Below are 144,179 nucleotides of genomic sequence, written 5' to 3' on the forward strand. Positions count from 1 at the left end.
TGTTGTGTGATTATTTTTTCCTCAAGATTCTTCTCTAACAAACAGGTTTTCACATGGATCTTTCTCTTCAGCTCTAAAATGTGTTAATGATGACACTCTAAGAGACAGTGGCAAAGACAGTGATAGGAAGTCTAGAAACTGAAGCCTAGACTTCCAGGGCTGGTGGATTTGAAATAACAACACAAAATCAAAATGTCTGCTCAAAACTGAACTGGCTCTCCCTTTGAACAAATTACAGAATTTAAGACAAATGGTGTTTTACCATACACTGCCTTTGTTTTAAAACAAAACAAACAGCTTTATAGTAAATAACCAGCATTTCAGCGGCACTAATAGTCCTGCTCACTGGAGTACCTCCCCTTGATGTTTCTGATTGCACCCATTTCAAACCCAAATTAAATGCTAATTTGGCTTCCATCCAGCAGGGTAAACACTTATGCAGTTATTTCCAATCTTGATTCTGATATTCCAACTCTAAAAAGAAATTCTCCCAATTGCTTTGTTTCATCCAAGAAGAGAAACTAACTTTGAATCATTTTTATGTCTTCTTTAGCTATGGACAGAACACCACTGACCCAGGGAGAAGAATCCTGGACAGGAAGTGAGGACACCCAAATACTCATTCAATTCTGCTTATTAGCATAAATTTGGAGCTGGAAGGGACCTCAACAGTTGATCAATTAACAAGTATTTATTAAGAAGCTTTTATGTTTCAGGCACTGTGCTGGGTACTGGGGGACATACAAAACCAAAAATAGAACAGTCCTTCCCCTCAAGATACTTCATTTTAGTAAGGAGATGAAACATGTTCATTTACACACATACCACTTTCCACCCTCCAGGTCACTGAATCTGACAGGTTAGGTTCCCAGAGAGAACAATACAGTAATTCTATTCAGGATCCTAGGGGTAACTGAGGAATTATGACTTCTAGTGTTATTACTCACATGTCCACATCTGATATTGATCAATACTGATCAACCAGATGACAACAATTAGTTTTTTACAAAGCAATAATTACTGGAAAAATATAATAATGACTGAAGTTATAAAAAAAATTCTATTTACTAGGGGCATAGTCTTTTCCTTCCACTTCTCATTCCATATGCATATAAGTCCCTGGGGAGAGTGATTTCCAATTTGAAGTAAAAAGGTAGCCAGAGAAGTCTTTTCTCCCAACCACAGAGTCTCTGCCAAGTTTGCTTCTGAACATGTCAGAGATGTCATCTGGGATGATTGCAAAGGACAATGTTACAGCTAATGAGTTGGTCAGTTCACTGCTGGTCTGGGTCAAAGTCTTTTGTTTGCTTCCCTGGCTTTTCATGGGACTTAGCTACCACTGCTATTGGCTCTGACTGTTGATGGGACTTAGTTTCACTGGGAACCTGTGTACTCCCATCATCTCAAGACACAAGTTCACCTAAGATCAAGAAAGGATAAGCACCAAAGAAATAGAGATTCCAAGCATTCATTGACACTTAGTGGCTAGGTGAGAGATAAGGTAATTGCTGCCCTTCTCCTATCTGGCAGCTCACAGCTCTATATTGCAGTCATTCAACATTCATGCTGTTGGAGTTAACAGGATAAAAATATGTTTAAAACTTTGAGATCCAGATTCTCTCTCTTCCTCCCTTCCCAAACTCCATCACTGAGAAGACACATGTGAAATCATGCAAAACATTTCCATAAAAGTCACATTGTAAAAGAAAATATAGACACCTTCCCCCAAAAATTCCTCAAGAAAAATATTTTAAAATATTTTTAAAATTTTTAAAAATAAACTTCAATCTGTATTCAGACACAATCAGTTCTTTCTCTGGGTATGGATAGCATTTTTTATCATAAGTCCTTCAGAGCTCTTTGGGGTCACTATATTGCTGAGGATAGCCAAATTATTCACAGTTGATCATCTTACAATATTACTGTTACTTTGTACACAGTACATTTCACTTTGCATGAGCTCATGGAAGTCTTCCAGGTTTTTCTGAGAGCATTCTGCTCCTCATTTTCCATAGCACAATAGTATTATATCATAATCATATACCACAGTTTGTTCAGCCATCGCCCAGTTAATGGGCATCCGCTCAATTTCCAATTCTTTGCCCTAAGAAAAGAGTTGCCATAAATATTTTTGTTTCATTCCTTTTAAAGATAGGCATTTTAAATCAATCTACAATCATGAGATTTCAGAAAGAAATCATTGGAGTTATGGGGGAAAATAATGTTCAGATTTTTTTTAGTCTAGAATACAACAGATGAGTGCTAGATTTGGAGACACTAACCCTATGGAAATTCTGACAAATCACTAAACTTTTCTGGGCATCGATTTTCTCATCTAAAAAAATGAGAGGGTTAGACTAGATGACCTCTAAAGTTTCTCCCAGCTTCAAATCTATAATTCTTTTAAATTTAATGGGTCTCAAACCAAATTAATCATCTTGCCTTTTAAAATTGCCTCTCTTCAAACTTCACTATTTTTGTTAATGACAGTCTTAACTGTCACCCAGGCTTGCAAGTTTTTAGGTGTATTTGATTCTTCCCTATTCTCCTTCTCCTCCACTATGTAATTACTTACTAAGTCCTATCAATTCTACTTCCATAATCACTTTTGATTCCATCTACTTCTCTCAGTTCATATTGTTACTTCCTCCTGTCCCCCTCCCCTCAACACCTTGTTCTGGTTCTCATCATCTCAGTCCTGGACTGCTGAGATGGCGGGAGATCATACTGATACAGCTTTCAGATCCACACAACCCCTTTCCTCACAATAATCTTGTTTAGTGGGTAGTGTACACATTATTATACTCACTTTATAAATGAGGAAACTAACGGTCATAAAATTGAAATGATTTGCTAAGGTCCCACCACTAGTAAATGACAGAATCAGGACTCAAACCTTATTCCTGTTATTCCAAATCCAGTGACCTTTCCATTATAATATACTACCTCTCACAACCTAACTGCTCTCCCCACTTCTAGTTTCTCTTTTTTGCCAACCATCCTTTCCACAGCTGTCAAAATAATTTTCCTAATACACAAATCTGACTGCCACTCCTTTGCTCCAAACTTTCCAATGCATTTCTATTGCTTCTAGGATAAAAGACAAATTCCTTAGTCTGGCATAGAGGTCATGTTATGACATAGATTGGTTTTAGAATTAAGATGTGGGTTCAAGACCTGCCTCTGACATGCTGACTGTTATCCTAGCAAGTCATTTTACTTCTCAGTGCTCTAGAGTGAATCTGAGAATATTCATTGCAAAAAAGAAGCTAACCTGACTTAGTGGAGTTTTATCACCTCTTACTGATGAAATTAGAGGTCCTATTCCTATGCTATAATCTAGTTCCAACCAACCCTTTAAGCCTTATTTCTCATTACTCCCTCTCAAATCCTTTACACTGAGGCCATTTTTACTACTAACTCTCCCTGGTCTTCTGTGCGTTCACATAGACAATGTCCAGAACTTCTTTCCTCAAAATCATCCTTTAAAATCTTTGCCTTTCTTCAATGCCCAACTATGTTTCCATCTTCTCCATGAAACCTTCCTTTGACCTTCTAAGGGAAAGTTTTGCTTGCTTAGATTTTCTTTGGATCTCTATTATGTTTTATCTTACATAATATTTATTTGTGCACTTCTCATCTCCTCCCCCTCATTCAGTCGTGAATTTAGTTATAACAGAAACTAGGTCATTTTCATTTTTGTAAACCCTAATGTCTAGCACATTTTGAGGGGGGAAACTACACCTGTGATTTCATTAGTATAGGGAACTCCCAGAAGCTACTGGGAGTAGCTTCTAATGAAGCTCTACTAATGAAGACTGAAACCTACTCTGCAAATTACAACATTAGAAAGTTGTACGGGGGTATTGAAAGGTTAGTGACTTGCTGGAGGCACACAGAAAGTATGTGTCCTAAGTGAAAGTTGAACCCAGGTTTATCTATTGCAATCCATGATTGTTGGAATCTTTACAAAGTGTTAAGCCATTGGAGTTGATCTGATCTTAGAAGAAGATATTTTGGGCCAGAACTTGAAACAAAGTACTAAGTGGAACTGATTGAACAATGCTTGTGTTCACACCTTTAGAGAGCTCATAAGTATCTAAGTACTCAATGGAGTTCACAGTTTGGGAGATTCAGGGTCTAGAAAGAGATATCTGAATTCACATTCTCCTGCTAAATTCATACTGGGTATTTATTAAGTTTTTGATTAATTGAACGAAAAGTTTAGATGGAGCTCTGGATTCTAGTTTAACTTTATCACTTACTTGTGTGATGTAAGGCAAGGCTCAACTTCCTTAATCTTTAATCTCTTATTTTGAAAAATAAGTAGTATGGACCATTGAGGTCCCTTCATCTTCTCATATTATGTGATCTTAATAAGGATTTTTTGAAAGCGGAGAGAAATAAATATTAACTTAATCCACTCCTGCTCAACTATAAATCACTAATACTAATATGATCAAGGCTACTTAACCTCTCTCTTAGGTAGGCTAAGCTTTAAAAGAATTGATGATGTCACCCAAAACACAAAGTAGGGATGAAAATACAAATAACTTAGCAACTAGATATATTGAAGACAGTATTTCACCTAATCACTACCTAGAAAGGATAAACCTATGAAGTAAGTCTACCTTTAAAATATTGAGTTTAGCAACCCAATTTCTCAAAGAAGATGCTTCTGAGCATTTAATCAAGGTTCCATATTCTTTTTATTTTGGAGGATATCTTTTGATTTTCTCAAGCAATTATGACTTCCAAAGACTTACGTAAAATACATGTTGACAATAAAAGTAAGTCATCCAGGGGGATGGGAGTGAGATCAGAGAAGGAAAGGACAAGCTGGTAGCTACTTATATGTCTTAGATATAGTCCAAGTAAAGCTTCAAGATCAATTTGATCGTGATTGGCCCAATAGGGACCAATTAAACATTCTCACAAAGTTTCTCTCAGTATTCTGTATTTCCCTTAATTTTATTCTATTTCTAGTCATGTTCCCAAAGGCTATGATAAATAATTCTTCTTTTTTAAAAAATATTTGCACCTTTTAAGGAAGCAAGAGAACCAAAGAGCTGAGAAAATGAGATGCGTAGGTAATATGAGCTGTGTGCTTTCACTGTTTTGCAAAAGAAGGGAGGGAAGCAAAAAGGGGAAGAAAGGCTTAGTGTTAAATCCTGGAGCTTAAAATGAAAATGTAAATAGGAAATGCTCAGTGACCTTTTCCCAGGAGACTTAAATGAACTAATGTTAATGTCATGGTACATTGGTCAAACTGTTTTACTCAGTTCATTCATCTTATATCAAGATATTGTTTTTGTATATAACTATTAGGGGGTTGAACTACATAACCTCTAAGGTCTCATTCATCACTAACATTCTATTAATCTATTATGAAATTGGACATATCTCCTTAGCATCTTCCTTAAAAATGTCTTTATCCATCAAAGATTTTTTAAAAATTTTTTCTTATTAATCTGTCTCTTTCACTATCTCCTATCCCTTGAGTAAATTATTTTTTTAAATAAAGAACCTGCCAAATGAAGGCCTCACTGCATAACTGCATAGTCCTGCAAAACAAATTCTCATCATGTCATCATATCTAAAAATGTCTCTTTCTGTACTTTAAGTTCAACATTTCTTTATCTGGTCATTTTTTTGAACTTGTAAGAATCAGAGTTCTAAAGTCTTACAAATTGTTTTTCTCTATGTTGTTATTATTGTATACATTGCTCTAATTTCACTCTATTTAGAGGAAACTTTGTAATATCACAATTTGTAATATCATAAATTGAAAAGGCTTTCAACTATAATGAAAGTTCTGACTGCTGACCTACAATGGTATATTCTCATATATCAATGAAATCACACAGCTGGACAAAAAAGAAAGAAAAAAGTTTTGGATATAGAAGATGAAAGAAAGGAAAGAATGGAAGAGGCTTTCTGTGGTCCTTGTTCAGAGAGAGAGAGAGAGACAGATAGACAAATAGACAGACAGACACAGAGACAGAGAGAGACAGACAGAGAGGGAGAGAGGGAGGGAAGGAGGAAATAAAGGAGACAGGGAAGGAGAGAGAGAGAGAGAGAGAGAAAGAGAGAGAGAGAGAGAGAGAGAGAGAGAGAGAGAGAGAGAGAGAGAGTGAGAGAGAGAGAAAGAGAGAGACAGGGACAGGGAGAAGGAGTTTAATGTTTAATATTGGCTTAAAAATAGTTAACATAATACTTCAAAATTTCATCTAGGATTTTCAAAAGAACCATGGCAGCTTTGGAATCTTTCTGTTCCTTTATCTTGCATAATCAACCAATCCACCAATCAAAAGACATTTGGTAAGAACTTATTAAATACCATGAACTGTGATAAGCACTGGGGACACAAAGAAAAGCAAAAATGGTCCCTGACTTCAATAAATTTACATTTATGCAAGAGAAACAACATAAACAGATATTGGCACATACAGGAAAAGTAGAAAAAATAGAAGGAGTCTTATATGGTGAGGGACTAAGGAAAGAAGACTGAGACAAGTGTCGTATAAGGGAGGGCACCCAAGATGAGTCTCAAAAAGAGCCAGTTGTCTAAAATTTGATATTAGGAGAAGAATATTGCAATCATAGGGTACCATCAATGCAATTTTTATACTTATGAACAAAAGTGAACATAACATACCTTTTGGTCAATTCTGTGATAAAAGATTTGATTTGCTGTTGAAAATCATCAGCCAGAGGTGAAGATGTGGGGGGGAGCGGGGGGAGGGCGGGGGGAGGGAACAAGGTCTTGTCTGTAGGTATAGAACTAACATATAAACTCACATTTTTTTATGATTCTTAAATCAGTTTTACTGTATTTTTAAAAATCTGTTATACTATGCTCAAAGGGTTATCAAAATATGCATATCCTTTGATCCAGCAGTGTTTCTACTGGGCTTATATTCCAAAGAGATTGCAAAAGAAGGGAAAGGGACCCACATGTGCAAAAATGTTTGTGGCAGCCCTGTTTGTAATGGCGAGAAACTGGAAACTGAGTGGATGCCCATCAACTGGAGAATGGCTGAATAAATTGTGGTATATGAATGTTATGGAATATTATTTTTCTGTAATTTTAGATGGTTTTAGAGAGGTCTGGAGAGACTTATATGAACTGATGCTGAGTGAAGTGAGCAGAAACAGGAGATCATTGTATATAGTAACAAGAAGATTATATGATGGTCAATTTTGAAGGACGTAGCTCTCTTCAACAATGCGATGATTCAAACCAAATCCAATTGTTCAGTGATGAAGAGAGCCATCTACACCCAGAGAGAGGACTGTGGGAACTGAATGTGGACCACAACAGCACTGTCACTCTTTCTGCTATTGTTTGCTTACATTTTATTTTTTTCTTTTTTGATCTGATTTTTCTTGTGCAGCAAGATAACTGTATAAATATGTATGCATATATTCAGTTTAATATGTTTTTACCATTTTTAATATATAATTGGATTACTTGCCATCAAAGGGAGGGAGTTGGGGGAAGGAAGTGAAAACTGGAGCACAAGGTTTTGCAAGGGTTAATGTTGAAAAATTATCCATGCATATGTTTTGAAAATAAAAAGCTTTAATTAAAAAAAAAAAACTGTTATAAGGGATGGCTCTCTAGAATGGGGAGGGGAAACAAGGAGAAATCTAGGTGATAGGAAGTATGAAATTAATAATAATCTTTTTTTTAATCATCTTCAAAAGTCTGCCTGTTCTCACATTTTCATCAAAGAAGTTTTTTATATCAATTTAGGCCCTCCTCATACAAATTCTAGAAATAATTAGGGCACACAAGTCAGTAGAAGTTGATCATAGTCTTTTGGGAGTTGATAACAGCATTTCATGACTTTTTTTTCCCCACCATTTGCTATCTTCTACTGTTTTTTCATATCTTAAAAAATAATCCTTAAATACTTTTAAAATTATGTCATCTCCAAAATAGATTTTTTTTCCTGTTTCTGCCTTTCTTCCAATTTCAATTTACCAAATCCATTTACTCATATAGTACTCGTTGAGTTCTAAGATATTTAGTCCAAATGTAATGGTTTCACTGTTATTAATGATGAGAGTAGATCACTATGGAAATTCTCATAGATGTGATTCATTTTGATTTATCTGATATTCTTCCAATTAAATCTATAAATGCTCTTGGAATAATTTAGCTTAGTAAGATCTCACACTGAGCTCTCTGAAGGCTATCTTTCCCCCCATACTATTTTTCCTTGTTTTGATAGCTGCTACTCAGAACATTTCTCTATTCTCTTTGTTATGATGTTGTTCTGACTGCATCAAGTTGCAGAATATTCTATAGACTTTCAATGAAATCCATGGCCATTTGAAAGAATCTAACAAGCCACATAGTAAAAAATAAAAAATTTAAAATTTAAATGGAAGAAAACTATTTCCCAGTTGGAAGGGCAATCCATTATGTAACTCACTTGACACATATTTTAGATAGGCACTCCATAAGTTTATGGAATCTGAATTGAATAGGAAAAGGGGGGCTGGATTGAACTTGGAAAATTAAGTTCTTTGAATCTCAAGCTGTTTCCTGACAACATCAAACTTTTAAGGATAATGCCTAAGTGTGAAGGGGCAGGTCAGTTCTCTGGAAGCCTCCACATCTGTGAATCATAACAACCCTGAAGGAATTGCAAATCAGCCTTTACTGACATAGATGTTGCTTGTGGATTGGGAATGAAATAAATTGGAGGTAGAGGGAAGAGGAGAGAGTTCAGAGAATGCAACTGCTTCTCAGTCTCTTGTATCATTATCATCCTCTCACATGAAGGGATTCATTCTGCTGGTCTGAGTTGGATCCCCAGCAGCCACTGGCAGGTGGCTCCCATAACATCCAACAGCCCTTAGCAGGTGGCTCCTGTAACATCAAACCACCTTTCTAATACCAATATTCTAGTGATGTTAAATCAAAAATCACAAGTGACTCAAAGGGCAATGGAGATATGCATGATGGGTGAGCATAACTAAGTTAAAAGTATATTATCAATGAAGAGAGGGGATTTAATAAAGTTGGAAAAGAAGGTGGACTAGTTACGTACTGAGAATGAGAGATATATAGCCAAAGTGCTAAGTTGGTATCTACAAGATGTTAAAAAACTTAAAAGACCGCCTTTAGCCTCCTGAGGAACTTTGATGGAAAATTTGTAGGAAGATCAGGACAAAGAAAACATAACATGAAAATGTATGAGTGGGTTACATTTGACACTAGTGGAATAAGATCAAAGTAATTTCTATCAGAGATTCTCTCATATAAACTAAGATAGTTTTTTTCTCCCCTAAAAAGAAGGGAAGCTCTCTGAGACTTGATCAATCCAGAGGACAAGTTAATGATGTAATTTACCAGTCATTTGAGGAATAAAAAGGTCTGCCCACGAGAAGTCAGTGCTAGACTTGTCAGATATCCTATGATACCCTTTTGACCAGTTGTGTTTCCATATGGAGACAGGGGAGTTACATCTATCTGAACCAGCACTGTATTCGAGATGAAAATACTTTCCATTGTTTGACTAAGGAAATGTCCTTTAGATAAATGTTAGATGGTCTATTTCTTACTTGGTTCCAAACCCAGACATGCATCCCTGCCATCAAGGAGCTTATAATCTAATAGGGGAGAAAACATGCAAACAAATATATATATAAAGCCAGCTACATATGAAATAAATAGGAAATAAATTTATTATAAGAGGAATCCAGTCACATGGGCTAGGCAAATTTTTCCCTAAAAGATAGGGAAGTTGTCTGAGATTTGATTAGTCTAAGAACTCAAGCCATTGATGTGGCTTTTGGTTATCTGGCATATAAAAAGGCCAACCCACAAGGAATTAGTACCATTTAGATTTGATAGATGTCTTATAAGTCAAGACAGTCTTTTGACCAAATACTTCTGAATTAAGCTCAGGAGAGATGCATCTACCTGAACTACTTGCATATTCTTTCCATGTTTCAGCTAAGTAAACTTCCTTTCATTGTTTAGACTGTATCTAATTTCATTCCAATTCTGAACCTGAACCACCTAAAAGGCCTGAATTAGACTTGACCCACAAAAGAGGTAACCAAATTAATGAGATTACTAATCCATGGGAACATTGAGCACTTAGGAGAACAATTGAGCATTCAGGTCATTTTTTGAATCTTATGTGTGAATATCATTCAATTTGCATCCTCCATCATCCTAACTTAAGAATCTCCAGATAGATACTACTGTTTAAACAGAGATAAGTTTTTAGAAACTTTTCATTCTCCCCATCAAAATTTCTGAACTGCTTCAGGTAGTCATCTAATTTCAACAAACAGCTTATTAAGTTCCTACTGTGAACAAGGTCCCGGGGGAGATACAAAAATGAAAAACAATTTAGTTTAAAGAAGGGTGGGGATCATATGCTTCAAACATGAATACAAGTTTTTAATTGGCTCCTACTTTCTAAAATTTGAAATATTTTTATATGCATTTTTAATTTAAAAAAAAATCTTGAGATGTTTTCAAATATGCTTGCATAATTCCAGTAAATTTGGGATGGAAAATTCCAATCACCTCCAAAGAGATAGAACTATGGAGAATGAATGTGGATGGAAATGGAGTATGATCACTTTTTTTTTCCTCATGGTTTTTTTTTTTTTTTTCATTTTGGTTTGATTTTTCATGCACAACATGACAAATATGGAAATATATTTAAAAGGATTACACATATTTAATATGTATCAGATTGCTTGCTGTTTTGGGAAGGAGGGAGGTAGGGGAAGAAAGGAGAAAAATTTGGAACATAAGAGTTTTATAAAGATGAATGTTAGGGGCAGCTAGCTGGTGCTGTGGATAGAGCACCAGCCCTGAAGTCAGGAGGACCCTAGTTCAAATATGGCCTCAGACACTTAACATTCCTAGCTATGTGACCTTGGGCAAGTCACTTAACCCCAATTGCCTCAGCAAAAAAAAAAAAGTTAAAAACTATCTTTATATGTATTAGAAAAAATAAAATACTATAGAAGGAAAAAAATAAATTGATATTTCTAAAGCACAAAAAAATATGCTTGCATATAGAAATTGGAAAACTGAGGAAACCCTCATCTGAATTTGTCATACATTGGGTACAGGCCCTGTATTATTTAATTCTGATCAAATGACTCCTTAATTTATCAAACTGAGTTGCTTGGACAATCCACTGTGTCTCATTGGTACTTCCAGTAACATTTAAAAATAACTTAACAAAAAGCAATAACTTGCTGCAAATCAGTGAAAGATATGGAAAGATATTGGATCAGCTAAATAGTAATCTGTATTACTGGAGGGTGAAGGAAGGAAGAAGGGAGGCTTATTTAATTAAGAAGATTACTGGTTTCCTTGTTTTGATTGCAGGTATCATAACCCCTATCCCTAGAGGGCAGACAGAAAAATCAATCTTTTTCCAAGAAAAACAGAATTACTTTAAAGCTGCTTTTCAATTTTATCTAGATACTCCTCTGACCAATGAAAATCATTTTGTCAGGTCTCTGCCTCACATAGATAACCCAAACACCTGCTTTCAAATTCTTATAATCAGTGAAATTATGTAACCGACTAACCAGTTCAGTTCTGATAGAAAAAGTTCCCTCTCGCTTATCCTCTGGACCCTAGATTTATACTGTGTGGTTTTCTCAGTATTTCACTTATCTCATCATTCCATCACCTCAATTTCTCATCTTCCCATTAAGTAAGCACTTTTCCTGCCTGTGATAATTTTCCTTTAATCTAATTGGGAAATGTAAACATAAAAAGCCAACACTATCAAATCTTAGATGGGTTTACATTTTAAACTATCTACGCCTCTCATTTTAGCACATTTATAACTGGGAAAAAATGCTAAACTGGTATGGTAAATGTAATTTATGTAATGTGAGGAGGGTGTTGAAGTGAGTAGACAGACGTGGAGTAAGGATTGGTTCAAATCTTGTCTTTGACTCTTAGTTATATCGTGAGCCATAGTCATACTGTTCATGAGTACACAAGGAAGGATTTAAATTTGTTCTTCTAGACTCCCATCAGAATCCAGTCTTCTAACCACCTAGTCTCCTAAGTAAGTCTCTTGTACACACTAAAATTATTGTAGAATAGTTAGCTTTTTTTCCTACTCCACCAATCTAATTCATCTTAATAAGTCTTTGCTGAGCTCTTGGGGACCTAACACTTTAATAAGCTGAAAACTGCACAAAGATTTTTGGGATACACTGTATAGATGCCAGATCCTTCTTCTCACACACTTTTCATAAAGAATTGAATTATATACCAGTGAAATCATAAAAAATAATAATAATAATACAAAGAACTATGCAAAGTATTAAAATGTGACAAAGTCATTATCTTTAAGTTTAAAAAAATGGTAAGAAAAAGCAAATATTCATGTAAACAGAATAAGTTTAAAAGTCTACATAGATGGCAGGACTTAAAATGGAATTTGAAGTCTATATAGGATTTGAATAGAAAAAAAAGAGTATTCTAGAAATTATAAGGTGAAGTAATAAAAATGATATTTTAGGAAGATATATAGTAGTAGAGTGAATGTAATACAAGAAGAATTGATTATTGTGTATCTGATTTATATTTTAATATATTTAACATCTACTGGTCATCCTGCGGTAAAGTTACCCATACATATAACGTGTAAATAAGACTATTAAAATAATAATAATAAAAAAAAGAATTGAATCACATTAAGTTTTGATATATGCTATAAAAAAAGCACACACACAAAATAAGGCAGTTGCAGGTCAATGCAACAGGTATTCCTTGGAGATGCAAAGACATTAGTTGGTAATAGTAAGTTTTATAATATGCTCAAATTCAACAAAAAAAAACACTTCCTGGGATATCTGGTCATCATGTATTGCAATGCTAATAAGCAGTTGCAAAACAGCCCCCATGAAATTAACTACAGCTTATATATTGCAAAAGGTAAAATAGTTTTAAAATTCTAAAGAATTTGGTAAGAGTTTCCAAATATATATATGGAAAAATTTGGTACAAGTATTTCTAGAATATAAAAATAACTGACTCAAATTTATAAGAATACAAACCATTCTCCAATTGATAAATGGTCAAAGGATATGAAGACAATTTTCAGATGAGTAAATTAAAACCATTACTTGTAATATTAAAAAAATGTTCTAAATTATTATTGATCAGAGAAATGCAAATTAAAACAACTCTTGAGGTACCCTTACACACCTCAGATTGGAAGCCAGGAAAAGATGACAAATGTTGGAGGGGATGTAGGAAAACTGGAACACTAATACATCATTGGTGGAGTTGTGAACTTATCCAATCATTCTGGAGAGCAATTTGCAACTATATCCAAAGGGCTATCAAAATACCCTTTGATCCAGCAGTGTCTCTACTAGGTCTGTATCCCAAAGAGATCATAAAAAAGAGAAAAGGACCCACATGTGCAAAAATGTTTGTAGCAGCTATATTTGTAGCAGCAAGAAACTGGAAACTGAGTGGATGCTGATCATTTGGGGAATGGCTAAATGTTATAGTATATGAATGTAATGGAATATTATTGTTCTGTAAGAAATGAGAACCAGGCTGACTTCAGAAAAGTCTGGAAAGACTGACATGAACTGATGCTGAGTGAAATGAGTAGAATTAAGAAAATACTGTACACAGCAACAAGATTATATGATGATCAGTTTTGATGAACATGGCTCTTTTCAACAATGAAGTGATTCAGGCCAATTCCAATAGACATGATAGAGAGAGCCATCTGCATCCAGAAGGAGGTCAACAGAGACTGAATATGGATCATAGGGATGGTATCTTCACCTGTATTGTTGGTGTTTTGTTTGCTTTTTGTTTTCTTTCTCATTTTTCCCCTCTTTCATCTGATTTTTCTTGTCCTGCATGATAATTGTGGGAATATATATATAGATGAACTGCATATGTTCAACATATATTGGATTACTTGCTGTCTAGGGGAGGGGATGGGGGGAAAAGGAAATAGGCAGAATTTGGAACACAAGGTTTTTCAAAGGTGAATGCTGAAAATTATCTTTGCATGTATTTTGAAAATAAAAAGCTATTATTTTAAATGAAAGGAAAAGAAATAAAAATGAGTGGCCAAGATGTGTTGATGACACAGAAGCCTTACACATTTCCATGTTAAAACACTTTTGAGAAAAGAGTTGCTAGACATGGCAAATACTAAATACCAAGTAACAACATTAAGAACAAAAAAAGTTATATTTCAAGAGGCAGAAAAAGATATGCAATTGATGTCTTCCCTGAATCAGCTTATTTGTATAGTCAGGCCACAAGGCGTTTGAGAGCCAAGAATTAGTAAAAAACCAGGGACAAAAAAAAAAAAAAAAAAAGCCAAGAATTAATTAAAAAAAAAAAAAAAACAGCGACAGGAAAAATTATACAATGGAAACAATATAAGCAAAAATCACAATTATTAAAAGAACAACAGAAATGCCATCAAATTGGTACTAATATTATTTAGAAGCTTAACTGATATAAATTAATTATCAGTATATGAAAACCAGAGGAAGTTAGAAAGTGCATTATCCAATATTTGACTTACTTGCCAAAAAAGATGGCTGACACAGGGGAGCAGACATTAACTTTCTGTAAAATCATAATGATGAATATGATCATCTCACTAAGCAATCAACAAATGGCAAAAGTCTTAGTTTAAACAAAGCTTTCAAAATTATCCCATGTGTATTTAAGGAGAAAGATGGGAAGAAGACTATATACATTACAAAAAATGGAAAAAAAAATTACAAAAATCATAACTCTTTTCTCCATTAAGAATGGAACCATCACACTTAACATCATGGTCCTTGTGAATGTGCCTACACAGGAGGTAGAAATAAAGCTGAAGGGAACAAAAATAGAAAAAGCAGCCAGACTGGACAAAGTCTATATAGGGAAGATCTATGCTGAAGATGACATAATTACAAAAATGTGGAAATCAATACACCAAGTATCTGAGGCAAGCAAAGATACAAAAAATGGGAGGAGGAAGGAGAGGAATCTCAAACTTCATCAATTAAAAAAAAAAAAAAAAAAAAAAAAGACCAAGAGATAAATAAATAGCTACTCACCTATATGACTACTTTCTCAACTTTACAAAATCATAAGTTTCTATATGTAAATTATGAGCATCCTTGATAATGGTATTAATAGGGTTGATAATGGTATTAATAGGGAACAAGAAAGCTTTTGCAGGAAATATTGCACAGTGCATGGCACCGTCTTTATAATTTCGTCACTAACTAAACAATGTAAAACAATATAAAATTTCATTTCACTTACTGTTTTTTTGATGCAACAAAATTTGAAAAAGGCAACTGATTCAGGAGAATAAAACATTTTCTCAGAGATTTTTTTTAATAAGGTATCTCCCAATCATATATCAAAACCATTCAAAATTCCTTGGAATATGTAATAGAAATAATCCTGTTTAATGAGCCTCTGTTAGTTAAACATTACATAAGGAATGAAACAAGAAAATGTATGCTTGCCATATGTATGTGCTGTTGTGATGGAGGGTCCAGTAGACACTCCAGATCAAAGAGGAATTCTTCTTTGGATATTGAGGTGTTTCAATTACTCCTTTTTCTTCCCCATTTTAACATCTACTTAGTGTTTTTCATCATCTAGTTTTAATGTTTTTTGTTTCTGCCTTAGATTACTAATGAGTTGCCCTTTGTGAGATGTAATAAGTCAAACAAGGCTGCAAAATATTTTTTAATAGATCCTTGGATCCTAATATTTGGAACAGTAAAAAAAAAAAAAAAAAAAAGAAACAACAAACCAATTATTTACACAGAAAGTGTAGCAATAACATGAATTCAGCATTAAGTCAGTCTTCTCAAAGTAGGAGAGACAAACATGAAAGCAGAAAAGTAACACCATCTTTAGACAGAAATGAATAGTGTTCCTTTCAAATATAGATACTAGGTTTACTGGTCAGTCTCTGTTGTAGGTCTCTTCTGCCAAAAGGGAAGGAACCTCTCCTGAAACAGGCCTGGAATCTGTCTTTATGCTCTCTGCCATTATCGGGGTAGCCTCTGCTGTGGTGGGAGTGGCCTCTGCTGTGGTGGGAGTGGTCTCTGATGTAGTGGGAGTGGCCTCTGCTGGGGTGGGAGCGGCCTCTACTGGGGTGGGAGTGGCCTCTGCTGGGGTGGGAGTGGCCTCTGCTGGTAGATGAGTAGGTTCTACTTCAGTTTCCATTTCTGTTTCCTGATTTTGAACTGCATCACTTTCTTCTACCATAGCTGGTGGAGGTAACAAAGCCTGATGGGAAAGAAAATATTTCAGCATGGCTACAATATTAAAAAAAAAAATTCATTGTTACACACTTTAGTCTCTACTGTCACCTTTTCTTCTATGATTACAAATACTGTTTATTCCCTCTTCTGGGACCAAATCCCCAGGCTTCTTTGATTACAAACAACTGAACCACAGGATATTAGATTTAGAGCTAGAGAGTCCTTAAAAGTAACCTAATCTAACTCTCTCATTTTACAGATGAGTGTAGTGACTGAGGCTTAGAGAGGGGAAGTGATTTGTCACAGGATAGTAAAAAGCAGAATCAAAATTCAAAGTATGGACTTCCAACTCCAATTTCTTTCTACTTTATGTGTTACCCACAAACAAGAGTATGTGAAGATAATACTAACTCTTCACAAAGGAAACATCTGCCAAAGCCCAGCATGTAACAATCATTTTATTCTCATTAATATTTGTGAATTTAAGTGATAAAGGAACTAGCATTAATTATACAGAAAACACTGGACCAAAAAAGTAAGGACACAGAAGTTTGAGTCCCAGCTCTGACACTTAGCTACTCGGCCACAAGCAAGGCACTTCACCACTTCAGTTTCTTCGTCTGTAAGACAGGATGACTACCTGACCTCAGAAGTGAGGAAAGCATTTTATAAAGCCACAATGATCAACCTCAGAAGGTGGGAAAAGGAAAAAGGGTAATAGAAATAACAGCAGCTTTTTCACATTGAAATTATACAAATGCTGTCACTTCTAACCAATCCATTTCCTCATAGAAGTGCTAACACATTTGTTCGAACCAAATCCTATCATCATTATCATTTTACAATAAGCGTTTGTCACCTGGTAGTACAAGGACCTCTAAGGAGTTCCCAAAGTTGGGAAAAATCTTAGAACTTTATTTTACAAACAACTCATTGGAATTTGGCATTTTCTTAAAGGGTTCATCATATTGTCAAAGGAGTCCATGACACAGAAAAAATGGAGAACTCCTGATTTACATTCACTGAAATGGTCATTTCTGTGCTTCTCAACAGAATTTGGCTATGTGGATAGGTGCAGCAGGAATATGCACTTAAAACACATTTTCATTTAAATAGTGACTATAGAGGCATGGGATACCCTAAGAGGGAGCACTAGATAGTAACAACTATGTGATAATAAAAGACTGGATACTATGAATTCATACATATTAAGTTAAAAACATAATAACAATTATATATGTGTATATGTGTATATATACACACACACAATCACACATATATATTAAATCAAGTATAGAACTTGATTTAGAGAAAATCAATTAAGTATTATTCCTAATTAATCTTTATAATTATAATAACTTCTTTTTTATTATCAAAACTGAAGTATAGAAAAATGAGCTGAGTCACTGATGGCACAGAATGGCAACAACGTATTTAAAAACGTATTCTTACCAAGGCGACTAGGATCTGCTTTTTAATTCTCATCCTCAAATATTCCAAAAGGCATGAAATTTCCATTAAAAAACTTTCTAAGGGGCAACTAGGTGGCGCAGTTGATAGAGCATCAATCCTGAAGGCAGGAGGACCTGAGTTCAAATCTGATTTCAGACACTTAAACTTCCTAATTGTGTGACCCTAGACAAGTCACTTAACCCCAATTGCCTCGGGGGGGGGGGGGGGGGGGGGGGGGGGGGGGAATTTCTAACATTCTCTGGCAAGTATTCATTATTTTAGATCTGTTCTCTATAGCACCATTTGCTTTCTAGGAAAATCTATTTCTTAAAAATTTTTAAGAAATAATTCTTAAGATTATCTTGACAGAGTGCAAAGTTGAGTCTATTTAGTCAAAACGCATGATATCTACTTTTAAAAAAACTTGACCTAGTCTTCATGCATGCAATGATAATAATTTTATCTTGCTTTTTGAAAACATACCATATGCCTAATTTACAAAGGCTTTTATTTATTTTTTTTTTTTTGAGGGGAGAAGGAAGGAATGTAGGGGGGGGAGGGGGTAGAATAGGGGGAGAGAAGAATAGACAGTTTAGGCTTAGAAAAGTACATTGGAAAGAATACTCATTGGCTCTGGAATCAAGAGTTCCAATCTCAGATCTGCCACTTCCTGTGTAATCTTAAAGTTACTCAATCTTCCTGGGTCGATTTCCTCCCTTGTAAAATAAGAAAGTTGTACTAAATAGTCTCTGGAGGGTTCTTTCAGCCCTTGAAACTATCTATATTACTTGTGTAGGGAGCTTTGAGAAGACACTTCCTCTACCTATGCAGATCATCAACAGAGTTATCTGTAGACTTCAAGAACTGCCTTGGGCACTGAGAGGTTACACAGACAGTATACATGTAAGGCAGTTTGATTTGAACCAAGTCTTTCTGACACGGGGACCAGTTCTTTATAAACATATCATACACTGTCTCCAGGGTTGTGCATGGAATCTGATAGGTGTTTTACAAATTATGCAAATCCTCCTTGGCCCTAAGGCCTGCTCTCCATTCATTATGGCTTGTCCACGGAGTAGAGATATAACAGTAATACTTTAAAAAACCCTTTGATCTCAAATAGTGAATTCAGAAGGTTCTCAAAGTAGGCACTAAGTATTATCAGGTATTCTTTATAAGAATATATTCTTTTAAAGATTATAAAGTACTCTTTCTTTTAGTCACTTGGAGGTATCTATTATTGTAAATCTATTATAAAGAAATCTGTAATCTATTTCTTGGTAGGGAACACTAAATGAATAGACAATCAAAACTCTACAGAATTAAAAAGCAATACTAGCCTGTGTGAATTTAGTTCTTTCTCTGAAAGGATCAAGCCCCCTATAGACTAAAGAAATTTATTCTGTATTTCACAAGACCCTTTTCTAAAGAAAAGCAGGTTCAGTTACCTCACCTGATTATATTGATGTGTACTCTGGATCATAAGCATGTACATGTTATATACAAAGTTTGCCATCTGGGGCATATTTTTTATTATCTGAACAGGGTGAGATGGCTGCTCTCCATTCTGGAAAGGGAAGAAAAAGTGAGTTTAATTAACAGTCAGCAGTAAAATGAACAAAATAATGCCCCTTATCCACTATATAGCATTAGCTTTCAAAGATGATAAGGAAAAAAGGTGAAAGGAATGAATATAGAGTATCAATATTTTAAATTAGAAATTCAAAGAAAACTGCTCATTGGCTTTTCACATCCATGGATCATTATGAATCAATTTATTTTGTTTCCTCCATAAAACAAAAATCACCATGAGTTTAAAATGGGTATTATGACATAATCACTTGTTCAAACAAGACTATTCCAAATGAAATTGGACAAAAGGGAAAAAAAGAAATAAAAAAGGAAGAAAAAAATTCATAAAGACTCTTTCTAAACTAGCAGAGTCAAACTAAAATAGAAATAAGGGTCACTAATCCACAAAGGTCACACTACCAGCTTAGTTTTAAAATGTAACATTATGTTTTATTGTTTTTTAAATTTATTCTGTTAACTATTTCCCAAATACATTTTAATCTGGTTCAGGCCTTTACTTGATTATTGTGTAGTCCATGACACCTCTGACCCAAATCATACTAAGACAAAATTCTTATATACTGTCCACTTTTCTATAAAGATTCACTAATAAGATCTAATCAACTCCGTCATTTTAAAACGATGATAATAAAGATGTCCTCCCATGTACTGTATAGAGAAAAACATAGAGGTAAAATCAATTCAGGGAAAGAAAACACATCATTTTATAAAACTAACTCTAGTATTGTGGCATAATTAGCATTTTGAGCTTTAGGAAGCTCTGGATTGAATATATGACACACACACACACACACACACACACACCTCCCCCTGAGATCCTTCCTAGTTTTAATTGTATGGGCTTATATGTACTATCAGATATTGAGGGAAAACAAATGCTATGAATATAACAAAAAACAACTTATAAATAATTCAGAGCATGTCAAAGTGAGAGTATTTATCAAATTCAATGACATTTCTTAGAACTGCCAGAGGTATATGGTTATTCAGTATATTAGCAGGCATTCTTTTGATTGAAGATCATTTTCTGCTCTGGGCACAATATCTCATATGCAAAGAGCAGGCAAGTTATTTACTAGGTGCTCTGCTTCAGGCAGACTTCAAAACAGGCAATTAAAAAACAAAAAGATCATACCAATAAAATTACAAAAATATAATTCAAACTGGAGAAACAAATGAATTATATTATTTGTTCATCTTTTCCCTCTCATGCAACTCTATTTAGAAACAATATCTTTTTGCATATGCTCAATCCCCATCAGGAATATTCTCCAATAATTTATGTCCTGTCTCAAAAATTACTTCTTTCTAGGAAGTCTTCCTTTATTTATTCATTTGTTATATTCTCATCACTCCTACCTTCTTCTCTACATTTACACACTATACACCTCTATCTATATAGCATTCAAGTCTTAAAATGCTACTTGTTGTCTAAGAGTAAATATCTGCCAACTTCATAAGAAGTTGAGCTTTTCTGGAATGAGGGGTGACCTGTGTTTCTTTAATATCATACCAAAGCAGTGTTCTCCTCATAGATAAAGTTCATAAGAGAAAAAGTGAAAAAGAAAATTCTATGTAAGTCCCTTAGAATATTTAATAACCTAAAGTCAGTAACAAAATAATCCATATACCTTTCTGTTGGTAGGGAAATGCTCTGTGGGAATTATTTGTAAATGAAGTGGGCGGGCTGTGAGCTGGTTAAAAGCTGGAGTTAGTTCGAAGCAGTTCTGGAAGAGGGACACTCTTGCAAAGATATAAAGCCCAAGTCTGGCTCTCGACATGGCCACCACTAAACGACGAACATCCCTTTGGAAAACAGAGGAAAAAGAATAAATACATTTCAATTTCATTGCTACATTCTTGCAGGTGGCTTTTTAATGTTTCATCTACAGTCTTTCTCATCAGCATGGCAAAATCTGTCACTGAACTTTGAGTGAAGAATATTTTTATAAAACCATGAACTAAGCAAGTGACAATAGTATTTTGCTACTGAGTTTTATCTACAGGGAATAAATCAGGATGCTTAATCAGAGAAATAAATCATTACACTGACATAAAAGTCAAAGCAACTAGACTGTACCATAGTAAAACCATACAATTTAGTTTGCAATGACCCATCTGCATGGTCCCCATGAGTGATTCAAACATGCTGCCAATTTACAATGGTCAGCTCAAAGGTCTGGCCATGCTGTGACCCATCTGTGTGTAGACACAGCCTAGCTCTTGTTTCCTTAATAACCAGTGATGATGACATTTCAAATTCTAAACATAGATTTTGCAAGGTCTATGAATTATCTACAATTTATAAAATGAAAAAACTCAGTCCAAATAAACTCATCTACTGTATTACAACACATCATAGTTCATATTTATTCCCTATTACAAAATCATTTGTTTTGAATGGAAAAGACCATTTTGTTCTCAATGACAAAGAAAAAATCAGTGGGTTCCCATTTTCAAATGGTGAATTGAAAATGAGAGATAATTACAATTGTGCTTTTAGGATTATTAAAGTATTTAGTCAAAGTCCAATTTTCCACTGTTTATCTATGACTACTTATAGTTTTGAGTATCCTGCAAAGGTGAGCATTTTAAAGAACTTGTCTGATACATTAAATTCTGTAGTCTAAAATTACTGTAACAAGGGAAACAGTATAAGTTGCTTAAAAGTTCATATTACATGCTGTATGTTAGTCTCTGTTTGTTGGCCTATGTCAGAAAAGGGTATGAAAAAATGTCTCCAATCATCACCCACATATTTAGAAGCATCTGGCCACATACTCAACTGAACAAAAAACAAGAAAATCCTATCTTAGCTTATATTCTGGGATTGACATAAAACACTTATGTAATTAAGACATTGTTTAAATCTGGAAGAAAAGAGGGAGAAATAGAATTTCCAACAACTTATGACTAGCCAGGAACGACACTTCATTATTTTTCACTTTTTCTACCTCTAAGTACCTTTATATAAGTAAGAGAAGCTCTGGTTAAGCAATGATATTTAAAAATCATTAACAACTCTACTCATGTATTTACTTTAAAGGACACAATTTTGGAATGGGGAATCCAAGCCAATACACAATTAGGCCTGCATTAAATGTAGCTACATGTTGTGGACATAAATCAAAAATACTGTTTAAAGATCAAGATCATCTAAAATATATGGAACTACCTAATACTATTCTACAGCCAGAAAAGTGGCCACTATTAACTGCTTTCCTAGTCTTCAAACAAATCATTAAAGTGATTTTGGCTCTAAAGGAGAGGCAAGCAATAAACCACCACTCTGGTATAATTCCAATACGTGAGTCATCACAAAAAAGTCTCACTACTTTACTCTGGGCCAACTACTTCTATTTAAAGCTTTTTAGTCCCTCCAAATGAATTTATGGACCTGAACAATGGATGTTGGGAAAGCAGCCAGAATTCCCTGTTTCTCTGGCTTACAAAGAGCATCCCATCCAATTTTTGTACAAGAAAATAGTACAGGATAGGATGCCATCCCTTTTACCATGTGTACCCTAGGATGAAGAAGATAGTTTTATGGTGAGGGTCAAAGAATGGGGTGAACAGGAGACAGGTCTCCTCATTTTATTTTTTTAAATTTTACAGCAATTACAAAAAAGTATTTTTCTTCCTTATATATCAAAATCAAAACCTCAGACATCTATTCGATTATTTGGCTCACTGATAGAATTATTAAATTTGGTAAAAATTAATTTCTTCCTAGTGACTATCTAATTGTTTTTTCTTTAACTTTCCTTTTCAGCTTCTAAACTGAAAAGAATTTACTTAAAGTTCATGGTATTTGATGACCAATCTAGCAGTGACAACTAGATAAATTAAATCATGAATTGCAGTTTAACACATTTTTTCATTATATACTAATAGCAAAAAAGGGGAAAAAAAAAAAAGCTAGCCATTCAAAATTATATTTCAGCAGATTCTTTGATTCATCATCCATTACTTATGATTATGATGCATGGTATATTGATATCTAATTTAAGAAAAAAACTGACATTACATTTTTTTAAAAGCCTTTATAGCAGTCATGTCCCAATTAAGACCTTTCCTGAGAAAGTAAGATGTAAAAAGAAAGACAAGATGTAAAAGATAGGGCAATTGGAAGTTAGGGGAAAGCCCTAATAAGGATTAATCGATACAGAGGAAGCAATGTTTATTCTATTAAGAACATTACAGAACTTAGCAAAGAAAAATAAAGATAAGTCTATTCAGATCTCAGTCAACAAGCTCCTCTTATTTTTGAAGCCAGAAATATCCACATGCATGTGTGCATGCGTGTGTGCACGTACACACACACACACACACACACACACACAGTACAAAAGGCTGCCTGATATATTCCCATGAAAAATAAAAGCAGGAACAACCTGTGTTTAAAAATAGCAAGGACTTGAAGCAATTTCTTGAAACAGCATTTTTAGTTACCCTTACATAAAACGTTATCAGACTAATGGGACCTGATTACTAGGATAAACCCCCAAAAGATCTTGACTACAGTGATAACTCTAAGAGAGCCTGGTTTTATTTTTAAGTATGGACATTTATTACCCATAAGACAAAATAATAAAAAGAATTCTTATAGCTTTACTCCTAAGTCATATGAGATGGAGGTTTACATAAAACCAAACTGCTGCCTCATAATAAGAAGATGCTATTCCCATAAATCTCTAACACATAAATACATCACAATAAATGACAAAAATAGATTATAGTTTGTTTTGACAATTCTTAATCCTAGGAAGGCAAATGGCTCCTTTATCCTTTAACACTGAAGCTGAAATATTCTGGGGAAAAAGTCAGGAACCAAGGCCAACCACAGCTCACACACATAATTTAAAAACTTACATATCATAAACACATTATTTTTTTAAATCACTCAACTCCTTTAATTCTAGAACTATTACCAAACTTTCCAATGATTTGAAATGGATATTTTAAGGATATTCTGATGTAATTCTTTATATATTTATTTTAAATGATGCATCATTAAGTACCAAGAGGTGTGCAGGTACAAATCAATAGTCATATAAGGAATCTTAATGCATTTCAATATCTAAGACTAAAACATATCATCACATTTAAATGAACAATTTTAACACCATTTTTATCTTTTAATATATAACAACTAAATTATCCAACTAGAAAAGTTTTTTAAAAGGTCATCAATGCAGTAGAAATATATACTCAATGACTTATTAGATTATTTTGTTACATACCTCAAGTGGCCCACTGCTCTGGTTCGTACTAGAGAAAGAAGTATATAATCATTTTGTTGACCTTGAAATCTGTCAACTGTTGTCACCTAGAAATGGGAAAGCAACACATATTTTTCAAAACCATATTGGAAATAACAAATTTCTTCAGATTATTAGCAAATAAGATCAATAAAAACATCCTGGGATAGGCAGAATCAATGAAGCTAAGGAACACTGCGATATGAAGAATGACACATTGCTTAAAGAAAGCCCTGGTCCTTATTCTATTGCTTTCTGAGGGTTCACCTGGTATCTTTGATTCTAATGGAATACATTGATATTTTGCTTGCTGAACCCCACGGAAAACTGACAAAACAGTTTATTGCATCAGTGCTAAACAATAACATTCCATATATGCAGCATTATAAATATTTCACTTCAACAATAAAACAAACTAAAAGTCTTGCTCACTGATTTTCCATTAATGTCCAAGTCAAATCCAGACAGCTAATCCTAATCTAAATGTTTCTTTTTAATACAGAATCTCTACTACTTCTCTTATTTCCCTAAATGCTCAAAACTAATACTCTTTTTAATATTTCCTTTAAAATTTTAAAAAATTCTTTAAAATTTCCCTCAATTGTATTCATGCCCACATTTGTTCAGGGCCTGGAACCTATTTATCAATCTTTAAACCAATTAGCTTTGCTTTCTTTAAAAAGTAAGGGATCAGTCTTCTTGAAAGGCAAATCATTTTTAACTAAGATATGTAACTAAGAAGCAGTGTTACAAACTCTAAGTCCTTGTCCATTTTTTAAATAAGAGAATTTAGCCTGTTTATGCCTTGAAGACACCAAAATGAGCATACCAGCCAAACTATTCAATATAAGCATAATACTAAACTATCATTATTACACTAAAATTTCACCAAATTGAGCATAATACTATCTTTATTACACTAAAATTTCTGAGTGACCCAAACTCTTAGAATTTGTAGTTTTCTTCTATAATTACATTAGAAGAATTAATGTACAGATGTAGAAGATTTTACCAAACTAATTCTTTGAATTATATTTTAACATGTCATGTCATATTGAGTAATAGAAAGCCAGAAATCAACTCATATGCTGATTGTTGTTGTTGTTGTTTGTTCTTCATTCTTGAAAAGGACCATGATAGCAGGGAGGTTGTGCCATGACATGAAAGTAAATTGGATTTAAGTGAGGAAGGGCTGTGTAAGGTCACCTGCCTCACTTTCCCCTCCAGAGCCATCTGGGGTCAGTGGCAAAATATAAATCATGACAACAGGAGATGAACCTGGTGAAATGGGAAACCCTGAAGGTCTTTTTAAGCTAATGCCTTCAACAGGTCTTAGTTTGACTGAGGCTGCTCCAATTCAGTAATTTAAGGCTAGGTAGCAAGCGAGGCAGGTAATTTCCTCTTTTACTTAGGTCCAAAAAAAAAAAATCTAAATAAATAAATGAATGAATGAATGTTAGGAGGGAAAGATCCTCTGGGTTTCTGGCCAAAGTAGAAATGATTGTTCTTTATATTCAATCTGAATCAATTAGGACCTGAATGACTAAATGGGGTTAATGACTAAATGGGGTTTTGCCTAAGATTTACTGGTGGCCAATTAGAATCAGATTGGCTTTAGTTTAAGGCCTGGTCCTTAAGAAAGAAACTGTTGCTACTGATTTATGATGGGACAGTGATTTTCTTTTCTATAAAAAAGAATAAAACTTTCCTTCTAAGGATATCATATACATAAATTAATAATAACTACAACTGGTTTTGAAAATGTAAACAGCTGGAAGCAGAGCCAAGATAGTGAATAATGCCTCAAAACAAATTCTAAAGTGGCAGAAGCCCCAAAAGGACAGGGTGAAGCAATTTTAAACTCAAAGCAACTTAGAAAGTAAGCAATAAAGATATGCTGCACCAAAGTGAAAATGCACTACAGTGCAGTCAGTGCATGTTAAGCCCTACTAAACCAACTGTAGGTCTTGGGAGTGACTGAATCAGTGGTAGCAGTGGCAGTTTCTGAATCTCTCAGCTCACAGAGGGAAAAGGAGTAAGACAATTGGTCAGGAGATCATAGGGATCACCAGGCGCAGGACTCTGTCATATTGCTCACACTTAGCTCTGGGTCACAGTCCCAGGTAAAGCACTAACACACTAGAGTTTGTGGCCACTAGGATCCTGGTCATAGCTCCAAAATGGAAGAGTCTTGTGTTCATTCACAGATTAAACACAGGCCAGAAAAATAGTAAACATTCCCTGGAATGTTTACCTGGAACATACCTGGAAAAACTGAAAACTTACAAGTCCCTAGAATTATCTCTCTCAACAGCTGCACAAAATCCTTGAAGTTTGGGACAGTGCTCCCTCTACTCTGAAAGCAGAGACCCACTTTATGCTAAAGTTAAAAGTCAAAAAATTGCCTGGAAAACAACCAAAGAACAGAAAAAGACCCTGATTGTAGAAAATTACTAGGATGACAGGGAAAATTAAAACACAAACTCAGAAGAAAACAAAGTCAAAACTGCTGCATCCAAACCTTCAAGGAAAAATATGAATTGGTTCAAAAAGGATTTTTAAAAATCAAGTAATTAGAGGTGAAGGAAAAATTGGGAAGAAAGAGTTAACAACAGTTTGGCTAAAAAAAAGAACAAAAAAAAAAAAAATACTAAAGAATATAACACCTTAAAAAATAGAATAGGCCAAATGGTAAAAGAGGCACAAAAATCCAATGGAAAAGAATGGCTTGAAAAGCAAAATTGGCCAGATAGGAAAAGGAAAACAAATATTCACTGAAGAGAACTTCTTAAAAAGAATAGTAACCAATTGGGGGGGAAAAAAAGCAGCAAAAAAAAATTCACTGAAGAAAACAGAATTGGGCAAATGAAAACTATTGACTTTGAAATATCAAGGAAAAAAAAATCAAAAAATGAAAAATACAAGAAACTGTGAAATACCTCATTGGAAAAACAACTAATCTGAAAAAATAGTTCCAGGAGAAACAATTTGATTACCCAAAAAGTCAAGATCAAAAAAAAGAGCCTAGACATCACCTTCAGGAAAATATGGAAAGACTTATATGAACTGATACAAAGTAATATGAACAGAACAAGGAGAACACTGTAGCTAGTAACAGCGATACTGTATAATGATCAACTGTGAATGACTTGATTCTTAGCAATATATTGATCCAAGGGCTTAAGATGAAAAAAATTAAAAAGAGAAAGAATTAATGGAATCTGAATGCAGATCAAAGCACACTTTTCCTTTATATCTTTTTGTTTTTTTATGGTCTGTATTTTCTGACATAACTTGACTGACAGAAATGTTTCACATGATTTAACACATATAACTTACATCAAATTGCTTGACTTCTCAATGGGGAGAAAGGAGGGATAGGAAAGGCAGAAATGGAGAGAATGTGGAACTCAGAAATTTTAAAATAGGAATGATTAAAAATTGTTTTGCCTATAATTAGAGCAAACAAAGCATTATTTTCTTTTTAAAAATTTAAACCACATAATCTCTTTGTTAAATGCAATCCTTAAATCCTCATTATGTCAGATTAATTCTTCAATCGCATTGTATTTGTATTTTTGGTTTACTTTTTTTAATTCAACCTACACATCATTTATCTAGAAGTCTTGGATCACCATAATTATCTAGTGCCAGCTCATCTCATCCCATAAGATGTAAAATAAATAAAATAGTTCAAAGGTAACCAAATACCTAAATAGAAAATCAGTCTTACTCTTAGAAATCAAAAACACTTGCCCCAAAAGTACACAATTTGTTAATTTTCCTGCAAAACTGATGAGTACATAGATTTGGTTCATCACCAGTTACAAAACATAAGAAATGGGTATTTCTGACATCCTCCCAAATAAATCTTCAATCTTGTAATGTATAACAGAAGACTGTGAAACCATTATCAATTGTCCCTGAATAAGGGGTAAAAATTTGGGAAGAAAGAAGTGTTCACAAATAAGTAATATGTATAAATCATTTTTAGTTACTAAGAGGTCAAAGGAAAGAAAAAGAATGCAAAGGAAAAAACTGGTACAACATGAATTCATCCTTAGTTAAGTAACAATTCTAAACATTTCTTCCATCTATTTCATATATATGCTAATTTCCTCATTTAGAGTTCTTATTTTCTTATTGGAAAATTACCTTATTTGGCCTTCCAATCAACGGGTTGCTCCCACAACGCTGATTAATTATATCCCGAATGAGATGCTTCTGTCCATTATATGTTGTAAGAATACTAATCTTATCTGCAGGGTAACCAAGTAGACACATATACATAAAAAGTGCCACTACATACTCTGCCTCCCCAAGATTCTGTAAAATAAACAAACCGAGTCACAAATTAATTTCTTTATTATTTTTAAACTTTTTGGAAGAACAGGCTAATAATTATATATAGCATGCTTACTAGATCTTAGGAAATTAGAATGAATCAACTGGCCAGTGAAGCCTTCTGTGAAACTGAGGAATAACCTTACTCAACTTTGAATTTGAAGGAAACTCTGACATCACTTGGCCTACTTTTCAATGACAAAATGACAAAGAATTGAGGCCTAAAGGTATTATATGATATGCCCAAATTCATACAAAAAAGTAAGGAACTGAGCTAGCATTCAAATTTTAGTCCCCTAACACCAAATCTAGCACTTAATACAATATTTTGTATTCTCAGAAATTATTTAGTCCAAAACATCAATAGTCAGAAATGCCTATCACAGCATCCCTCGCAAATGGTTGATTCAGTCTCTGCTTGAAGAACCTCCAACAAGAAGGCAGGTTGAATGGATAAATGAATAGCATGTAATATGTATTTATTACGTGCAACGTACTGTGTTAAATGTTGAGGATACAAATAATGGTTCTACTTTTAGACAGCTCAGATTGGTAAGAAGCTTTTCCATATTTCACATCAAATTCTGTCCCTCTGCATTTTCTCTTTTCTCCTCCCCTATTCCTATCCCAACTACTTTTACAGCTGAATCTTTAGGAAAGGAAGCTGAAAAAAGGCCAATTACTTTTCTTATCACAGATCTTTGGATAGTCAGAACCTATTATAACTTATACAAATATTTTCTTCTATAGGATAAGTATGTTCAGCTCCTTCAATGTTACCTTATATAATCTAGCCTAACCCCTGCTAAATTAAAACATATGGCCATTAGGGTGTATTAAAGTAAGCCAAAGTATATTACCAACAATGATCTGCAAGCAACAAATAACATAAAGGATATCAAGGTCATTTTTGCCCAGAAAAGGTGGGCCAGTCACATAGCTGAAGGGATGAGAGAGGGACAGCACAGGTACTAAATACTATCATCCATAATATATTAAAAGACTCAGCATATAGAGTGTGATTTTTATAATTCAAGAGTACTCACATCATCATGATCATAAATTCATCAAACTTTAATACTGTTTTTTGCACATGGTAGTCACTTAAATAATATTTCCTGAATGTATAGCACTTTGCATTTTCAAAAGGGTTTGTATGGATAATATGAGAATAAAGATATAATAACTTTCTAATGGTCCTAGTAACATGCTAATTAACAGAGAGGCCAATACTATAACTGTAGGTATGGTAAAGTATTTTTATCTAACGTTGTGAAGATAGGAAATCCCAGTGTAAGATTTAGATGTATATAGATTTGGTGATAAAATTTATTTTTTTCAAGGGAAAATTATATGGGCCTTTTCATATTTCTTTTTCCCCCCTTTTCTTAAAAAAATTTTTTTTTGCTTTTAAGTTATTTACTCTTGATTAACACGGTGAAATATTAGCCAGCTGCTTAAAAAGGTTTGCTTATCCCTAGATATATCATCGGCCAGTGGCTAGTTAGAAATTCTGGCCAAAAGTTTGGTTGGAAAAAGACTACAATCGAAAGCTAACACACTGGGGGCTCCGAATTAACAATTTACAATCATCCAATACAATACAGATTAAACATAAAGCTCGATGAAAAAAAGGAAAATAAATAAGGAAATTAGTATATGTGAAAACATAAAAATAATAAGTCATGAATAAAAATAAGCTGGATGTGGCATCATAGAGATAAGAAAGAAAAATGATAGAAACTGCAGAAAAAAATTCTCTGGTCTTAATTCTTGAAGAATTACTATATTTCTCTGCAATAATTTCCTATAACCTTACAATGTTGACAAGAAAAGCACATGCAAACTCATATGTGTGTGCGCACACACACATGGATTAGATATCCCCTGTGTAAATCTTTTTTTTCAAATCTCCAAAACATTGCTAAACATTAAAGCTTGAAAAAAAAATTTACGGTTCTCCAAATGGAAAAAGAATAAGCTGGGAATTGACATGGAAAATAATTAGAGTATTAAAAACCTGTTTGTATTTAAAACCTGTTTGTAAGACTTTCACATTTTGAAACAAAAGACAAAATGGAAACTCAAAAAGAGCCATATCTTTATTTTTTTCTTAAAGGACACATGTTCTAACTCAATATTTACATAGAAAACTCGACTATGAAGCAAAGATTTTTGAAAAAGCAAACATCTGAGGTATATGTGAATGCATCTGTGTATTTGTATTGAATATATCTGAATGAATGCTCCAAGGTAGCCACCTTAAGATAAGTGTGTACTTGTTCTAGCATTGTAGCTACTGTTAACCAACATTTCCAGAAGTCCTCTTCTGCAGCTGTCTTCAAAGTCTATAATACTTTTAAATAGCTTAGCAAATCTAGCTCATGGGTAAAATTTCAATTTCTGAGGACTAATCTAATTTTTTAGAATCAGCCCAAAGTCACTTGAATCAAGTCTGATGAATCAGGGATGTGATCAAGCTGGTCTAATATTGCGATGTAGCTGTCAAATAATGAGAAAATTTTTTCTCTCATGGGTCATAAACTGGTCCTAAAGACAATTCCCAAAGTATTTACATAATTATAGCATATTCAACAACTTACATAGTATCCAGAGGAGGCAACTCTGAAGAACAGTACTCATTTGGATGTGTGAATTCTGGTATATTTGCTTTTAAAAGATATTACTTAATATTTATAGTGGTCTTTTTTTTTTTTTTTTTTTTTTTTAGGATCTTAAAATACAAATTAAATTATCTACATTATTCTATGAGTCAAACAACTAAAATAAAATGAGATAGCCTATTCACGAGCTTTGGATTTACACAAACATACGTGTGTGTGTATGTAAATTCAGTATAATGATGCAGAAAGGAATTCTCAAACTATAGTGTTTTCCCCTTATACTTTACTACTATCATCTTTCTGTTACAATATATATGTGAAAAAATAGAAATAGAGAAAGAAAATAACCAAAGTTTATATTGTACTTTAAAGCTTACAAAAGGTTTTATAGATATACATACATTCACTCATTCAACAAACCTACAAAATAAGTACTTCAGTGAATATTATCCCCATTTTATGGATGATTAAACAGCCTTAAAGAACTTAAGTGACTTGCCCATTGTCTATAGCTAGTACTTGCCATTGGTGGGAATTGAAGTGATACTTTCTTACTCCAAGTCTACAACTCTAAGACACTATATCATATTACACTCCACCTTCTCTTCTCTTTTTGCACACATATACTAATCGAATGTGTACCATACTTTTTTGTATGTCTTATACATATATATCTTAAAATACATACATACAGGCATATGTATAATTATAATATACTAGAATTATTGTATACACATGTACATACACATACATACATACATACACACACACTCAAGAATCATTTTAGTAATTTTAGAATCATCTAATTCTGGTCTCCACTATCTTAGATACTGATCAAGTTTAGTAAGCAAGAACTACAAGTATGATTTCAGAAACAAAATCATCTCTCTTACCTGGTAAAAGTAAGGATTAGGTTCAGACTCGCCTACTCCATGGAAATCTTCCACATTAATGAGCTGGAAGTCATAGAGAAGTCCAGCATTTGCTGTTCTGAACTCTGGCATGAGCTGTACATGAGGCAAGTTTCCCAGATTCTTGTAACGCCAGTTGTACAGATTGCACAAGCTTTGCAAAAAAATTAAAAGTTAAAAGTTAAAAAAAATCCCCACAAAACAAATTTAAAAATATCCCCATAAAACAAAAGATTAATGATTTAAATTCCTTTCAGATCTACCTTAGAGAAATTTTTCAAAGACTATATTGTTTTTTGACATTCATCTTGCCCATTTTGCCGTTATTCATCCTAAGAATAATTCTTTCTTTCCTAGTGCACTGGTTGTCTCCTTCAACTAAGGGCACAGTCAGCTCCATGAAATTACAGTGGCCACAGCATCGCTATGTTCAATAAATTACCAGCAGAAAAATATTAACATGTCACCTTCTGGGAAAGTATCCAGTAGGCTTTCCTCCATTGGGGTAGGACTGTCTTTGTTTCCTGGTAAATGCAAATTGCCATATGCTAAACATCAAACAGCCCATGTACCATACACAGAAGGCAAGTCATACTTGTTTGCTAACCTTTGCATTAAATCCTAATATGAATTTATTATTGTCACCATCATGCAACACTTATTAGTGGATAAGTTTTGGGGGGTATTTCTCATTTAATTTTAAAAGAAATTAGCAAACTATTCAATTAAAACAAGTGAAAAATGCAAAGTCTCCATTATGCTATCTAAAAAAGTTTGTTTCACCTGAGTAAATTGTTTGCTACATAGCATTTAAGAAGTGCTCAAGAAATGAATTAAAACATTATTAAAAGGTCTAGATGAGTAAAGCATGAACTTAAAATAATATTCCATTTTTAAAAGGTCAGGATTTGAGAAAATAATCCTGAAATAAGACTTAGCACTGTTACAAAATAGAAAATTAATGTTAGAGAAAAGAAAGAGATAACAGGCTCTAACTTACTCAAAGAAGTGTTAGCAGGTAAGGACACAGAAACCATTTTTGTTAAAACATAGATGATGATTCAAGATGATTTTCCCAATAGTCAACTTTGTCCAAAAAAAAAGAAAAAACCAAAAAACCAAAACACTTAAAGCTAAAAATAAGGAAAATGAACAGGAATTTGGCCAAGGCTATCATGCAGTAAACCTCCTAATCTGTGCTAATATTAGAACCTTATGAGGGAAGATTAGAAGCATCTGAGCCTGACTCCAGTGTGTCTTCCAGTATTTGCTACTGACTCTAAGCCAATCAATTCCTTAGTTTAAAATGCTTCTCTTTTCAGTTAAAACAAAAAAGCAAACTCAGAATGCAGCATGTAGTAAACAGATAAACTATTTTTCCTTCCTCTTTTTCATTTACCTCGCTCGGGCTCGTCCTTGGGCATCAAGGTCCACAGTGGGAACTCCCACTCTAACAAAACGAGTAAAGAGTGATTGTTCCATGTTAGAATACTTTTGAAAGGCCATATTCTTAATGACTGGAGGCAACTGATGGTGATCACCAATCATAATCCATCGTTTAAGTCTGCTGAAACCGTCTTGTGGGTTCTAGAAATGTGAAACAGAAATGATAATGGCATCACGGAAATGAAAAGAGATTTTATTTACAAATGCCTAAGGCAATCTTATCATAAACCTGCAACTTGTAACTCCATTTTCTTTTGCCTTTAAATAAGTACAAATTCCAATGATATATCAATAAAGTAACCTTTAACATATCCATCTAGCCCGCCCATTACTTTTGAGGTCCCCTAGCAAAGAGTGATCCAATTAATAAAAATTATATTTTCTAATGATGAATAGAGATTTTGAAAAAAAAAAAAAAAAGAATCAAGTCATCAATACTAAAATTTTTACAAGGGTAATTTTAAAATATCACAATGACATCAAGATACATGGTATGTAAATAATTTGGGAATTTAAAGTTTACACAGTCTAGCTTCAAACTTTCCAGACTGATTTATATGATTATCTACTCTAGCCTAATTGGTTTATTTACTGTTCTCAATACATGACATTCCATCCATCTCCTATTTCTCTGCCTTTCAGTTTAGTTGTTTGTGTCTTGGACCACAGACAGCTTTATAGTATAACCTTGGATGAACTTTATACCTGAAATTTTTCACTTTCCTGTTATGCTAGTTGAAATTCCACTAATGCATTTAAGTAGGTTAGTGCACACCCTATTGTTACATCTAAAATTGTAAAAGTTAAGTGAATTAGCTGAAACCGGACTGATATTCCTTCTAATATTAAGGATAATTAAGCAATATTAAGGAGAATTAAGCAATTAAGTACACAGAATGTAACTGTGATACTTGCAATATACTTCAAGGACACTTCTGACTAGGGAGCACAAAAAGGAAGAACAAGGATAAATGTCAAAGGGAAATTTTGCCTATTTCTACATTTTATACATAATTAATTCCGTGTTCAGGGAAACAGCATAGACCTTGTATGCCTAAGCTTGATACTATAATTATGAGCTGTGGGTTTTTCAATCCATATAGTTCTAGATGGAAGGACAATGTGACATAGTAGATAGAGAGCAGATCCTGGAAAAAAGACAGACCTAAGTTTAAAATCTGCCCCTGAAAGATACTAGGCTTCAAATCATTTAGTCTTGGAGAACCTCAATCAATTCAATAACATGAGTAGTTTCCTACACTACTGAAAACATAGGTCTATATCAAAAGAATTCTTAGTTATGAGTTTTTGGTTTTTTGGGTAATCTGGGGCCTAACCAACATGAATATCAGGAAAAAATCTATCCTAGGTTTCAAATAACTGATTAAAAGTTAACTACTGAAACAGAATGGGGTCTCGCAAAATGCTTGTATTAATAGAATTGGAATTCCAAATTTTCTTTTCAAAACTCCAATTCTAAAGGGCTGTTAAAAATTAATGCACAGCAGGAAACACTTGTATCTCAGAATTTGGCTTAGGACTCTTAAAAAAAAAAAAAAGGCAACTTGAAAAACAATTCTAGAAATAACTTTGATGAAAGGAAGAAATTAAAAATAGCTTGTATACTCTCCAAAGCACATAACAATGTAATTTTCTTTATTACAGTTACCATGTCTTTTTTCAAAATACTTTGCACAGATAAAATATGAATTTTTAAGTGAAACTAAATACCCCCTAAGCAGCAGAACTACAGAGTAATCAGTGGATACATAAAAGGAAGTTTACAAACTTATTACAGAATATTGGAAAGGATGAACAAAACTGAGAATATATAATTGTGGCAATCAGCACCATCAACTACTGCGCAGTTGCTTTTTTACTGATAACTCCCCCACCAAAACCTCAAAGTATTACGTTACTTATTTCACAGTTGAATTATTACCTGTAAAAGAAGGGGTATAAAGGTTTCTATCTCCAGAATCTGAGCAGACTCTTCCATCAAGATGTTATCATACTGAGAGGTTAAAAAAATAAAAATAAAAAGCTTATCAATAAGAAAGTCATTAAAAAAATGAGAAGAGCAATCATTTTAGAAAAACAGAACATTCAAACAGCAAATATGATTCTTGCTTGGCAATGTTCCTTTTCAATGTTTTGATTTTGGAAAATATTAAAGTATCTCTCAGGGATTCAACTCTGAGATTTCATATATCCTTACTAAATATACAACCACTAATGTCCCTACAGTCAGCTCTTAAAAACCATCAAAAATCAATTTATAACTACATATGCATCTTTTATGGATAGTTCCTCCGGGTACAAGGAATAAGATGAAAAGATAACCATTTACTTCTTTATTCATGTTAATGTCTAAATAGTCTTTTAAGCAAACGTAAGAGGATCCCAAACTTCAGTATTACGATCTCATGAAACTTGAACGACCAATAAATCTATCTATTACTTGTCAGGAACATTAGTAGGACCTGAGGATTCAAAGACAAGAGTAAAAAGTAGAATCTAGCTCAGTTATGTGTTTTAACGGCATTTGAAGACCCATTTCTGAGATTCTAATGTCATTTACTAATTGGAAAAAGTTCATTCCTTTTTTTCAGGCTAACCCCATTGACCATTAAAACTTTGGTACCACATGCTTTAAGGCTTGTTAGTCACTAACTAAATCAACTAGGTCAACTAAAAATAATCACTTAATCAATATTTAATCTTTTGATCTCCAATTAGGTTATAAAGTTTATTGATACTGGTGGTGTAGGGTTCATAATATATTGACTTTGTTTAGTGTGGTGGTAAGTGGCTTAAAAGTGGAGGAATTACTTCTTGATAAAAAAAAGTCTTTAATAAAATTCATCTGTCATAAGTGGATGAGCCAAAATATATTTAAGAATTCTGTTCCTCATGCATAAGTGCTTAAATTCAAAGTGGAAATATGAAAGACGAAAATTTGCAAATTGCTCCAAGAATATCTAAAAGATTTCGAAAATCTTTAGTTCCAAGAAAACTCTTTAGTTCTTCCAGCTAAATGTTTCATGCTGCTGAGGTTAAGAAACTCTTACTTTCTCTATTTATTTAAGAGACACTGAATGGAGATTAAATGGAGTTAAAGTCTTCAAAATCTTAAGAACAACTGTGCATATTAGTAATACTGCCATCTCTGGCAACAAAGTAAATCAGGTTGTGGCCAAGAATACCCCAAAAAATAAAAAAAACCTAAAACACATCAATAATATTGATCCTTTCAGGTACATCTCCAATACAGAGGGACTAATTATCAGGATGAGAATATGGTAATTACCTTTCTGGCTATGGCAGCTCACTATCTACTAAGTTATAGAGGAAATGCAATTTTCATTGGTGGAGAAAGTACCCACATGAAAGAAATGACAAATATTTAAGTACTTTTACCAAGATTAACAAGCTCATCCTATGTTGCACTCAATTTACTTTAGTTTTCCAAACTAACAGGTATAGAATCTTTCCTCTGAGATGACAATAATTATGATTCAATCTTGAATTTATCTTCCATAGAGTTCAAATCATTTTAAAGTTAACTCCATTAACTACCAACTGCTTTGCAGAAAAATGGCAAACATTAATTATAAAGCAATACAGATGGAGACTTGGTTCAAACACAAAAGTTATGAGAGTTGCACAAAAATATGAAATAAACAATAGGGTTTCAAATAGTCCCCAAATTTCAACTTCCACTAAATCATTAGAATAGGGGCTACAGATAAGTCGTTCATAAACTTATAGACTAACTGGCCTCTAAAATCTTATGCCTTTAACAGATGATTAAGAAACTGTAATTTGTCACTTAAGATATATGATTGCAGGAATTTTCCACTTCATAATGAATAGTTATTGAATAAATAGTAGTCATATTCCAACGTTCTTTCCATAGCTTTTACTTCTGTCATGGAAGTTTTCAACAATCATCTGATTAAAACCATGTCACAGGAAATGCATCAATACAAGTGCTGAAATTTATCAAATGGCTTACTTTTGAACAATGTCAAATATAAAAACTGCAAAGTTTTCTAGTTTTTTTTTTTTGGGGGGGGGCTTGTATCTGAATTTTCTTGGCTATATCAATATGACAATTGATTAACCTAAAAATGTAAATTACCTGGCCTAAAAATTTTTTAATTTTAATTAATTAATAGATAGGTTTGCATTAACTGTCACTATTTGAACTGGCTATTAACAAAATAAATTTAAAATTGTGTTGAGTTTAATTTTGTAAGAGATTTTTTGACAGAGAAAGGGATCTCTAGAGGTGATTTGAACCAGAGAAACCAATCAGAAGCAGGAATTTACTCTAACCAGAGCAAAGAACTACAAGAGATGTTTCCAGAGACCCAGAGAACTATATGAAATGAGGCCTCCATGAAAAATTTTCTTTTTTTTTACTATTTACTTTTCCCCTATACGCCTTTATCTATAAGGTTTCCCAACCAAAGAGAACTTTTGTCCATTTTCATTTTGTCAACGAGCTGATCAATCTCTTTCTTTTTTTCCCCTCATATTGTTTCCTATCATAAGCTCTATGGTTAAAAACCGTTCATGAAGTGATTCTTTATATATCAGTCAGAGATTCAATAAGGAGACTGCATCTCTCAATAAAATCAAATGAGAGAATGAAAGAAATGATAATTTTTCTCTTATGTTGATAACCAATTAATGAATTTCCACTAAGATTTCCCCTCCCTCCCTCTATTTCCTCATTCAAAAATCAACATTGGTAGGCTATTCAGACAGCCTCTGAAGTGCATGACTGATAGCGACATGAAAAAATGCAAGAAACACACTGGGAAAACAGATCTGATCAAAAGATAAAGAAATTCTAGTCTAGGAGTGAATTCTGGTCCATTGTGTTTTAGTCAAACAGATCTGAGTGGAAGTGGATTCCCCTTTATGTCTAGGCTGCCCTACGCTAGTATAGTTCAGGAAAAGATAAATGTTTCTTTGTCTAAGATTGAGTATTCACAGTCATATCCCCCAGATCCTCATTAGAATAAGCCCACTTCTCATCATAATATTCATTCTCTCATTACTTATTAACCAGTTGGAACTGATTTCCACCCTTAGGAATACCCACTCTTCTAAGGACATGTAAGTGTTGGCTAGGTTCCATGAGGGATCTTTGGTTTAGGAAAGATGGTCAATGACCATCCTTTTATTAATCACTAGCTAGTCATAATTAATAAAAGTCTAATTACCCAAAAACTATGTCTCCAGAACTTTTTATATGTCTTAATTTGACATTTCTTGATGATTATTATGGATAACTAGATTTTTATAGACCAAATTAAGTGTTCACGAATTATACAATCTTAACATTTAGAAAATACCTTCAAAGGGATCAATGACAAAAAGTTCTAAATATGAACTGCAACAAGAAATTAGAAAATTAGGTTCCCAAAATATGAGACAATCATCATCATTATCATCATCACCCCCCCCAAAAAAAAAAGTTAGAACAAAAATGAAAATTGAAAAAGTTAATTCCTAGAAAACATTTTTTATCCAAACTGAGTTACTACCTTGAAACCCAATTCCACTAAGTCATGTCGTTTCAAAGCAGCATGAGTACAAGTCATGGCTATGATTTTGGCCTCCTTCACCAAAAGGTATTTAGATCTGTCTAGTCCACTGCGAAGTAGTTCAAATGCTCTGAATTCCTATAAAAGAAAAGGGTCTTTGAGAAAAACAAGCACAACACTTCAACATTATGTTTTCTCTATGTACTAATCAACAATTGAGAAAGATTTAAAAATAATATTCAACCTCATGATGCCATCCACCAGGAAATCATGACCACTGAATCGTAGCCTACATATTATCAGCATTAGGCACTGAACAATTCCCATTGCAATATGGAATTGGATTTTTAAGCTTCAGGATTCACTAAGTTTTTTTATGTAGGAACACTTTATGAGAAAGGCCAAATACAAAATAAAAGAGGGGAAAAGGTTGTCAAGAATAGATTCCGCTCTGAAAAACTCAAATGCAAACTCAATAAAGCATATATCAATCAATTTTCTTATTTCCTTTCTTAATAAATTTTGCCCTAAAAATACCTGTATATTCCCAACCATTTCAACCATAGGTAGCAATCCAGTCTTCCAATTTTTGGCACTTTAAAAACTATTTCATAGTAAACAACAAAAAAATTTTTCAAAAAAAGCTAGTGAACTTGGGAAGCCTCACCTCAAGTTGAGTAAAGATTTTCTTAATATGTCTGAAACACCCTTCAGCAATTTCCATATCTTCTTCATAGGATTTGCTTTTGAAAATGGGCCGAGGAGCATTTGCAAAATATTTGTGAAAAGGGAAGAAGCTGGAGATTTCTGTAACATCAGGCATCTTATTACTTTTGCTTTTTACTTTACTAATATATTCTTCCCATCGAGACATTACCTGTAAAAAACAAAGTTTATATCAATCAACCAAATAGGATATTATTATGCATTTTCAAAAATAATTATAAAATTATGAAAAAAGAAGAGGCAAAGCAAACTGGAGGTCAACCAAGTAAGAGGGGGAGGAGTCTGTAGTAGGATTCCAATGATCACAAAAGTCTGCAAAGGCCTAGAACAATTCTACCTTTTAAAGTACTTAGCCATAAAATAAAAGTCGAAAATAAAATAGAGCTTTTTTGCTTTCCTCTTGTCTTTAAGATTATCTCTCTGGTGTGGTTCCTCATCCTACTCTGGTCATTTAAATAGTGGTCTTATTCTTTCTCAATGCCGTTCCATCCCAATGGCTTCAATAATACACGATAATGTGTATATAACTACCAAATTTGTAGTTATTATCAACTACTCTTAGAGCTCCAGTCCTGCATTACTAATTGCCTGCTAGATTTATCTGAAAGTCCTCCTGGCCCTTCAAATTCATCATCTTCTATGACTCCATAAAACTTTCCCAGAAACCTTACTCTAATTTTTATAAATGGCACCCATTTTATCATCCACTTAACTAAGCTTTTAAATGAGGAGTCATTCTTGACTCTTTTTTCTTCTTTACTTCACAATCTAAATCAGTGCCAATTTCTGTTTCTATCTATACATTATATCTTAGAGTTAGTCCCTTTTCTTCATTCACACTGCAACCACCATAGTTTAAATTCTTTTATCATCTAGATTCCTAATCTTCCTACTATATCACTATGATCAATTCACTTTCAGCAGTTCCCCACAACTAACAAAATAAATGATTGATTTGCTGCTCATTCTAGCATTCAAAGAAATATACAACCTAATTCCAAATTTACATCTTTTATTTTATACTACACTTCCCTCCATATATTCTAAGATTCTACCCAAATTGGCTCCTAACCATTCCAAATTTCTCTTACCCTTTCTCATTTTTTTTTGAACCCTCGAATAGACTCTTTTTTCTATTTCTAATGCTAGGTTTAGGGTTTCTATCACCTTTCCAGGCAAATCTATTGCTGTCATCACAAGTTTTTCCGATTCTCTCAGATGCAAATGATCTCTCTCCCTCCTCAGACTTTTCACACCACTCTTCCTGGATCTCTCTTTCATGCTAACTGCACATTCCTTTGCAGCACAGTAATTTGTGTATTTGTCCTATTCTCAATTGCACTTAACACAGTATTATCCACATGAAGGCTATAATGAATGTTTAACTAATAACCTATTTGAGTTAAAAAAAAATAACAAATAAAATTGTACTAAATTCTTTATTGTTTCTACTACAAATCGTTGGGTTTGGGTCTAACTATCTATAGTATTTCTAATTGTTTTAGTAACTAGAAAATGGTCTGAATTCATGTAAGGCATTTTACTTTTATTAAGATTAACCCCCACCAATCCAACCAAAAAGGAAACTTCATCTCTACAATGAGGATATATATTCTTATGATTCTTTTAACATTTAGCCCCACTGTGTAGTCTGTTTTAAGCAACACTATATTTTCAACCATTTAAAGAAATAATTGGTTTCTCTTCATTAGTTGTTTAACAAACATTGAAATAGTTAGTTACTGTCCTAAACATTGCCATCAATAGCATGAACAAAAAAATTACTGATATTTTCAGAGCTTAAAAGAATATTCAGATTGGAAACTATGCCAAAGTCACGAAAAAAGGGGAAAAAAACCTAGGGCACTGGCCTTTCAATAGATGACTCATTTGGCAAAGAGAATTAAAAATAATAACCCAAGCATTTAGCAGTCATAATTATATCTTTGGTTGTAGTTTGTATTCTCAGTTACCAAATAGAAATGCTTTCAGAGTAAACAAAGTGGTTTATCTAAATCTATATACCATAGGGTAAGAGGTGAAAAATTGGAAAAAGAGGTTTGGCAATTATTAATGCTGTAAAGTTACCCATGCATATAACCTGTAAATAAAAGGCTATTAAATAAAAATTTTAAAAAAATAAATAAATAAATAAATCTATGCCATATACATTCAAGTACAGTAATAAATATGTCTAAAACCCTTTTTCTTGAGGGAAGTAGGAAAGTAAGGGAGTAGAGTGGATAGAGAATGAGGCCTAAAGTCAGAAAGACCTGTATTCAAATCCAGCCTCAGAGACCTACTAGCCACATAAACTCTGGCAAATCACAACCCCTATAAATCTCAGTTTCCCAACTGTAAAATGGCAAACACAGATTTGTTGGGAGAACAAAATGAGTCTATATTTGTAAAACACTTAGAACACTGCCTGCATATTACTATGCATTGTATAAATAAGTCCTTAATCTCTTACTTGGTATAAGAAGAAGTGGCCTGCTGTTTCACAAGTGTAAGAGACATCCCCTGGAACTCCCAAACTCTCCTGCAATCTTCCAACTTCCCGCAAAAGTTCTAACCTTCGAGTCAGAACATAATTCACTCTTCCATACCTGGAAAATGCAATTAAGGTAAATTGCAAAATTGCATAACGAAGAAAGTTTCCTGGAAACTACTAGGAAAAAAATTCAAAAGTATCATGATACAATTAGAAAACACAAGAACTGTTAAAACAAACAATAAGAAGAATAAACTTTAACAATACTACTGATTGTGGATTTCTTTTCCACTAGCTTATCTTAACAGTAAACTGCTGCTAAAAACAAAAATTATTACAAAACCTTTATACTAGATTTTAAAAGAAAGTTAAGTCATTATGACAAAGGAATGAGTAAAACTGTATTCATATAAATTAATATTTGTATTTACTTGGCTAAGATTAAGAGTCTGTAAATAACAAAAAATTCCATTAAATTTGTTGATGTTAAAAATAGTTCTTTTATTATTTAAATACTATTAGGTATGATGTCAATTTATTGTTTTAACATAATATTATTTTTATTCATGTATTCCCTTTCTCTCACTAATTCAGTTATAAAATAATGAAAATTCAGATTTCAAAGATTAGCAGTAGGAATTGGGAATGTGTAAATTCCAGTGACTACCTACATAATTTCTTTCTTTTCCCCAATTCAAGAGGAAAAATAACTGCTAAGGAGAAATTATGTGTTTCAAAAAGCATAATTACCTAAGCAGATTATGAATACAGATAATTATCTTTGTAACATACAAGGTATATTAATATTTCACTTATTTCTGTGTACAAAATCTTCCACAACAGAATTTGGAGAAAAGAGGCAAGGAAGTTATTTATTTCATAATATCTTTTCAGAAATTGGTAACATTTCCAAAGTGCTTTATGATATTTCAGGAGAAGAAAAGTATAATATATTGCAGAATATTACAGAATGTTAATACAAAACAAAATATTACTAGAAAAACTAGATTATTTTCAGTATAATTCCTCATAAAGAGTAGGAAGTTATTTAGTCCTTTCAAATGGGATTAACATTTATTTTCTATGTAAGAGTATCCTCCTAATGAATTAAATGTGTTAAATATCAAAGCACTTAATCAAATTCATTTTTTAGAAACTCAAACGTAAGATCATTTGAAAACATTTTATTTCTATTTCTATCAAAATATTCTTTTTTAACTATTCATCCTAATGTAACATTATAATTACAGTATTAGACATTTAAATAGCAACTTTATGTTCACTTGACTGTTATTAAGTTTTGGAGAAATACCCATTCTGGAAAATTAGATTTATTATAAGTAAACAAAGATGGAAAGAAGTCATACAGCACCACTGCTGAGCCAAAATTACAATTCAAGTTCTAAATTCCTTAGTCTCTAGCTTTAGCCAAAATCCCCTTCAATGTTGACAAGGAACCACAGAGTCCTATAATCCATAAACTCAAAAAAATGCCATATTATACTTCAATATTCCTATAGTTTTGTGACCAATGTGGTCAAAGGCCAGTTAAAATATTTGAAAGTCAGAGGCAGCCTAGATGGCGCAGTGAATAGAGAGCACCAACCATAAAGTCAAGAGACCTGAGTTCAAATGTGGCCTTAAATATTTAATACTTCCTAGCTGTGTGACTCTGGGCAAGTCACTTAACCCCAATTACCTCAGCAAAAAAAACAAAAAGTAATATACTAATATGTTATATATTAAGTACATAGAGTTGTTGGGTAATTGTCTGAAATAATGTTCTGGAAATGTTTAAATAGAATTTTAAAATCATGCCCTAAAGCAAAAGGAATTCATCTCAAAAACTTAGTCAATTTGCAAATATTAAATATAAGTTATTATGACATGAATAATCAGAAGAAATTTAAAACTACAAAACTGGCATGATTTTTAATCTTCATTCTGCATTTTATTTTAAAAGTCAACTTTTTAGCAAAACATTCAAAACTATATCTAGAATATATAAAAGAATTAAGTATTTGGATGAAACAAATGAACAAGAAATTATAGAGTTTTAGAGTTAAGAAAATTTAAATGACCAAAGAAAATTTAAAAACGATCAGAAAATAAGTGACACCTTGGAACATTCAGACAATGAACCAAACACCACATGCCAATTCTTCCAGTAACTGAACATGTTTAAAGAAACAATGACAGATGGCATCTTGCCCAGATGAACAAAGGAGAATCAGAATAAAAAGAGCTCCTAGCTCCCAGTCAATGTGTTCCCCCAGTGCATTTTGCTAAAATGCTTTCACAAAAAGTCAATTAATTCCTCTTTTCTCCTGGAGTTTCTTTAATAAAGAACAAAAGATAAAATAAAATACTCGTGCTAGCATCTCTACTGTAAAAAGTCAATCCTTAACTCATTTACTTACCTGCTGAAATCTTTTTCTGTTTCCAGTTCTTCCTCTCCATGACCAAGACGAAGAAGGTGGCGCTCATCAATGTCTAAAGCCATGATTTTCTCAAACAACTGGTTCAGGGCCTAAAGATCAAGAGAGACAGACAATTCTTTCAGAAATATTATTAATTTGTAGTTCATCAGACTAGAAAAGAATAAAAATACTATTTGGGAAGAAATCAAAACTACAGTGAATAGTAATATAATTCTTAAGTTAGTTACATCATTTAAACCAAATAGAATAAATTCCACTTCTTTACTCACCTAGCCATTAAATTCTATATCTCTAATAAATAAATGGGGAGAAAAAAGCAAGCATCACTTGGTATAAATTTCTGAAAAAATGAACATGTTGAATTCTGTTTTGTTCAATTAGCATTTCTATAAGCTGCAGAGGGCAGGCAGGTAAAATATTCAGTAAACTTTAAGGAGCTAGAAAGAAGCCAACTTTTATTATTATAATACTGCTATCCACGAACTATGTGACATTATTTAAAAGCTACTACTTTCTTCAACTGATTTATACAAAAAAAAAAAAAAATTCCAACAAATTCACACTGACCAGTGGACACCCCCTTCTCTCACCCAAAAGTACAAACAACAGAAAATATTCCTTTTAGGCTGCTTTGCAGAAAGGAGTTTGTCTTAATTGTAAGCATATTTTCCAAAACATTAACTGATATACTTTTCATGTTTTCTATCTTCATTACCAGTTCAAATACAATGCAAAAATAATGAAAACAATCACTGTTTCATTGGGATTTAGATTTCTATACAAAGTTGATAAAATTAACAACTTTAAATTTCTCCTTCTAAATAAAGAATGGCACCAAAGTCTGCCTACTCTTCCAAACCCACTTCGAAGCTTTAGCTTTGGTATGAAAGAAGAGGAATGGCAACAATCCAAATATTTAATACTTGTTACATTTAATCTCTCCTAACATGTTTTTCTTAGGACTGAAATTTATTCACGTCTTTGTAGATTTCTTTTCACCTCCTTAGCATTAAGCTATTTGACACTAACTGGTCTTCTTGACGTCAATGTGACTTAAAAAAAAAAAATCTTTCCATGTAGTATACAAGGTAAGAAAATATAGAGGTAGACAAAAAGGATTCAAATTCCAAGTTCTAGTGCATCTACAGTCATGATGCAAGTCACTGAACTTCTCTGAAACTCAGTTCAAAATAAATTTATATTACACTATTCCATATATTACTCTAAATGATGATTAGATATGTTACATGCAATTCCCTTTGTAACTGTAAAAGACAAACATACCAGATAAATTTATGACAGTAACAATAACAAATTCAACCATTTCAAGAATTTAGGAAAGAAACATGATCTGGCTAGTATAATGGCAGCGGTACAAAAAAATAGTAAATGGAGTTATCTTTCTAAACCCCACAGGATGATTTACCTGATTTGAATGAGTAACAATTAGAGTCCTCTGTTCTGGGAAGTTGTGGTACAGATTAGATATGATCTGGACAGCAACATCAGTTTTACCTGTACCAGGTGGTCCCACAACCTACAAGATAAAATAAGTATGCAAATCAAATTCATAAGTGATTATAACATTAAAATATTGCCAAAGAATAAACTATCAAGATAAAAAAAGGCTCAAGGTAAAACTAAGATATTAATCTCCTATTTCCTAGATATTCCTGAATAGTTGGGCAAAAGATAATATTCCATCAGTCAAAGTTTAATTATACAGATAGGCTCAGATAATTCTAAATTGTAAGGATGTCATAAAGAAGCATTACTCAAATAGTAGAATACTTTTTTAAAATTGGGCTTGGTAAAAAATAAATGTAAACATTTACATATGTCTACACACACACACACACAAAGTATATATTTGGTGTTGAAAAGTAATTGATAAAAAGATCATGAAAAACAGTGACAAGCCTCTCACCTCCCCCCCAAAAAAGAATCAAAACTTCATAATTAGAATCATGTTCTAAGTAAAAGCTTTTTAAGATCAAACAAGGTGAAATATAAGTAGGTACTGTGTGAATAGTTATATGGAAATATACAGATGGCAATGTATCATACTACTTTTATTATAAAGTTCTTATTGATTCATCAAATTTAACATGCTGACCATAAATCCTATATGAATAAAACAAAAAAGCTATCATACCTAGATGGCTTTTTCAGTGCTGATTACATATTATAAAACTGATAATTTTCCAGCCATTTCTGCAGTTGACAAGTAAGAAATACTGGTCTGAAAGGAGGCTCCTCTCCAAAGGGGTTGCACCAACACTATAATTATTACAGATCTGGCAGTTCAATTCAATAGATTTATCCCCCAAAAGACCTAAATAACTAACTATAAGTAATATCTATATTCGTTATTTTCTAACTGCAATAAAAATTAGCTTATATGTTAAAATTATGCTCACTGTCTCTAGTGTAATTTTTGCATAATTTAATTTATCTATTAATCAGTGTTTTTTGAAATAATAGTTTTATTAAGCTTACAGACTGCTAAGTTTTGCCCTGTATTTATTTCTTCATTTTTCTAGCACACATTGTCATAATGTATATCTAATTGCTTCTATTAAGTCCTTTTTGGGTATTTCATTGTGGTACAGAAGTGATTTTGGTTCTCAGATACTTTGCCAGTATACTGCAAACTCTGGAGGTGAAGAGGCTTTGAGCACAAGGCACAGTGATGGCATGTATGCTTTCTGAGGAACAGTCAGCCCAAATCTATTTGCTAAGTTATAGAGAAGCAGGAATGGGTAGGAGGGAATGTGTGATATCTATAGGAATGGAATATATATTCATACTGATTATATACAGATTCGTGAAATGCTGAAATAAATAATTGCCCTAACATAATCCCTTTCTTTTATCTCCAAAATTATAGAGAACAATGACAAAGTATCATAATAGTGAAGGTGCAGAAAAACACCATTATAGTGTTTGTTGTTTTTAAAAAGGATCGACAAAACATTATCACTATTTTTAACCTTCAAGCACAATAGAATCAAACTTCTCCAGAAGATATTATACCATTGGTCTGTCATTCAAGGGCCTATACAATTAGATTCTAACCTACTTTCCTAACTTTTTTTCATAATACCTGCTATTATGAGCTCTACAATCCAGGCAAATTTAATTCCTTCTTTCCTGCTCTTACCAAGCCTTCATGTAAGCCAACACTCATACCTGGAATAGATGTACCTTTCCACCATGATCCCATCTGTTGAACGCACTCTCCTTCCTTTATATTTAAAGGCCAACCTAACTTACTTAGTGAAATTTTCACTAACCTTCTCTCTCTCTAGTTTAGCTTTAAAAAAAAAAAAAAAAAAAAGGTTCTTTACCCTTTTTCATCTACCTTACATCACTTAATTTGCAATCATCATATGCTACATATATCCTCATCAGCTGGGGTTAGGATCACATCTTTTCTCCAAAGTGAGAAATTATGATACAGAAGACTGAGGCTCAAAACCTGGTCCTGATACTTACTATCTTAGACAAATCATTCAACCTCTCTAGGCCTAAATTTCAACCTATATGATCTGAAAATTCCTTTCCATCTCTCAGTTATACTCTTAAAAATGACTTATCTCTCAGAGCAGAGACTGTCTGTCTTTATGTTTGTGCATTAAAGAGTATAGAGAAGTTCTATGGTCTTATCAATGAAAGTACTCTGTCCAGCAGTGTACAAATAGAGCCCTTCTACACTTTTCATACTGAGAGACTCTTGGTTAAATCTTTCAATAGATTCTCCAATGGGAGGTAAGTGATGTCAGCCCAATGGATTAGGGGCTTTACTCTAAATTTCTTAACATGGAATGAATGCCAATGATACACATTTCTTAGCAATCAACAAACATTTATTAAGCAGCTAATATGATCCAGAAACTAAAGATCATGAAAGAAAGAGGAGCTAATACACATAGAAGTTTACATTAAAAAAGAAAACAACACGCATATTTATACAATATACATACACATATGTCTTACCTTTGGAGGAGAAAGACAGTCCCAAATGGGGGAGTTGAAAGCAAAAAAAGCTTTTTCTAAAAGATTGTTCTTGAACCAAGTGCTGAAGGAAACTAGAGATTCCAAAAGCAATTATGTAATAAGATGGAAGCATAGGATGCCATCAGATAAAGGCCAGAGGAGTTTACTTTAAGATTCTATGGCTAACAAAGAGGGTTTAAAGGATGACACGATCAGACCTGCACTTTAGGAAAAATCACTTTGGCATATGTGTGAAGGACAGGTGGCTGTGAGGAACAAATTAGGTTATTAGTTCAGACAAGAGATAATGAAGGCTTAAGTAATAGCTATATGAGTAGGGAAAAGTAGATGAATACATGCAACATAAATGTAAAAATAAACAGATTTAGCAACTGACTGATTATGGGGAGAGTCAGACTAAGATGTCAAAAATGATGACATGTTGTAAACCTGAGTAACTAGAAGGATGGGAGTAGTCTTGACAAAAGTAGGGAAAGTAAGAAGAAAATGGGTTTGTGAGGAATGAAAATAAATTCTGTTAAAAAATACTAGTTTGAATACTAATTTGTGTGCATACCCTTTGATCCAGCAGTGTTACTACTGGGCTTATATCCCAAAGAGATTTTAAAGAAGGGAAAGGGACCTGTGTGTGCAAGAATGTTTGTGGCAGCCCTCTTTGTAATGGCCAGAAACTGGAAACTGAGTGGATGCCCATCAGTTAGAGAATGGCTGAATAAATTGTGGTATATGAATGTTATGGAATATTATTGTTCTGTAAGAAATGACCAGCAGGATGATTTCAGAAAGGCCTGGAGTGACTTACATAAACTGATACTTAGTGAAATGAGCAAGACCAGGAGATCATTATATACTTCAACAACAATACTATATGATGATCAATTCTGATGGACGTGGCCCTATTCAACAATGAGATGAACCAAATCAGTTCCAATAGAGCAGTAATGAATTGAACCAGCTACACCCAGCAAAAGAACTCTGGGACATGACTATGAACCACTACATAGAATTCCCAATCCCTCTATTTTTGTCCACCTGCATTTTTGATTTCCTTCACAGGCTAATTGTACACTATTTCAAAGTCCAATTCTTTTTGTACAGCAAAATAACCATCTAGACATGTATACATATATTGTATTTAATTTATACTTTAACATATTTAACATGTATTGGTCAACCTGGGTCAACCTGCCATCTAAGGGAAGGGGTGGGGAGAAGGAGGGGAAAAGTTGGAACAAAAGATTTTGCGACTGTCAATGCTGAAAAATTACTCATACATATATCTTGTAAATAAAAAGCTAGAATAAAAAAAAAGAAAAAAAATACTAGTTTGACATACAGTTTAAAATGCTAATAGGTAACTAGTTAAACAGAAGTGGAGTTTGAGAAGACTCAGGCAATGATTTGCAAAGAAATGATAATTAAACTCATGGTAGCTGACAAGGTCTTCAAATAAGTTTAGAGAGAAAAGAGGGCCTTAGGAGAGAATCTTAGGGAATACCCACATTTAGGGAATGTATCATGGAAGATAATCCAACAAAGATGATGAGTAGAAGGAATGTAGGAATGTAGGAAGAGAAATGAGAGAATAGGAAACATGAAAACCCAGAGAGGAGAGAATAAATGGACAAGAGGATAGCAAACATGCCAAAAGCTATAAAAAGGTCAAGCATGATGAAATTATTCTTCACACTTCATATATAATCAGATTTTTTTAGGCATACATCTTTTTGGTGGTAGTTTTTATGCCCCTATTTCCTGCATTGTTTTTGGTTGCCAACATATTGCACCTAATTCATGGGAATGACCACCTCCAAGTTAAATTTTTCAGGAATTGTTGTCATATTCCATGACTCATAGACATTCAGCATCATTTGAAGAACACTGGTGAGAAAGTGAACCTCATTTCAGGGAGAAGGATCATTATAAGCATTGCTCAACTTCCCAAAAGCAAGTTAGTCTATTATTTTTCTCCTATCCAATGCTGAGCCAAATTCATTGTCCACCTGACCTAAGGGATCAGTTTTATGAACTGCAGAATATTCTCCATGTACTTGATTTCTCCTATTGGTTTGGCTGAAGACTTTCTGAGCAATTAAAAATCTCATTTTGCTCAGCAAAATAGTGTCTGTAAACTAGAGCTTCTTGGGGATCTTACCATTTATAGAGAATTCTTTCATTTGAACTTTGGGGCAGACATCCTTCAAGTATATGGAAAACACTTTTGGTAAACATATACCTTTATATTTCAAGCACTACTTGATAGATAGTAATAATCAAAAAGTATGTACAATAAAGAGTCCCAAGCAATCTTGCATGATTCAACATACACATTGGAAGAATGCTTTTAGAGGAACATTTTGGTCCATCAAATCAATTAGGGATTTTTTAGTTTGTTGAGGTTTTTTTTTTTTTTGGGGGGGGGCACTCATCAAATAATAAATACAGCAAAATTTTGTATTATCAATGTTTAGTCAGTTATGCAATTACAATGTTGTAGTCTGCTATGATACACCGCTTTTGAAAGCCTTTCTGTTCCCTTTCATATTTTCATTTACTGTCCTTAATTTTTACAGATCCAGAAATAAAAGGAATCTCAGAAAGCCTTTTAATAGTCTTCTCATTTTACCTTTTAATAGCCTTCTTATTTCATGGATGAGAAAACAGAGGTGGAGAGAGATTAATTGACTTGTCTGAGTCTAAAAAGTCAATATGTGGTAGAGGCATAATTTAAATGATGGTCTCAGTTCTAAATCAGTGCTTTTCATGGCATAGCATTGCCTTCTCATTAAAAACAAAAAACAAAAACAAACGCTTTATTTAGATGAGATGATGATGTGATGGGTCTCCTCACCACTGGTGCTTGCTGAATGTGTGGTGGTGAAGTAATCATAGGCAAAGACTGGAGGGCTAAGGGAGAGAGGTCAGAGTCACTTGGCTGAAGGACATGGAGGAGAGAGACTTCAGGCTCCAGACTCCAGAGTCCAGAATTGATCTTTAGCAAGCCTCATGGCAGGTTGCCTGCCTCCTTCACTTCTCCTCCAAAAGACCAAGGGACTTTGATCCTGATTCTGACTGATCCTGAGGCCCTCCAAAGAGCTAGTTCGGACATCATAGCTGCTAGACTTTATTCATGAAAAAGTTATAATGGCACAGAAATCTTGATAGATATTCATTGTGTTTTCCTTCTGTCTCATCCTTAAATGCTTACAAGATGATGTGGCTAGAGAGGATTTCTTGTTCCTGAAAATTTGGTTTCTATCATTTTTTCTGTTTTATCATAATCTTTTATCATCTTGCTTCCAAACCAATCAATATAAACCAGTGTTTCTAAACTTGGCTGACAACTTTACACCTAGAAAGGAGATTAAGTAAACTAGTTAAGGCAGTCTTTAGGATCTTTTGTTCTCCTTGTGGCAACTGAATTAGATTGATTAAACTGGCTTAGGAAGTATGTCTTTATGTGTGCAATTATCTGTATCTCATTTTTTTGAAAACAACAGTTAAGTGTGAAATATCTTAAATGAATGCTATATTTCCATCTCTTTTTTATTTCTTCTAGTTTGGTATTGATTTTGTTCCTTGCTTTAACAAAATGTGAGCCGATTCAAAAATGTCTCCTATGTTCAACTCAAAGAGCATTTATTAAGCACTTACTATGGGTAGAGCACTGTGTTAAACAAAGAGCTAAAGTTTTATGGGGAGGTGGAGGAGGAAGAAAGGAAGAATATGCAAAGTAATTAAGAAGAGTGGGAAGAACACAAAATGGGAAGGATCAGAGCCTCATGTAGAAGTGCCATGAATCGCTCAGTTCCTGTTGTTTAGTACTCAGTCTAGTATCTGCTACATTCATGGATAAATAGTTATAAAAGTTTTCATATACTTTACAAGGTATGATAAAAAAATAGCTGTCACTTTTACCTATAACTCCAAGGATAATCTTATGCTATCATTTCATTTAGCTGTCATTTCTCTTTTGAACTGAGGTTTCATTTGTAACAAAAATATCTTCAGAGTAGTATATACCCTAGGTCACTGGACATAGATGACACATTTTGACTGACAGTTAATATCACTTATAGACAATCTAGAAGCTGTGATTCTCAGCATCCTCTTCTCTATTTCCCATTATTTATCACTTCAGAAACAGAGAGACCATATCAACAACAACAACAACAAAAAAAAAAAACCCTGAAAACAAATTGAATATTCACCAATTGGAAAATCACTCAACAAAAAAAGGCATTTAAACACAACAGAATGCTATGGTATCATATAAAGAATTCTGGGAAACAGACTTGTATCATCCACTACAGATGGAAGAAATCACAACCAGGAAAACAACATACATAATGGCTATTAATGTAAAAAAAAAAAAACTCTTAAAATATGAATACAGATTAAAGCCAATAACATATCATGGTCCAAGAAAAAGATTTGAAGAAATTCATCTTCCTGCCTCTTATAGTGAGGAGGGTAGAGGTGGGGGGGAGAGGAGGAGGAATGGGGCTAGATGTATAGAATGCTGTCAGGAAAATTTGAACAGTTAGGTGGATTTATTTAAATACTTTCTTTGTTATAAAGAAGAGTTGTCCACAGGAAAATCAAGGGTGATTATCTGAAAGCAATTCAATAATTCAATATAATAACAAGCATCAATAAGTTTTAAGTGAGAGTCACATAGTATTGATGTTCAGTCTTTGTTTTCATAAGTGGTTACAGAAAAAAATATGAGTCAACAAATCATTTGCCTACCAGCGATGAACCTAAGAAAATAGTGAGAATTTTTTTTAAATGCCAGAGCTTACACAATCAGCAGGTATTTTGAGAACCCAGGGTCACCTCCACAGTGATCAGGAATTTGAATGGGACTTTATGAAAAGTAATATACATGACTGATACTCAAAAAATATTTTTTAAAACTGAATTTTCCATCTGGAAATAAGTAGCTAAGAACACCAGAAAGGTCTACTAAATGTACAGGATGCTATAATTTCTTTAAGTACTCACTATAAATTAATGCGGTATCTAACAAAAGAATGGATCAAGAGTAAAAAGATTGGGATCTGAATCTAAACTCTACTTCTTGATAGCAGTATGGTCACTTACATTGCACTTGTCACTTAGCTCCTTTGAGCCTCAGTTCTCTAAGTTTTAAAAGGAAAAAAGTAAGCTAGATTAACCCTTCTAGCCCTAAATCCCATGATCCTATTCTTGATCAGGATAAGAGCTGAATATTCTTCAAACACAATGAAATGCTACTTCTTTTTTCTACTAACAAAGAAATGGATACTCATCAACTGGATAATGGATAAGCATACAGTGATACAAAAACAAAAAGAACAGTTGAACTGTAAGAAATAGGCTCAGTGGATAGAGCACTGGGCCTGGCATTGGGAAGACCTGAGTTCAAATCCAGCCTCAAGTACACAAGTTGTGTGACCCTGGACAATTCACTTAACCTGTTTGACTTAGCCCAATGGAGAAGGAAATGGCAAATCATTTCATATATTTGCCAAGAAAGCCCCATGGCCAGTATGGTCCACAGGGTTAAAAAGAGTCAAATACAATTGAACAACAATAAAACTTAAATGAACTGAAGCATAGTGAAATATGCAAAACCAATAAAATATATACAATGAAAACTAAAATGGAAAAGCAAAAAAGAAACTGAAACTGAATGTTATATAATTAGAATGACCAAGGTATGGGGCAGTCTATTAACTGTTGGATATGACTGTGATGTTGATTACTTTTATTTTAACTACCTTTTCATCCCTTTTATAATTCTTCGTTTAAGGGCTGGCTTATTGGGGAAACACAAGAACAAAATACCATGAAATTAATTTGACATAAAAAAATTCCTAATTTTAATGGAATACTTACTTTCTTGGTCAATATAAGAAAATTGTTTTACAGTAACTCTCTTACCATAGTCAATCCAGGCTGCATTCCAGCACGTATGGCCTCTATTTGAGTAGGTGTAAACTGAATAGTGTTGCTGTAAACAAAATAGTAAATTAAAATTGGTAGAAAATATGGATAAATGACTTCATAGGACAAAGGCAGATGAAACAAAATAATATATGCAAAGAACTTAACGAATGTAAGCTATACTAATTATTACAATGAAAATTTGAACCAAAAAGGAAAGGATTGTCTTCCTTAATTGTTTCAAAAATCAGGGCAGCTAGGTGATACAGTGGATAGAGCACCAGCCCTGAAATAAGGATGACCTGAGTTTAAATCTGGTCTCAGATACTTAGTATTTCTTGACTGTGTGACACTGGGCAAGTCACTTAACTCCAATTGCCTGAATGATACCACGACCCACCCTAAAAGTCAAGAGGAACTGAATACATTTTTAAGGAACGATCACCAAAACCATTATATTAACTTGGAAAATTCTTGGGGGAGATTTAAGAATAAATCTCCTCCAGTACTGATTATGGTATATTTGGCAGAGCACTGAGTCCCTCTAATGTTACCAACAGCAGGAAGGGACTGAGTTCCAGCTCCTAATCAAGGAATAATGCATGACCCAAATTAGGTTAACTAAGTACTGCACAAAAAACAGTTCTAGATTATCACTAATAGCATACAAGCATGGATAGTTTTGCTGTCTATATGATATGAGAATACATCAGACTAGGCAAAATGTCTGTGTTCACAGGATCGTTGATTTAAAGTTGAAAAGAACCTTTAAAGATTGTTATTTTATATGAGGAAACTCTTGCACTAAGATTTTAACTTATCTGTCCGAGGTCACAAAGGACCTCATACTGGGGCAGGATTTGAATTCAACTTTTCTAATTTCAAATAAACCATTTTTTTTTTTGCACCATGTTGCCTCTAAGACTAAAACAAACAAACCCTGATCCTAACTATAGAATGCCAAAAAATTCTAAAGTATTCTTCTGGATCTCCCATTTTAATAGGGGTCAAGAATGCCAGATATCTTAATATTAATATAAATCAAGTTTTTACTAGGGCATTCCAGAAGAGTGTTTTAACCTAAAAAATTTAAAATGTGGCTAATCTATTGATTATTACTAGTTATTACTATTATTACTATTAAATTATTACTAGTAAGTATAATGATCACCCAATTGCTAAGCATTAAAGTTAAGGTGACTTGTACTCAATCCAGCGTATACTGGACATATGTATACTAATACGTTTATGTGTATGTGTATTACATGTGCATCACAAAGATGCATTTGCATAAAGAGACATTACCGTTTAGGTTTATTATAAGGATAAGGACCTCTATTAGGAATAACATGAGGCTCAACAATTAAAGTTTCAGCTTCTTCAGTGTCTTCATCTTCTCCATCTGCTTCTTTCCGTTTCTTCCCTTTTCCATTTCTTACTGGGAAAGTTATCCTATAACACACAAAATTTAATTATTTCTATGTTTTCTATCCTATCAATGCCATTCTATCCTAGCTGAATGCTATAAGCCCTAATTTCCAAAGGATAAAGTGGCATTCATCCATGGCTTTGAGCTATCTTACCTACAGCATTGGTTCTACTTTTAACAATAAACATCTTTCCAAAACTCAAGGCAAAGGAAGACAAGGAGCCAATCTCAAACAAATGGGAACTTTCTTTTTCAACCACTCCCCTTGAGTTTGAGACTTGCCAACTTTTTAAACCAACAAATTTGCTTAATGGGATCAAGAGAATTAGAATCAAAATGTGCCTTAGAGTTCATTTGGTTTGACCCTCTTTTTGTTGATAATAATACTGAAGTCCAAAGGGGTTAAATAATTGACCCAAGATGACACAAGTAAAAAAACATAATCAGGATGTGACATTCTTTCTACATAACTATAGAAAGAATAAGATACAACAGACAAATATTAGAGATATTTGATATTAAGATATTGATATGAGATATTAAATGAATAAGAGAAAAATCTCAAGTAAGTTGGGTGAATTTTCTGTAGACAATTTATGGAAAAACTAAAATTAACAAAAAATAAAAGGAGAGATGTGGCCATGGTCTTCATCAGAAGGAAATATTCATATTGATACAAGTCAAAGATCCTTCTAAGATCACTATAAAATGTACTTATTGAATATTAAATCATATTGTAAAGTATTTTATAACTTATGAAAGAAAAAGATTAAAAAGGGCAGAATTTCCTTTTTAAAAAAAATCTCAAAATCATTTGCTTATTTTGGGGAAAAGTTAATTAAATGGTTTAGAAGTCATTTTTATTGCATATATAAATTACCTTACTGAAATAATACTTGGAATGCATTTGAGTAAAAGGCTATTAACACAGTAGCACTCAAGCAACAAATAGTGGCAGAGAGTAAGGTACTATATTCAATAACTTTTCTTGTAATTTTCAAGTTACCCTTGCACTGCAGTAAGATTATCCATGTAATAGACTAACTAAACAAATTTATAACTATTTATAACTATACTCAACATATGGCAAAGAAAAACATTACTCAAATAAAATTCTACCACAATACCCAAATTTTACATTAGCCAATAATTTCAACCTCCTTCCTCAAGCTGATTACAGAATGACAAGAAACTGATTTTTAAAATTCAGTGTATAGGTCTTTGACCTTACCTGAAAGGGGGTACCTGTAGGGCTGGGTTATCCACTGTCACTTTGACATTATAACCAGGAAAACTGGCTTTTAAGTGATCAATGGAAAGAAAAGTGTCATTGAAATCAAGACAGGAAATCTGATTAGGCATTTTCGAGTAATGGGCACTACTTGGGTCTCCATATCCTAGGATGATGTCATGTAGCCAGTCAGGTACCACACAATCCGTATTCATCAGATTCCGAATGGTCTCTAATACAGCCTGTCAGTAACAAAACAAAATAATTGTGTTAACGTGACATCTCAAACATCTGAGCTTCACTGGCATGTAGAACTGGCTCTCCAAACTAATCCAGCATTCCAGAGTATTTCAGGGCAAGAAGTTATTTTCTGCTGACAGGTGCTTGGCTGGACTGAACCAGCAGCTATATTTTCTACTGATACTAAAGACTAAGTTAAATAAAAGATCAAACTTAACTAGAACAGTTTATCCATTAAGAGGTCATTTAGATATAATGACACAAATAAGTTTAGCACTTGGTTCCTAATGGAAAAGAGAGTAATCCCAGGGTCTGCATAGCAACAAGTAAACATTATAGAAAGAGTTTATAAAGAAAAATGCTTCTACTTTGGAACTTTTAAAAGTTTAATCTCCCACCTTAAGGAAAAAAAAATTATAAAAATAACCAGAATTTCAGGGAAATATCATATAATTGCCAACAGAAAGAAGTGAAATTATAGTTAATGGAAATTCACAAAGAGATAAAAGTAATTAGCAATTGCTAATAACTAATCTCTTTGAAAATGATCAAGAGGACCTACAGAATCTAAAACCACATTTATGCTATGATACTATAAAATGGAAAAAAAATATTCAAAACAACAATGTTTTCCCTTCTTTCAAAAGTTGTCAGCTTAAAATACTCTTGAATTCAGAACCAGGATACACAATGTAATTTTTGTTCTAAATTTTGACTGAATTTCTTCTACTATCAAATAAGATTCATTAATCATTCCAAATAAAATGTTGCTTTCATCATGCCAACCAAAGTCCACTATGATTTTACAATGAAAGGAACTTGAAATAAAATGATATAAATAATAAGAAAGATTAAATTAGCCAACTGGAATCTATTAGTATACTAACAATGATGGATCTAACTTGCTAAGGTATTGAATTGTCAATAGAACCAGGAGTTGAAATTCTAATAAGAAACCACAGGGATGGAAAGTAAAACTCCCAATAGCACATAAAGCTTCTCTAGAAAAGAACAGAGCTTCTGTTATCAAGTTTATTTTAACTAGTCATGGGCATTCCCAGTAAGAAAGACAACATGATTGGACATGTCTGTCATAAATACATGTTTAAGACAGCCAATAACCCTACCACCTTTCAATGATTGCAATGTCAGCATTCTCCAATTCATCCTACGATTTCAAGTAAATAAAATTACACCCCTTCCTTAGAAAAAGTCTACTTTACAAAAATTAGACTCCAATGAAGTAAACTGCCTATGCAAGAAGAACAATAATTTTCTTTTCTGAAAATTCATCCTCCCTTTCCAAGGGAAGATATTATTTTTCTCTAAATTTTATTTCAATAAGCATGTTCAAATTTGACTTTATATTTAATAATCACTATTCTTTGAAAAGCTAAACGAATCATTTTGTATATTTCCAGCATCCCTATTAAAAATAGGGGGCTGGTAGGTGGATCAACAGATTTAGCAGATTTTTTAAAAACTAAGTCTTTTCATTCTTACTATACAAGCTATTCATTCACTAGAACACAACCATATGATTTCTGATCAAAATGTGTATGTACTTTTGGATGTTTCAACAATAGCAGTTATAGGTTGCTTAGTGAGCCATGATTCTATGAAGACTTTGATTCATTGTTCTCACTGCCCTTTCTTCTCTACTCCAATCTCCTGCACAGATCAAGATCTGTCTTTCCCTCTACCAATAATACCAGATGAAGACTAGAAAGCAATTTAAGGATTATGAAATTGTAGGAAAGAATGTTAAAAGAACAGACAATACTTGAAGAGGAGAGTTTGACTTAAAAAATTTTCTAAGAATTAACCAACTCAAACTGAAATGGGTTGCTTTGAAAGTTGTCTCTGAGATCTCTTCTTCATATTCTGTAACCAATTTGACTTTGTGCAAGCATTGAATGTCTGAGCATGGAAATGGAGGTAGATTGAATAAGTTATGTCTAAGATCTCTTATCTGACTTGAATAATAGTCAAGCCTATGGTTATGGCATTAGTTCCAATAAGAGAACAAATGTCTATTAGGTCAAAAATTATAGAGATAATATTTTGGAGATAGAAAAAAAAAAGATGATATCAATATGTAGGGTTAAAGAGTAAATACTAAATCAAATACTTAAATTCTTTTAATAAAATGTATCATAGAGATTACAGTGACCTACAACTATATCAGGAAAATATTGCCTAATAGAAAGGACTCTTCTACCATAATGCTAAATACCAAATGAGTAAATGATTCTGAAAAAGGAAAAAGCTATACTTTTAGTAGGCTGTCTTCACTTTTTGAGTACAACTAAATAGTTAATATTTGAAGGTCATCAAACCCACTCATGGGAGTCTTCAAAGGACAAAGATTTTTATTTGGATTTCTCCATTTTAAATTATACACTAAGCTTTTAAATAATAGTCTATATTAAGTGAACAAGTTTCTTTCACCAAATGTTTTCACCTGTCAAAAAGCTCTATGACATCTCTTACAATTCACTTCATATCGAACAGACAATTCTCAGATGAAGAAATTGAAACTATTTCTAGTCATATGAAAAGATGCTCCAAGTCATTATTAATCAGAGAAATGCAAATTAAGACAACTCTAAGATACCACTACATACCTGTCAGATTGGCTAAGATGACAGGAAAAAATAATGATGATTGTTGGAGGGGATGCGGGAAAACTGGGACATTGATGCATTGTTGGTGGAGTTGTGAACGAATCCAACCATTTTGGAGAGTAGTTTGGAACTATGCTCAAAAAGTTATCAAACTGTGCATACCCTTTGATCCAGCAGTGTTACTACTGGGATTATATCCCAAAGAGATTATAAAGAAGGGAAAGGGACCTGTATGTGCACGAATGTTTGTGGCAGCCCTTTTTGTAGTGGCTAAAAAATGGAAACTGAATGGATGTCCATCAGTTGGAGAATGGTTGAATAAATTGTGGTATATGAAAATTATGGAATATTACTGTTCTGTAAGAAATGACCAACAGGATAATTTCAGAAAGGTCTGGAGAGACTTACATGAACTGATGCTGAGTGAAATGAGCAGGACCAGGAGATCATTATATACTTCAACAACAATACTATATGATGACCAGTTCTGATGGATCAGGCCATCCTCAGCAACGAGATCAACCAAATCATTTCTAATGGAGCAGTAATGAACTGAACTAGCTATGCCCAGAAAAGAACTCTGGGAGATGACCTAAAAACCATTACATTGAATTCCCAATCCCTATATTTATGCACACATGCATTTTGATTTCCTTCACAAGCTAATTGTACAACATTTCAGAGTCTGATTCTTTTTCTACAGCAAAATAACGTTTTGGTCAGGTATACTTATTGTGTATCTAATTTATATTTTAATATATTTAACATCTACTGGTCATCCTGCCATCTAGGGGGGGTAAGAGGTAAAAAATTGGAACAAGAGGTTTGGCAATTGTTAATGCTGTAAAGTTACCCATGTATATATCCTGTAAATAAAAGGCTATTAAATAAAAAAACAAACAAACAAACAAAAAAAAAAAAACAATTCACTTCATATCATATAAGTAAAATTTGTTTCCCAGGTTAAATGCTAGAGTCCCTAGTTAATTTATCATGTTGCATACCTTAAAGTTGTTTTCTTTTGGTTTTCTTCTCATGATGATATTAAAAGTTTCATACACATCTTCCCCTCCATTTTGGATAGTATTGGTCATATCCTGCTGATACTGGTTTGGATCAAGAAATACTCTATAAGTTCTTGAATCTCCTCTTAGTCTAGGTTTGGGTTCAGGTCCTACACACATTGAGAAATAAAGAAAATTAAACAAGATATGTTTAAAAGGATACTAAAAAAAAAAAAAAAAACAGTACACATTTTGTTCAGGAATGTGATGACAACTGTGACTTTCCACCCATCCTTCGTCCTAAATGTAATTCATCAAAAGTCTTATCTTATCCTTCAAAGTTCAACCCAAATCCACCTTTTTCATGAAGTCTCTCCTAGATCATACATGGTATTTGTCTCCTCTGAACTCACACAGCATTTACCATAAGTACTAATAATAGGATACCATGTATCAGATATTTTTGCATATGAAGTATCTTTCCCAACAAGACTATAAGATTCTGAAGGACCAGGGATAGATCCTATACCTGTTATTATTTTCTAATGAACTTAACACTATGTTATATATAATAGTTTCCTAAATATTTGCTAAACCAATAGATTTTGGAGTTTAGCACAGTTTTTCCCACTCATTAAATATCCCACTCTGGATATTAATTACATACCTCATTAAAACACATCCATAGGCAAATCTTATAGGCATGAAACGAAATTCTAAATACACTGAAACTTAGCGAGCTATTAAAAGGTTAATAGTCACAAATATAATTTCTATCAACTTGTCTTCCTCCCTTCCTTAATTTCCCAATTCTTCTACTCTCTTAATTTTAGAAATTCTAATTCTATATTACTGTTCTGCAAGAAATGACCAACAGGATGATTTCAGAAAGGCCTGGAGAGACTTACACGAACTGATGCTAAGTGAAATGAGCAGGACCAGGAGATCATTATATACTCCAACAACAATACTATATGATGACCAGTTCTGATGGACCAGGCCATCCTCAGCAATGAGATCAACCAAATCATTTCCAATGGAACAGTAATGAACTGAACCAGCTATGCCCAGAAAAAGAACTCTGGGAGATGACTAAAAATCATTACATTGAATTCCCAATCCCTATATTTATGCACACATGCATTTTTGATTTCCTTCACAAGCTAATTGTACAATATTTCAGAGTCTGATTCTTTTTGTACAGCAAAATAACGTTTTGGTCATGTATACTTATTGTATTTATTGTATTGTATTTATATTTTATATTTTATATTTATATTTATATAATATATATATTATATAATATATATATATATAAATATATATATAATATATAAATTATATTTATAATTTATATTTTAATGTATTTAACATCTACTGGTCATCCTGTCATCTGGGGGAGGGGGTGGGAGGGTAAGAGGTAAAAAATTGGAACAAGAGGTTTGGCAATTGTTAATGCTGTAAAGTTACCCATGCATATATCCTGTAAATAAAAGGCTATTAAAAATAAATAAATAAATAAATAAATAATTTTTGAAAATTAAAAAAAAAAAGAAATTCTATTTCTAGCCACAAATTCAATTCCCATTTCCTTCTATGGTGGAGAACAACACTATCCCCGAGTTCTTAGCAGCCTACAACAAAGAACCATAATTGGGAGGAAAAAGTATAATCAAAGCAGAATTCTCTTTATTAATTTTTATAGCATTAAATGCCATTGTATATAAAATATGATAACTAACATATGTCATATCATTATCTATGTAACATAAATATAAAATGTTGGTCACTATAGCTTAGAACCAGCATGGTATGATGAAAAGAGGGAAGTCAATGGAGTCAGGAAGCCTGAATTTAGTTTCTAATATGTTACCATATGGACAAGACACTCAGTTTCTTCTCCAAAATTCCCTTCATTGATGAAACCATAAGTCCCAACAAAATGATAAAGACTGACATTTTTACAGCAAAACATTTTATATATGTAGATAGATAGATAGATAATATTCAACAACACAAAAGGTTAAATATAGCCAGTTCTAGCTTATGAAAGTGAACCATTCTGCAAATCAGGGCTCCACATGCTCCCCTAGCCAGAGCTCAGTGCTTCCTCCACTCCTATGTAGCCCGAGCAGCTTCAGTACCTGGAGCAATTACCCCAAGCAGGGTTGCACCAGCACTTCCCACCTCCACCTACCAGAACCTGGAGTCAGACTACAAATAAGCATAGGATTCTGCCACTGCAGGGAGATGAATTTGCCATAATGAATTTAGATAAATTTACATAAAGAAAGAACTGTCTATTCTGTAAGTATTATTATCCCCATTTTACAGATGAAGAAACTGGGGCTGAGAGGTTAACTGACCTGCCCACAACTAACAAGTATTTTAGATGCAATAAGGTCTTTCAAGCTTCATTTATTATACATTGTTATCTGAATTGTAGTGGTAAAGGCAAAGTCTCATTGCTTGCTATAATAGTTCAAAGGAGGCCAAGATTTCATGGTCAAATTCATGGTCCTGTGACAGGAATTCTGATTGTGAAAGGTGTCTAGAGAGTCTACAAGTTCTCTTGAAATCAATTATAAAGTAATAGGAAGCTCATACTATAGTCTAAAACTGTGATGCTCAACTCAAATAGAAATGAATACCTTATTGATTTAAAATCACATATACTACCTATTCTATTATGTATCTGAATGTGTATGTGCACGCACTCATTTTTTTTCTTTTTAATATTTTGTTAAATATTTCCAATTACATTTTTAATCTGGTTCAGGCTATATTCCAAAACTTTTCAGATCACAAATATGACATCTCCAGAAAGCATATCAATGAATATACTATAAGACAGAGCCAACTAGTGGATGAATAAATTTAAGATCAAAACTGTTTTATGTTACTTAGTTAAAAAAAGCAAGGAAACTTTCCATGCAAAAATCTTTGCCCCAAAATAAAAATGTGTTACCATACCATCTTCAATGACACGTCCTCTATCATCCAGCATGCCCTGGATCTCACAGCCTCTGACATACACCAGACCAGTTTGCTCCACAAAAGGTCGCCTCCGGTCAAACTTGGTGCCATAAGGCTTCGTGGGTCGTACCGTAATTAAAAAACAAACATCATGCTTGCGCAAACCTGGTTAAAAGAAGACATTTTCAGATTATTTAGTTAGCATGCAATTTTTTATTATTATCATTTGTCTAATGATAGACTAATCTTAATTCTTTGGTATATGTAAAAACATTAAATACTAGATATCACTAATAAGTCCACTACTGTATTAAAGACTACCTTCTATAGTAAATGTATTATAGATGATGACTTTAATGTGACCCTTCCCATCTCTTATCTGCAATAAACATGGAAACTCTGCACCATAACATAATTTCTATGTTAACATGATAGATTATGGATGTCACAGCTACAAAAACTGGATTTTTGTCACATTCCATCTATCAGTTCATGCTCCACATTTAGAATTTCCCATTTAGAATATGTGGCCAAAAATATGGCTGATGTGCAAACTGACTAAATGATATTTAGAAATTCTGTCAGTTAAAGATAATCCCTCAGCATCACTTCAAAAAAGAAATATTTTTATCAATGTGACTTGTCTTAAAAATCAACTAAAATATAATTCAAAAGACACAAACTCTTAATAAGATTATTGATAAAACATGTGGAAGAGAATATGAGCTTTCAACTCATGTAAATTACAATTTGGAAACACAAAACAAAATAATGAGATGCTTATGCTAAAGTCTAAAGCTTCTCAATGATTATGCCAAAAAATGCACCCAACTAATTTTTCCAGTTTTACTAAAGGGACACTAGTAAGATAAGAAACCTAAAATTAGACTTCACAGTATGTAATGTCAGACCATCTGCCAGCACTCTTTTTCTGATCTATCCTCATAAGTCAGTTTCGCACTAATGAGAATGTATATTTTATCACCTTACTTGCTCAAAAACTTGATAGCAAAGTTTCAACTAGCTTAACCAAAACAGTAAACTGGGATTGCGATTACCAGCATGTCACAACGGTGGTCTAGGATGTGAAAACAAGGCTACCTTAAATCAAATGACTGTTTTGGAAGTAAATTAAATATAGATAAAGCTAAAAAATACAAAATCCACTCCAGAAAACTTATTTCACTGTTGTTTTCTTCTCAGGAGAATTTAAAAATCTCTTTTTTTAACAAAGCAAAAAGACTTGTGCAGATAAGGGCCTGAATTTTGAATTCTGCTTTTAGCTTACATTGTAACCATCCACATTATTAGTATTACAGACAGAACTTTAAGACTAGAAGGAAGATGATCTATTCTAAGTGACACAAGATTTCCAAGTGGACATACATCCATCAATCAACATTTACTAAGTACCTAGTATGAGCAAGGTACAGTGTGGAGCTACAAAGACAAAGAATGAAATGTTATCTTTAATAGATAACAACTTCTGAAATCAAGAGTACAAACCTGCAAGAGTATTCCTGGTTTGGAAGAGTTCTAACTCTTTACAAAGTTTATCCTTATGTTAAGCCAAAATTAGCTACTTTTTGAACTTCAGCCTATTTAATGAATCTAGTTCTTCCTTTTGGAAATTCACTCTATCCACTGTTTTCTCCATCTAAAAAGTAAAGGTGCTAATGTCTACTTCCTATCCTTAAAAAAATTTTTTTAAAACCTTGTTATAAAAATCTTCAAAACAACTTCTATACCATTACTGTGTACACATACATACATACACACACACATTATAAGCTATAAACTTATGATTTGGGGAAAGGGACAATATATACATACGAGCATACACGCACACATTAATTTTTATGACTTCCTACTGACAAAACCAAGTACAAAACTACCTGATGATGTATTGTGAAGCACATAGACTTTTAAGTACTATATGTTGGACCATTTTGATTATACAAGTTAATACACTTTCCTCTCCTTAAAAAAAAAAAATCTAAAATACTTCATTGGAGTCATCTCATTAATGTGGGTATTCCAACTGCAAAAGTATAGATCCTAACTTATCCCATCATTCTGCTTAATATTTGTGTATGTCTTATCATAAATCCCCCACAGCAGGTTTATCCCAGTGACTGCGAATCTCCCTTTAGGCCTCTGAATATTATATGGCCATCTGTTGATCTCCATGTTATGCAACCTGGATTGCAGGCTCTACTTACACCTGGAGTTGAAGGGCCTAAATCTTACGATCTCTAGCTCTGAATGGTGGGCTCTTAGCTTAACCTGCCAGGTCTCAGGACCATCAAGTCACTTTTTGACCATTTTGGTGTCATGCTACTGCTCATATGCCCCTCTATTCTATCTGAGAATGATACTCAAAACAGCACTGCCACTTCTAATGACATTAATCAAGTACTCTGTGATTCCATTCACTATTCACTCCAACTTCTCTGTTACCACTTCCTATGGAGTTACGTGTGTGTGTGTGTGTGTGTGTGCGTGTGTGTGTGTGTGTAATACAACTATAAGTATATATAGTTATTTGTATTTTCTTGCTTACTTACATTTTTATCCCCAGCACTCTGCATAGTGCTCAGCACATTGCAAGCACTTTGTTCACTCATTCATTCATGCACCAATAAAAAATGTAGTTTTTCGATACTCCTTGTTCTCATTACATAATTGGCCAATTTTCTTGTCTGATCACATCTCTTTGATGATTTTATATGTGTTTTGTAGCATTTCATGCTTTCCCACAAATCACACACTGGTGTGTGGTATCTCCCCTCTCCCCCCCAACAATATCAGAGCCATAATGTTGTCTGACCTAAAATCTGGTCGTAGATATAAATAACTTTTAAAGCAACACTTTTAGTTTGGCCCATATATTTTTCCTTTTATTCTTAAAAAAAAAATAACCATGACAAACTGCACCTGCTGTATGAGGACTGGCCCAATTGGCCTCTTAAGTGGCAAATAATTTGACCACAGAAACTCATGAAATAGCATACCAACAAAATAGATCTATTTCATGTATAACCTATGATCTGTTTCTGTAGAGATAGCAGCAGAGTAGTAGGAAAAGGAAGAAAAGATACTAAGAATTAAAGGTTTTGGTTTCTACAGATCTCAAATAAATTATTGTTCCTTACAAAATCTCAGAGTTGTAAGAACTCCAGAGACCTGCTAATCCAACAAGCCATATTTCTCTCTGACCTCCCAAGTGTTTATCTGGCCTTTATGTGAATATCACTAGTAAAGGGAAATCAATTACATCCTAAAGAAGACTATGGAGGAAAAGGTGCAGGGAGGAATGAGGAAAAAGATACCAGACACCTTTTGGAGAGTTTCAATTGTTCCAATTTTATTCTTTTATCTAGCTGAAGTAAGACTGTTCACCAAACAGCACTATTCCCACTTCTGCCCCCAAAAGCAAATCTAACCTTTTTTTTTCTACATAATAATCTTTTAAATAAATATTTGATGATAGCTATTGTGTTCCTTCTAATTCTGATAGTAGTCTTGGATGTGGGTCCTCAAGGAAAGGCTTAGTACTCTCCAACATGGGTCTCAGACACAAGACTGGGACCTGAGGTCAAGACTTAAGACATTAACCTCTGATATAAATGACCATGAAAAAATTATTTAATCTTGCTGAGCCTCAGTTTCTCCATTTTAAAGAGCTGTTGTGAAGATCAAATGAGAAAATATAAATAAGGCATTTTGAAAACTTTAAGTATTTGTTTCCATTTTCTAAGCAGTTCTTTATCCACAATCAAAACCTTCCCTCTAATATATGATGACTTGGTTATTAAATAGTCCTTGGCATAAAATCTTGAAAGAGGCTTTTTGAAAGTTAAAAATAAATTAAAACTACTGATCACCCCTCATTTAATTCATCAAATAATTCTAGCAGATTACTCAGTATTAATACTTTTATTCTTTTCTTTATACTCACAAAATGGTAGTATTTAATTAACTATTCAATGATTTTATGTTTTATTTAAATTCCAGAAGTTTTCTCCAAAAATGAAGAAAACTCAGTAATATACAGTTTTAAGAAATACTTTTGGACCTTTTGCCTAGATAGGAGTTGCTATAGTGATAATATGTCAGCCTTCAGGGATTCCACAACAAGCAGCAGAGTAGCTATGTGAAAAAAGGGATGAATTTAGGATCATAGGACTTCAGTGAAAATTCCAAGGTTGGCCACTTGTTCCCTTTCTGAATCTTAAGATTCTCCTTGGGAAAATAAAGGTGTTGGAGGAAAGGACTATAAAGGTTCTTTATAACTGTGATGCAAGTGCCTTCAAAATTCTTCAGCACTCTTGGCTGATCCCTTTTGCCAATTTTTGTAATCCATCATTTTTTACAGCTTCCTTTGTCTTCCTTTAAATTCTGACGTTATAGTCAGAAATGTCAACAAAGCAATGTCCTCTACTCTTGAAGCTTTTGCTCCTTTGTTTTTTAGATTGTCCCACCCTAAGCCAGAACTACTGCTCACCTTCTTCACTCTTGCTTCAGTCACACCAAGCTGAGTGGGTCAACTACCATGCTATTTATCCTCATGTAGGTCTCATAGCTGCAGAGGCATTTTTTATATATCTCTGATAATTTGCTAATCACACTTTACAGAGAAGAATAATCTAAACCTTTATTTTTAATACTTTAATTCCAATTCTACTTATCCTCTCTCATCCAAAAGATGACTATTTTACCAAGACCAATGTGAATTATATGATTTTTCTCATCTCCAATTCCTCCACAATATAAAATTTCTCCCTGTATCCAATCTTCTTCTATTCTCTAGCTGCAGGGAATATAATGGCCTTGCTACTGATCAGGGATCATTCCTTTATTTGTGCCCTAGATGTCCTGCTCTCTCTTTCAAGATGATACCTGACACACTTTCTCATCTTCAATCGCTCCTCAGCTGGCCTTTCTTTCTCTACACTTAAAAAAACAAAACAAAAAAAAAAACCAACTGTTTTTCTCATCTGCTTTAAGCTATCATCTTTTTTTCCCTCTCCCCTTCCCTAATAGATTTCTGGAATGAGTATGCTCCATTTTTTCCACTTCACCATTACCCATTAATGATTCAATCTAATGCAATCTGGCTTTTATATAACTGCTATCTAAGGTCACCAATATCCACTTAGTTGTTAAAAGCCAATGGCTTTTTTAGTTTTCTTCTTCTTAGCCATTCCTTCACAATGATCTCTTCCACTGGTTTCTGTGACAATGTTCTCTTGGTCATCCTCTGTTCTGATTACTTTCCTCTCTCTTCAAGTTTATCTTCTTCACCCCACAACATAACACCACAACATATTAACTTTTGGGTTATCTCCTAAAGGGGATGTTCACATTGATCTACACAGAAAGATCCCAAAATTTACAGATCAAATAAATTCCAGACACAATTTACAAGTTCAAAATAAATAATGAGATTTGATCTGAGGTGTTTTAGGACAGCAGTAAATAGAGACAATTAAAACCCTGAAAGCAAGTGTTCTCTATCTAGGAAAGAATAGGCAGTTTCAATATTACATTTGATAAAAGTGTTTTACTCTTACTCTGATACACATCATACACATGATACCCTCTTTAGTGGTTTAAAAAAAAAAGGTAGAAATCAACTTTAATGTTTGAAAAATAAGAATACCTTGCCATTCATCTTTGATTTGGTCTCTGACATTCAAATTGATGGTAACATCTGCACGTACTCGAGTCGGCCAATTTTCACCAATGTTAGGTTTGGCAACTTCAACTACAGTGAAAGCTACAATAGGCTGAGCCATTCGAGCCCAACCACCAAATACCACACCTCCATATTCCGACTGCCTGAAAACCAAGAGGTCAAAATGATTAATTACACTGGCAACAATCAAACAGACATTAACTCCTCCTAAATTGCTATAATAATAAAACAAATAAATTAAATGACCAGCTACCACTTAAAATTAGTGTAGTCAAATTCCTGAGTGTAAAATGTTTCACAAAATTTTTCATCTGTTTAAATATCTTCCACTTTGTTATTCTTTCATTATAATAATGAGAAACTTCAAAAGGAAATGTTTAAGAAAAAAAAAGAGAGAAAACAATGAGGAAAAAGACATTTCTATATAAGAAAAGATATTTATAGAGTTGAACCATAATGTTATGAAAGGAAATAAACCAAGACAACATGTATGAATTTCTCCTTTATTTAATGCCACATAAACTTCTATTTAACAGACGTCACTAGGGATGTAAAAAGAAATTTTCAATGGATTATCAACAGTACTCAACAAAGAACTATATAACAAGATAACAATTCTTTCCCATTGCTTCTATTCTTTATTGAAGATGGAAGTTGAAACATGAAATCTGTAGAAGCCCTTCCTTCAAGAGGAAAAGGGTAAACAAAAATGACATGCTCAAGAACATATCTGTTCACTTACTATAGGTTTCTAGTATCATCAACAGTGATGCTGACCCTTTAAACCTGTAAATCCATAATAGTAAGGAGAAAAAAGGGAGGGGGGGGGAGGAGTTCTAAAGGATGGAAAATTATCTCTGGGATCTAATAACAATATTGGTGTCTGAGACAATTTCTTAAAGACTAGTTCACAGAGTGCTTAAATCCTGGTGGAACCAGTCCCATATTTCCACTCGTAAAATGTGATGTTAAAAATAGAGATTTCTTATAATCCAGACCATCTTCCCATGTTGGCTGAGCAATCTCAAAACATGATCTTTACAAGTGCCAGATATAACTATACATTTTCCTGGGTTTGCTTTTTCAATGTTCATGAATATGAAAGGAGACTGACACCTTTAAAACTTCATCATTTTTACAGCATCATACTGGCCAACAAGAATCAATGGGTCAAAATTCTATCTTCCAAATGTGAATAAATTACCTTCAAAAGTGCTATTTTCTTCCCCTTATTGTAATGGATTTTAAAATAATATCTAAAATTCTCTTTGATTAATACAACACAAGATTGTTGGGATTTAAGTAGAAAGTAAGGTTACCATCTTGATAAATTGTGATTTAAATTTAAGATCTGAAATATACCTATGCCTCGATGCAAAATCAGCACCTACTAGCTCAGGGTAGACATAAACTTGGGGCAGTTGCTCTTCTATGGCCCCAAATCCCCTCATCCAGACTCAAATAATGGGCAATAATTGCAGCAGCAAAACTGTGGGCAGGGAACAACAGATCAGCCAGTGGGTATACAAATTTCCAACTGCCAGCCACATCCCTGCCTACTGACTCAACTGATTATTAAGTCAAAAATACTTTCCTTTAAATGCTATGCTTTATGGTCTCACCCAGAATAACTTTTCACACAATAATTAATGGAAAATATAGAGTTAGTATGAATGGTAATAAGAAAAACAAAAAAGAATTATGATCACAAATAGCATCTATATTGTTATCATTAGCAAATAATGGAAATTATCTGAATCAGTTTACAAACAAATAAATTTAAGCTCCCTGTACAGAATGTTGTAGCATATACAAGGTACAAAATAATGAAGCTATTTCTACATGAACTTGTGGACTCTGACAGATGTTGATATACAGGAACAGAACAGAAACTGTATTATCCAGGAAATGAAAATAAAAGTGGGTGACAAGTAAATAACTTTATAAAAGTGGCACCATAATTTATAAAATACTTGGAACAAATCTTTCTTTATATGAAGTCAGCAATATTTAAATAAAAATAAAATCTTGATAAATCATGCAAAGCAGAGAATTTTATGTTAACCACAGAAGAAAAGGCTTTTGATTTTTCTAACCCAGTGAAGACCTAAGCCCAAGAGCTGCTGGCAATGGCAGAACATGTTAAATGTCCCTTCATTGGAGTCACCTGCTCTAGTTTCATCTCTTGGCTAATCTCCTCCTTTCAGATCTTTCCATAGCCTTTGCTATCCCTTTGCAACTCAACTTCAACACTGCCCCCAGTAAATGGAAGATGTTACTCTAAAGCAGTAAAACCTTAATGCCTTCCCTCTATCCTAAGACTTTCATATATTTGTCATATATTTTCTGACATTTTATTTATGAATATCTGCAATAGCCTTCCCAATTCCATTTGATATCCAAGAAGTAATTTCTAGGCCTCTTATGTCATTTTCAAATCTAGTTATGAAGTCAGTGATATAAGAAAGTTTAACAATAGAAGATGTCCTCTTGGTTTACAAGGGATATCAATGTACTAACCAAGGCTTCATTCTGCTGACTCCATCCTCGATATCCTGTCTTATCTCATAAGTTGACTCTAACCGGAACAGATTGAAGTTTCTTAGCAGATAGTCATGAAGAGTCAAAAACTGCAAATTTAGCTTGGGAAGAGCCAGACAACCTAAAAGGGAAGATATAAAAAAAGGACGTACCCTCTGTTTTACTTCTTCTAAAAACATCATTGATAACACAGAGCAACACCTTGTTCATTTGTATGAAAGAAAAAGTGAATCTGACTTAGCGGCTAGGAACAACATACCAAACAAAGAAAAGAAAAAACAAAGAATCTACATGTTAAAGGACAGTTTATTGATCCTGTGAATATAGCCAATCAGAAAATAGTAACTAGTTTTCCACGTAAATTATTTCCACGTAAAACTTTGATTTTTTTGACTTGTACTTGTGATTTAAAGATAGAGGGAATATTCAAGAAAGAAACACTCCTACTCCCTTTCTGATTGTAGTCATCTCTGCTCCTAACCTTGGAAGGTGTTGTCAAGCCCTGAAAAGTTAAGCAACATATGGCCAGTATATTTCAGAGTTGCCTCTAAACCTAAGTCACCCAGATTCTGAGGGTGACGCTTTTTCCACTCTGCCTCACTGCCTCTCAGGAAAATAAGTACATTACAAATAACAATGATGATAATAATAATAATAATAACAACAACCTATTTCCCAGGTGAGACTGACCTTTAAACATTGTTATAATCACTGAGAAACAGTTTCTATGTAGCAATAGACACAGTAGAAAATCAGATGAGTTGACTTGCTGCAGTAGAATTGTCATACAGCTCTACATGGACACAATTCCTTTTTTTTTTTTGAAGAGTTTTGTAACTTAAAGTTGGCTTTTAATTATTAATCCTCTAAAAAATATCTTTAGAACATTGAATGCTAAATGGATTCTAGTTCTCATCTAGCTAGCTTACTTGGAAAAGAAGCAACATGATTGACGAACACAAATTCTTCAGAAATAAGGTATATTCCAATTTTTTTATGCTCCCCAATAAATGTTAAAACAGCAATTTCACACCTTTTTTGAAAGTAGCATGTCTCCATAAGAAGACTGTAATCTAAGGCTCAAAACAAGCAATGAGTGCCAAGTATAATAAAAGATTTGACATTTTCGTCCAAATAGACTTGTGTTGGTAACAAGAGGATGATTAAAAAAAAAAAAAAAAAAAAAAAGGCTGTTCAAAGTGAAGAATGCTGCTAGAAACATGTTTTCAATCACATCAGAGATAAGGACAAAAACTAATGACTTTAAGGAGAATAACTATTCCAGAACTTGCAAATCTAAATGAGGGATTTCCATTTCAAAGAAATCATCTTCAGAGCTATATATCAGTTTTGTTGCCACTATTTAAAATAGTGACTTTACAAATATTATCTCATTTAATCCTCACCAGCCTGGGGGGTAGTGCTATTACGCTATTACTATTCCCATTTTGTAGATAAGGAAACTAAGGTTACCCAGATAAGTAGGACAACAAAGATTTTAACCCAAGTTTTGTGACTCTTAAGTCCAGTGTTCTTTCCATTGTATCATGTTCTCAGAATATTCTTTCAATTGAATAATCCTCTCAAAACAGTCATTCTTTGATAATGAATTTAAGTTTTTTAAATACAACCCAAACTAAATTTAATGAAGGAAATAGCTGATCAAACTGTCTTAATACCAGTTTGGATTAAAAACACTGCATAACTATAAAACAGTATATTCTCTTTCATGTCAGAGTTCAAAAAACTATCTTAGACAATGAAAAAATAAATGAAACAAGATGAAGCCTTTTCAAATCTAGAACTAGAACTAGAACTAGAACTAGAAGGAACTTTAAAGGCCATCCTATCTAATCATCCAACTTTGTAGTAGGAAGAACTGAAGCCCAGTGGGTTAAGAGACATGTCAAAAGCTACAAAACTGAGAAGCCTCAGAGGTGGAACTTAGAACCTCTGACTCCAGAACCCATGCTAATGTAATTATTAGGAAGAATTAAACTCATTTCAATAAATAAATTTTAGTAGTATTGTTAAAAGCTAAGTTAAATTTAATAATTATCCTAGTCTAATTGTATCAAGGACTTGCTAGTTGTGAAAGATAAACTTGGAGAAGCTAAATAATTTTCTTGACTAATAAAATATAACTAACTATTTATTCCCAAATCCTCTTTTTAAACCAAACTGCTCTATTTTTTTCTTTGCACATACCTTCCCCAGAATAATATTCAGTTGGGACAATATTTTCATCCCAAATAATTTTCTCAGTTGGATACAAAGGCATTTGGTTAAGTTGCTGAATTTGAGAAATTCGACGTTCGTGACGGGAAACCTATTTTAAAAAGAGAGAGAGAGTAAATTTATCAACAGAATCAATGCATGAGAAATCAAAGAAGAAAAGTTTTCAAAAGAATTTACAATATTTTCTTTTATTTTCCAAATTTACATAATTTCCTTAATCAAAAATGAGAAATACATCCATATGGCTTTTGGAAGTAATTTTTTTTTTTTTCATTAACAGCTTTTCAGTATTTGAAATGAATTTTAAGATCATCAAGGGGGTTTCTTCTTAATGAGTAAAACATTCATTAGGCAGAGAAAAACTTTTTATTTAAAAATCTAACCCAGAGGCAGCTAGATGGCACAGTGGATAGAGTACTGGCTTTGGGGAAAGGAGAACCCAAGTTCAAATCCCTCCTCAGACACTTAACACTTACTAGCTGTGTGACCCTGGACAAGTCACTTAACCCCAACTGCCTCAAAAAAAAAAAGTGAATGGTGAAAAAAAATTGAAAATAATAAAAAAATAATAATAATAATAAGTCCACCCCAAAGATTAAAATAAGCGTTTTCAAATCAAGAATCTTTTATTTGAAATCAATATTTATTTATCATTAAATGGTTTTATTAACCTTTAGTCAGAACAATTCTATTTTCTCTTAAGGAATGGAATCTACTACTGACAGCAACAGTTGTTAACAACCTGACTTAAAATGGAAGACTTTAAAATATCAGATAATAGCCAAAGGAATTTTTAGAAAGCAGTTATAGTTAAAAGAATGATTTGGAAGACAGTAAAGCAGGTTTGCTCCCCAAGATCATATTACTCCAATTGAGGCAATATAGCAATAGGACAATGTTTTCCATGTGTTTAATATACTTTTACTTTACAAAAAAAAAAAAAAAAACAACTATACTAAAGATTTGAAATCCCTCAGGGAATTCTACCAAGAGTAGCTTAAACACCTGTCACAAAGGCTTAAACATTTGTCACTGAGACTTTAGACAGTTCTTTGGAACTAACTTGAAAATTAGTTTTGTCTTCTTGAATAACTAGTTTTCCCTTGAAATAAGAATTGTTCAAGGGTACGTAAAATTGCTAGCTTGGAGTTGAATTTCTCCATAAAATCTAAGTTTGGAAATAACCTTGGGGTCATCTAGTGCAATCTCTTACTCCATGCAAGATTTAACTACCATATCCATTCTTGACAGGGAGTTATCTAGAATCTGCTTGAATATTCCACATAAAAGGGAATTTACTACTTCACAAAGCACCCCATTTCATTTTTGGACAGTGCTAATTGTGGAGATGCTTATGCTTTTACTGACTGATATTTTCCATGTCCTTGTCCTATAAATTCATTGGTCCTAGCTTTCTCTCTCTCAAAAAGTATAATCCCTCTCCATGACAAAAAGCCCTTCAAATGTTTAAAAACAGCTATCAAGGAGTGACTTGACTCTTTCTCTTTCTCCTCCCTTCTTCCATTATTTTCATTTAGAGTAAACACTACAGTACCTTCAAATATTCCTCATAACAAGACTTCAAGAATATCACTACCCTAGTCAACTCTCCATGCATTATATATGGTACCCAAAACTGATTCTGTTACAACATACTTTTATGACAAAGTCTATCTGCATTGAAGTTCTCTGTCCAAGTGATTCCTTGGGAAATGGAGGTGAACCTTGATTAACATGTTAATAAAAATTTAAGTTCTCCCAGATCCTACCAAGATGGAAAAACTTAGAATATGGGATTGTAGACAGACTGCTTCTGTGTATTTAAATATGGAAAGATTCACTGCCAAAAAAATTTGGCACCTGGCAACAGATCATTTTAGCCAAAGTAATCTATGAACATCTTCTACTATGGTGTAGACTACTATTAGTAGTTTCCATACCAATGAAGTAACAAACCTTTTGAAATAGTGAAGAATTCAGTTTAAAATTTTACCAAAAGTTTAGATAATCATTTTGCAATGCAGACTCATTCTAAAATTATAAAGATGAATTAAGTTTCATGTTAGGTTTACATAAAGAATGATAGTACCACAACAGGAAAGTTAGGAAGAAAGGTTGAACTTAGGGAAAAGTTCACATTGAGCTTGAGGTAATAGAAGAAGTATCTAGACAAAGATATCTAGAAGCCAAGAGAAAGGGAAAAAAAAAATAGGATGTTTTGACTTTTTTAAAATGATGAACAAATTTCTTTTTAAAAGCAAAGAGCTAAGACTCTTGGAACTTGCTATTAAAAACTTCCTTCAGCCTCATTTCCAAAATATATAGAGAATTAACTCTAATTTATAAAAAATCAAGCCATTCTCCAATTGAAAAATGGTCAAAGGATATGAACAGACAATTCTCAGATGAAGAAATTGAAACTATTTCTAGTCATATGAAAAGATGCTCCAAGTCATTATTAATCAGAGAAATGCAAATTAAGACAACTCTAAGATACCACTACACACCTGTCAGATTGGCTAAAATGACAGGAAAGAATAATGATGATTGTTGGAGGGGATGTGGGAAAACTGGGACATTGATTCATTGTTGGTGGAGTTGTGAACGAATCCAACCATTTTGGAGAGTAGTTTGGAACTATGCTCAAAAAGTTATCAAACTGTGCATACCCTTTGATCCAGCAGTGTTACTACTGGGATTATATCCCAAAGAGATTATAAAGAAGGGAAAGGGACCTGTATGTGCACGAATGTTTGTGGCAGCCCTTTTTGTAGTGGCTAGAAACTGGAAACTGAATGGATGTCCATCAGTTGGAGAATGGCTGAATAAATTGTGGTATATGAAAATTATGGAATATTACTGTTCTGTAAGAAATGACCAACAGGATGATTTCAGAAAGGCCTGGAGAGACTTACACGAACTGATGCTGAGTGAAATGAGCAGGACCAGGAGATCATTATATACTTCAACAACAATACTAGATGATGACCAGTTCTGATGGATCAGGCCATCCTCAGCAACAAGATCAACCAAATCATTTCTAATGGAGCAGTAATGAACTGAACCAGCTATACCCAGAAAAAGAACTCTGGGAGATGACTAAAAACCATTACATTGAATTCCCAATCCCTATATTTATGCACACCTGCATTTTTGATTTCCTTCACAAGCTAATTGTACAATAATTCAGAGTCTGATTCTTTTTGTACAGCAAAATAATGTTTTGGTCATGTATACTTATTATGTATCTAAGTTATATTTTAATATATTTAACATCTACTGGTCATCCTGCCATTTAGGGGAGGGGGTGGGGGGGTAAGAGGTGAAAAATTGGAACAAGAGATTTGGCAATTGTTAATGCTGTAAAGTTACCCATGTATATATCCTGTAAATAAAAGGCTATTAAATTAAAAAAAAAAAAAAAAAAAAAACTTCCTTCAGGGTTAACAATAATTCATTATTCAAAACACTTTAGGTATAGCTATAAACTCATTCAGCAGTGTCATTAATCTGCCTATTATTAATCTCCATCCTGTCATTAAGGCATTGTCAAATACTTCAATGAAATCCACACACTAGTGCTACAACATTAACCTAATCCACATGTCTATCAACCCTATCAAAATAAAATAAAGTTTAATTAGGAATAACTTATGCTTAATAAAAATGAAACATTTTGGTAATAATCACTTCATTTTTAAATGTTATAAAGCTCTTTTTGTACTTGCCATGTATCAGTTTAAAGACTGATAAGGAAGATAATGAATGAAAGAAAAACTTATTTATTGAGCACCTCCTACGGGATAAGGAATGTGCCAAATTAACTATGCTGGATTTTCAAAAAGATTATAAATTACTGACCTAATATCTGGTTGATCTAATTACTGCTAATAATTTCATTAGCTCAACATCTCCAGGAAAGTATAAAAGGTAAAAGAAAAAAAGAATGTGAGACATATTTTTAAAAATGTAATTTACCAACAATTCCAGAAGAAATTCCTTATCAAAAGTTGTGTCTTCCTTTTCAGGAAGGGCTGGCAATAAGCAAAGATATGATGCCACCTGGTGGAGTGTGTTTGAACTGCAACATAAAATAAAAATACATAAACATAAAAAAAAATACATAACATAAATGTGTATTGTGCTTAAAATTTTTTAAATGCATATTCCCCAGATTGTAACGTGCTGCTAGATGGGCGGCCCCTTCATTTAGTCCATTAATTCATATATATTAGAGAAAGTCACTGAACATGGTCTGTTGGTAGAACTAAACATGAGTAAAGGAAAATTTGAATTACACATAGAAAAATACAAAAAGCTTCCAATAACTCATATTGCTCCTTGCTACAAGAGCCTAATATCTTCCTGGTGATGTTAGAGGATTTCAATCATGGTAGAGCATGAAGAATGAAGAATTTCTGAAGAATGAAAATTACAAGTAGCCCAAGATAGTATTTCAGGTTGAATAGCAGAATGGCAGTATAAACAGGTTATGATATTGCTGAGAAGTGTTAATAATGACTTCAAAAACCATGGAAGCCTGGATCATGGTAACAAGAAAATACTTTTAAGGGATTAAAATCTAAATCATGAACAAAGATAGCAATATCTAGATATAAAGCCAGTGAAGAAGGCCATCTATATGGGACTGTGTGGATACATGACAGTATGAAGAGAACAAACAACAAAGGACATACAGGACCAATGACCAAGTGACATTTGGGTGCAGTGATATCAAGCTCTACCAGTAGGAGGTGCTTCAACAGGAAAGGAACAGAAATCGGGCTACAATTAAACTATGAGCTGATCCCAAAAGCTTTGCAAGAACTACACTGGAGACAATAAATGTGTGAATATCTGTGGCATCTCAATGTTACTCTATGAACTTGGATCCCTACAAGACATGATACAGAAGCCACAACAAAAATGGATCATAGAGCTAACAAATATAAACAATCTCCTGTGTGTAAAATGTAGCAAAAAATACATCAAGTCCTTGTGCAGAAAAAGAAATAGATTGGTTATGTCCTGAAGACAAGAGAGAGTAGAAGAAAAGCCTGAGTGTTTCAAGGTATATTTGTGGACATGCACAAATAAGTTACACAGAATAAAAAGACAAATGATGAATGGGCTACAATTTGGATAGGTGACAAGATTACAGTCATCTTAATCCTGCAGAAGAAGTACAAAAGTACAAAAGACATTTTGAGAGAAAAGCTTTACTCAGGAACTGACCAACATTTACCAATATCTTGAGTCAGGCAAGGAAGGTAGTGGAAGGACTCAGGCTGCCTGAGTTCAAATTCCTCCTCTACTACTCACTCTTTCTACCATCTTGTGCAAGACTCTTAGCCTGCCTTGACCTTTTTCCTCATCAATGGGGTTAAATTAGGCGGCCCCTCCACCCTTTCAGCTCTCAATCTAATTGTCTACACCTACTCTCCTGGGTGCAATGTGAGGAGCAAATCTAAATATATTTGAAAACTGAAACATGTCAAACAAATATGTTTAAAAGGCAGGTTTAGGAAATATGGGTGCTTTTGCTGTCAATAAATATTGAATTTGAAAAAGAAAGATATTATTAATGTTTATTTCTAAATAATCATGTATTTAAATAAGTAAATTGTTCACTATGTGCCAGATCTAATTCATATGAACATCAAAAGCACAAAATTCTTGCTCCATTTTACAGGACCAATTATCAAAAACAAATTTTCTCCAGAAATAATGATAAAAAGCAGAGATATTTTACAGGTAGCTAATAACTATCTGATATTACTACCATCACCTCTTCCAAGCATGTAAAATTCACTATATCTATAACAGCCTCACTGAATATTTGTTGTATGTCTAGAATGTATACAGCACTATTTTCACAGAATCAGAAATGACAGATGGTCCAGCTTACTATCTATGACCCCTACTCTACTGATAGCATAGCACCTGGAAAATTTTTCCTTATAACTATGGAGCAGAAAAAAAAAAAAAAAGAATTCCCACAAAACAGAGAAAATAAGAGTTTTAACTTAAATGAAAGAACAATAGAAAAGTGCTGAATCTTGAGATATGAAAAGTCACTAATTTATAAAACTGAAAGATTTTAAATAAAAAAGCATGAACCTAAAGTGATAAAATATAATCATAAAAATGGTTTTGTACATCCTAGGAGCTTAATAAATGTTTGCAAAATCAATGAAAAAAAGGGGGCAGAAGGTGGCACAGTGCATAGAGCACCAGTCCAGATGTAATGAGGACCTTCATTCAAATCTGCTCAGACACTTAACATTTCCTAGCCCTGTGACCCTGGGCAAATCACTTAACCCCAATTGCCTCAGGAAAAAAAACAAAAAGAAAATCAATGAAAACAAATAACTAAGAGCACTAAAATAAAAATTAAAAGTCAGTCACTAAAACATACTAACTATAATATCACATCAAAATATTTTCTTTCTGACTTACCTAAGAGGTCCAAAAAACTTTAACAAAGATTCACGAGTATCCACTGCTGCCACATTTGAAAGGGCAAAATCATACAATTCAGGGAAATGTGCAAAAGCAGCTCTCTAGAAAAAGATCAAGAGAAATCCCAATAATTTTCATATATTGATGACATCTTTTTACTCTCAAAAGTTCACCATTTTCACATTTGTTAAGTAAAATTAAATGGCAAACGGTGCCGATATTTTTTAAATAACTGAACCATCAAATTTGATTATTTATGAATCACAAAATTATGTGTGATATATAAACTTTATCATTACAAATATTAAATTTAAATTACGTTAAATTTTATCTTTTAAAAGATTGTTTCCTAAGATTTAGAGAAAAAAAAGAGGGAGCAGTGAAGCTTCACATGAAAGAAAATCATTATGTTTTTCTTTAAAAATCAAAAGAAATATTAAAGGTTTAAAGCAGCATTTAAAAGTATTAGCAAGGTAAATTTTTTCCCATTAATATCACAAGTAAGAAATCTACCAAAATTTTAGAAATATTACTTGAGCCTAACTATCTAAGGCATATGCACATGGATCTAATGTGTTAAAATTACCTGTAAGGAAGTAATTCTATCGTAGTGAATTGTTGTCATCTCATTTTCTGTCAAAGCATTCCCAGTCTGGTCATTAATTTCAAAGCCAGTGTAAAATTTAAGCACATCTAAAAGCTGAAATGAGACATTTAAATTAATGAGCTGTGTGATTGGAACATATGGCAAAAGCAAAAACTAACAATGTGCCTCTGTGAAGAGCATTCCCCATCAAAAAGTCTATATATATAGCCTCAGGGAATACATATATTTTGAAGTAGAAATCTACTGACATCAAAACCCAAAAATAAAAATAAAACATATTCCAGATTGAAAATTAGCTTGTGACCAGTTTTACAATTGAAGGAAAGAATTGTCAATGGTCCATTTAATCTGCATATTCAATTCTCCATGTAAGAATTCTAAAACTAGAATAATAAAATTGAGACATTAAAATTGATGAAATTAGTTCTAAATTTCAATAAAAGAAAGTTTATAAAAATACAAAGGAAGAGTACTACTGAATCTGTATACTCTGACCAGAACATAAAAGGACTAACGTCCTTTAGATGTCTAAATGGAAAGATTAAAGTGCTATATTAGCAGTGGCCTGGCAGGGGGTGGGTATTATCTTAGATTTTATGTAGTTCATTCCTCACCTCAAGCCATTTGCTATATAGCAAGGTCTGACTAATTGCTGCAAATCATGGAAGATTCTTCTCCACTTTCACAGATAGAGACAACACAAGAGTTGTACTAAGGAATGATGATACTAAGTCCAAGATGAAGCTGTTTATTTAATTGTATAATACAGCATGTCATAAGTCTGTAAGAGATTATCATATGACAATTTAAACTAGGAAAAAATGCCCCTCAAAATCAGAAAAGCTGTGAATGTTTTATGTTTCCAGAAGACTCACATTATTGCTTCCCATATGAATACCATAAGATGGAAAGAAGTGACATTGCTTTTCCTTCTGTCCTGGGGATATATATCAATGATCCCAGGTAACTTTTATCACCAAAAGAGTGGGAACAGAAGGGTGAGGTAGAGGTCATTTGAAATCATTATTATTGTCCTCAGCTATTCTCCTGTAGCACTGTAATTAAATGAGGAATGAGAACAAAGATCCAATATTAGAATGTAAAATAAAAGGAAAACGCCTTGCAATTTTCAGATATCTATTCTAGAGAGGAAGGAAGGTGGCGTAATGGATAGTAGTACTAGGCTTGAAGTTAGGAAGACCTGAATTCAAATCTGGCTTTACAGAGATACACTAATGTCATCCTAAGAAGGCCACTTAATCTCATGTTTGTCTCAAGTTTCCTCACTTGTAAAATATGAATAATAACAGCATTTCTTAGGGTTTTTGTGAGGACAAAAGGAGATAATCATTTTAAATCACTTAGCACAGTACGTGGCACATAGTTATTGCTATTATTAGAGTCAACTTGCAAGGAGAGCATTTATTCTGTATGGTAAAGGAGATAATTAAAATAAAACTCAGAAGCATACCAATGAGACAAACATGTCACTGTTTCAATGGAACTACTGATCTGACTGATTTGTATACTCCCTCCAGCGGTGCATGACTTTTTGTAATTTTGTGCTACTATTATCTATGTTCTCCCACAATCCTCTTGTGGAGGGCTATATAGCATGCTGATGTCGTTCCTGTAAGTTATATGGGTAACAAGGCAGCATGACAGTTACTCATCTTTATTTCTTGTTCTCAGTACATGAATAGCTCACCTTTTTTCTGGACTTATGAGTTCTGTACAAAATATTTTAATTTGTTTTTCCTACAAATATATCTATATTCTTCTTTGGATGACCCATAATTCTGATCTCATTCAACAAGCATTTATGAGTACCTTATGTGTCAAACATAAAATTTAGATGCTAGAAGTACAAAGACAAAAACCAAAACAAAACAATCCTAGTTCTCAAAAAATTGAGTAAAACATTTATCCCAAAGAAGAGATCTCATGAAAGACCTCTTGTAGGAGATAACACTTGAAATAAGCCTTTAAGGGAGCTAAGGATTCAAGGCAAAGGTGAGCAGATAGAAAATCCTTGGAAGAGGGCCCAGACTCTGCAAAGGCAGAGAAACATCATTGTTACTAAATCTTTGAAGATCTTTTTTACAATTTTAACAAACAATAATCACGACATCTTGTACTCTGTACCACTAAGTCAAATATGATGTGAAAGATATGACCTACAAGAGAGCGTATTTTGAGAAAGCATCCTTTCCAATCTTAGATTTTTGTTGAAAATGCCCTTGAAATATATGCAGAACATTCTCATAAAAATTCCTTACAGATAAGAAAGACATATAGATAAGCAATAAATGATGTCTTTTTTTTTTTTTTTTTCAAATTTTTGGGGGAGAAATTTTCCCCCCACAAGGTATTCAGACTTCTCTTTTTTTACATATCTTGATATACAATCCCACACTTTCATTTTCTCCTCTCACTTCTCACTGTTTTGTGAGACTATAACAGGTCATAGTTTAAACCATCCTGATCCAAACTGTTCTGCAAATTAGTTTATGCTCTAAACCCATTTTGCCAATAACTGCTATGACCTTCTTCCTAAGTGTATGTACACTGCCTAAAGTAATCTTTATAGAATATTCTATTGTTCTCCTCCAAGAAACTGATTCTGGTTAAATCTCAACTGGAAATAAAAATGGCTATACTGACATATTAGTGACTATTCCTTTTTCCATTTCCTTTTTTTTTTTTTTTTAAATATTGCTAAAGTAATTAAGTCAATTCAAAGCTATTTCATTTGCCTACCATATCTTTTTATTCTTATTTTTTTTTCCTAATTTGGTGTTGATTCCTCTGCTTGCATTGATTTTCTTTTCAAAGTTTCATGGGGATATATAATAAAATTGACTTCTCTATTTGCCTGTATGAGGAAAACTTTTGAGTCATTCTTCCTAATATTTTTATTTCAATGACAGTAAGAATGTAAATACTGAAAAGATGCAGTTCTTCTATGGGTTTTTCATTTCATTGGTCAATGCATAAGGATCTAATGTTTAAAGAAGAGTTTAATTCAGGTTTATAGATATTCTAGAAATTGTGACTCTTAGCAACTTCTGTTTTCTTGTCATTGTTATTGCAAAAGCCAAAGAGGAATCCATAGAACAGAAGCTCATTTTGTCCTTTTCACTGTTTCAGGCATCTCCAAAAGCAAGTATTCATTATAAAGTTGCAATCTGCTAGTGACAGACCTCATCATATTGAGCTACTCAGATTTTTAGACAGAAGTCAGTGTTATCAGGATGTTATTCAAAACTTTCCAATATTTACCACTTGTCAGTGCTTGTACCTCACTGGTATAAACTCCTACAACTCATAATTTGCTTTCACATCCTAGTGAGACACTGGATAAGCCTTCTGTGGAGAACTTTATCCTATACTTCAAAATGCCAAAATTCAAACATTTAAAAATAAATCATCAGTTTTATATATAAATGTTCAAATACATCACAGCTCACCTGGGAAAAAAGATGACCATCACCTTCTCTACGGACAAGATTGGACAGGTAACAGTGAACCACAAGATGGGAGTCATCTAACACTGTGTTAAACCAGCGCCGTGTAGGGAGCAAGGCCTAGAATAAATATGACAGAAACCAATTTTGCTTATTCTCCACAGCTAAAATAGAATTCTGGGGCAGCTAGGTGGCACAGTAGATATAGAACCAGACATGGAGTCAGGAAGACTCATCCTGAGTTCAAATCCAGCCTCACATTTACTAGCTGCGTTACCCTGGGCAAGTCATTTAACTCTACCTCAGTTTCCTCATGTGTAACATGAACTGGAGAAGAAAATGGCAAATCACTCCAGTATTTTTGCCAAGAAAACCCCATAGGGGTCACAAATAGATATAACTGGACTGAAAAAAACTACTAAACAACAATAAAGTAGAATTCTAATGTTACTTAACAAATGTTGCTCATAACAATGTATTTTATCACTATATATATATATATATATATATATATATAAATAAATTAAAGGTATAGGCTTTGATATCATCTAAACTCAAGGACTAGGTACTTTTTTACTCCAATTTTGATAACTTGTTGGTTAGGTGGATTTTGTTGTGTTTTTTCTAGAGACATTAATGACAGACGGCTAGCTCAAAATAAAGATGAAGTAATTAAATACAAACACTGTCCAACTAGGGCTTCGGCCTCATTCTTACCGTAAACACCTTAGATTTCTTACCTCTAGATCAACCACCAGCTCAATAAATCGTTCACAGTAATGTACTTTGTCCATAGTGAGGGTTTCTAAAAGAAACAAATGTTATTTTTTATTTTAATCTGCCATCATTCATATTATGCTATTAAACTTCTACTTTGAAACCTGAATTCTATCTAATCTCTCAGATGATGGTGGAAAGGGGAATGTGTAGAACGTTGTGATTAAGAATCAAGTTAAATATCTCGCCACAAACCTCAAATAAAAGAGCTCCATTTCTCAGCCTTACTTGATCTCTCTTTTTTTTTAATATCTTGAATCCTCTTTTCCTCTCTCATCTAGTAGTACCATATTCCCAAAAAATCAACTCTACTTAGATACTAGATTTAGAGAGGGCATGGAAACTTGAGGAAGAAATAAAAACAATCCCACACTATTTTTATTTGAATTTCTTCCATTAAAGAAATGATTTTTGTAAATTCTTATTCAGTTTTACATTCTTCATCTTCTTCTCTAAAGCAGTCTTCTTGTTTAAAAAAAAATGGTATTTTTAAAAATTTTCCTTTAAGGGCAAAAGTACTAAATGACAAAAAATAATTTAGATAAAACATTTTGCCAGTTAAAATCATACTGTCAAAAGCTTTGTCTATTAAGGGGAAAATAATTTCAAATTCCCCAATAACGAATTGCTTTTTCCTAAGGAATGTAGATTAAATAATTATTCTACTGTTTCACAAATTTTGATCTGAAAATTTCATGAGAAAATGCTATACATAAAACTGATGTGCAACTTAGCCAATTAACATTTATTCAAACACACAGGACTTAAAACATTTAGACTTAAAGGACTTCAAACAGGAAGCATTAAGACATGTAATAAAACCTAATTATTATTTCTTTTACTTTAATTATTATTTTTTTCTGATTTACCCCATCAAAATAAACGAGTTACATCTAGAGCAAATGGAAGAAAGAGTTACGGCTAAGTGGCGGTAAACAAAAGCTAAATAGTGATAGCCTGGTGTGGGGAATAAAGTACCAGGCTATATAGGCTGGAAGATTTAGGTACAAATTTGACTAACATACTTCCAGTGTGACTGGGCAAGTCACTTAACTCATGTACAAGTGGAAACTCCATAGCACTTATCTCTGAAATCACACGCTACAATCTGACTTGGTGGCTTATGGAATTTAAGATCTTTCAGATAAAATGATGCTCTCTTCTTTATTAAAATGCATAAACTTAAAGGTCCTATAAATAATGGATAGGTAATGGAAATGTTTCAGAATTTAATTATAGTAAGGTGCAACTCCCACTAGTGTTTATGATGTTCCCAACATCATTAATTTATTATTTCCTCAGGAAGTGAGATTTGGAAAGGGAGGAAATCTACTCCCAAACTCATTTTTCTAGCTCAAAGGAGAATATGCCACAAGGTCATTGCTCAAAAATAGTTCCATTCTTGCCCAGAGTGCCTATAACAAATAGTTGGGTAAAACGTCTATTTTTTTTATATTTAGATATGTAATAATTATAATTTAAATTATCCTAAAAGTAGATTTGAAAACTAATTTTAAAGCTCCATTTAATTTGACAAAATCATATGGATAACAATTTTAAAAACAGGCTGAATAAAACAAAACTATTACCAGAAAGTGGAACTGATTTCAGCACAGATATGAATCTCTGGATAAGCTCTGAAAGGAATCTTCGCTCCTTATGGGCCCTAAAAATAACAAACATTTGATATATTTATGTATTTGAAAAGATATTAAAAAAAAATTTCCAAAAACTAAAACATGATCATCATTATTACTATATTTTATTACTATATGCTGGATCTGTTTCCCTGCCAAAAATCTCTCCTTGTTACAGTCTGTGCTATCAAAGTAATCTTCCTAAAATATAGGTCTGACCATATCATCCCCTAATTGAAAATTTCAATAACTCCCTAATACTTCCTGGTGCAAAGAGAAAATGTTGCTTAGCATTCAAAGCCCTTCATAACTTATCTCCACACAGACACTTTTCTAGTCTTCCTAAAGCCTTCCACCACCACCCCACCTCTACTCTGCCACCCATATACCAGTCTCCTTGCTTTTGCTCAAGTAAGACACTCTATCTTCTAAATCTGGACATTTTCTCAGGCTGTCCCCATGCTTAGAATCTTTTCCCTTCTTATCTCTGGATCTGCTTCTTCCTTTAAGGGTGAGATAAAAACTCAACATTTGATAGGAAGATTTTTCCAAACTCTCCTAATTCTAGTGCATTCTCTCTTTTATTTCCTATTTAATCATTATAAAGCTTATCTGTACACACGTGTTCACATGTTATCTCCCTCATTAGACTGTGAGCACCTTGAGAATAAAGGCCATCTTCTGTATCTATTTGTATTATCAGGATTTAGCACAGAGTCCAGTTCATAGGAGGTACTTAATAAATATTTAATGGCTGAGTCTTCTCTAAAACTAGGAACATCTTGAGATATTTGTATAATTTGTATAGTAATCAAATTTTTGTAAATCAAATAATTTGTATAGTCTATCAAAGCACTGAATTAAAAATATGAGGAAGCCCTATTGTCTATCTTATTGAATTACTTAAAGAAAATATGTTGTGGTACAAAGAGCTCTAGATTTGAAATCAAAGTACTTATGTTCAAATTCTGGTTCTGCTAATTATCAATGTGACTTTGGGCAAGTCAATTTACCTTTCAGGGGCATCAGTTTTTTTAAATGATAAGTTGGACTAGATAATCTCTAAGGTCTCTTCTAGGTTTAATTTTATAAACCTCCTATTGCTGCTAAAGATCTTTCACCACCAAGTAAAAGATACTGGATGAGAAGGGATTTCCCCAAATCATCTTAATTCCCATATTCATTATTCATATAATTTACTCATCAAGTACATCTGATATATTAAAGGCACCTAGAGTTAAAAAAAGACACATTTATCACTTTGGGCTGACCAAGAAAAAGAGAATGACATACGTTAAAATTAGTCCAGCCATTCTGGAAAGTAATTTGTAACTGTGCCTAAAAAGTTTCTAAAATATAACCTTTGATCCAATTATACTATATGTACAAAAATATTTAATATTATGTATACAAAAAAGGGATCTTTTTGAGATATTAAAGAACTAGAAAAACAAATAGTTCTTAAATTGTAACCAAACACAATTCCAGGTCAACTATGATAGGGGTCACCTGCAATTCCTAATACTAGGGAGGCTAAGAATGGTAGATCACTTGAACTTGAGAATTCTGAGCAGCAAAAGGGCTAAAATCAATTGGGTGTTCACATTAAGTCTGTTACAAATATAGCTCCTGGAGCATAAGGACCACAAAGATATCTAAGAAGAGGAAAACTGATCTTGGTCAGAAAATGCAATAGGTCGAAACTTTTATATGGACTAATCAAGCCCATGATTGTTTGTTGCACTTCTAGCCTGGGTGAGAAATGAAGGCCCAATATCCAAAACAAAAGTGTTCCAGAGAATCATGAAGAATGCTATCCATCTCATGGTAGAGAAGTGATGGACTAATATGCTAAATGACTTGCATATTGAATGGTCTCAATTATTTTCTTTAACTATTGACTGCTTTTATCTCCTTGCTGTCCAACAACCTTGTAAGTCTTCTCCACTACCACAATTTGAAAGCACTGATTTTGTAGTTCCCAACTTTCTTTATAATTCAACCTCACTGCATGTCCATATTTACAAGGAATAAAAAAGAAATGCAATTAGGAAAGACAGAGGGAAAATAGCCTGAATACAGAAGAAAAAAATCAAGACCGAATAGCTTCAAGAAGTGGAGAGAAAAATATTTCAAGAGGAAGAAAGCAGTCAATGATGAACACTATAGAAGAGAGAAGTAAGTTAATATGATGTGGCAATTAAAAAATTATTAGTGGCCTTAAGGATGAAAAGGAAAAAATTTAAACTATAAGGGATTAAGGAGTAAATTGAGGGCAAAGACATGGAGAAAATTCAAAGAGATGTCTTTTGGGGAAAAGGGAAGGGAAGAAGAAAAAATAGCTGCAAGATGATAGAGGTGCTTTCCTTTCTCTTTAAAAATGAAGATCTGATTATAACTATAGGAGAAAAAAAAAGGATTCAGTTAAGAGACTGAAGATATAAGAAAGAGAGAGAATAACTGATGACAATCAGTGATCCAAGGGAATTCCAATAAACTTTGGATGGAAAAAGCAATCCGCATCCAGAGAGAGACCTATGGAGACTGAATGAGGATGGAAGTATACTGTTTTTCATCATTTTTTTTCTTTCTGCTTTTTCTTCTTGTAATTTTTCCCTTTTGTTCAGATTTTTCCCTTCCAACATGAATCATATGGTAATATTTTTAAAATAAATGTAAAGTGGGGCAACTAGATGACACAGTGAATAGAGTACCAATCCTAGAGTCAGGAGGACCCAATTCAAATCACACTTCCTAACTTACACTTCCTGTAACACTGGACAAATCACTGAACCCCAACTGCCTCATCCCCTGCCCAAAAAAATGAATATACATGTATAACCTAAAAAAAAAAAATAAACCATTTTTTTTTCTAAAAGAATCTATCCAAAAAAAGAAAAAAATGGTGAAACCAAAAAAATTAAAACAGGGAACATGATCAAGAACCCAAAGAGATTAGGCTTGGAAATAAGTAAGGGTTATCTTTTCTGGAATAAAAAGGAAAAAAAGAATGAGTGAAAGATTATCATTTTTGAGATGATGAGTGGTATAGCTATAAAAACATTCTGAATTGGAAAGTATGGAAGATCACAGAGATCATCTTTCATGCCCTCCATTTTCTCCACAAAACCAAATCTATTCACAAAGAAGAACTCATTTAAAAGACATGGAAATCTAGAACAAGCACTGTTAGAACATTTTAAATCCAGAGAAACACCACGAGGAAGTACTACCTGCTGGTGTACTTATCAGTGACAAAGAGGAAAGAGAGAAAGCATAGAGTTACTGGTTTCTATTCCAAACAAGGACCTAAAGACATCAGTGACAATCTGAATATCATTTCCAAAACACAATCCAAAACTTTTTAAATCACCTATTAAAGCATATGAATATATTTTATATCGTGTCTGGCATACCAGCAAGCAACTTTAAGCTTAATTTATGTCCACAAGAAATTCAAAATTTTGGAAAGACAAATAACAAAGAATAAAAGTGTCACTACATACTGTTCTCGTGCTTTTGGATCCATTTTTTCATCATTCTTTTTTATCAAGTTCCAGAATTTTCTAAGCTTGGGCGTCTTTTTCAATTCTAATTCCAAACGTGCCTAAAAGAAGGTGATGGCATTAAATTGCATGGAGAGGAGAAGCACAAACCAATATGCAATTCATTTCTCACATCTACCTATTAGAAGCAAGTTGCATTTAGCAAAACCTGAACATACTCCAAAAGCAAAGTTCCTTATACTAACTTCCAATTCTTTATGATATTCAGAACACAATTCTTTGTAATGAAATTGCCTTTTCTAATAGAAAAAAACCTAAATGAGATCAGTAATTAAATCTAGTTTTTATTTCTAAATTTGGATTTAGTACAAGGTATATCTAGAAAATGTTAAATTATTATAGGAATAATATGTATATCACACATTATACAAAAACATTGTTTTATAAGATGTCAGAAAAAAATTGGAAATTCTTGTTCATGCTTTTATTCATTAGGAAATATTCAAGTAACAGTTTGATGAAAATAAGCAAAATATGATGCACTTATTTCAAAAGCTGCTCTGCATAATACAATTGAGATAAACAAAAAGATTTAAGTTTAAAATTAGTCTAATACCCTTGGTGCAAATATGATAATAATATTTTATATTTATGTAACTATCTTTAAAAATGAATTGAAAGTTTCATTTTACCTCAATATATAAAGCAAAACTTATGCTATGCTATTTAAAAATTCTAAGTCAATAGCAATACTAAGTTAATACTTTGAAGACATAGAAAAAAGCAAGAAAGAAAATTGTACTAATCAAGAGATATACTTCTAAGGAGGGCAAGAACTTTTACCTACGTGGCTCAGTGACCAATTACCCAGGATGTGGAGTCAGAAATACCTTAGTTCAAATCTCACATCAGATACTTATTAGCTATATATTCTTTAATAAGTCACTTAACCTCTCTCTGATTCAATTTGTATCTCTATAATATGGGGACAAAAAATAGTCCCCAAAGATCAAGTGACATAACATATATATGTTTGCAAACCTTCAAGTGCTATCTAAGTGTTAGTTATCATTAGTATTATTATCAAAAATTCTTACATTTAGACAAGTTAGGAAACATGAATATCTATGTTTTTGAAATGGCATTATTACTCACAGGTTGTAGACCCAACCACATTGGCAGAGAAATAAGCTGTTGTACTTGACTCCGGATCAGATCCACTTCCTATTCAAAGGATCAAAGAAACAAGTTATAAGCAAAACAAAATTTTTCCCCTAAATTTGCATATACATCTATCTTTAGGAAAAATACAATAGACTAAAATTCAGAGAAACAGCATAATAGAATTTCTAAGGAAAAAAGAAAAGATGAAATTAAAATTTAATTTTTTTTCTTGCAGGTTTTGGTTAAGGAAACTGAAATTCAAAATTTGGTATTAACTACAGATTTTCCTGATCCTGTTTCCATTAGACACTTGGCTATACTTTTGATTTTCTCTAAATTTTATCATGAAGAAGAGAAAACTTGGGGGAAAACCTCTAAATAAAGTTAAAATTACCAAGCTATTGAAGCAATGATCAAGAAAGAGTAATAGGATTGTCTGTTCCTGCAGAGAAAATTCATCTTCATTTTCAATAAGTACTGATTCCAAGATGCACTTGAAAAAGAAAGGGAAGTGTTCTGGTTTCTTCTTAAAAATCTAAAAAGTAAAAGAATAAATTCATTTTGAGTTAATTTATTCAAAACTACATTTTATCTTCTAGAAATAAAGTAGACATCACAGTACATACAAATATAAGACATTTATTTCTTTTTTTTTTTTTTTTTTTGCTCCTCCCAACTTTATTTTTATTTATTTATTTATTTTTAAATAACTTTTTATTAACAGAACCCATGCCAGGGTAATTTTTTACATTATCCCTTGCACTCACTTCTGTTCCGATTTTTCCCCTCCCTCCCTCCACCCTCTCCCCCAGAAGGCAGCAGTCCTATACATGTTAAAGAAGTTACAGTATATTATAAGACATTTCTTGAAAAACTATACCTATAAGAAAAGGTTAGTACAATTCATTCTTTTAGTTTTATTTTCTATCACCCTTATCCATAATTATTTTAGTCTTTTTTCCAAAGTTTAAAAAACCCTAGACTTAGACTCCCCCCCCCCCCCCCCCCCCCCCCCCCCCCCCCCATCATTTCATGTTGCTGCACCTGCCCCATCCCAAACATTTTCCAACCTTAACTCTTAAGAACAATAACCAAAAGGACACTATAATTCCTAGGAAGGACATTAATTGTCTAAGACTCCAATCATCATTTCTTTGACTTTCCTACCCAAAACAATTCTCCCTCGCCACCATTCCTTATATATGTTGCTTTCCCTATTAGGATGTTCTTTGAGAGCAAGGACTGTATTGTTTGTTTAAATTTGTAATATTAGTATTAGTACAGTGCCTGGGGAGGGTCCTCTCTCTCTTGCTACCTCCCCTGCCCCCCACACATACTAAGTGCTTAATAAATATTTTTTCATTCATTCAAAGAACCACAAAAAGCTACAATATTTACATTGAAATTCTTCATTAAATACTTTTCATTCAATCTAATTCTTTATACTTCTTTAAGGAGCTAAGTACTTAACAAATATTAAATATATACTGATAGGTCAAAATATCCACGCTTCCAATTAGTCAGTAACTCTAATCTGGCCCAGATCTGCAATCACTTAACGAACCTCTGAGACTACAGTTCATAAAACCTTAACTTTTACAAATGGTTGCTGAATTTTCACACAAGAACTAAGTGTTTCCTGGTTACCTCTAGGAAATTAAAAGATAATTTCTCTCTCTGAAAAATCCTTGCAGAACGGAATGGCAACTGTACAACAAATGGATATAAATCTCTTCAGAAATAATTATTCCCTCTTTCTACCATACTTTTTTGAAACACATACACACATCTAAAAGAAGCAAAACTGTTGAGTTGAGTTGATTCTTTTGTAGCCTGGAGAAAATATCCTTATCATTTTGTAATTTCCAAATCTAGGAACTTTCATAAGAAATTAGTTTGGAATCTCTAATGCCACATGGGCTCTAAAAAGCAATCAAAGTGAGAAGTTTCAGTTCACAAAGTAAAAAAGGAAACTATTCCAGGTCAGGAATAAAATTTCATAACCGAAGTCATAGCACAGAAGTTTAACCATGACACAATCACAAAGACCACTCTGTTCACATTAAAGCTGCAAATACATTTCTCAGGTGGGATAAAAAAGAAACTGACAGAAAAAAAATTATCATCTCATTTCAAAAAACATCTATTTGTATTTGTAAACTGTGCTTAGCTTTCACTAGAAATCAAAAGCTTCACAATCTGTCATTTTTTGTGTCAAACACAGAATACACACATGAATAGTTTTTAAATTTAGGAAGTAGTTTTACTGTGAGAACTGTTGAAAGAAAAAATAAACTGCTATAGAAACAACCTTTCAAATAGCTCTCTATCAGAGCTACCTTTGCCACTGTGGCAGGTACCGTGCAGACACTGTTTATTGTCAAAGTTAAAAATTTTGCTACTTTTCAACAGGTTAAGCTGGCACAATGTGAAGCTACAGCTCCTAGATCAAAGTCAAATTCAAATAAGAAAAGTAATTCAAATCTGTTACCTCCCACGCAGGGACATTTTCTCTGAACTTCTCATTCACCATACAGCAGATCGACATTAAATAGGCCTTGCTGGACACCTCAGGGGAATAATTTATCCACAGGTAATTTTCAAGGTACTGGCTGTTGAGATGAAAAAGCACAGAATATTTTATTAGTTGCTACCACCCACAGTAATGTGTCATTCACCCAAAAAAGCATAATTATCCATGTCTCCCTGAAAGCATTCTGAAAAATCCATATTTATGATCTAAGAACAGTTCACAAAGTTACTTTTAATCTATATCACTGTTGTTGCTGCAAACTTATTCATAGAAGATATAGATTAGGCAGAGGAGACAGCAGAAAGCTCATCTTGGAAGGCACAATGGAAAGTGACACACATTAACTGTCATGACCAACAGGCCACAGGAAATCTCATCTAATTTCTCTCACTGAATAAAAATTAGATACTTAACCAAAAGGGGTTGTGAAAGACTGGCTGTTGTTATAAGAATTTTAGCAGAAAGGCAAACCTGAAACACAGGAACTTAGCAGTTATCTTGAGTGTAAAACAAATGTTTGCTCTGATTATCACAAATAGATTTTTTTTTGAGGAGCTATCAGTATAGTCAAATGTCATCTCTCCAGAATCTCCAGATAAAAAGACCTTTCACATTATTATATCTGTAGAAAATGGAAAGTCATATCTCTAAGCTTTTTTGCAATTTTTAATAATTTTTAAGATATGTAACATAATTCTCTAACCTCAAAAACAAAATACTAAATATAATTTATCTTTTCTTAATGGTTTGCAATGAACATCTATTATTATGCTATATTTTCTCATCTATAAAGAAAAATAATACTTGTAAAAACTCACCATATAAAAGTATAATGAGAATAATACTTTGCAAAGCTTTAAAAGCTAAAAAAATGTGGGCTACCATCATAAACATCTATAAAGCTTAGGTCCAATTTTGAGACCTCTTTTCAGTAAAGGAATGACCACAAGTTCTCAAATGCAATATTAGACAAGCCAAAGATCACACGAGACCTATTAAGCTACAATAACTTCAAATATGAAACTAACTAAAGATTGTATTCCAATCTTCCAAAAACCAGTATGGCTAAGTTCAGAGAAGGTCATTACCAGAGTCATTTGGAAAAAAAAAAAAAAAAACAAATACCCATGCCAATAAAATCAAATATCCTTAAGGATATTTGAGGAAAAATAATGATGTTTTGAAGGCCAATTAAAGTGTATAGAGCAATTTGTCTCTACATTTTTCTGGATAGCCATGCTTTTCAAAACCCATTTTTCTGTATCTTCCCTTGGTCCTAACAAACATGCTTGCCTGGGTTTTTCTCTTTTAGTGACAACCATGAAAGTTCTGCACCAAATATAAAAAACATGAACAGTAAAGAAGCAATTCCTTCTCTCTACAGGCAACTCTATAACAAAAATATTATCACCCCTCCCATATAAATGAATATTTGACAAAATTATACTACATTCATTATTCAGTTGTATACAAAAAATGTTCAATATTGAAAAGTTTATGGTACTTTGAGAAAATTCATTTTATATTTACTAACTTTTATTAAACTAAATAAAGCATCAATTATCAGAAAAAAAAAAAAAAAAAAGAGGAGGGAGGATAAAATATTATTTAAGAAAACCAGAGTGAGAAAGAAGAAAAATAGTTTGTTATTTAAGAAAAAGGTAGGAGGGAGGAGGCAAATGACCTTCCCACCTACCTAAAATGGACAAAGGCTCAGAATTACACACACTGAATCTAGAAGAGAAATACATTACACTTCACAGAGAAAGAAGCAAGAAAAGGGATGAGGGTACTATACTGATGGAAAACAATATTGGAGATAGAATTGTCACAAGCAAAACAAATTTCAGGATCCTGAAGGGAGAGATTAAAAGAGGGGAAAAGACATTAAATCTAGTGTCTTAGATTCATCTTAAACAACTGTAGAATAGATGAACACATGAATATAATGGAATGTGACTGTGCTATAAGAGATGATTTCAATAATTTGGGGTAGTAACAAATAAAGGCAGGGGAAAGAAAGAATTAGGAAAACAGTTTATACTAGGAGTAATAATGTGAAGAAAAACAATTTTGACCTTCAGCTTTGAAAAAATCAGTTATTATAGAAGGACAAGTATATCAGCTCTTTTACCCTTAATAGAAACATTTTAAGACTTTTTAACTTACCTAAATTCCAGAAGCATTATTTTCCGAATGGCAAACCTAAAACATAAAAATATAGTTTGTAAAATGTGATAAAGTATTTTTTTCTTCGGGCTCTACCACCAATATTTCAAAGTCACTACTGTACCTGCACTTTTCAAATCTTTAGCTTTATAAAGAATCATCCTTTTTCCTGTACATTTTGCCCATAAAATTTACAAAAGCTAGTTTATTAAACTTCCAAGCATTTTTACAACACACCCTACACATACGATTCATAAATACAACTTTTTGTTGTATTTTGCTGATGGCAAATCAAAGACAAGGTGGAAAATACACATCAATAATAAAGTTTCATTATAAACACTCATCACCTAGTAAGCAATCAATCTTAAGTGGCTGAGTACAGAAGAGAACATAAACAAATAGAAGTGCTTTGTTAGTTCCCAGAGAATTTAACATATGTAACAAATATATAACAGAAGTTCAATTTCTTATATAAGCCTCTTCTTTATATAAGCCTCTATAATGACATGTCTGTTTTTGATAATTAAATTCAAAATCAAAAACAAAATAAAAAAAGGAAAAGGTTTCAAGATCAGAGCATTCAAAATGACTTCTTTTTTTCAGGGCAATACACACACAAGGTCAAACTACAGACACAACATTTTAAGAAATGGAAGATGTTTTCACATTTATTGCTTTTTCTTGAGCTTTATGTTCTCTACAAAACAAAGGAAACATGCAATTATGCTGAGGGAAAAGAAAAAAATCAGAGGGATCATCAGATTTTTCTCTTTATTACAGTGTTATTTCAAAGATTATTTAAATAGATAAGAACAGATATTATCTTCAGGTATCTTTTCAAAAGCTAGTTCAAATATCTACTAATTTCGTTTTATCATTTTCTATAATGATAATAAAGTAGCTAGATCAGAATACTGCCACTGGATCACATTCTACCATTTTAAAAATTAAATGTGTAGGCCTTATTAATGTATAATACCATAAAAGTTCATTATCCTGTCAAAATTCTATTCCACTGATTTCTGAAATAGTCTCACTAAGCAATCTATCCCAGAGTTCTTTTTGAGCATGAAATGGTAAAGGCTTTCAGTTTGTAAAAGCATAAAGAGAAAGCAAGAGATTAGCTTCCAGAGCTATACAAGCCATTCACCAGGTATGACACCAAATGATATTCAGCATCTCTAGATGTTTCACAGGGACACTTTATTTCATAGTCCATCAACATTTATCCAGTGACCAAGGTGTGTAAGCTTAGTACCAACTGCTATAAGAAGAGAGAAAAAAAAAAAAGATAATTCAGCAAAGGCATTGCTTGGGGAAAAGATAAAATCATTGTTTGTTTGTTTTTTTATATAAAAATGGGAGGAGTCATTCTTTACTGAACCTGACTTTAAAATTTCACTTTATAGTCTCTTAATACTAAATGTCATATTATCAAATCTGCTTCTCTCTAATCCAGAATACTATATTTAGGAATACACAATAACTCCTTCCTGAATGAGTTTTTATTATTTCCCCATACTTATACCCTTTTCCCCTTAGACTAGCTAAATTTTTAAACTGTTAAACTACTCCTGTAATTTGTAATTACTTTTCAGAATTGTGTATAGTAAATAATGTCCATTTTGACATGAAATTAGCATAGAAAAGCATACAAAAGCTTTATAAAATCTTTTATAAAAGATTCTACATGTTTATAATGGTCTATGGAAACCCAAACTTCCCTACAACAATTTCAAAGAGAGGAGTCTATATGAGACTGAATCTAATTTGGTGTCTTTAGAAAGAGAGAATGAAGCTAAAACAACTGGCTCTATTACTAAATCACCTTTTTTGAACCAAATCTATTTCTTCAGAATACATGAAGAGAGGATAACTATAAAATGCAAAATGGTAATATGTGGTCGTCACTGTTTCTTCACTACTTTTTTGGATTACTTTTCAATGTTTCCTACTCAAGGTAGTGAGAACCTTTAGGGGGGGAATTAGGAATCTCTAAACCAAATGTTTTTCTTAAAATGCAAACTTATAAATACTCACCCATTTGTAGTAATCCTTTAATCCAAAACAATGAAAAGAACTAACTATATATACTACTAATGTATTTTCCGATAACATAGAGGAGACTGAAAGAAAATTGTTATGGATTGGTAAACTATCCTATTTTCAAGACTATACTATAGCAGGCAACTATTATAGTCAAAAGTGATAACATTTTCCTGTAACTTTCAATTAGATACCAATACAAATATTAATCACAACACATTTTTAGTATACAACAGGAACTCTGACTTAAAAGTATTAAAATATTTAATACTTCTACTTAAATATTAAGAGTATTTTATGACAATGAATTTTGCATTATGACAAACTAGAAACAAGTTAATAAATCTTACATCAAACTATTCCCACACTACCCATGACTCCCAAATCACTGTTCAGGAAAATAGCTACCTTAGGCACTTAGAGTCAAAAATGGCCATTTAAATTTTTTAATAGACTTTGTAGCTGAAATGTGGCAAAACGTTTCTTAGCTTCTGAACTTTCAGACTTTGGAGCAGAATACAATCACATCAGTTTTTCTTTAAGTGTTTGAAAATGTGTATAGGGTGAGGAAATAGCTGTTGGGATTACCATTATAAATCTCAGTGAGGCTAGCAAATGACAGTCACTCCCTTCAGCTGTTTCAAATAACATAGCCAAGTGTTCACTGCTTAAAAAACATTGTTGGCTTTTAAGTCATTTTGTTATTTACATACCAACAAAAGGAATCTTAAAACCAAAGTTTTACATTTGCCAAAAAAAAAAAAAAAAATCACTAAAATTTATTTCTTCTCTTGATTCAAACTATTTTCCAAAAGACAGCCCACAAAAGTAGTTTAAAAATAACAAATGCTATAGAAAGAACAAGGGACATTTACAGAAGTCTCAGAGAGCTGGTATTTTTCAATCTGAGGTTCACCAATTTGGCTCCCACCATCACCTTTTTTGTCTGTCTGTATGTATGTATAGATATCTATATATGAAAATTATTTCATATTATGAATTTCCAATTATCATTTCAATATAATTATATTGTTTCCTTTATAATTCTATGAATTTTATTTTGTGCATTTAAAAACATTATTCTCAAAAGGGTCTATAAGTTTCACCAGACTGCCAAAAGAGTCCATGACCCAAAACAGATTAATGTTAACTTAGAGAGGCAATTTTTTTTCCTTACCTAAATTATTAATTATTAAACCTAAAAATTCTTTTTTTTTTTTTATTTAATAGCCTTTTATTTACAGGTTTTATGCATGGGTAACTTTACAGCGTTAACAATTGCCAAACCTCTTGTTCCAATTTTTCACCTCTTACCCCCCCCACCCCCTCCCCTAGATGGCAGGATGACCAGTAGATGTTAAATACATTGAAATATAAATTAGATACACAATAAGTATACATGACCAAAATGTTATTTTGCTGTATAAAAAGAATCAGGCTCTGAAATATTGTACAATTAGCTTGTGAAGGAAATCAAAAATGCATGTGTGCATAAATATAGGGATTGGGAACTCAATGTAATGGTTTTTAGTCATCTCCCAGAGTTCTTTCTCTGGGCATAACTGTAAACCTAAAAATTCAATCAGATTTTCAGTTGTCTTAATGTTCCTCAATTTTTCTTTAAAAAAAATTTTTTAAATAGAAAAAGAAAAAACATCATGCACAGCAGAATATTAAGAGGATTCAAAATATGTAACAATAAATTTCCAATTTAAGAAAGCATATATTGTATTGAGAACTGTCCAACTTTGCTTCCTTGTTGATTTTTTTGTTCTCTGCTGTGCTCTTTTTATTTTATTCTTTTCCCTTTTCCTCTCCCTCACCTCCCCCAAGGCTTTAGTTAAGAATATATGTGTGTGTGTGTGTGTGTGTGTGTATATATATGTGTGTGTGTATGTATGTATATATGTATATATATGTATGTATATATGTATATATATATATGTATATGCATACAGACATATATACATATATATATATATATATACACACATAGGTACCTATAATCACACATATATACATTCTGTCTATTAAACGTAACATTCCATTTGCTTTAAACACTTTTTTATAGTCAACAAACTACAAGCACAAAATGATCTTAAATTCTCTGCACCTTTCAGTCAAATGTGTGAGTATAAAGATATGGTCTGAGTGAGAATATTATTTGTGAAAGCCTGCCTATTTTTGTCTTATTTCCATCAAAGATATCTGTAATACACACACACACACACACACACACACACACACACAGATGCATATATTTTTTTTTATTAAAATTTTGTAGAAGTAAAAAAAATTAGAGTTGACAGTTATTGATGTCCTCTTGACTGCCTTTTTTTCAGTAATAGCATTTTTTTTTCCAATTGTTGGTACCCTACCTTCTTACAGCTATCTTAAAGACTGATCTCTATGTATGCCCTCAAAATTGCATTAAATCCAGCATAACCCTCTTCCTCTGTGAATACTTTTTGATCATCTAGATCTCTAGATGCTCTTCCTGTCTTCATTTTGTGTACTGCCATTTCCACTTCTTCACAAAGCACAAAGTACCAAGCTGTTAAGGCTCCAAATATTAAAAAACAACAATAATAATAATAGCACTTACTATGTGTCAGGTATTATGCTAAGCACTTTACAGTTACTTTCTCATTTAATTCCACAATAACTCTGAGGTAGTTATTATTATTTCCATTTTACAGTTAAGAAAATTGAAGAAAACACATGAAATGACTTGCCCAGAGTAATTAGTAAATGTCTGAGACTAAATCTGAACTTGGGTCTTCCTGAATCCAGGCCCAGAAATTTATCCATTGCACCACCTATCTGCTTCAGAGGCAAATGTAATGGTGTCATTGTCAATAATGACAAAAGTATGTTTTACTATAAAAATGCTGACATTTTTTTCTATTTTTATTCTGCTTCTTGTTCTCCTTCCAGCTTTATTTAAACATTCTTGGAATAAATTAATTTTTCTGATCTATGAACAAAAATTTCTGAAAACTTAATTTTTCCTCCACTGCTTTTCAATGTTCTGTAAGATGCTGCCCATAATCTTGCACCACTTTCTTGCATAAGACTTTGCAAATGATTTCATATTGTAAACACTGTCTGCTATGTATCTTAATTGGACAAAATCAAGTTTTTGATGGAGTGGGTAACTTTGGCCTCTTCACTGTGGGAACTGCTTAATAATATACTTTAGTAGAAAATAGTGATGATAATAACAACAACAACAAAAAAAAAACACTGCTGATTCACATCAAGATCTATTCTTTTGTCTATTTTTCAGCATGAAGAGCTTTGTATGAAGAGCTATTTTAATAAAAGAGTAACTTTAATTGCATAGTATATCTTTTCATCTTTTATCTTTTCTTCTAATTTGGTGTGAATTTTGAGCATGATTCTAACAAAATAAAAGATCTAAATGTACATAAGTAGCTGATTCAAAAAGGACTCCCCTATTAGCAACCATCACTTTATGGCTATTAAGATAGACAGATCAAGGATGAGCAGGATATGAATTGATGCAAAATAGAATGAGCAAAACCAAGAGAATACTGTATACAGAGTAACAGCAATATTGTATAATGAAGAACTGTGACTCAGCTATTCTGAGCAATACAATGATCCAAGATAATCCCAAAGAACTAATGATGAAACATACTATCCACTTGCAGAGAAAGAACTAATATTGCTTGAAAGCAGACTGAAGTATGTTCTTTTCATTTTCTTCCATTCTTTAGTGTAGTCTTCCTGTTCAAAATGACTAACATGGAAGTATTTTACAGTATCCCACACATATAACCTATATCTAATTGCTTACCATGTCAGGGAGAGGTAAAAGAAGGGAGAGGGAGGGATAGAAAAGTTTAAAAATCATTCTAACATGTAATTAGTGGAAAGATAAATAAGTGTATATGTGTGTGTTTTTAAAACAGTATGATGTAGTTGAAAGAGAGCTAGCCATGAAACCAGGGCTCAAACCCTGAACCTTAACTTCTTAGTGTCCCAAGGCAACTATCCAAATCCATTTATTGCAAAATATATATTTGTCTTAATTGGTCAAGCAAGTTCACAGATCAATTCAAATAAGATCAATTTCTTCCCTCCTCCACCCCTTTTAAAACATTACTTGGAACACATGATAACCAGTGACTTCCCAATTCTCTTCCTGAAAAAAGTACTGATGAGAGAGATGGATAGATGCATAAATCATACAAATATACATATCAATTTGTATATTATATTTGTATATGCATATAACTGCTTGATATGGTACCATGCTTCAATTTATTTTTCATCATTCTCTTTTATATCAACTTTTACATTGATGTTATTGTATTAAAATACATGCTGACCTAATTTGGAGGATTTCTATTGGATCCTTTGTAAAATGTCTCTGTTTCCTTACAACCTGCTACAGATGTCGGCACAAAAACTGCAATTATTTCACAATGGCATTTTTTGATCATATTTAATATAATGAAAGAAGAGATGATAAAGCATTATGTTAAAAAGTGTTTCTTATTGCCTTTGAATACACAAGGAGAAATATGTAAATGAAACAATCCAAAATATGTATGATTGGAATGAGGTTGGTCATATAGCAAGATCAAGGGATAGCAGATATATAACTCAAGTACTATGACAGTACCTAAATAATGTGAAGAGACCTAGAAGACAGTCATTCACCACTATCCCAACTTCTTAGGCCATCTGTGAAGAATCTAGACAAAAGTCACAAAAGTCAACTGATCAATAAACAATTATTTCTAAATTTTAAAATGCAGGACTAGAAGATCTTTCAACACTCTCCTTCCCAACTCATGAGTCTATGAACTCTGAAAATAAATCCAATCTTCTTAGTTCCAGGGAACTTGCAAGGAAAAAAGCCCAAATGCAACTGTGTTGAAACCACCTAAACCAGACACTAGATGGAAAAAGATAGGTATGACTATTATGAATCTTTAGACAGTTCGGGTTACCCTTCCAGACCAATTACTTCCATAATATATGTTATATTAGGAAGACACAGGAAAAAAAAATAAACAGTCAGCCTAAACATGAAAACAAAAAACAAAAAAACAAAAACAATGAAAAAAAAAAAATGGGGAAAAAAATATATATATATATATATATCACTTACCTTGATCTGACGATCTCTTTTTCATATATGGCTTCAATGACCTATTACCAAAAATCAAAATAAGCAATACTGAATCAAAGTTATTTGGATAGATTCTATTCATTTTTCAGATAGTACTTTTATTTAATTAGTAGTTTTCAACTCCTTAGATTACATAAGACAATCTTTTAGAAACAATGTATAATCATTTTAAACCAATATTTCACAATACATGTGAAGTAAAAGAACAAATTAATGTAAAACTGCAGGATAAAATATAGTATTAGTCCAAATACAGGTTGTACAGCTAAAATGAAATCTCATTTACAAACTTTTTGAAAAGTAAAAATACGTTATATAGCTAAGAACAGTTATAGATACACCAAAGTTTTTTTATAAATCAAACTAAGAGGAAAAAGTACAACCTTTATTTGGACTAGTATGATTAAATAAAAAACATTTACAGTAATGTTAAAAAAACAAAGCAAAAGGTGTCACATTTTGGAAAAACAGGTAATGACACTTTAAAATATTTAATAGAGTTTTCCAACTTCAAAATTCATAAACAATATTTCAGAATTCAGGCCCCAAAACGTAATGCCTAATAGAAGCAATTCATTTCATTTATGGATACAATTTGTTAAAATATTCAAGGACACTTGAAGCTCTTCACTTAGTTCACCTGGAAAATGTTCTTTCCAGTCATCCTCTCCAGTTATCAATCTAGAATAACTGAAATGCATGTGGCAGTCTTTAAGTTCTGAGCAAAACTACATCCTCAATACACTGTGACATACTTTGATTTCTGGGGAAAGTTTGTCATTTCTTCAAGTTTTGCCTAGTTGGCATGGAACTTGGGGAATCATCTACTGTTGATACTTTGCATCAAATTTCAACTAAAATAAAAATAGTATATATCAACTAGGGGAATATTACATTTCTTCTACCTTTCTAAAACTAGTAATTAAAATAGTACTGATGTTATCAAAGTGATCTAGGAGTTAAATCTTCCCACTCTCTGGTTGTAACGATGCTATTTGGGCATTTCTGTAATAACAGGAAAAAATTCGTTGAAGTCATATGTACAATCTAAATTATATCAAAGCAGTCAATATTTATCTATTTAAGGAGCATTTTTAAAATAAAATTCCAATATTTTTTTCAAATATCTTTAGGAATTCATTCTTTGGCCTCTCTCTCAAACTGAACTGAGTTTAGGTTACTCTCATTCAGCGGCATAATGAAGAATTACAGCACTATTACATACCAGTCTCTATTTTAACCCTCCATCCCTTTATTGAAACTGGTCTTCCTCAAATCCATCAGATTAGAATTCCTATTCCTTTAGTCTTTCCTCCCTGGTTTAAAATCTCAAGTTATTTAAATATAATCATATGTTTAAAGATAACTAAGACTCCTAATTTACAAAAATAGGAGCCCAAAGTTTTACATTATCTAGAAAATTTGTGACACAAACCAAAAATGCTTACCTTTGAATCGAAGGGAGATTTATTCTTGACATGTGGAGCCCAGTACTTACATGCTAGCTAAAAAGGCAAATAAAAAATACAGTTATTATCATATAATAAAATAATTTCTTTAATTGTAAAAGACCTCTAAAATAATTTAGGTTTAAAATCAAATCCATTATTTTTTTTTTTCCCAAAACTTTCTCCTCCTGCTCAACTCACTATTTTCTGCTGCAGCTAGCGGCAGCACCATTCAATCAGTTACCATCCTCGAAACTTGTCACTTATGATTCCTTCCTATCTTCCTTACATCACATATAGTTACTTGCCATGTCACAATGATTCTGCCTCCAAAATATCTCTTGCAATGAGCCATACAATTTTTGGTCATGTCATACGTAGTAATTTGTTTTATTTGATTATGCATATACATTACAAGGCTTTGTTTTTCTTTTCTCTTTTCCAATGGAGAAGGGAAATAAGGAAAGAAAATGTTATTTTTTTTCATTAAAAAAATAATTTTTAAAAAATCTCTTGCAATCATCATTATATTTCCATTCCCTAGCCCTAGTAAACAATTACTTCTTGTTGGATTATAATAGTCTATAATAGTGTCTGAATTTTTCCTAGTCTCTTTCTGGCCTTCTCTTCTATCAATTCAACACATCAATGTCAATATCCTTCCTCCCCTTTCCACCAAAAAAAGCAACCTTCAGATCCTGACCTCCAAAGATTAGACTGGAGAGTAAAGAGTCTTAGGCAGTCCACCCTGAACCTGAGCTATGGTGAATGGTGGATGAGCAACTTACATATATATATATATGACAGCTCAGAGCCATGTTTCACAATTCCAGGGTCTACTCAAAATGGGCAGCATTTTTTTATCATCTGCCTCACATTCCTCTTACTCTACACCAGGAATAAGTCAATGCTACCATTGCTGCTGAAAAGGAAATGACAACTAACTATTCCACTCAAAATCCCTCTACCTCCCTGAACCAAAATTACCTTTCATCACACATGCCCCATGGTGTCCCAATAAATAGTACTGGGACTGGAACTGCAAAGACCTAAACTCAAATCTGGTCTGAGATATGACTCCTTAGGTGATGCTGAGCAAGTCACTTAACCTGTTTGCCTCAAGTTTCTTCCACTGTAAAATGAAGATCATAAGAGCACTGACTTCACAGGATTGCTGTGAGGAACAAATGAAATTATATTTTTAAAGCATTTAGCACAATGCCTGACCTAGTGTAGGCACAATATAAAAGCTTATCCTCCCCCTCCCTATACATATCTTCTCATCAGAATGTAAACTTGAGAGGAAAAAGTCACTTTTACGCTTGTATCCTCAGACTTAAGCATATTATAAGTCCCTGTTCCTTCATTCATTGGCAATATTCCTGATATTTTCCTGAAGTTTTACCCTGGTCACACAGGTTATACACCAAGATCTTTTAATAACTAAAGATCTTAAAACAAAGATTCAAATAGTGGAATCAAATAATCAAGAATTTCTTAAAGCCTACTATGTGCTAGGAACTGAAGACAAAGACAAAATTAATCAATCTTTGCCCTCAAGAAGCTTACATTCTATTAAAAGAGCCATGTTTATAAACAAATAAGAATGAAATATATACAAAATAAATAAAAGGCAATTTGGAGAAAGGTGGAAGGACAAATTAGCAAGGGAAAATAAGGAAAAGTTTCACAGAGAAGCTGGAACTGTGCCAAGTTTTGAAGGGGGGTTGGGGGAGAGGGAGGAATGTCTTAAAAAGGGCAGAAAAGGTTAGTACCAGGTTGTAAAAGATCTTAAAAGCTAAAGAGTGGAGTTTACATAAGATTCAAAAAAAAGCCATTGGAGCTTAATGAGTAGAGGAGTAACAAGGTCAAACAAGCACTTTAGCAACTGTAAGGCAAATGAAAAAGAATCAAGTTACCACCACACTTCCCAACAATTAAAACCTAAGAAAATCTAATGCAAAGATTGATAAACAGGAATAAAAGAAGAAGGATATATAAAATGACAGATAAATAACTCATCAAAAGAAGACTTGTACTACCTATTCACAAATGTGGTCTATACATCAATGTCTAAATATACAGAATTATCCCTTAAGAAATTGAACAGGCACAGATTAACAGATCAAATAAATTATGCTTCAGTCTAAGAAAAGGTAGGTGTATAATGATGTCTTTATAGGTACCAATAAATAAAAATAGAAGCAAGAAAAAAGAACTATATTGAGTTGTGTCCAGGTGAAGGAGGATACAACATTTTGCTATCCTCAAAAGTGGAAAGCACTGTTAACACACTTGGTTCAAGACATACTTGTTACTTAAGGAACTATGAACAAAAACTTTTCATGACCCCATGGCAAAGTTTCTCTACAATGTGCCTCAAAACTATTTTTCCAGCATCATTCATATTGCTCACCTTCATATTCTGTCATTCATTCTGTCTTCATATTCATATTCATATTCTGTCCTCCAGCCAGACTAGATTATTCAATTTCCAGAATACATCCTGAGTTTTTTCATAACTGTGTCAATGAATCATATATTACCTACAACTGGAATGTCCTTTCCCCTATCCCTACCTGTTGAAATCCTGTACATCCTTCAGGCTTGGCTAAAGTTCTACTAATTTCCATGAAAATATCCTCTGCCCTGGCAGTCCAACCCAATCTCCTTCCTTTGAGCTCGGACAGATAGAACATAACATAACATATTTTAAAAAGATTTTAGCACCTGCACATAGTTGGAACTTAATAAAGGCTTGTTCCCCCTCTTATAGAAGAGATTCCAATGTACCCTGAAGACCACTGAGCCTTTCCATTCACCAATTTGCAACTGACTCTCTTACATGTGTTGTCTCCCAAATATATGGTAAACTTCGTGAGAGAAAGACCTGCTTTCTTTCCCTTTGTGTTCCAGGATTTAGCACAGTTTTGTTACATATTAAACACTTAATAAATGACTTTTAATTCACTTATTTATTTCATATGTATATACAAATATGAATACCAATGATGAAGAACTCTTATTTGAAGAATTTACTCCACCAACAACTAAATTCATCACTCAGAGAACTTCTTTCAGTACAAAGCAAGTTGAATCACTTGTCCAGAGCCACAAAGCTAATATATGTCAGTAAGAATTTGAAATCAGGTCCTCAAGAATTAGAATACAGCACTTCTTTTATATATAAAAATCCCAACTTGCACATTTACTATGGAATCATGAGCAAATCATTTAACCTAAAATTCAATATCCTCATCAGAAACATTTAACTGTGTAAAGCCTAGCTCAAAGTTGTTATGAAGATAAAATAAGAATGTAAAGTACTCTGTAAATTTTAAATCCCCATTAAAAAACCATGTATCTTATCCCTGTCTATCTGATGAGATTGTAAATTCCTTAAGGTGGGAATAGTACCTTATACATCTTCTGCAACCCATCAGAGGGCCTTAAGATATGACTATATATATATATATATATATATATATATATATACACACACACATATATATATATATATATATATACATATATTATATATGGACTATTCCTGTTTTGAATACTATAACATATAATCTTATACTTTTCAAAATAATACAATAAGGATTAATTTCATTTGCTCTTCACAAAAATCCTGTGAACTGAGGGCAGGCAAGAGAAAGTGAGGAAAGGGAAGAGTTAAATAATCTGCCCAATATCCAGATCTCCTGACTTGGACCATCACACTGCTTCATACTTTTCAAGTCTATGTATAAGAAGGTTCAATACTCAGAGTCTCCCATGTCTAGAAAGAAGAGAGAAAAATCCATTTTATCAACTTCTCTTTGGGCTTCAATTTACTCAACTGTAAAATAGAAATTGGTCCACTACCAATAACTAAAGATGTATAAAGTAACATCCCTTCTCTTAAAGAATTTATAATTTCACCAGGAAGACAAGATACACAACTGGTTTTTAGATGAGGTTTTAAAGTTTACAAATGTGCATTCTAGCCCCAAATCTATGATACTACAAGTTATTTTATTCATATGAAAGGTTTTTTATAGACTGATGACAGGTTTGCATGGATCCATACATGCACTTGTCACATAGCAGGCACTTAATAAAAGCTTTTTACAAAGTTATTTTTCCCTTTTGGACCCCTTTATTGAAAGGATCCTGAGTATTTTCCAGAGTCCCAGTGTCCATCAAGGAATGCTAAGTAGGACTAAAAGAGTGCCTGACAGGGCCAAGAGATCATTATATACTTCAACAACAATACTATATGATGACCAGTTCTGATGGACCCAGCCCATCCTCAGCAACGAGATCAACCAAATCATTTCTAATGGAGCAGTAATGAACTGAACCAGCTACGCCCAGAGAAAGAACTTTGGGAGATGACTAAAAACCATTACATTGAATTCCCAATCCCTATATTTATGCCCACATACATTTTTTATTTCCTTCACAAGCTAATTGTACAATATTTCAGAGTCTGATTCTTTTTGTACAGCAAAATAACAGTTTGGTCATGTATACTTATTGTGTATCTAATTTATATATTTAATGTATTTAACATCTACTGGTCATCCTGCCATCTAGGGGAGGGGGGGAGGGGAAAGAGGAGAAAAATGGGAACAAGAGGTTTGGCAATTGTCAATGCTGTAAAGTTACCCATGCATATAACCTGTAAATAAAAGGCTATTAAAAAATAAAAAAAAATTTTTTAAAGAAATTGTTTTAAATGTAACTAGGGAAAAATATTAAATTAAAAAAAAAAAAAAAAAAGAGTGCCTGACATATTGCAAGTGCTTCGTAAATACTTGCTGACCGCCGATTTAGGGATAACTGCTTTCAATTGCCTGCATTTGTGTCTGTTAATGCCACATTTATTCAGTAACATTCATGCATCTTTGACTCCTCCCGGTTTTCCTCACACCACTTTTATGATCAGTTTCCAAGCCCCGAAGATCCAACCTCCTAAGTCTCTTCCATCCATCATTTTATTTCCTCTCTCTAATTCTAATAAACACTTGATTCTTGTTGGATGACTTCTACAATAATCTCTTAAATTAACCTCTTAATCTTTTCCACTCTCTTTCCATCCCCCTCTTCTAGCAATCACATACGGTTTAACTGAAAGCTTCTAACTTTCCTCCTGCCTCACTTTCCCTTTCTAGATTTAAAAAGCAAACATAATAATAATAAAGAAGCCTCCTAGCAGTTTCTGGATGGACAAGAAAGCCGAACTAGAATCTGTTCCCCAAAAAAAAGGAGCGGAGAAGCCCCCCAGCACTGTGCCGTCCTCTTGCCTCACCCCCATCTACTCAAGACCCGGGGGTCTGCAGGTCCTCGCTCCTCTCCCCTCCCCTGCTCCATCCCCGCCCCCTCCGCCTTCTCCTTAGACTACTAGATCCCCATTGCTCCGAACCCCGCCGCAGTCACCTGGGTTACGAACTCGGCGTTGATCTGGGACACCGTGGGGGCCAGGATCTTCTTGGGCGGCGCGGGGGTCGCCATAGTCGGGCGGCCCTTGATCCAAGCCTAAGAGCAGCGGGAGGCGAGCGCAGGCCCCTGGCTCGCCCCAGAGATGTCTCTCCACACACACCGGCGAAGAACGGCCAGTGCTTCCGGGATCCAATCCCGAGCGGAAATCGTCACTTTCAGGAAGAGAGAGAAAGGAGCCTGCGGTTACAAGTTTCCCGCGGAGTAGAAGGAACGGAAGTGGTCATAGAAACACTCTGGGATAGAGGAGCAAGGAATGAAGAAGAGACCTCTTTCTATACTTCCCCCTGCCGGCAGACTTAGAGAAAGCACGGAGGGCAAAGGCTGATTTCTCTTTACGTTTGGTGCTGGCAGTGGGGAGGATGGTGTTGAAGAAGGAGGACAAGGCAGGGAGATGCATACAAGCAGTGATGAAGGGAGCGAGTTTACCCAATCATCTGCTCTGTCTTACTTGCCCATTCTGTAGCAATGGGTGACCTACGTTTCCCAAGTCCCTAGGAGATCACTGGAGTCATCAGGAAGACTGATGGAATCCAGATGGAGACATGGAGATGCAACATGATACTTTTTAAATACTATTTAAATAAAGTATTTAAACTACTTGGGAAAGTCCTGAATGCAAAGTCACTCCCTGTGGCAGCTAAGCACTTTGTCACAGGACCTAACTCTTTTTTTTTTTTTAATAACTTTTTATTTTCAGAACCCATGCCAGGATAATTTTTTACAACATTATCCCTTGCACTCACTTCTGTTCTGATTTTTCCCCTCCCTCCCTCCACCCCCTCCCCAATATGGCAAGCAGTCCTATACATGTTAAATAGGTTACAGTATATCCTAGATACAATATATGTGTGCAGAACTGAACAGTTCTCTTGTTGCACAGGGAGAATTGGATTCAGAAGGTAAAAATAACCCAGGAAGAAAAACAAAAATGCAAACAGTTTACATTCATTTCCCAGTGTTCTTTCTTTGGATGTAGCTGCTTCTGTCCATCATTGATCAATTGAAACTGAGTTAGGTCTCTGACAAAGAAATCCACTTCCATCACAATACATCCTCATACAATATCGTTGTTGAAGTATATAATGATCTCCTGGTTCTGCTCATTTCACTCAGCATCAGTTCATATAAGTCTCTCCAAGCCTCTCTGTATTCATCCTGCTGGTCATTTCTTACAGAACAATAATATTCCATAATATTCATATACCACAATTTACCCAATCATTCTCCAATTGATGGACATCCATTCATTTTCCAATTTCTAGCTACTACAAACAGGGCTGCCACAAACATTTTGGCACATACAGGTCCCTTTCCCTTCTTTAGTATCTCTTTGGGGTATAAGCCCAGTAGTAGCACCGCTGGATCAAAGGATATGCACAGTTTGATAACTTTTTGAACATAGTCCCAAATTGCTCTCCAGAATGGCTGGGTTTGTTCACAATTCCACCAACAATGTATCAGTAGGACCTAACTCTTAATGTGCTTTATGCTCTGGACTTTATCCGAGCTCAAATCCTGACTCTGCCACCTGCTACCTATTTAACCTAATGTCTTTGGGAATATATTTTCTCAACTGTAAAATGAAGTTGAATAAAATGACCTCTAAGATTCCTTTTAGCATTAAATCTATGACCCTATAACTACTCGACTAAGTTGACCATGTTCAAATTTCTGCTTTGCCTGTTGACTTTGGACAAACCACTAGAAGCTTCAGCCTCAATTTCCTCATCTGTAAATGGCAGGAAAGGGATCAAATTGCCTCTAAAATCTCCTTCAAAGCTAAATGTAAAATAAAAATTTATAATATATATATATATATGTCTACAATCTTAACTTCCAGCCACTTTTAAATTTCCCTCTTCCACAACTAGATAGAGATGAAGACAATTTAAGCATTTGAAAAAAAGTTTTTGAAGTTTTTGTTTGTGTTTGGTTGATTGGCTTTTTGCTTAATGGTTTTTTGGTAGAATTAAGAAGGATATAGAAAACTTGGGGGGGGGTAGAAGGGAGCAGGGAATGGAAAAGAGATTGTAGCATGTTTATTTTGAGATCTGGCATCTGGATGGTCCCAGGCTCCAAAGTGGAGGATGAGAACATAAAACTTCTTCCTATGGTTTCTATCCTATTCTATCCTTGAGGGTAAGTTAAAGGGTAGGGAAAGGAAAGATGGTAAGTGGGGAAAAAAAATTATAGTGGACTGGGAGTATCCTACATGTATTTAAGAATGAATTAAGTGATCATTATGAGTTCTGAATCTTGAAGCTTTCCCAGAAATTTTTGAAATTTTAAATATTGTTATCAGTAGTTTAAAAACCCAAGCTTAATTTAGTTGAAATATGACTTGAAACTAAATAAGAATGTGCTCTTTAGAGTGCTTCCCTATTAGAATTCAGCCTTCCTTCACTTAAATCCAATTCACCTGCTTTTCATGGCATCACTTCCTGATGCCATGGCCCTCTTTGAGAAAGAATCCGAACCCTGTTTGGATTGTCAACCTGAAGAAAAAAAGAACTTCCAAAGCAGCAAAAACTAAGGTCTTTTAACTAAGGCAAGGGAATTGCATGCAGCACCATGATGCAAGAGTATCCAAGACAGGCAAAGAGGGAAGGGTTTAAATAGCAACAGGAAAGGGAGTCTCAAGGGAAGGTACAGCCCCAAGAAATTGTTACAAAAATTGTTTTGCACAACCAACTGGATGATTTCAGAGAAGCCTGGAGAGACTTACATGAACTGATGCTAAGAGAAATAGCAGAACCAGGAGACGATTATACACAGCAACAACAAAACTATAGGTCGATCAATTCTGATGAACATGGCTCTCTTCAACAATGAGATGATTTAGACCAGGTCCAGTGGTCTTGTGATGAAGAGAGCCTTCTACATCCAGAGAGAAGAGTGTAGGAACTGAGTGTGGATCACAACATAGCATTTTCATGATTTCTGTTGATGTTTGCTTGCATTTTGTTTTCCTTCTCAGGTTTTTTTCTTTCTAGATCCAATTTTTCTTGTGCAGCAAAAATGCATAGACAAAACAGGAAAAGGTTCAGCAGTAATAAATCTGGTCAGAATTGGGGCTCCTGTTTCCCCCCTCTTTTCTGTTTTGACCTGGTTTTTAATTATTTTTTAAATTGGTTTCAATTGTCTTTGGGCAATTCATAGCCTTGGAATCAGGCAAGTTCAGCCACATTCAACATTCCCCAGTCTTAGTTAATATGAATCCCATAATGAACAAGAGAGGCACTGAAAGGTTGGATGCACTGCTAAACTATGATAATATTAGTCATCTTAGTCCCAAGTTTTACTAAACAACCAAAGCTTCCAAATTGTATACCAATCCCAAGCCAGTTTGAAGATAATGAAGGAATACAGAATCAGGAGGGGAAATGGATGAGGGGGCAAATGGCAAAGTCCAAATACTCATATACTTATTTGTAAAGGCTACTGAACGCCTACCATGATTATTGAAATTTTCCATATAAGGCAAAGAAGGACACAGATAAGGTACAGGAAAATGCTCCCCTAGCTAGATGTCAATTCCAGGCAAGAGTCATATGAGTAGACAATTATATTGACAGAATGTCACAGTCAAGCTTAAATCAGCCGGGTGGAAAAACTGTCTGCTCAGATGGAAATATTAGGAAAGTACTACCTCAACCTAAGTCACTATCCTTGCTTTCCAGGAGCTAGAACTTCACCTGCTGTTCAAAAATGTATCCCCAGAGGGCTATTAGCATTATGGATCATTGGCTCAATAATATTTCTTGACAATCATATCTAGAATCACACTTAGAATAATATTAAGTCCAGTCCCATAAGACTTAACCTCCTAAGGCAATAAAATAGAGAGGGAAAGTAACAATATGGTAAAAACGGAGTGAAATTATAAAACCTTGAAGGAATCTCACCAAGAATAGGATATCAAGAGGATGGGCACAGATTCAGCAGGAATTAATCCCTGTAGAGAACATAACCTGTTGTAGACCAGGAGCAAAAAGACAACCCAGGTAAGTGAGGATAGAAAGGGAACAAAAGAAGGTGGTTAGGACAAGAAGGCCAAGTCAGTGAACAACATGGATAAGGAACATAAAAGTGGAGTCAGGTAAATACAGGATATTCAACCTACATCTGGAGTCTTGAGGAGTGGTCTGCCACTGCTGTTGCCTACTTTTTTTAGGTCAGTTGGAGTTTGAGATCACCAGTGGTGGAACTGTCCACTTGGGAGATAGAGACCTCTTTAGATGAGACAGATGTATCCCTCTATCAATTCCCTTCAGCTTTTCAGTGGAGAGATTGATCAAAAGAACTTGATATAGTTCTTTCCACCTGGGTTGTAAGGCATCCTTATGCAGATATCTTTTCCAGTAGACCCAGTGTCCAAGTTCCAGATGCAAGGTAAACTAATCTGAGCTTAGATCCTTAGAAAATGACTGAGAAACAAGATGGTTAAGGTCCCAAAGATTTTGAGTGAGCCCTCTGCAGTAGGATAAAAGGGGAACTTTGTTGGTGAGGAAGTTGGTATGGAGGAAAAGGAGGAGTCTCAGGAGCCCAGTGACAATCTCAAAAGGGTGAAAAGGAAAACTTTATAAAAGGAGTTGCCCCAACAGTCAGAAGGACTAAGAGAACTCTGGGCCAAGGCAGACTCAAATCATGCATAAATTTCACAAGCTGTACTTTAACAATCCCATTGATATACTTTACTAGATCTAAAGATTAGGACTGGTAAGTGCAGTGGAGGTGCTGAAGTATGGCCAAGCAGCTAGTGGTTAGGAGACCACTGAATTAGTATGTAATGGATTTCTTTGGGGATTGCTCAGGTAGGGAAAATCCCTTCTAACAAATCCTTGGCTACAGCAGTTACAATGACTTGCTTGCAAGAGGAAAGCCTCCACCACTGGGAAAACATACAGACCATGACCAATACAAACTTATTCAGAAAAGGTTGAGAATTGAATAAAATCAATCTCCCAGACTTGAAAGCAGGTCTCAGCGAGAGGGAATTTCCCTAGGGGAGACTACAGGAATTTACCAACATGTATTTGGTCAGATGTCACATTACAATCATGTATAGCTAGTCTCATCTTCCCCCTACAATATTGGCAGGTCAAACTAAGCAGTCTAGCAAGGGCTTCAGTGACTCAAGGAGTGCATGGATTCCATAAGATGACACAGGGAGTTAGGGAGGATTAGGCAGCTATTTGGTCCATGCTAGAGCCCAGAGTTTTTGTTCCTTGAGCATCCTTCTTGTTCAAGCCTCTCCTGGATGGACTGGGACATGATCTCTTAGACAACAGCAATTTCTGCCACAGTGTCAATCCCGAGACAGCTATGGAGGAAGACAGGTCTATGAGCATAGAGGGTTGCAAGGCAGCATGGTTAGCATGCAGGTTAAGCATGAGCATAGGGAGAGTCCAATGATGGCCACTGCTGCTGCAAAAAGAATGAGTCAAGCAATATCTGAACTTAAATTGTTCTTAATAAAGGTGCCAGGAAAAGACAAAGAGCCTTGACATTTCCCCTATATCCCAAAGTTATGTGCCATCTCAAAGTCATACCTGCTTTCTGTGTATATGTTCTTTTTTTTTTTTTTTTCATTTCACAGGCTCAGACCAACATTTCAAGTTCAGCTTGAACAGGGCTGAAGAGGCCAATGGGAGGAATCCTGCCTCAATAATTTCTTCAGGAGTAGTGATGACATACTAAGCCATCAGGTTGCCAGAATCATTTAGAGATCTGGAGAGCACAGGAATAAATCATTCACATACTTGAAAAAAGTGGACCCTGAAAGAAATTCAAGGCTAGCAAAGGCTGCTTTCAAGATCTGTAAGAAATAGGTGGAGCTTCTGTTGTAGCCTTGTGGCATTACAATCCAGATATTCTGCCAGCCTTCCCAGATGAAGAAGAAAAGGAATTGGCTATTAGAGTCAAGGTAAACACACAAAAAATGCTACACAAATCAGTGGTGGTAAAAATGGTGGAGTCATGGGGGATGAGATTAAGAAGGGTATGGGGGTTAGGAACCAAAGGCGTTCTGGGGATCACACAAATAATGACAATCCATGAAGGTCTTGGATAAAGCACCAGTTATGGCTTCCAAGCTCATGGATAGAAAGAATGGAGTGATATAAGGGATACTGCAGGGGGTCAAAAGTTCAGAAGATAAGTAATAATTGATGAGGGACCTTATTTCCTCAACTGCCTCTCTGGACAGGATATAATGTGGCACAAAAAAAGAGAGATTTAGAGGGATACAAATAAAACTATACTAGGGGTGAGTTAAAGACCCTTTTAATATCAGAAGTGCTACCTACCTAGAGGGAAGGTAGAATCTACTCAATGGGTAGAAAAGCAAACAAAGATGGAATAAAGAGTGTATGAGGAAAAATGAGGGAAGGCTGTGACAAGGAGAGAGCAAAACTGAATATCACTATGGGGAGAGAAATCAATTGGGTCCCTATATGTCTTGGAAAAATCTTGGTTGAGAAGGTAGTATCCAGTGAAAGAAGGAAAATATGGGTCCTATACAAATTCTTGAGGAAAAAATGGAAAAGGGGTGAGAAATATAGATAGACTGCAAGTAATTAGTGAATTCTACTATTGAAACTTTTCTAAAATGCCAAAGGGATGGATCAGGAAAAGAAGTGGGACTCAGGACAGACATTGTGGAATCTATGAGGATCTCAACAGGATAAGAGGCCACAACAATGTGAATGAACTCTATTAGAGATGCAGACACCCTGGGAAAAATCCCCTCTATACCCTTGGAGTCCCAGTAATCTAAGCCAGACCAACTCAGGTCTGGTTCTCTCTGAAGAGTTAGAAAAGTAAGATAGCTGGCAGCTCTGTAGAGTATGCTGTAGCTCTTGGTAGTCTTTCTTCCAAAGGCCTAATTCTTTATTAGAAACTCACCTCTTCACCCTGGGGTTCTGGGGACTTAGTATCTGGAGGGATGTCTAAAGATGAGGAGAAAGTGGAGATTTATTGCCTTCACTGCAGCTGTTGAAGCTGTAGGTTCATTATTTGATTCTTTTTAAAATGTTTTTTTCCCTTCTGTGGAATTAACTGAGTGAAGACACTCTCATAAGAATATAGCCTTAAACTATACCTTAAGGTTGCCAGAACCTTATAACAACAAATAGAGCTATAGCTAAAAAAAAAAAAAAAATGTTGCAGGTGTTTGTCTCCTAGTTCCTACCACCTCTTAGTTAGGATTTATGTACTTCTTTTATAAGTGATGATGCTTTTGAATTCTCTTATTGGAGGATATATGCTTGTTTAGCAATTCTCTGGGGAAATTTGAATTAAGATTTTATTATTATTGACTTGTATTCTTTTGTTTCTGGGATAGATTTCTGGGTTTAGGTATAAGCTTGGAGTTCCCCAAACAATGGGAGAAAAGGTCAAGGTAGGAGACTTCTGTTCTATTTAATCTGGTGTTTTGCAGTTTATGCTTTGCACTCCTTTTTACTGACATGTGGGACAAGTGCTAGATCCTCTTTCCCAAATTAACTAATCAGAGACATCTACAGGTACAAAGAAAAAGCATTTATTTAGTCACTGCCGGGAGAGGCCCAAGCACACCGGGGAGCCATCCCATGTGCTCATGGAACCTGACCAGCTTCTGGCTTGTCATGATTTAAATAATAAAAGACCCAACCCTTTTCATTGGATAGAGTAAAAGGAAGTAACCATCCTTGACCAATAGTCACCAAAGTTATCTGCTTCCTGTGGGTCACATCACTTCCTGTAACTTCACTGACTTAGGGTCTGACCTTCTGGCTCTGGAAATAGAGATCATCTGATTTGGGCCTAGTCTCATAAATTGAGAAAACTTTACCCAATCAATCCCATTCACAGATAAACACCTTGTCAGATGAGAGATGCCCTTTCTCACAAGATCGTAATAAACCCCTTTTTTTCTTTTTCTTACTCTGAGAGTCTCTGTTTTTTATGGTTGATTCTGTCCCACACAGTTTGGGGGCTCGTCTAGGATGTTTCCTGTTTGTGGCGAGGTCTCTCCCTTCCCAAATCCTTGGGCAGACACCTTCTCTGGTGGTCCTTGGACTTGGCTCAGGAATTCTGGTATTTTTTAAGTTTCTCAGGTTTGTGGAATGTATCTTGGCTAGGATGGTGTCCTTGGCTGGTCTGAATCCTTCTGGAGTTTGTGCTGATGCTCCAACATCTTTGACATGGGCCTCCACTTCACCCCAGCATTTTTGGCATGGAGAGTGGGCTAATCACTGGCCATAAACCTGTAGCTGGACACAAGGGTTCAAATTTCTCCAACCTGCTTTCCCATAGGGTCCCAAAGTCTGCCAAAATTTTAATACCCTATGAATGTACTTGAAAGGGTAATTTTCTGCCACCTTAAATTTTAGGGCTCTGTGTGTGTGTGTGTGTGTGTGTGTGTGTGTGTTTAAATTGGAATTCTGATTCTGAAATTGTATGATATAATTGCTATTAACTAGTTAGTACATGTTAAAATTGTGAACTTGATTATTCTGGTATAAGGTTTTAGAAATGTGTGTATTTATACTGAAGTAGTGTTACTAGAAATTTAAATCTGTATTTGATTTGATTTTAAATTTAAAATTTTGTTCTCTAGTAATTAATCTAAAGAGGTCACATGTTTGTATCTCCTAATTAGATGAAATATATTTAAGTTACTATGTTGCTTGCTAAATTGTATATTGAGCAATTTGTAAAAATTGTATGAGCTGTGCTTTTTAACATTCTGTCAGCCCAACTGGATATAAGGTATAAATTTTGTGAAATTTAGTCCAAAACTGTTGTGTCCTGCTTTCTATAGCCCTCAAGTTGGGGTGACAAAATGTACTGTTGCTTTCTAGAGCCCCCTCGCCAGGTTGATTAAAATATACCCTCCTAGAGGAGAAGTGATGAAGTGGAACTCCTGAGGATGGTGGGGAAATGGAGTCTGTTTATTTCAAGGACTTTCCCCTTTTTATAATGTAACAAAAACAACACTGTGCATGTGGGACCACATAAACAACTTGCTGTTGTACATAGTTTGCCACCTGGTATCACTCTTCAACCTGGTAACACTGTTTCAATCACAACACAGGTTGTCACCACCCCTTAACTTCTCAAGAAAGCTGAGAGCCCTTAGGGGAGATGGGAGCCGAACCAAACATTGTTAGCAGATTCCTTCTGGGATGAAGGGTCTTATACCTCACCCAGAGTTTCTCCACTGATTGTGACTCTCTGCACAAAACTATTTAGAGTATTAATCTTAAAGGTTTGTCTTGCTTTCTCCCTTAACAAAGAGTAGAGGTAGGAAGGTTTGGCATATGGGGATGTGTATAATTAAAGAGCAAATTGTATCTGAAGGGTGTGTAATATGTCTAGAGATAGATGGAAAGGTATTGAGGAGGTATCCTTCCAGAGGGAGGGAGCCTGGCTCCAAATATTTAGTTAGGTTTTAGTGAAATGACACCAGTGGAGAAAGTGAAATGTAGGGTATGTGCAATGTTGAATTTAAAACCCATCTACTTAGATATGAAAATAAGTTATGAACTTATATATACAAATCTCTTAACTATTATCAAATAAGGGTACGTATAGTCGATACTTATTTAGGATATGTGATCTTTGAGCTAAATTCACAAACCTTTGATTAATGAGACTTGCTATTTGAGATAAAATCTTTTGGGGCTATAGCTGAAATTATTTGGAGTTTTGAATTCAGATATGATTGTCTTTTGGATCATCAAGCCAGTTATCTACCATCTGAAAGGAATAGACTATAAGCTATTCAAAGGAATATGATCCTGAATTGTTATTGGTCTCCACCTATAACAGATACCTGTTAAGAGTTGGGAGGACAACTTGGCCTCTGCTTAAGGTGGGATCCTTCTGACTCAGTTTACCAGGAGTATTCCTTTGAATAAGAACCCACCTGATTATTTCTGAGTGGCTGTAAGGTAGAATTATTACTGCATAATTAGTTGTCAACTGTAAACAGCTGCAAAATCTTACAATTTTCAATCTGAAAATATGTAGTCATTATATCTTAAATAAGTAGGTATATGACTATTTGGCCTAGTCGTCTGTCTGTTGCTAGATGTATATATCTGTTTCCTTTAGTATTTTTGTGATTGCTGATAGATATTTTTGTTTGCAAAAAATTACCTACTCTAATTACTGGAGACACTAATGGGGTGACAGATGGCTCTAGATGGGAGTTGGGGGTACAAGACTGAAATTTTTATGCTGAATAGACTCATTAGATTCCAGGCCCTCATTGAAATAATTACTAACCAGACAACAAAGACAATGAATTTGTTATAGATTTGAGAGAATATATAGTCAGCAAGGAAAAGACTTTTATAAGTTTCTTGGTGGAACTCACAATGCAATTATGGTTGATAGATTTTACATTATGATTTCTTAACCTATGGTAATAAGATAGTCTGGGAAAATTAAGTTCCCATTAAGGTTGTCTCACAGGTTGTTATGAATGTCTTTAAAGATGCTGGATAGATGAATTAACAACAGACTCTTACTTCATATTATTCTACACAAATACGGTTTGGGCTTCTTCCTGACAGGGAAACATAATCAGTTCATATCACTATTATTAGACTTTAAAACAAAATGTTGGAAAATGTATTGGTCAAGGAAGCCTCCAATCTCAGGTAATTTAATAGCTGTTTTGCTCTTAAAATAAATTGTGTTACTTCAGTTTACTAATACACAATGTGAGTAAAGAGTGCCTAACATAAGTTTGATTGTATTGAAAATTGTATTAGAAATATTGTTAGAAAAGTGAGCTTCTCTTTGACTTTCTTGGGTTAAAGATTTAATTGTTACAGGAATAGTGTAAATATGTTAGAAAACTATTTAGAAAAATAAAAGATAACAATATGGTTTTCTCTTAATATGGCAAAGATCTCTTAAAGTTTCCTCATCTGGGAAAATAAAGCCCTTGAGATTTTACCAACTGCTAACAATTTAAAATATGGTAATTTAACTTAATTTTTAATAATTTATTTTATTTAAAAACAGAAGAAGAAAGAAAAATACAAAAGGAATACAAAACAAAAGAGAACATTGCCATATGCCTGAAGAACAGCAGGGAAGATTCAAAATATATAACAACAAATTACCAATTCAAGAAAGTATATATATATATATATATATATATATATATATATATTTTTTTTTTTTAGAAGAATAAATTAGATTCATGAATGTCCATTTTTTCTTCACTTTTTTATAGTTTTGTTCTCTGCTGCACACCTTTTTTACTTTATTCTTTTTCCCCCCTTTTATCACCCTCCCCACCTCCAAGCAGGCTATATAAAGGATATATTTATATATACATAATGTATATATACATATACATACACAGACACATCCTCCACATACATACATATACACATCTCTTTCCTGTCCCTGCTGACTCTTTAATTGTGCCTTGCTATTTAACTAAACCTCTCACACCCATGCATCCTTTTTCTCCTTCTCTCACTCTTTGCTTCCCTGTTCACCAACCCTTCCTCCCTTATTTCTTTATAGATCTTGCAGAGGCTATACCCTTCATGGTATATATATAGTACTTCCTATTCAATCCATTCCTGATATGAATAGGTTTTCAGAAATATGAGCTCTCCTCCCTCTTTTAATGCTTCTGTGTCTACTCTCCTCAGAACCTCATTTGTATACTATTTTTACTTTAACTCTGCCCTAATCTTTCTTTTGAGCTATCCAATTGTTGATGTCAATCTTAAACATATGGTATTCCTTTCCCATGTAAAAAAAATATAAACAGTTTGTCCATATTTAGTTTCTTGAAAGTGATCTTTGATATTGATTCTATGTTAAATTTTCTATTAAGTTCAGGTTTAGTTGATAGAAAGTCCTGAAAATCTGCAAGTTCATTGAATGAATTTTTTTCTAATTCAATATTATAATTTTGCTGGATATGATATTTTTGGTCGTAGGCCTAATTCTTTTGAATGTCTGTATATATGATTCCAGGACCTGTAGTCTTTTATTGTGGCTGGTAAGTCCTATACAATTCTAATTGTAGCTCCAGTATATTTGAATTGTTTTTTTCTTGTTAAAAAGTTTTCTCTTTGATCTGGGGGCTTTGAAATTTGGCAATAATGTTCCTAAGTGTTTTCCACAAAGGATCTTGTTTAAGTGGTGATTGGTAGATTTTTTTCTCTTTCTATTTTCCCTTCATGTTCTATCATGCCAAGTCAATTATTGTGTCAAGATTCTTTTTTTGGTCACAATTTTCAAGTAGTTCTGAAATAATAGAACTGTGTCACCCTGATTTTGGGGGGGTTGAATCTGTCCAATGTCTAGACTAGCTCTCTGGAGGATCTCAGGACCAGCCTTGATCTTAGTGGAGGAATGCAGGAGACAGGAGAGCCACCAGGAGGATGGTCAAAGAGGGAATGTCTCATTTCCAGTCCTCTCAGCCTTTAAATACACTATTACAATTACATCATTACAGCATACTGAGTATGTGAACTAGAGAACCATTACATCACCATGCTAAGTACTAAGTATATGTGAACTAGAGGACCATTATCTCATCAAACACACTGAGTTAACACCCTGCTGTAAGTATCTTTGCTTCAAGTATACTTTTCTCAGAGTTCCCCAATATTTGAGACCCTCTACAGACTTGGATTAGAAAAATCCTGAATCTCAGCCCCTCCCAGCTCTGGGAAAACAACCTAGTTCCCACAAAAAATTCCCACCTCCATTGATCTGGGAATCTTTGGTCTGGGAAACAATTACCATAACTTATTCAGCCATTCCCCAACTGATGGACATTCACCAGAACAATTTATACAATAAAAGCAAAATTGTAAAGCCAAAAAAAAAAATTAAAAGTTGTAAAATCTATGATAAATGTAATAACCATATATGCTTCCAGAGGACTAATAATGGAGCATGTTGACAGAAAAATGATGAATTTAGGGTACAAAATGAGACTTTTTTTTTTAACATAACTAATGAGGGAATTTGTTGGTTTTAATTATGCATATTTGTAATAAGGCATTTCTTTTTTCTTTTTTTCCCAATGGGATGGAATGTGGGAGAGAAAAAAAAAAGATTTAATTAAAAATTTTTTTTAATGAAAAAGGCGGGGGAGAAAGAAAGGGAAGGGAAGAGAACAAGGGGGAGAAAGAGAAAATATGCATTTCTGCTATAGAGTCTTCAAGTTCTCATAAGCTTGTGAGAGTGATGGTTTTCTTCAGAGAAGAATCCCCACACAGTATTGGGCTCCATTTTGTTTGACCAAGCAGGGAACAGAGAAATGGTAGATTGTTATTGTTCAGCAGGCAGTTTTTAATAAAGAATGATGAAGCTAAGGAGTAGGGGGAAGAGCCAAGGAGCTAAGACACTTATGACAGTGAGTAAAACTGGGACTACACAGATTGTTGAGAAATGATATAGTAGTAGAAGTAGCAGCAGGTATGTTGTAGTAAGACATTTCAGGCAGGTCGGAACCTATCTTGGCTTTTCATTCTTAATGGGTCCAGTTTAAGGTTCTCAGATCTTTTTCAGTCAAACTATGGTCTAACTGTGCCTCTCCACTTTATGATGCTGATTTTATTTATTTATTTATTTTTATTAAAGCTTTTTATTTTTAAAGCATATGCATGGATTTTTTCAACATTTACCTTTGCAAAACCTTGGTGTTCCAAATTTCCCCCTCCTTCCCTCCATTCTCTCCCCTAGAGGGCAAGTAATACAATATATGTTAAACATGATAAAAATATATGCATACATATTTATACAATAATCTTGCTGCACAAGAAAAATCAAATCAAGAAGCAAAAAAATAAGAAAACCAAATGCAAACAAACAACAACAAAAGAAGTGATAATACTATGTTGTGATCCCCACTCAGCCCACAGAGCTCTCTCTCTGAGTGTAGATGGCTCTCTTCGTTACAAGATCATTGGAATTGGCTTGAATCATCTCATTGTTGAAAAGTGCCACATCCATCAAAATTAATCACTGTGTAATCTTGTTATTACAATATATAATGATCTCCTGGTTCTGTTCATTTCACTTAGTATCAGTTCATGTAACTCTCTCCAGGCCTCTCTGAAATTATTCTGCAGATCATTTCTTATAGAACATCTTATATCATATACCATCACTTTTATTCAGCCATTCTCTAACTGATGGGCATCCACTCAGTTTCCATTTTCTTGCCATCACAAAAAGGGCTGCCACAAACATTTTTGCACATGTGGGTCCTTTTCCCTCCTTTATGATCTTTTAATATTACAAGCCCAGTAGAAACACTGTTGGATCAAAGGATTTGCAGAGTTTTATAGCCTTTGAGCACATTTTCAAATTGCTCTCTAGAATGGCTGGATAGATCTGTTAAGAATTCCATCAACTGAACCAAATCAGTTCCAATAGAGTAGTAATGAATTGAACCAGCTTCACCCAGCGAAAGAACTCTGGGAAATGACTATGAACTACTACATAGAATTCCCAATTCTTCTATTTTTGTCTGCCTGCATTTTTAATTTCTGTCACAGGCTAATTGTATACTATTTCAAAGTCTGATTCTTTTTGCACAGCAAAATAACTGTATGGACATGTATACATATATTGCATTTGACATATATTTAACATGTATTGGTCAATCTGCCATCTGGGGAAGGGGGTGGGGGAGAGGAAAAGTTGGAACAAAAGGTTTTGCATCTGTCAATGCTGAAAAATTACCCATGTATATATCTTGTAAATTAAAAGCTATATAATAAAACAAACAAATTAAAATAAATTAAAAAAATAAAAAACAATTCCATCAACAATGTATCAGTGTCCCAGTTTTCCCATATTGGAATATTTTCCAATATTCATCATTATCTTTTCCTGTCATCTTAGCCAATCTGACAGGTGTGTAGTGGTATCTCAGAGTTGTCTTAATTTGCATTTCTCTGATCAATAGTGATTTAGAACACCTCTTCATATGACTAGAAATTATTTCAATTTCTTCATCTGAAAATTGTCTGTTCATATCCTTTGATCATTTATCAATTGGATAATGGCTTGAATGCTTATAAATTTGAGCCAGTTCTCTACATATTTTAGAAATAAGGCCTTTATCAGAACCCTTTATTTTTTTTAATTTTTTTTTTAGATTGATAAAAGAAGTTTATTATTGAGTCTAGAAGTAGGAGATAGGTGAAGGTAGAGACAAGGAGGGCACTGGACAGAGGGTCTAGTGGACAGAGGGTCCTGACATGGCTACCATGTTTCGAATCTCTGCCTATCAGAACCCTTTAATATAAAAATGTTTTCCCAATTTATTTATTCTCTTCTAATTTTGTCTGCATTAGTTTTGTTTGTACAAAAACTTTTTAACTTAATATAATTTAAATTATCTATTTTGTGTTCAATAATGAGCTTCAGTTCTTTGTCACAAATTCCTTCCTTCTTCACAGACCTGAGAGATAAATTATCATTTGTTCTTCTAATTTGCTTACGATATCACTCTTTATGTCTAAATCATTTCGACCTTATCTTGGTATACAGCATTAGGGGTGGGTCAATGCCTAGTTTCTGCCATACTAGTTTGCAATTTTCCCAGCAGTTTTTGTCTAATGATGAGTTCTTATCCCAAAAGCTGAGGTCTTTGGGTTTGTCAAACACTAGATTACTATAATTATTGACTATTTTGCCCTGCGAAACTAATGTATTCCACTGGTCAAGTACTCTATTTCTTAGCCAGTACCAAATGGTTTTGATGACCACTCTTTATAATGTAGTTTTAGGTCTGCTACAGCTAGACCACCTTCATTTGCATTTTAAAAATTAATTCCCTTGAAATTCTTGACCTTTTGTTCTTGCAGATGAACTTTATTATTTTTTCTTGACCTATAAAATAATTTATTGGGAGTTTAATTGGTATGGTATTGAATAAGTAGATCAATTTAGGTAGTATTGTCATTTTTATGATATTCACTCAGCTTATCCATGAGCACTTAGTATTTTTCCAGTTGATTAGATCTGACTTTATTTGTGTGGAAAGTGTTTTGTAGATGTGTTCTTATAGTTTCTGACTTTGCCTTAGCAGGAAGACTCCCAAGTACTTTATATTATCTACAGCTATTTTAAACGGAATTTCTCTTTGTATCTCTTGCTGTTGGACTTTGTTAGTAATATATACAAATGCTGATGATTTGTGTGAATTTTCTATCATGAAACTTTGCTAAACTTGTGAATTGTTTCTAGTAATCTTTTAGTTTATCTCTAGGATTCTTTTAAGTGTATCATCATATCATCTGCAGAATGATAATTTGGTTTCCTAATTACCTACTCTAATTCCTTTAATCTCCTTTTCTTCTTTGCCAAATCTAATTTCTAATACAATATTGAACAGTAATGGTGATAGTGAGCACACCCCTGATCTTACTGGGAATGGTTCTAGTTTATCCCCATTACATATGCTATTTACTGATGGTTTTAAATAGATGCTACTGATCATTTTAGGGAAAACTCCACTAATTCCTATACTCTCCAGTGTTTTTAATAGAAATGGGTGTTGGATTTTGTCAAATGCTTTTTCTGCATCTAATGAAATAATCATATGATGTTTGTTAGTTTGGTTATTGATATATAATCAATTATGCTAATAGTTTTCCTAATATTGAATCAGCCCTGAATTCCTGGTATAAATCATACTTGGTCATGGAGTATTATTCTGGGGATGACTTGCTGTAATCTCTTTGCTAATATTTTATTTAAAATTTTTGATGATGCTGATTTTTTAAAAACATAAGTATAAAATTGTATATTTACCCCCATTTCATTTTATCCTATTTGAGGCCCAATGTTCTAGTCTGTCAATAACTTTTAGACCCTTAAATCTGTCATCCAATATATATACTATCTTTTCATTTAAGTCATTGGTGAAAATGTTAACATAGGACCAAGTACAGATTCCCAGATTGTATCACTGGAATCAATCTTCCAAGTTAACATCAAAACGTCAATGACTATGCTTTGAATTGGGTTATTCCAAATCTCAACTGAATTAACATCTGATCCACAAGAATAGCACAACTTTGTCAAAAGCTTTACTAAGTTAGGTAAATTACACATATTCAGGGTCTAATAAATCTAATTATCCCATTCTAAAAAGGATATATACAATTAGTCTGGCATGACCTGCTTTTGGTGAAGTCATGCTGTCAATTATCACTACTCCTTTTTCTAGATGCTTATAAACTATAACTTTTAATACTATTTCTGGAATGTCCCCAATATTTTAAACTCACAGACCTATAGTTTGTAGATGCCATTCTTCCTTTCTTTTTAGCTGAAAAGCAAGATGATATTTTCCCTTTTCCTATTCTCATCCTTTGAAGCTGGCTGACAATAACCTTACAATTCTTTTCTTTATTTTCTTAACAAATAACCATCATGTCTATCCAGCAAACTAGAGGCTTTATCCTTGTTCTTTTGGTATCTTAGTGGTACCACTTCAACATTTGAATTGTCTGTCACATGTATGTTAGCAGCAACCTCTTTGCCCTTCTCTCCACACAGGTTAGACTAGCTTTTCCTGAAAAAGGTACTGAGACATCTTCAAGATTTACTTGGTTCAGAAAATTAAGGGCTCATATATTACTTCCTAATTGCCTGAGTACAAAGAAGCCACAGGGCTCTAGTGGGGCTTTGAGATTCTTCACTAGTGGATTCATTCACAGGGCTTCTCAAGTATACCCTTGTTAAATGTACTTTTCCTGCTATGGCTAAGGAAATTCCCTTTTGTTAATTGTTGAATGGCTCAGTTCCTAAATCAAATCTAAATTACCAGAGGACTGATCTGAGTTAAATCTGACCCAAGACAACACAGAACATCTCCCTCACTATGCCTCCATACTTAAACCTTAATAATATCTCTAATCATACTTGCTTGTAAGCCTTTGGAAGCACACTGGGGCCCATTTAAAGCCACTATGCATCTTCTCATTGCCTTCATTTTTAAGTCAGTAATATGCTGTCTGTGAAGATCAGTTAAGGAAAACAAACAAAATGTAGTGAAATATTAATTAAAATATTGCAGTTTAGATTTTACTAATTAAAATGTTGCAATTCAGATGTCACACACTACTTCCAATTTCATTCATCTAGTGTAGAATGGCAAACTTCAACCTAAGAGTCACACAAATTTGCCTCACAGGCTTTATTTTGTTGATCCTAATTGAGTCTAAGTAGGGGTGATGTCATATTCATGTATGACATAGTCCCTGTTCTTGTTTATCATCTAGCAGAGGATAGATATTTGAACAATTGTAAAATCACATAATCTGGTAATAGTGGATTAAAGAGAGGCAAAATTAAAGGCTGGGAAAGCAATTAGGTTATTGCTTTATTCAAGTAATGAGAACTTGAGTTAGTGTGGTTCATAGTGGCAATGGACTGCATAACTGGAAAGGTAGAGAGAGGCAAGAGTTTAAGTCTTTTAGGTGGAAACAACATATGTACAGATAATTATATAACAGAATAGACTGGCTCAAAGCCCAGTTTTGTTGCTGGCCACATATACATAATAAAGGTAATCTGGAATGGAAAACTGAGGTGAAAGTTGATGACTCCAAATGTAGCATCCCATTTAGACAAGATATCCAGCTAAGGAAAATCACAGGGCATCAGACACAAACAGCCCTTTTGGATTTCTTGGAAAGCAATCCCTAAAACTATATGTAAGGGATTCAAGTTGGAGACTGGAGGCAGCAAGGTGGCACAGTGACTAGGGCACCTGAAATCAGGAAGCCCCGAGTTCAAATCTAGCCTCAGACCTTACTAGCTGTGTGACTTTGGGTGAGTCACATAACCCAATTTGCTTCTATTTCTTCATCTGTAAAATGAGCTGGAAAAGGAAATAGCAAATCACTCTATTACCTTTGCCAAGAAAACCCCAAATGGGGTCACAAAGAGTTGGACACAAATGAATAAATGAGAGGTAAGGAATTTAGATCCTTCACACAGGATGAAGCAGATTCAACAAATGAATTTTTGAGTGGGAAGGACTCAGAGAATCTTAACATAGGATCATAGGTCTCACAGGGGTCCTCAAACTACGGCCGTGGGCCAGATGCAGCAGCTGAGGATGTTTATCCCCCTCACCCAGGGATATGAAGTTTCTTTATTTAAAGGCCCACAAATCAAAGTTTTTGTTTACTATAGTCCGGCCCTCCAACAGTCTGAGGGACAGTGAACTGGGCCCCTTTTTAAAAAGTTTGGGGACCCCTGGAGAGCAAGAAGAGATTTCTTGAGACCTGCTCCAGCATCTTCATTTTATAGATGATGAATTTAAGACTTTGGTAGATTAAATGCTTTGCCCAAGGACTCACAAAAACTAAGTGGCAGCAGTGGACTTCAAACTCAGGCTCATGCTTATTAAACATTCTTTCCATTGCTTCATCTGGTTTTCTGCTAATGGAGCAGGTCACAGTGTAATGGGATAAGAGATGGAAGAACCAATTTGGAATGCGCATTCAGAGGAATATAGCTGATAAAAATAAGGATGGGTGTGTCAGTGACAGCATAAGCATGCACCTTGTGTCTGTGGCAAGAGATCAGATGATCTAGAATGGGTATTTTGTAAACTAGAAAGGAACTGTGAATAGTATGTCTCGCTTAACTACTACATCAGCACAACAGAAATAGTAAGTAAAAAGTTGGCACTTTCATGTTTAACCTATATTGGATTATCTGCTATTTAAAGCAGGGGAAAGGTAGGGAGAAAAATATGAAATACAAGTTTTTTTGCAAGGGTGAATGCTGAAAATTATCTTTGCATGTATTTTGAAAAATAAAAAGCTATTTTTTTCAAGTTGGTGCTTTGAGTTATATAACAATTCATCATTAAATTCTCTCAAGATGGTGGTTCTGGAATTTCCAGGAGAGCTTTGCTTATAGTAGACTAAACCCAAATCTTGTGATATAACACATGGGAAAATAGGGAAGTTAGGAGTTATAAAGTATGATATTCCACAGAGAATTCAATGCCTAGAACATAGAAAAGGCTAATGTTTTGGGAATCAGGAAGTTATTGTAGATGTCTTATATTTTAAAATTTTCTGTAATTTGGAGAAATCATCAATATAAAAACTTTCTCATTTAAAAAAAAAGTATCCTTGAGTTTGACTATAGTTTTACAGAAAACAATTCCACTAGCCCTACCAAACTTTGAGTCATGTGATTGATAGTTTATCAACTTAGTAGATGACAATTAAAAAAAAAAAAAAACTCCAGTACTCTTTAAAGAGTTTTATGAAGTTTATTCTTCTCAGAAACAAACAAAAAAAAAATTGATTTCAGCATGCAGCAGTCCATCAGTTACTTTGACATCTAATGCTTAATCTTATTAAAATAAGATTTATGTAGCATATATTCACATTTCTAAAATCTTCACGTAGTGTACAATACAAATAAGATGATTTGTTACAAGTACTTCAAAGTTCTACTTTGACAACTTTTTAGATTTTTGCAACTTAAAAAATAGGCAGAAAATTTACTTAAATAATAACATTTACAGGTAAGCAAGAGCTTTACTCCTTTTAAAAAATTACATAAGCCTGTTTTGATTTTATCTTTGTAGTCTGGGAGTGGGACAAATTTCATTCAAACCAAATTCAACCAAATCTATACCAATGCAAGTAAAAACCATGATTCTTCTTTAAAAGGCCTAGAGAAATTCAATATCTTCAAATCCATTCAGACAAAATTAAAGTTATATTTTGTAGAGGAGTGTGTGTAACCTTTAAAGGTATGTGTAAAACAAATTTTTAACAAATGAAAATGTTTTAACCTGCATCAGCAAAATTCAATATTTAAAGGAAACATTTTTTTAAAAAAACATAATGAGCCCTGTTATTTGGGTATTTTTACTAGAGAAATTGTGAAAAGTCAAATTTCTGTGTGTGTGCATGTATATATTTTTTTCTTTATAAATATTAAGCCCCCCAAAATAGGGATGCTCTCAAAACAGATTCTCAAACTTTTTATACTATATCCAAATTCTCTTTCAGAAATGAGCCTCAAGTAAAATTTAAAAAAAAAAAAAAAAAAAAAAAGGAAGGATATGAACTTCTTACAGTGTTTGTTTCCTATAGGTACTCACCTGTTTTATATTCCATATGCTGGTTCTTTTCCTTCAAGAACACCATTGAGTTTAACTAAATCCACCAAAGTAAAAAGCAACTTCTCTATAACTCCTTAGTCCAAAGAAATTGCCTGAGGTACATAGAAGTTAAATAATTTGCAGGGGACACAAAGCTAGTAAATGGTTGACCTAGAATTTGAATCCAGGTCTTCCTAATTCCAAACCCAGCTCCCTATTTCCTAGTCCTTGCTACCTCTATGCTTTACCAGAATTCCTTATTTCAAGTAAGATCAAATCCTTAAATCTAAAAAAAAGTTGCATTCACACTTCCTTTACAGTTAATAAAAGTTTTCCAAATCGTGAATTGTTTTGTAAAGTGATTACTACATTCTCCATGATAAGCATCTAACAAACAGGAATAATCTCCAAATACATAGGATAATAGATTTAGACTTATGCAAGACCTTAGATCATCTAATCTAACCCTGGCTCACTTTGCAGATGACAATCAGATAGTAAATAACTTACCCACAGTCACCCCTAAGACTGCCTTCCCTTGACTCCAAATCAAATCTGCTTTCAAATATATCACAATGCTGCATAATTGTCTGAAAAAGGATTAAAACCAAAGTATTTATCTAACATAAGAATTCTATAAGAGGTTTTAGATGGATAAAATAACACACACTAAATGCGATTGTTGATATCTGAAGCAGCACCACTACATGAAAAGCAGAGTTGGGAGTTTTATGAAAAGGAACTCGGGTATAAGGGAGATGGGGATCAGTGACAGGCCATTGATCTGCAACTAAATAATGTTGGTAGACCTATCTAGTAGTTACCATAAATAAAGTAAGTTGAAGAGTTTTATTCAGTTTCTAAGATGAAAATCTAATCACCACTATAAAAAAGATTAAGGAAGCTATAGAATATTCATGACCTGACAACTGAACATGGCAGGGGTAAAGCCTAGCTTTTGTACCACTTTTCAAATGTATTTTAAAAACATAACCTTTGCCGAGATCAGGGATTCTTAATTGGGGGTCTGAGAACTTGCTTTCTTAATATTTTGGCAACTGTATTTCAATATAATTGATGTCCTTTATAATTCTATGGATTTTGTTTTATGCATTTAAAAATGTTATTCTAAGAAAAGGGATTTATAGGTTTCATGAAACTGCCAATGGGGTCCATGACTCAAGAAATTAAGAACCCCAGACCTTCAACCAAAGCAGGTAAAGGAAAAGATCTGCTTCTATCTCCTGAAAAGAAATGCAATATTACTATAGTTAATTCAATTCAATAAACATTTCATATTCTCTCTTTATGAAAAAGCATAAGGTTCAAAGAGGTTAAATTAGCAACCAGAATATTGCTATAAGAATTTTTCATTCATTTTTATTTCCACTAATTCTTATTAAAAAAAAAAAAATGCTACTAGGGAATTCTGCCATGAATATTAAGTAGTAAATGGACAATAGTCAAAAGACCTGATATTCAGCCCAGGCCCACTCTATCACTAAACACATACCTGTGTAACCATGGGCAAAATCACTTGACTTCTCAGTATCAATTTCCTTATCTAAAAATGGGAGGTAATGCCTGCAAAACCTACCTCAATAAAGTGTTGTGAGAATCAAATGCATGCTCTATCTAAAGCACTTTGTAACCATAAAGGACTATATAAATGTCAGTTATACTTTCAGGTCATATGGAATACAAAGGGACCACAGTGAAGACTGTTTATTACTTTCTGGGTGGGAACAATCTTCAGTCTCTTGGATTTTGTGTACATGTAAAGAGATGGCACAATGTAAGGAATAATCCCACTAAATGAATATCATATTATGATTTTCAATAATACTTTTAATATAGCCACCACATATATTTGCAACATTAAAATAAAACACTGGACACTCAAGTATCATTTTTTAAATGGGTGGATACACATAAACAATATATTTACTATTTTCTCATCCTATGACCTTACCATGCAAGACAAGCAATTGCATATTAATTCACTCAATTTCAGTTCCATTCAATTCAACAAACACTTGAGGCCTAGTATATGCAAGGCACTATGCTAGGTGCTGAAAGGCATGCATACAAAGATCAATTAAGACACAGTACCAGCCTTTCAGCTAATGTAGACCCACTGATAATCACACATTCCAAATGCAACAGACTTTAAAAACTAAATCTCCAGGGATATTGCCAGCGGTCTGCCTAGCACCAATTGTGTTGGCGATTCTGTCAGTTACATAACCAAATTTTAAGACAGCCATATTTTCCTAGGATCGTTCTTTGAAATGAGTAAGCTGGTGTCTCTTCCAGTGGGGTGCCTGTCTAAAAGTTTTGCCACACACTGAACATTCAAATGGCTTCTGTCCTGCATGAATTAAATAGTGTCTTTCGAGTTTGGATGGAGACCTGAAACTTTTAAAACAAACACTACACTGGTAAAGCAGGCCTTCATTCTTCTCAGCACTTCCTGAATAGCCGTGGTAACGGCTATAACGCCTCTGCTCTGTCTCCAACAGTTTCTTAGACAGATAGGGCTGCATATTTCTACCATGAGTGACAAGAATGAAATCCCCTGATTCTGTACTAACTTTGAATTCTGATACTTCACTTGAGTCAGTCACCTTATATTCTTGAGCATCAGAAGCCTCAGAATAACCCACCAACTGAGAATTATCTCCTTGATGAGTGAAAAGTTTGTTTAAATTTTCAAATTCTACCTGGTAAATAGGCCTTTTAAAAGGGATTTTTTCAATGTGAGTGAGCTTATGCCTTTTTAAGTGAGCTGACTGTCTAAATGACTTCCCACAAACATTACAGCCAAAAGGTCTCTGTCCAGTGTGAATTAGATAGTGTCTCTGAAGTTTGGATATTGAAGGAAAAACCTTTTCACATTTGTCACATGGACACATTTTATGTCTTGTAAGCACATCATCAGTGGAAGTTGAAAGCGCACGTTGAAGTGCATCAGGGTCATCAAAGAATTCCTCACCAGATGGACTATAAATTGTTATATCATTATTCACTGAATCATCTGCATTTAAAATACCTTCACTATTAATAGTACCTTTCAAATTAACCTCAGCACTAGGGCTCTGCAATTGCTTTTGCCAGGAAAATGGCAAATGTCTTTTCTTTTTAGTACTATTAACTTTTTTGTAAGATCCAAATTTGCCATGAGGACTCTTAAAGGTTTTAGGTGAGGCATTCTGATCAGAGCTTTGCTCACCAAGATGATCACGATTTTTCAAGAACCTAGTTTTAAACTTCTTTTTGTCAGATCGAAAGGCATCTAACTGCTTATCCCCAGGACGCCTAAGCTTAGTCAAAACTTTACCTTTAACATTAGTTTTGTAGTTGTGGTTTCTTTTGATGCTGTTTGTATTTTTTGCATCTCCTGAATGCAAACATTTGTGAACATTGAGAACCTGTTCTGATTCAAAACACTGCTCACATTCTGGACATTGAAAAGGGACAATATAAATAGAGTCAACATCAATTGGAGAATTCTCCTCGGATTCCTGTGTGTCACCATTTTCAAAAGCATCCTGCTTTAAGTTTAATTTAATTGGAACTGAGCGTGACTCTGTATTCTTTTTCTTGAATGAAATAGTTTGAAAATTCTTTTTTCTGGTATGAATTTGTTTATGCTTTAGAAGTTTACTCTGAATCTTAAATCCCTTTTGACAAAAACAACACTGAAAAGGTCTCTCTTCAGTATGTGTTAGCTGATGGATTTTCAAATGAGTTGACTGTCTAAATGATTTGCTGCAAAGAGAACATTTAAAAGGTTTCTGACCAGTATGAATAAGTAAATGTCTTTCCAACTTTGAGCGGGATGGAAACATCTTGCTGCAGGTATCACATGCATGGATTTTCTTTCTTCTCCTTGCAGTGCCATACACATGATCTGACTTGGAGGATGGGTGTAATACCCACCTCTCTTCTGTTGAAAAAGAACGATATGCTCCATAAGTTGGCTTCTCTTGCTTGGATTCTGCCAATCTTTTGACTTGCTTTACATCATTCTGATAGGTTTCATTGTGGAGTTGCTGATGTTTCAAGAAGGTTATTAGATTTTTAAAGTGTCGTTGACAAATACTGCATTTAAATGGAAGCTTGTGAGTTAGCTGATGTCTTTCCAGATGAACTAGTTGTCTAAAAGTTTTATGACACACATGGCATTCAAATGGCTTTTGACCAGTGTGAATAAGATAATGTCTGGCTAATTTTGATGGTGTTTCAAAGTGCTTGAAGCATATATTACAAATATATGGCCTCTTCCTAGGTAACTTGTTAGACACCACACACTGCTGAGCTTTTACCATTTTAAAACGTCAGTCACAAAATTCTTTAGTGAATTCCATTGAAATCCATTGCTTTCTTAAACTCCATAGGTTTCTAAGAGTTAAAAGAAAAAAAAGGCATTAATTCAAGTACTTTTTGGTCAGATTTAAAAGATGAATGGGTTAGGTTAAAAATACTATGCAGAAAGAAAAACTTGGACCTTTTCTGCATTTAAAATACCCTCCCCCCCAAAAAAAAACCTAAAACTAAAATAAAATAAAATACCAGTTCTAGATAACAGAATAAGAGTGATCTATCCTTCAAAATAATATTACTAATTTCAGACATCCTAAGAAATAAGACTATTAAAGGAAAACAGTTTATAACAAATAGTTATCAATAATTTATAACAAATAAAATTCCTTAGATAATTTCTTTGGAAAAGATCAGCCATAACCAGCAAAGAGTAATATTATTAAAATATACTTGCACAAAATCGCGCTGGGAAAGGAGGTACACATTACCCTTCTGTGACAAATTTTTTGATGTACTATTAGCACATTCTTTTTACCAGTCAATTATTTCTGCATATGAAAGAACACCATAAGCAATATGCAGTACCATGGAAAATTCATTATACTGAGTCAAATTTTTGATTCTGGCTCTGCCACTTAGCAGACAAGTGACCTTGCACAAGTCATTTCAACTTCTAGGCCTATTTCCTCCTCCTTGAGACAGGGAATATAGCACCTGCCCTGTTTACTTCACAAAATTGTACAATAATCAAATGGAACAATATGGGGAAATTATTTGAAAACTGAAAAATGATGTATCAATGTAACATATCATTACAGACAGTAGGGCTCTGTGAGGGAAGGGACCATATGTTCTTAATCCCCAATACAGAATCTTGAACACAATAGGTAGTCAACAAATAATTACTGAATAACTTATCAGAGTAGCTAACAATTAAACTAGTTATAATTCCTTTTATTTCTCTGTAGTGGGAGTGACTAAAAGGGAAGGTAGAAAAGCAAAGGACATAGATTATTAGCTCCAGGATGGACTAAGAGTTGCCTATAAAGTCAGTAAATAATAAACAGGTGGCATGGTGGGTACAGCACTGGATTTGCAAGTTTGGTAGACGTGTGTGTGTGAGAGAGAGAGAGAGAGAGAGAGAGAGAGAGAGAGAGAGAGAGAAATTAAAGTTAAGTGATTTGCCTAGGATTATACAGACAGTAAGTGTCAAGTGTTTGAGGCGGGATTTGAATTCAGGTGCTCCTGATTCCAGGGCTGGTGCCATCTAACTGCTGCCCATCCATAATCTTCTAATGTTTACATAGAGGTATTTTTCCCCCTCAGTGTTCCCTTGCTGTTACTCTGTCCCACTTCTCAACTAGCGGCAGGGTTGAAGAATGTCTAATCATGGACTAGCTAGATAGGCCTTTGGATAGAGTGCTAGGTGTGGAATCCGAAGATTCCTCTTACCAAGTTCAAATTGGCCTCAGAGACTCACTAGCTGGGTGATCCTGGGCAAGTCATGTAACCTCTCTGTCTTAGTTTCTTCATCTGTAAAATAAGTTGAAGAAGGAAATGGCAGACTACGCCAGCATCTCTGCCAAGAAAATCCCAAATGGTGTCATGGAGAGTCGGATATGACTGAAAACCAATGGAGGTCAGAAATATAGTTCTATTTTGTTAGCATGAAACATAAACCTTTGTCTTTTCCAAGTTCATGATTTAAACCCAGAATTGTTGAATTAAAAATTCCCTTCCCATCATGTCTACGAAGTTGTTAACCAATTTTTTCTCACGGGACTCCAGAAATAGGGAAATCACCACCTCCTTTATATCTGTGTATAACTGTTTGGAAATATTCCTTATAGGAAGTCTAAATTTTCTTTCAGTCCTCCTTTTGCCCTCTGGATTCAAGCAGAACAAGTACAATCTTTCTGCTATGTAACAAGCCTTCAAATACTTGGAAACATCTATAACGCCCATTCTAAGTGTTCTCTTCTCTAGGCATAACATCCTCTGCCCCAGACGAGTTCCTTCTAATGATACTCAAATGAAGTCAAGGTCCCTCACCATGCTGATTGTGCTCATCTGGATAGACTCTAGCCTGTCAATTCCTGAAATGTGAACTGAATAAGAACTGTACAAATGCTACATATAGTCTGACTATGGCAGAGGGGAGAGGACAAGAGGACCTTCACGTCTGAAAGACCAGATACTACACTTCAGATGACAACTGCCTCTGTGGCTTCCCTGTGATTTTGTTCAACTACATAGCTCTAGATCTCTTTATGACAAACTACTAAACCCCAAACTTGTCATACTCCTTGTAATACTGATCTTTTTGAATGCTAATGCATAAAAGTTTATTTACTCCTATTAAACTTAATCTAGTTTGATTTGGTCTATTGTTTAGCCTCAAGATCTTATTGAATCCTGAATGTCATCTAATGTGTTACCTACTTCCTCTTCCCCCCAGCTTTGGGTTATCTGTAAATATGATGAAAATGCCATCTATGACTTTTATCTAAGATAAAAATGTTAAATAGCACGGAACTCTGAGGCATTGAGAATACTGAAGACATCCTTCCAAGCTGACATGAAATCATTAATGATTATCCCCTTTTGTTCTAGTCATTCAACACAAAATGATTCAAATCACTTTGGTTTTCCTCAGTAACCAGCATTAAATATAACATGAGTTGTAATTTATAAGAATAAGCTATTTATATATTACATATTGTATATGTATATAATTTCCCAAAAAATTCCTACCTAGAGCAAGGGGTAAAATAAACTTAGCAGCTTTATTCAAAATTACTAACTAGCCTATTAAGCTGAAATGACCAGAATACTGTTGAGATCAAGAGCATGTCACAGCTAAACTGCATTCTTTCCAATGATCTATCCTTCCAATGATCTCCTACCAACTGAAACAAAATGCGTGAGTAGAAAGTCAAAAACAATTCTAGACTAAACATGAATCCTTAAACAATAAAACAATTAACTACCTGTTGTTTTTTATATGTCCAGAATTTTCTTCTTAAGTTTAAAATACTATATAAATTTCCAAAATCCTCATTGTGGATATTAAGACAATGGGATATATGTAATCCATAGAGTCAAAACTAGAGAACAAACAAGGTAAATAACTGTTTGGTATGGAAGCATGCAGTGTAGCACATATTGGGCAGTCAAAAGAAACAACAAAAATTTTTTAACTTAATTATATCTGTGGGGAAAAAATGATAATATATATTTTAGTAATATAAAATTATATTCTCAATGTTTAGAAGAGAATTTCTTGGTTTTGCAAGGGTGAATGTTGAACACTATTTTTGCATGTATTTTGAAAAATAAAAAGCTATTATAAATAAAGTTTTTCTAAATAAAACATTTTTTTTAAAAGAATTTTATAAGAAATCAAGCCATTCTCCAATTGATAAATGGTCAAAGGATATGAACAGACAATTCTCAGATGAAGAAACTGAAATTATTTCTAGCCATATGAAAAGATGCTCCAAGTCATTATTAATCAAGAGAAATACAAATTAAGACAATTCTGAGATACCACTACACACCTGTCAGATTGTCATGTTGGAGGGGATGTGGGAAAACAGAGACACTGATACATTGTTGGTGGAATTGTGAACACATCCAGCCATTCTGGAGAGCAATTTGGAATTATGCTCAAAAAGTATCAAACTATGCATACTCTTTGATCCAGCAGTGTTACTACTGGGCTTATATCCCAAAGAGATTTTGAAGAAGGGAAAGAGACCTGTATGTGCAAGAATGTTTGTGGCATCCCTTTTTGTAGTGGCCAGAAACTGGAAACTAAGTAGATGCCCATCAATTGGAGAATGTCTGAATAAATTGTGGTATATGAATTTTATGGAATATTATTGTTCTCTAAGAGATGACCAACAGGATGATTTCAGAAAGGCCTAGAGTGACTTATATAAACTGATGATGAGTGAAATGAGCAAGACCCGGAGATCATTATATACTTCAACAACAATACTATATGATGATCAATTCTGATGGACGTGGCCCTCTTCAACAATGAGATGAACCAAATCAGTTCCAATAGAGCAGTAATGAATTTAACCAGCTACACCCAGAGAAAGAACTCTGAGAGATGACTATGAACCACTACATAGAATTCCCAATCCCTCTATTTTTGTCCGCCTGCATTTTTTATTTCCTTCACAGGCTAATTGTACACTATTTCAAAGTCCAATTCTTTTTGTATAGCAAAATAACTGCTTGGACATGTATACTAATATTGTATTTAATATATACTTTAACATATTTAACATGTATTGGTCAACCTGCCATCTGGGGGAGAGAGTGGGGGGAAGGAGGGAAAAATTGAAACAAAATGTTTGGCAATTGTTAATGCTGTAAAATTACCCATGCATATAATATGTAAATAAAAAGCTGTAAACTAAAAAAAAAAAAAAAAAAAAAAAGGAATTTGTTTTACAAAAAGTTGCTCATGTTATAGTCAAGACTCCATATCTTCACTGAGCAAAGGTAGTATGTAGACCTTGCCTCTGAGTACACAAATACCATGATCTAGTTAGTTCATGATCAAATTTTTAAAAAACTATGAATTTCATGCTTTGCACAATTGCTTAACTTCTATGTCATCTCTGTGAAATATTTTTATGGTAGTTTATGCCTGAATTGCAGAGTCCAGAGCAGTAAGGCTGCTGTAAGGTTGTTCTTTAAGTTGAAACATAATTTCCTTCTTGTATTTATTAAAAAATACTTCAAAATGAGATTCTGAAGATTCATCTATGTGATTAGCTTTTTCTGGAGATAACAGTTCTTTTTTAAAAAAAAGAAAATTAACAATTCTTCGTATTCTAAATGGAAAATAAATACCAAATTGAATCAGGTCAAATCCAACCAGGAAATACTGAAAGTTTCACATTTATGGCATAGCATAATTGTCCTCTGTGTCTCGACAATTTAGGTGCATCTAGTACGGCAAACATTCATAGAATTTTGAATGTGGAAATGATTAGTCTGAACCCCTAATTTCAAACTCCCAGAGAGAGTAAGTGGTCTAAGTTCATAGAAGAGGTTAATGGCATAACCAAAACTGAAAAACTAGGTCCCTAATCTCCCAATCAAAAAAAATTTTCATATAAAGTAACTTGAACCACTTTGATTCTCTTTAAAAAAAATAAAAAGGTGCTTTTTTGCAATTGTTTTGACTTGATAAAAAAATCATTCTTGGGTTTTAATACCCACAAATTTATCTAAAGAATTCTTAAATCTACTGAAGAATATCCAAACCCTCTTTTGATAATGTATTAACTCTTCCCTTGATTTATATGGGTTCCTAAAATACTGGTCTTGGCAGTTAAAAGCCCTCAGTACACTTAGACCATCTACCATTGGATGTATAAAATCAGGTATAGATTTCTTCATCTGTAAAATAAGGGGAAGGAATTATTTATTAAGTGGCAACGATGTACCAGAATTCAAATCCAGCCTCAAGCACTTATCAGCTGTATAACCTGAGACAAGTCACAACCTCTGTCTGCCTCAGTTTCTTCACCTGTAAAATGTGGAGGATAACAATATTTTCTAAATACCTTCCCCTCCCTGGATTAGTGTGAAGATAAAAATGATAAAACCTTAAAGCGCTTGCAAAATATCAGTTTAGTATTAACATCTTAACTGCACCATCATCCCCTTTCATCCCTGGCTTCTCCACAAAACAGTTTAGAAATGTTACCTAACTGCTTGTCGGGTGGTGCTTCCCTTTCTAGGTAGGTACCCACTTTATCCTTCTACACCTACCTCCCGGGATGTCTGTAAAGACAAAAGGAGATATTTGTAAGGTGCTTTTCAAACATTAAAGAGCTTTATAAACGCTAGTTATTATCAACATTATTTTCTCAACTCCGCCCACACCACCTTTCATCCTTGGCCTCTCCACAAAAAGTTAAAATTTTTTTTACCTAACTGATGGTCTGGTGCGTTTCCTTCCGATCCCTACGGAGCCTGGAGAAAGGAATCAAGCTGTCAAGCGGGGAAGGAAGAAAGCTACTTGGGGGAGGGGACCTGAGACACCGCCCCCGCCCCCTGCAGATGGAGACGGTCACGCATGGAGACAGTCACGCACGGACACAGTCACGCACACACACTCGCTTATGCACACGCACGCACGCGCTCGGGGCAGGAAAGGGGACAAGGAGGGGGCGGGCGCAGACCCGGCTCAGTAACTGCAACGAGGCGGGGGCGGGGAAAGGGGGGGGGGGGAAGGAGAGAGGGGGAAGGGAAGGAAAGGAGGAGGCCGCTTCTCTCCCTCCCCCCCATCCCCGCCCCCGCCCGGGGCGGGTCCCTTCCCCGGAGGCCAGACGGGCAGGGCCTTCCCACTCGTGTCGGGCTTGCCCCGCCCCACCGACTCAGCCCTGCACCTCACGCACCTGGAGTCGGGCAGCGAAGAGCGAGGAAGAGTAGAGCGACAAGCCAAAGGGGAGCAGCTTCGGCTGCAGAGGCAGAGCAGAGGCGGCGGCGGCGGCGGCAATGAGGCTCAGTGCGCAGCCGCAGCTCCGCGGGAGAGCACCCAAAAGAGGTTCCGGGCGGAAACTAGCTCTGGGTTCCCAGTGCGGCTTCCGAGATCGTTTGTGGTGTCTAGAAAAGAGCGTTGGCTTCAGCTCGGCCACTGTGCCCCATACGCACGACCAGCAAGCCGGTGGGACAAGCAACTATCCCTACTTTTACCTGACAGATTGTAAAAGGTAGAGAGGACATCCCCCTCCTCCCCTCTCTTCGGCCGCAAATGGAAGTAGGCTTCCTAAATCCTTCCGACCGGAAAGCACCGCGTAATTCTCCCGGATAAAAACGATTGCTCTTAGTATTAGTTCCGGAGCTCGGACGCTCCTCTAGTACTGCCCCAATTTGAATAATAGCTGACTTTTATATATAGCGTTGTAAAGCTGGAAAAGTGCTGTAGATACTTTAAATTTCATTCGAGCCTCACCACAGCTTTCTGAGGCTGTGCCGTAGATACATAGTATCTATAAATAATAGAACCTTTTACATGCTCATCTCCGCCCAAAGTAAGATTTCCTCGTTTCTCTGTGGCGTGAAGAGAGAAACAGGTCAGAGGAACAGAAACGACTCAACCGAATTCCGTTTTTTAGAACTTTCTCGTCTCTCTTCTCTCATCT

General features: G+C 34.0%; 2 protein-coding genes across 10 annotated transcripts in view; both read right to left on the reverse strand.

Annotated features, from left to right (window-relative positions):
* Window positions 1-15,372: 15,372 nt before the first annotated feature.
* AQR (aquarius intron-binding spliceosomal factor) lies at window positions 15,373-111,722 on the reverse strand. 2 transcript variants are annotated; one of them, XM_031952035.1, is made up of 35 exons: window positions 111,480-111,722; window positions 106,053-106,109; window positions 104,584-104,624; window positions 97,389-97,424; window positions 95,178-95,298; window positions 93,081-93,221; window positions 92,678-92,746; window positions 91,523-91,623; window positions 87,969-88,045; window positions 86,343-86,407; window positions 85,606-85,722; window positions 82,115-82,228; window positions 81,526-81,629; window positions 79,045-79,147; window positions 75,037-75,157; window positions 72,808-72,949; window positions 70,252-70,430; window positions 64,584-64,751; window positions 61,611-61,780; window positions 57,740-57,981; window positions 56,385-56,531; window positions 55,077-55,146; window positions 46,555-46,665; window positions 45,108-45,217; window positions 42,667-42,802; window positions 40,135-40,344; window positions 39,468-39,605; window positions 35,849-35,920; window positions 33,860-34,047; window positions 32,443-32,614; window positions 28,737-28,907; window positions 24,564-24,649; window positions 20,952-21,126; window positions 19,181-19,294; window positions 15,373-16,300 (listed from the first exon to the last, which is right to left on the reverse strand). In XM_031952035.1, the coding sequence occupies exons 1-35, from the start codon at window positions 111,552-111,554 to the stop codon at window positions 15,974-15,976; spliced, it is 4,470 nt and encodes a 1,489-aa protein (XP_031807895.1). In that variant the 5' UTR covers window positions 111,555-111,722; the 3' UTR covers window positions 15,373-15,973. The 2 variants fall into 2 exon arrangements, with proteins under 2 accessions (XP_031807895.1, XP_031807896.1); XM_031952036.1 differs by lacking the exons at window positions 106,053-106,109; window positions 111,480-111,722 and adding an exon at window positions 104,092-104,164 and having other exon boundaries at window positions 104,584-104,623.
* Window positions 111,723-131,818: 20,096 nt separating this feature from the next.
* ZNF770 (zinc finger protein 770) overlaps window positions 131,819-144,179 on the reverse strand; it is a 12,460-nt gene continuing 99 nt past the window's right edge. The window contains exons 1-5 of one of the 8 annotated variants that reach the window (XM_031952037.1): window positions 143,731-144,179; window positions 143,433-143,640; window positions 142,965-143,007; window positions 142,739-142,815; window positions 131,819-137,082 (exon numbers count right to left, since the gene is read on the reverse strand). The exon at window positions 143,731-144,179 is cut by the window's right edge and continues 99 nt beyond it. In XM_031952037.1, the coding sequence (XP_031807897.1) occupies window positions 134,952-137,009 (2,058 nt within the window). In that variant the 5' untranslated portion in view covers window positions 137,010-137,082; window positions 142,739-142,815; window positions 142,965-143,007; window positions 143,433-143,640; window positions 143,731-144,179 and the 3' untranslated portion in view covers window positions 131,819-134,951. Of the gene's footprint in view, window positions 137,083-138,456; window positions 138,530-142,738; window positions 142,816-142,964; window positions 143,271-143,432 lie in introns of those variants that run through there. The other 7 variants (XM_031952041.1, XM_031952038.1, XM_031952039.1 and 4 more) reach the window with 7 other exon arrangements.

The sequence above is a fragment of the Sarcophilus harrisii genome, chromosome 2, assembly GCF_902635505.1.
Source record: "Sarcophilus harrisii chromosome 2, mSarHar1.11, whole genome shotgun sequence".
Classification (NCBI taxonomy): domain Eukaryota; kingdom Metazoa; phylum Chordata; class Mammalia; order Dasyuromorphia; family Dasyuridae; genus Sarcophilus; species Sarcophilus harrisii.

Excerpts from the sequence above, each read along its gene's own strand:
- AQR (XM_031952035.1), bottom strand. The coding sequence starts at position 111,554 with ATGGCGACCCCCGCGCCGCCCAAGAAGATCCTGGCCCCCACGGTGTCC. Across the intron at positions 92,747-93,080 it reads ATCATTGCTTCAATAGCTTG|GAAGTGGATCTGATCCGGAG; the intron begins GTAATTTTAACT and ends TCCTTTGAATAG. Across the intron at positions 16,301-19,180 it reads GTACACATCAATATAATCAG|GCTTTGTTACCTCCACCAGC; the intron begins GTGAGGTAACTG and ends CTTTCCCATCAG.